At 42.3% G+C, this 144,179-nt stretch overlaps 3 protein-coding genes across 7 annotated transcripts; 1 reads left to right on the top strand and 2 right to left on the bottom strand.

Annotated features, from left to right (window-relative positions):
• Positions 1-7,641: 7,641 nt before the first annotated feature.
• RHOH (ras homolog family member H) lies at positions 7,642-8,580 on the bottom strand. The gene has a single exon (XM_087724832.1). It carries the CDS (start codon positions 8,578-8,580, stop codon positions 8,005-8,007), a length of 576 nt encoding a protein of 191 aa, XP_087580958.1. The 3' UTR covers positions 7,642-8,004.
• A 21,936-nt stretch (positions 8,581-30,516) lies between these two features.
• On the bottom strand, positions 30,517-68,027 carry N4BP2 (NEDD4 binding protein 2). 3 transcript variants are annotated; one of them, XM_087724829.1, is made up of 17 exons: positions 67,954-68,027; positions 61,154-61,466; positions 58,071-59,238; positions 54,670-54,797; positions 51,999-52,087; positions 51,036-51,112; positions 49,898-50,056; positions 46,366-48,512; positions 45,265-45,350; positions 44,070-44,118; positions 42,643-42,872; positions 41,104-41,222; positions 40,866-41,001; positions 39,589-39,777; positions 38,477-38,645; positions 36,256-36,379; positions 30,517-34,482 (listed from the first exon to the last, which is right to left on the bottom strand). In XM_087724829.1, the coding sequence occupies exons 2-17, from the start codon at positions 61,356-61,358 to the stop codon at positions 34,437-34,439; spliced, it is 5,121 nt and encodes a 1,706-aa protein (XP_087580955.1). In that variant the 5' UTR covers positions 61,359-61,466; positions 67,954-68,027; the 3' UTR covers positions 30,517-34,436. The 3 variants fall into 3 exon arrangements, with proteins under 3 accessions (XP_087580955.1, XP_087580956.1, XP_087580957.1); XM_087724830.1 differs by lacking the exon at positions 49,898-50,056; XM_087724831.1 differs by lacking the exons at positions 49,898-50,056; positions 51,036-51,112; positions 51,999-52,087; positions 54,670-54,797.
• Positions 68,028-76,048: 8,021 nt separating this feature from the next.
• Positions 76,049-140,985, top strand: PDS5A (PDS5 cohesin associated factor A). Of its 3 annotated transcripts, none has more exons than XM_087724822.1 (34): positions 76,049-76,355; positions 76,939-77,130; positions 91,800-92,003; positions 93,201-93,287; positions 93,575-93,672; positions 95,128-95,254; positions 97,102-97,182; positions 98,866-99,006; positions 100,515-100,630; positions 101,211-101,305; positions 102,252-102,397; positions 104,361-104,512; positions 105,048-105,161; positions 106,334-106,415; positions 108,023-108,071; positions 108,157-108,296; positions 109,621-109,736; positions 111,097-111,202; positions 112,880-113,040; positions 114,319-114,442; positions 115,550-115,708; positions 115,825-115,893; positions 116,833-116,969; positions 118,420-118,543; positions 119,963-120,167; positions 121,119-121,233; positions 121,894-122,026; positions 122,606-122,725; positions 123,953-124,015; positions 125,258-125,403; positions 126,429-126,537; positions 127,844-128,199; positions 137,467-137,617; positions 139,827-140,985. In XM_087724822.1, the coding sequence occupies exons 1-34, from the start codon at positions 76,329-76,331 to the stop codon at positions 139,917-139,919; spliced, it is 4,338 nt and encodes a 1,445-aa protein (XP_087580948.1). In that variant the 5' UTR covers positions 76,049-76,328; the 3' UTR covers positions 139,920-140,985. The 3 variants fall into 3 exon arrangements, with proteins under 3 accessions (XP_087580948.1, XP_087580949.1, XP_087580950.1); XM_087724823.1 differs by having other exon boundaries at positions 76,050-76,355; positions 126,432-126,537; XM_087724824.1 differs by lacking the exons at positions 137,467-137,617; positions 139,827-140,985 and having other exon boundaries at positions 76,051-76,355; positions 126,432-126,537; positions 127,844-128,204.
• Positions 140,986-144,179: the final 3,194 nt, after the last annotated feature.

Raw genomic sequence — 144,179 nt, 5'->3', positions numbered from 1 at the left:
TATCATATATATTGAATGTATCAATGGTTTCTGTACCCTCCCCTTTTAATAAACATATTTTGCTTTGGCTGAAATACTTGTATTTCAAGTATATTCCTATTGTTGGATAAGGATAACCCCCCCCCCTCACTTTTGCCAAAGGTAACAAGTACTGTTTTTCTCCCAAATTCAGGGAACTAGATTCCTTTAGATTCCATGCAACTCTGGGTGCCTGAATAATTGGACTCTGTGTTATTTGAAGCTAGCCAATGTGATCAGTTAAGCATAGTTTAGGATTCACTTCAGTTAAGGCTCAAGACTAAGAATGGACAAATCTTAGTTGGGTGATTTTGGGTCATTCACTCTCTTTTAGACCTGGAAAGAAGGCAAAATCCCTTCTGCCAAAAATAACTGTATGGATTTATTAAACGAAATAAATTAAAAGCCCACTTTTCTGGAAATTAAGAACTACACACATTTTCAGGATTCAGCGACAGAGTAACTTCTGAGTAAACACGAGTAGCAATCAGCTTCATAAAAAATATGAAACTGCCTGTTTTCCTCTGAGAAAGCCCTGTCCTGCTGTTGCTTTTCCTGACCATGCATTGTTTCAATTAGGAAGAATTGCTTGAAATAAATTGCCTGGTTGAATTAAATTTAAAATGTACTGATAGGAAGAAAAGTGTTTGGTTTCTCTCCAAGACAGTTTGAGTGAAGTACTTTTTAATTTTCTTTGGAGTGACAGGTGTTTCCGGTATAAAAAGAAAAACATCTTTGTGGTTACCCAGTTTCCTTTAGTGTATGTGCCATCACGTTAACCAACTAGCTTCTCTTGCACTAGATTGCAATACCATGTTTCATTAAACATTTACCTATTTAAAACAATCCCACTCCTATTTTAATAGATATAATATCTATAGTACAGTTTTTAATTTGATGCGGGTGTTTGAAAAATTATGGCAACATCCTGTTGGATTTCATCGTTCAAGCCCCAAATCTCCAAAATGTGTCTATTTTATTTCTACCTGACAGACTTTAAGTTATTTGTCTTTTAACATGTTTTTTTTATTGTATAGTAAAACCGTTCAGGTTTTATTTACAAAAAATAGTATGTTGGCAAAAAGGTATATTTTACATCAATAGTTAAACATGATCAACTGGGCTATTAAAGAGGGGGCCACTTCTTTGCATTTTGACTAGAGAACTAAGATGTACAGTTGTCCTTGAATTACAACAGTTCATTTACTGACTGTTCAAAGTTACAACTGTTTCACTAACTTTAACTGCAGTGATTCCTTTAACAACTGAGGCATAAAGGTCCTGCCGGGACAAAATTCACTTAACAATTGTTTTGCTTAGCAACATAAATTTTGGACTCAATTGTGGGCCTAAGTTGAGGACTACCTGTGTTTAGATTTACATATGATGCCTGAAAGTGCAAGCGTTTGTGTCCAACGCAGGCAAGATAACTTTTTTATATTGGCTTGATTCAAAAATAATAGTGTTCTTAGTGTGTGAAAAGAAAGATCTAACATCAAACTTCATGTACTTAATAATGTTAATAATAAAATCATCCTGGTTATAGGAAAAAATAACTAATTCTCATAAAGTAAAAGCCTACCACAGGAGAAAATGTTTTAGATTCTAAAACAAAATGTAAATATTTTAATTTGACTAGACTAAAATATTAAAATAGAAAACAATGCCAGATCTATAGAAATATCACAGAATTGTTTCCATATTCTCTGTAACTCTTCAGTCTAGTTATTAAATGAAAGGAGAATGTAGACCTAATATTAAAGCCTAACATTTTAAGGTAACCAGAAAGATGTAATTTTAACATAAATCTGTGGGAGCACAAGATGAAATTGAGTAGGAACCTTTTGACTAGGCCATGTTACAGTCTGTAATTAGTAAGAGAATTAAGAAAATAAAGTTTGGGCCAAATAGACTTAGATTAATTTCTGCTAATTATTAAATTGTTAAGATTGCCATTAAGAGCAGTAGCCTATTAATTTCTGCTTATTATACAATAGAATAAAGCTCAATTTACACAAATGATGGCAATTCAATTTACTGTATACTTTAATAAAATGCTCACTCTTTTCCCAGTTCTGGAGGCATAACTTGTATAAAAACAATTTGCATTTGCTTGAGGATGATTGAGCAAGGGCACAGGCAGAAGAGAATAATTACCCTATTTGCAATTTACAAAATGGTCATGAGGCTAATTCCATTGATGAGATTAGGCTGATTTCTGTTGATAAAATTAACAGTGTAATTGACTAAGTGTAAAGGAGTGTGACTCATCATTATAAATTAGCATTGAATAAAATAACATTAGCAAGAACCCCTCTTCACCAAACCCTTAGTGTTTTCATTTCCTAAATGTGCTTTTACATTTCACATGATTCAGGATTCATATTTTTGTGCATTCAGGACCTTGGGTAATTTTTTGTTAAATACATATGAACTAATAATAAGCATCAAACATAGTGGAACCTACCTACTTCTAAGTAAACATGTGTTGGATTTTGCTGTAGGTAGATGATGGTAAACCAGTTATGCATTTTTCTTCATATAATATCAGTGAGTAAACTTTGGCCTAAAAACATAGTTAATACTAACAAACAAAACAACTATTAGCTGTGGTATTGACTGGGTTTTTCTGTATTTTTTTAAAAAAAATAACTTTTCAAATGATAAATCATTTAAATTCTTTGAAGTAAGATGCAGTTTAAAATTACTTTGTGGTATTCCTGCAGAAGCCTTCATGTTGGATTATAATAAACATAAAATCTACCCTGAACAGAAGGTTTACATCTGTTGTTACTGAGGCTCAAAAGATTCTTTTTAAAAAATAAAGATTAATTACATCATATTCCTGTGTAGAAATTTGTAAAACCAAGCTTATTAAAACCTTGTTTTAGGAACTAAGCAAATGCTTATTGTGGAATGAAATGATTATATTCAGAATTTAATAAAAACAAATCATACCTTCAACCTTCCCAAAAAAAATCTGTTCAAAGCATTCATTGTCTGAAATGGATTGGGAAATGGATAGAAAATCATTTCTGTTACTTTTGAAATTTGAAAGTAGGGTTATTGTTTAATTATAAAATCAGACCTGCCTGCTTTGGTGCCTCCTGTCTTAGTAGCATCATTTATATAAATCAGCAGATAAATGTTCTTGAAACATTTTGCTGCTGCTGGATTTGTAATTTTTATTCATTTTTATTTTGTCTCCTTGAATTAATATTGGCTTCTGACAACTGCATGAACAAATCCCCATAGTTTGGTGCTTGTTTGGGGATAAGGTTTTTTTTTGGGGGGGGGGGCAAGATTTCAGAAGAGGTTTGCTGTTGCCTGTTTCCCAGGGCTAAGAGAGAATGACTGGCCCAAGGATACCCAGCTAGTTTTGAACCTAAGACAGAACTAGAACATGCAGTCTCCCAGTTTCTAGCCTGATGCCTTAAACACAGCAACAAGACCACCACTGTTGTTGGAGACTACCCTGTCCTTTTACAGCATTATTGGAAGAGCATTTTTTTGAACATTCAGGCTGCTTTCTTTTAACAATTTCAAAAGAAAATAATTCAGCTTGCTTTTGCACAGGATGGGCTTGTAGATTACCATCATATTTCCCCTTAGTTTTGTCTCTGCAGATAAACATTCCCGGGTTTAACTGTTACCCATATGGCTTGCTTTATAAATCCCTTCTCGTGCTGGCTTCTCCATGTTTCTGGTGCATATCTATGAAACAACACACTAGACTATGAAAGTTTTCCTTTAATTTATGTATCTTGTGTAGCACCGAGAAATCCTTTCTGCTCTCTGTGTTTTCTTGCTGACCTTTTATTACCCAAACTAGGTAACATCATCAGTGTTAGTGAGGAGTGATGGTTTGCCCTGACAGTGTGGATGGGAGTGGTCTTGGAAATTCTTTGGTTTAGACTGTTTACTGTTTGTTTGCCAGTTCCTTTCCCCCAACCCCCAAAAGTCTTTAGTTTGCCAGTTCCTTTGATGTTCTCCTTAACCTTGGAATTAATCTATGCTCAGCTGGATCTTGATTGCTGATGGAAGTGTTTTGGTCTTTCATTACCTTTTTGGCTTACTAGCACTGATGATTGTCCAAAAGGTTCATTTCCAAATGGCAACTAGACTTTCTTGGGTTTGTTTTCCCTTGAAAATGTTTTGCTTCCCATCCAAGGAGCTTCTTCAGTGCTCACTGAATGTTGGGGAGTATGATAATGTTATGTAATTTGTGTAATAAAATATCTGGAAGAAAACAACCAAAACAAAACAACCAAGCTCAGAGAACATCACAGACATCTCATTTCAACCCCGAGCTACACATATTCTCCTTTATTGTACAGCATTGTTTGCTTTCCTTAGAAACGCAGTGAATTGTTGCCAGCACAGGAAATCTGTTCCTATTTTCAAATCAGATTAAGAATGGGCAATGTTGCAACTCCAGATAATGTAAGTCTGATGTTTCTACCAGTGATTGCTAAGAGCACAGCATCCATACAATAGGCGGCTGGGTTCATTTTTAATCATGTTAAATCTTGTTTTATTTCACCTTACTGTAGCAAAGAAACAGTAGTTGTCTAGATGCATACTATACATTAGGGTGATGCTTTGGATTCAAACGGAAAATTTTCCTCTGAATGTGCTGAATGGCCTTTATAGTAGCTTTGTTTTCTTGGGAGGACATAACTAGTGTGCCTGTGTGCATTCTGATGCACCTTTTCTTCCTTTTGTATCCCTAGTGCTGCACAGCCTTAATATTCATACCACCAAAACTAGAGAGATGATATTTTAATTTTGGGTACTACCCTAGATAGTTCAGCAATATATTCCAGTAAGAAGTGAATATGGAGATAAAGGGTAGCCCACTTGCATTCTTAGTGACTGGCCTGGTACTTGTGATATTTGCTGTTCAATTAATCTTCCTGGCTCATTCTTATGTGTTTTTATTTTTGTTTCCTTGTGTATGTTGCAAGAAACTGGCTCTGAAAATGCATCCCAACCTGCCAATAAGTAATTGGCAGCTGTCAGGTTTTCAAACATAAAAACGCAGGACATGATTAATTACTTCACGGACTCCCCCCACTTTTTAAACATCCCAGCCATGTTCCTCTCTTTTTCATTATAGCTTTGATTGCAGTCATGAGCATGTAAGAAGATGCCTTTATATGTTCTAAATAAATTGTACAGATGGCTCTTTTCCCTACATTTATTACAGTCCTTAAAGAACCCTTTCTTAAATGAACATTAGGTGTTGCATATACCTTTTTACTACAATAAGTTAACTAGTTTCAGCAAATCTATAGTTTAGGAACATACGGTATGTGTATTAAAACAGAGCGTGTTTATTTAGACATGATCAGTAGTTTAGGGGAAAAAACACCCTCTAACCTGCCTATTGTTTGACCAATTAAAATGCATATGCTATTTTAGTTGGCTTAAACTTCTACTTTTTATAGGAAATGACATAGGTTTTTGTTAGCATCTACATCAACAGTTCCTAATTTAAACACAATCTTGACAGAATGTTTTAAAATGGGAAGTAGTTTCCATTCCGCCTACCCGACCCTTGTCCCTTGAGAATGACAGCCAATTAACGTGCTGTTAAAAATTAAAAACAGATCAGCTTTGTCAAGGTAATTGCCAGTAGCTGAACTGAAACCACAAAAACATAGTTCAAAATAAAATTTTGACAGCGTTCTCAGGGTCTTACAACTCAAATAGTTTCCTGCTTTCTGTCTTTGTCATGCATGAGACTAATTCAGATAAGTAAAAAAAAAAAAATCAAAGGTCAGAGTCTGCATGACCACAGAACAGCTCCTGCTGTGCAGGGGATACCAGGGCTTTAAAAGGGTCCCTCCTTATGCCTTGGAGAATAGCTTGACCTCCAAACATTTCCTTTCATGATAAGAAATCTCATGTTCATTAAAGTCCTCCTCCCAAATTATCAAAGGCCCATAAGTGTGGCAGTCCTCTGGTTTTGAAGAAGAAACCCAGAGGACTATCATATTTGAGTGCTCTCCGAGCTTGGTTGTTTTCTGGCAGATGTTTCATTATCAAATAGAAGAGAATATCTGTAGCTCAGAGTTGAACCTAGTTGGGGCATGAAATGTCTGCAGGAAAACCACCAAGCTCAGAGAGCTCCGAGGACCCTGGAGCGGTGAAATGGTAAGTATGCTTTGCTTCCCTCATTGTGTACCATCTTTCACCAACAAGCAGAGCTTTGCAGGCAATTCAACACTACACTTGATAATTGCTAATTCTAACAGAAGACAATATTTCACAGATGATGTTGCCTAAACGGCTATGGAGATTCTCCCAAAGGTGCTTTGAAGCTTCTTCAACTCTGAGTGGATGTGGGGAATGGAAGGGTTTAGAATCCTGGAAGGAATATAGAAAAACAGGACAAGAAGCAGCAGTCCATCTGCATTTAAAAGACAAAGGCCACATTTTGGACAGAAAAGACAGCAGGTTTGAATGAGGGGTCAAATAGGCCATTTATGTCAAAACTGAACAGCCTTCTCTCGACAGAGGGGGAGAGATATGACATCATCTAACTCCAGTCTACAACATGATCCTTTCAGCAGTTCCAAGAAGGCTCCACACCCATTTGCACCACTCAGATGACCCTGAGGACATAGATAAACCTCCAGGTGACCATAACAACTCTAAAAGGATGCAAATTTCCAGCTGTCTGCAAGGAATATAAATCTTTCCATTCCTCACCATCCAGTCTGAGTGGAAGAAGCTCCTTGGATGAGAAGTGAAACGTCTTCAAAGAAAAACCAGAAAGTCCAGTTACCTCTTGAAAAAGCACCTTTGGGGCGATGATGTTACCTGGTTTGGTAAAGAAACCTCTGTAAGAAAACCACCATGCTCAGAGAGCATCAAGGACCTCTCAGTATTCTGTTGATTTGTGATTAAAAATGGGAGTAACAGTCAGTGGGTCTCCATCCACATCCTACTAGGAACACCAGAGCTATTCGGAATGAATCTTTGTCTTAACCCAGAGGATATAATATATACAGGTAGTCTTGACTTATAACAGTGACTGTTCAAACTTACGTGGACATTGGAAAAAGTGACTTACGACCATTTTTCTCAGCATTCCCATGGTCACATGATCAAAATTCAGATGCTTGGCAAATGGTTCATATTTATGATGGTCGCAGTGTCCCTGGGTCATGTGATCCCCTTTTGTGAACTTTGGACAAGCAATGGGGAAGCCAGATTCACTTAACTGTGTGACTAACCTAACAAATGCAGTGATTCACTTAGCAACTGTGGCAAGAAAGGTCATAAAATGGGACAAACTCGCTTAACAAATTTTTTACTAAGCAACCTAAGTGTTGGGCTCAAATATGGTCTTAACACAAGGACTTGTATCTTATTTTCACACTGGCAGCTTTTATTGAAAATAGAACTATCAGGACAATATCTCATTCTGGCAGGATGCTATAAAGTATAAATTAAATCAGGTTAAACTTAGTTGGTAGGATCTCCTTTTTTTTTGCCCACCAGGAAATCTGATCTCTTGACGTGTAAAATATAGAAAAGACTTATATCAGTAACAGAACGTTCAAAATTGTCAGTAGACAACAATCTCTACAATACATTAGAGGGGAAAGACAATTAATTAACTTTCTTTATTTCACATATTCCTGGCCTATTCAGCTTCTGCTGCCATATAAATTATCCATCCATTATCTCAGGTGTAGAAAGCAAGCCCTTTTATGAATCCAACAGAACTTGTAGTAAATAAACTCTAACATTTCCATCCTAATAAGAAACTAGGCTCCGGCTTGCTACTTATACTCTCCAATGCACGCTGCTGGAAATCCCATCGCAGCCTTGCTCCTCTTCGCTTTGAAAGTTCTAAGTGCCACCGTTGAATAGCCCATCCTAAGGCCCACAGAAGGAGAGGCTCGCGTTTACTCCACTACAAAATCATTTGGTGAGGTGAAGGCGGAAAACATCACCGTGTTCAGTCCAGTTTCAAAAAACTTTGCATTCGTTCACTGAAAAAATGTTCCTCCTTGAGCGTTTTTTGGCTTCATTCACTGCTGTCCGGACGGCACATTCGAACACCTTTTGAACACCCCGATTGGCCAAGGAGGAGCACTCCACGTAACCCTTCGCCCGGATGTCCTTAGCCAGTTGCTTGCCATGCACTAGCTTGATACAGGTTGCGCTGTGAGGACCAGTGTCCCTTTGGTCAGTCTGCATAGCCACCACCAAAATCGGGATTCGGGGCAAATGGGTCCTGACCTCCGTCACCCACTTGTTCCTTAAGCTGTGGAACGAGCTGTGATTGGCCACCGAATAGCACATCAACACCACGTCGGCCTGTTGATAGGACAGAGGGCGGATGCTCTTGAAGGAATCATTGCCAGCGGTATCCCAAAGGCCTAAGCTGATCTGGGTGCCATCCAGGTAGACATCCACACCGGTGTTTTCATAAACGGTCGGTCTGTAAGTATCCGGAAAGGTCTCCGAAATAAATCGGAGCAGCAGGGCTGTCTTCCCCACGGCAGCATCGCCTACCAGAACGCATTTGACCGAATCCAACATGTCCCCCTTCTCAAGTGGAGTTTCTAAACACTACTCCTAGGAATGCTGCTCAGGAAATAGAAAATAATAATGTAAAAAAAATCACCTTGCTAAGGTGACTGGTGGCATTTCTCTCCCAAAACAATCAAAATGTCCTGCTGCGTTCGGCCACGGTTCCACAATTCACTGAGTCAAAGGAGTTTCCTACAGTGGAAAGAGAATACGGTTGGCGTTTTGGTTGCACATCATTTCCCCATTCCATCCCGTTTCATTTTTGCCCACATGTTTGCACACGTTTGTACAAATTAGAACAATATTATTGTTAGTTAATATGTAACCCTCCCCCTTTAAGGAGTCCACCATGGTGTACATTATATTCAACTACTGGTAGATAATACCCTGTTTCCCCGAAAATAAACTTCCCTGAATAATAAGCCCAGTTGGGCTTTTGAGTGCATGTGCTAAAATAAGCCCTCCCCAAAAATATTGCAACGCAGCAGCAGACATGAGGTGACCACGCTCCCCACCTCTGGCATCTCAAAAATAATAAGACCTCCCTGAAAATAAGGCCAAGCACTTATTTTGGGGGTCAAAAGAAAATAAGACCCTGTCTTATTTTGGGGGAAACATGATAGGATAAAATATCTGATTTCCTTGATTTAACACAAATGCTAAATACTCAGAACACTTAAAATGGAAACAGAAACCAAACCAATGAACAACTGACAATCTGACGTCTAGAGCAGTGTAAATCTAGGAATTAAGGCTAAGGCTTGTTCAAAAGCACAATTAGCAATGGAAGCCAAGGAGGTGCTCTCTCAATTCAATCTGCTTTGCAGAGTTGTTTCCCCCTCCCCTCCCCCGAAGAATTACAAGTTATATGCTCTTTTGAATTCCTTTGAGGAAAAGCAGAGTGTAAATCTCTCAAACTGGGATCCAATTACCAACCAAAATGATATGAATCTCTATTAAAAAACTGAATATCAGGCTTCCGCGATTGACAACCGGACCATAGAGATACTTCTTGGTCAACCTGTGTGCAGTAGTTTTGAATCAGATCAATATCACCAAATACATTTGTGAGTGAGATCTGAATCCAACATTATCTCCTATGTCATGTTATTTATTGCGGACTTGCAGAGAGAAAAAAACCCAGATCTTTTAATTGAGAAGCTCAGCCATGCTTCTAATAACAGCCCTGCAAAGAACATTCCTCTGCTAGAGATGAGGTGTAGCTGAGATCCGAGAAACGGCCACGAAAGCAGTCGACAGTAAAAGAGCCACGAACCTACACGGTTTATTTTATTTTTCCATAGTTCCCCAGTGTCTGTTCCTCGTCGCTAAAAACGGGGCCTCTGGTTGTTTAGCAAGCCGCTTCCCTTCTCTTGCTTAAGGTGCCTTAAAATTCAGATAAAATCAAAGACGCCCACCAAACCACAGAGCAGATAAACTATCAACTGAAGTAGAAACACGGCTTGTACCACTCCGTACCACTCTGTAAATGGTGCTTAGTTTTCTCCAATGTTGCCTCTTTTGGTAAACTTTCTCCCCCCAAGTTTCCTTCACCGAACCGTCACATTCTACAGTATATTTCGTACAATCGATAAGCCTGAAACCCAGTTGATGTCTTTCTCAGTCAACTTGTTTGCTATTTTGCTTTCCAATCTCTCAGGATTTTAAATCCAAGCATGTACCTATTTGTAACTTGAGTGCCACGCAGCATCAGTTGGATTTAGCATACCGTTATTCTGTTCACTTCAGTGGGAGGAAGTTGAATTTTACCTACGTACAATTGCCTTATTTTTTTTTTCTTAACAATGCCAAGATGAGAAAAAGAAGCAAAAGTTTAAATTCATTTTGTTAACTTTGTTTAGCTAAAGGAGCTTCTTACCTGAGGAGCTCTCAATCCCAATACGATGCCGCTGAGAATTTTTTCTTTTTCTGTTGCTGATATTTCTTTTGAGAACAGATTTTCAACATCTCCTAGGCAGCTTCCAATCTGTGGCTTTCCCCGACCGTTGCTTGATGGCATTTATGAAGTCATCTTTGCAACAGTTGGCATTTCCTGGTTAGTGAGAAATACAGACAACTCAAATGATTCAGAATACTTAGAAAAAGCCTGAGCTAACCAAACACGCAACTTAAATCTCTAATTTGTGAATAGTTTTCATTTCACCAGAGCTGAATCACATATTGGTGGTGGTTTTTTGCAATCTCGGGTACTTAAAAATAAATAGCTTGGAGCAAATTGTTTGGTGGGGGGGGAGGGGGGCGAACTTCCCCATTTGTGACTGATTTGTAATTTTTAAAGAAACAGAAATTTTTTATTAAAAACTGGATGATAATCATGTATATTTAATTAATCAATGAATTAAAAAGATGGTGACCAGATGTTTGTTCTGGTTTGTCCTTTTTTCCTCTAATCTGATCTTTAAGAAGTGGCACATAGGACTTCAAGAGCCAAGTGCACCTCGGTGTCTGAAATAGTTGGAGGGGGTGTCCTTTTTAAAAGAGTCTTACTTGTTTTAAAATATGAAGAAACTATGGCAAATGCAGATAAAGAAAAAAAACTAAAAAAGGGAAAAAGAACAAAAGCTCTCTCTCTCTCTCTCTCTCTCTCTCTCCATCCATCCATCCATCCATCTATCCACCATCAATCTATCTGAATTTTATATATTTTGAATTTTTTATATAGGCCACCCACCTCGCAGTTTGAGACAACTTCGGTGGATTTTTATTTATTGAGTTTATATGCTTGCCCTCTCACATTTCAAGGCAAACAAATATGCCTATGTGGAATTAATTAATCTCATCTTCAATTCATAAAATATATATTTAATGCTCCTCAAGACTTGTTTGAATGGGGCTTTCCAACTCCTATTCAAAAATTCACGGAAATGACCAATATTCACCTTAGCAATACTCTTAAGATAGCTATTAAAATACTGTGGATTTGGAATAATCCCATATACTTTTTACTGCTAAAACAGGAGTTGTTATCTTGCAGACCTAATTCAGAATTGAATTATTGTGCTTAGAAGTTTTGATTAAATTATTGCCATTTCAAAGTTTTAGACAAACCAAATTCCTCAGACAATGAAAACTGGAATTTCAATAAACTGATCTGAAGTATCAATGCCTTTATTAGCTTATGAAGAGATTTAGTCACAATTTTAAATTTGAATTATTCTACAGGAATAGTATAATGCAGTTGAATTAATAAAGATCAAAATTTAAGAATGATTTACATCCAGTAATACTGGAATTATAAATGAATTTTGACTGAAAAAGAAACCAAACTCTTGCCAAAATTCCAACCGCTCCTATTATAGATTTCCACTTAGGCCCATAATGGTTGTTGAATTTGATCGCTGGATTCCATAGATAAATATAAATCAAAATACATGCCCACCGATAAAGCTTAACACCAGGAAAGTTAGAACTACCATCGTATGAAATATATAGTTTAGATAAAATCTGGAAGTTTTGTCCTTACTTTAAAAATATAATAATTGATTATATCCCAAAATAATTCTGTGCTCCAGCCAGAGTTGATTGAAGATTTAAAAAGTGACAGTAATAAATGAAATTGGGTTACCAGAGACAGGCTTGAATCCTAAAGTTCCCCTTGTCCCAACTTCCTGTGTAAATGTTCTGACCAAGGCTTCCCAAGAGCATGAAGCAAACACCTTGTTCCAACAAAAACCCCTTTTATGAATTTCCTGTGAATTCTGCTCATTCACATCCAATCAAGTCTTTCAAGGGAGGATTTACAGTCACAGACCTTCTCTGGCTTGGAAAGCTGCCATGCCGATATCTGCAAAACTTGGCAAGGAGTCTTGGAGAGTCACAAAAAATTATGCAAATTGATGGTCTCCTGCAACCTCCACTCCCCTTTCACTCCTCTTTTATTTCCTCTGGCCCATCTTCCTCCCCAACCTCCTCATTGTCCGAATCTGCTGCTAGCTCTGCTGGCCACTGGTGGGCCACAACAGAAGAAGACATATTGTACTGAACAATGGTAGCTAAAAAGAAGAACATTTGGGAGAAGAAACTAGAACCTCTGTGTTTGGCTTCTTACGCAAGTGGGAAGAAAAGATCAAAGAGAAACCAATAAATAAAACAAGAAAAGGAGGCTATTAATCAAGAAACTGAACAGCTACTCATCCAGAAACAATTCTGGCCAATGCAACTCTCAAAACCATCACCTGTTGTCATCTTCCATTGGTGGCTGCTGCTGACGTGGTTAACTGTCAAACTACCCATTGTGTCTTACTCTGTGTGTGAGTGTTGGTGTTCCCAGCTCTTACTGGCTTATTAATATATCTCTGTTCATCTTCCTTGTCTCCAGCTGTCTTTCCAAAGTATTGAGACCCTACACAACCCCATCCAGTTTGGCTAATTAATATTTTAAATATAGCAGCCGGGCTACAGGAAGCGTGAAGACAACATTCAGAGTCACTGTTATTTAAGAATAGGAAAATTGGTCTTTATACAGGTAGTCCTCGACTTACAACAGTTCATTTAGTGACTGTTTGAAGTTATGAAGACACTGAAAAAAGGGACTTCACACTTACGACCGTGGTAGCATCTTCATGATTTACATCCAGATGCTTGAAAACTGACTCACATTTATGACAGTTGCAGTGCCCCGGAGTCACGGGATCCCCTTTGGTTACCTTCTGAGGAGCAAAATGAATGAGGAAGCCAGATTCACATAACAACCAGGTTACTAATTTAACCCCGGCCGTGATTCGCTTAACAAACATGGCAGGAAAAGTTGTAAAATGGGCAAAATTCACTTAACAAATTTCTCACTTAAGAACATGAATTTTGGTCTCAGTTATGGTCATACGTTGAGGACTACAGGTATTGTCTTTCAGAGGATGATTCATATTGGAATGGTTCCCCAAGTTTGGGACTCCTACGTAAAATCTTTCAGAGGCCTGCTTTTCTCCCTTGTAAGTCTCAACCATGATTGAAATTTCACTTTTTAGCTGCTTCTTGAAGCGACTACTCTATGCATTTCATATAAGCAAACACAGGCAATCTTTTGGCCATCACCTGGTTAGATCCAGTCTTTCTAAAAACTTTTACCGTTGAGTTAAAGTGGGATTCCTTTGGCAGAAAACAATCCTGCCATGAAATTAGCTGTATCCATTTGTGTTGGAAGGGACTAACACAGCACCATCCCTTCTTCCAACACCAACACTGTAGTGTTGGAAGAAGGGAAATACGTAACACAGCTAAATTGTTGAATTTAAGGCCATTCTCACCCCTGGGTGGTGGATGAACAGAAGCCACAAGGCAAGGGAGAAATCTTTTTCCCAGGTGTATGAGTAGGTGCAGACAAAAGATAAAATTTTGGACTGGTTGGATTTTACTGTAACTGCTACGATTTCTTGATTCTGTTCCATTCAGACTAATTTTAACTCAAGCTATTTTTTTTTCCACGCGCAAAACCATCTTTCTCTCTCTCTCTGACAAACCAACCACTTTTCTGGGATTCCCAAAGCAGTTTCCCTACCGCTGTACCAATAAGAACAAGTGTGTCATACTTTCTGCCAAGTGGTCACCCAGAGTGGAGGGTATCAAATATATTCATGTCTTCATAGGTCTCAATATTGTAGACACTCGGTTTGATAAGAAACTATCACTGCTGCTGTAGCCCGAGACATTGTGGCTTAAAACAAGGGTGCACACATACTGGCAAACCTTGAGTCTTGCTGCATGTGTGAGCACAGACCACAAATGTAAGTTGGTGTAATGTCAAGCAGCCAGAGGAATGTTTAGAGAGGTCATCTTATTTATATATTTGGGATTACTTGCATGCCACTTCATTTAACCCGGGCATATCAAATACACGTAGTAGTTGACTTAACAACAGTTCATTTAGTGACCGTTCAAAGTTACAAGGGCACTGAAAAAGGGATTTATGACCACATTTCACACTTTACGACCTTTGCAGCATCGTCATGATCAGGCGATCAAAATTCAGATGCTTGGCAATAAAGTTCATAGTTACGACTATTTATTTAGAAAATGTATATTGCCACCTATTTGTACATGGCAACTCAAGGCGGCTTTCAAGGACATAGGTAAAGGTTCCCCTTGCACATATGTGCTAGTCGTTCTCGACTCTAGGGGGCGGTGCTTATCTCTGTTTCAAAGCCAAAGAGTGAGCGCTGTCCGAAGATGTCTCCGTGGTCATGTGGCCGGCATGACTAAACACTGAAGGCGCACGGAACGCTGTTACCTTCCCACCAAAGGTGGTTCCTATTTTTCTACTTGCGTTTTTACATGCTTTTGAACTGCTAGGTTGGCAGAAGCTGGGACAAGTAATGGGAGCTCCCTCCGTTATGCGGCGCTAGGGATTCAAACTGCCGACCTTTCTGATTGACAACCTCAGTGTCTTAGCTACTGAGCCATCGCGTCCCTGCACAAGGTCATAAAAACACAGTATAAAAAATAAAAATAATAAAATAATAATCCCCCCACCCGGCGATGGCTAGTTTAGCAGAGGGATGAAAGAGCCACAGGTGGCTCCAGAGCTGCGGGTTGCTGACCCCTAACCTAGAGTCACTTTTGGAGAGGTGAGTGGCATAAAAGTTTAACTAAATAAAGTCCAACTTCTATTGTTCTGTTATTGTTTTGTGGCAATTCCGAGTTGGATGCCTCCTTAGCTGCACTTAAGGAAAACCTTTCCTGCTGAAATAGGACTAACTTCTTTTAAGTCTCTGTAAGATCTCTGCTAGCAGTGATCTAATTCTGGAATAATTTTTAAAATGAAATTCAAAATGGGCCAGTTTATTAGCCTGGCCATTCAAGTAAAGAATGGAAAGCACTTGGTATATTTGTACTTAATCCTTCACAAGGCCAATCCATCTAATTATCACCGAATCACCTTACTAAGTATAATAAATATTAAAACCAAGGCAACTTTATGTCAAGTTGAAGGAATATCTAGCTCTAGGAAAGAGCTTACCAGTGGAACAAGCTGGCTTTAAGTTTTCAATTTTTGATCCAGCATCCATCCTTCAGCATTTGGCAGAAAAATATTCTCGAATATTCTATTCTATTCAGAATGCAGTCATTTCCTCTATTTACAACTTTTGAGGGTGCTTATTATTTATAATGCTTCATCAGGATACCTTACACAAATCAACTGTGCCCTCATACCTCAAATTCCCACTCCAAAAAAACAGCTAAAATTAAGACACTATCCTTCCTTTCCTCCTATTACTTTAACATCTGCCCTCCCCTAAACATGATTGTCATCCTCTTCTACTAACCCTCAGATTAATGTCTACCCTTCTTTATGCTGAGAGCCAGCTATTGTTTCTTTGACCCAAATAAACTGCCATTGCTCCCTCTGAAATATTGAGGATTTGGGGATAAATGACTGTACTCTATAGAGGCTCCTCTTTGCTAAGAGATCACAATTTGAGTGGGTTTAAAATTAGTGGTGTACAAAGTGAACAGATCAAGGTATCCACATATTTAAGTATTCTTCCCGGTCCTATACTCCATTCAGGAAAACTCACCAAAGAAAACTAGAAGACAGGGCCTTTTCTGCAGGGCCCCAATCCTATTGATTTTTTTTTTGCAAACTTTACAAAGTTGATTGTGTACCCAGGCCTGGGCCTCAGTGTATTAAGGGCCCCATTTTTTGGCTTTATTGATGGTTGGTTAACTGTCTTGGCCGCTGTATTGATTTATACTTTGTATGTTTTTAACAGTTTCAACTGTTCTATAGTTCTAGAATCGTAAGCTGCCCAGATAGAGGGCAGCTATAGAAACCTTTGGGACTTAACCACAATAGTTCCCAATTCAATTAATAGACTGGGATCTCTCTTTGATAGGGATGTACACTTCTGAAACCCAAATCACACCGTACTTTATGCATTCATGCAGTTGATCTAACCCTCTCAATACTTGTAGACCAAGATTGTCAAACTCAAGGCCTGTGGGCCGGATCCAGCCCACGGGGTGCTCAGATCTGGCCTACGGGGCCGCCCTGGAAACAGCGAAGGACCGGCCCACGGGGCCTCTGCCAGTGAAAATGCGGCCCTCCCAAGCTCCGCTTTCCTGACAGAGTGCTCAGGCCACCACAGACACCCTCGACATGAGGGACATCGAGCTGGCCATGCCCACCCTGGGCCCCCGAGGACAAACACAACCCTGATGTGGCCCTCAATGAAATGTAGACTCTAGGTGGCGTACAGTCTCAATAGGAACACAGTTATTGGGATGGTGATTTGCACCCTGATTTCAATGGAGGGTGAAACTCCGGGAGTAACAGTTGTGGGTGCATCATTATTAATCAGACCTGTTTGGGCTCTAAAACTAAGCCAAGACAACTTGCTTGTTATGAGAAAGACTAACTGGAAATTCTAAGCCGGAAGCTGAACCGGTAAACTGGAAGAAGGAGGGGAAAGAGGACAGTGGCAATCTATTTTTTATTACAGGGCCAAGAAACAATGCAGGTAGTCCACAATTTGCAACAGTTCACTTAGTGACCATTCACAGTTACAACACCACCACCCCCAAAAAATGACTTATATGATCATTTTTCACACTTATGCCCGTTGCAGCATCCCCATGGTCACGTGATTTACATTCCGATGTTTGACAACTGACTCACATTTATGATGGGTTTACAGTGTCCCGGGATCACGGGATCCCCTTTTGCGACCTTCCGACAAGCAAAGTCAACAGGGAAGCCAGATTCACTTAACAACCGTGTTACTTATTTAACAACTGCAGTGATTCACTTAACACAATGTGACAAGAGACGTCATAAAGTGGGGCAAACGAATGTCTCACATAGCAACATAAATTTTGGGCTCAATTGTGGTCGTAAGTTGAGGACTACCTGTATGGTTGAGTTACCCTTGAGGGCATCTTAACCTTAAATGGATAGCAAGTTTTGGTTGTATGTGTGTGTTACTAATTTAAATACTTTTTTAAGTATAAGGAGAAGCTGTAGGCTGTAATGCAACATATTTATGCCTTGCCTTTCAGCCATGGTTCACAAAGCAGCTCAAAAACATCAATGTTATAAGAATCTGAATGGTTAAGAACTTGCTTCCTGGACAAACATTTTACCATTTGTGACCCAAATGCATTTTCACAGTGCATTTAAAAAGAAACCAGAAAGACAATAAGAGAAGAAAAAGCAAAATGGTGTACAATATCACTTCATCATTAAGGGAACCAGGACTCCTTATTCTAAAAGCAACATTCAACTGACTGGTCATAAACCTTGAATAAGTAAATAAAAACCTGCTTTTATTTCAACACTGTAACTTTGAATGTTCATTGAATGAGGCAGTCGGTAAGCAAAGACCCTCTCTACTAAAGTTTTGTGCCTGTTTCGTGCCAAGAATGAATGTATGTTTATTTTTTTATTTATATGCTGCCCCTTTCCCCTGAAGGGGACTCAGGCGGCTCACAACTCAAACCAGAGAAGGGGGATACAGACAAAATTAAAAAACGACACAAAACAATGCATAATTTAAAACACACAACAGTCATACCATTCGAGACGGGGGTTCTTTAGCCCCAGGCCTGTCGGAACAGCCAGGTTTTAAGGGCTTTGCGGAAGGCCTGGAGCGTGGTGAGGGTTCGAATCTCCACGGGGAGTTCGTTCCAGAGGGTCGGAGCAGCCACAGAGAAGGCTCTCCTCCGGGTAGTCGCCAGTCGACACTGGCCGGTGGATGGAATTCGGAGGAGGCCTAATCTGTGGGATCTAATCGGTCTAGTGGAGGTAATTGGCAGCAGGCGGTCTCTCAAGTAAAAACACACACACACACAAACACACACACACGTGTTCTTGAGGCTCAGATTAATATAGAAGCAGTATTTCCTCAGAAGGAGGCTCAAGCCTTAGAACTCCACACCCACTTGCGCTACTCAGGTGACCAAGAGGACACAGATAAACCTCCAATTGGCCTCAACGACCCTCTAAAAAGGATGCAAATGACCAACTGTCTGCAAGAAATATAAATCCTTCCATTCCTCACTATCCTGTCAAAGCTGAAGAAGCTTCTTGGAATGAGAAGCAAAATGTCTTCAAAAGACAAAAAAAAGTCCAGTTGCCTCTTGAAAAAGCACCTTTGGAAGTTCATGCATTTATTCATTCATTGGCAATATTTGTATATCCCTTCGCATAAAATGTATGGAACCCTCTAGGGTCATCCTTCAAAACCACCATCAAAATGCTCAATGGGTTCCTGTAAAGCATACATAAAAGGAGACACTAATTAAACTATTTGTGTGTCTCCATGTTTGCCATTCACTCAGGGAAGGCCAAAGAGTCCCAATCAAAGATTCCAAAGAACAGTTGCCTGGAAATGGTTGCAAGATGATGGGCCATGGTGTCCTGGCAACCCCAGTAAGAGCTCTCAGATGATCTTAGGGCAGTGTTTCTCAACCTTGGCAACTTGAAGATGTCTGGACTTCAACTCCCAGAATTCCCCAGCCAGCAAATGCTGGCTGGGGAATTCTGGGAGTTGAAATCCAGACATCTTCAAGTTGCCAAGGTTGAGAAACACTGTCTTAGGGAATGAGCTGGTTTATAGTAACTCCTAGCCAGGCTACTAAGTCTTCTGCTCCCATGTTGCTCATGGCTTGAGCCGAGGTGGCGCAGTGGTTAAATGCAGCACTGCAGGCTACTGCTAGATCAGCAGTTCAGCGGTTCAAATCTCACCGGCTCAGGGTTGACTCAGCCTTCCATCCTTCCGAGGTGGGTAAAATGAGGACCCAGATTGTTGGGGGCAATATGCTGACTCTCTGTAAACCGCTTAGAGAGGCCTGAAAGGCCTATGAAGCGGTATATAAGTCTATTGCTATTGCTATTGCTATTGCTATTGATGTGCCAGAGACTTTGCAGCTCACCCAGCAGCCAATTGGAAACCATGGCAGTTTCTATCATCTTCTTCAAGGTCCAGCTAATCCACTCAGCCGATTCCCCACCTTGTAGCTTCTGTGCCAGAAGTCCCCTATAGAAAGTATAGCTAGTCTTCAACATGATCATAACTGAGCTGAAAAACCGAGGTTGTTAAGTGAGGTTTGCCCCCGTTTTACGCCTTTTTTTTTTTGGCCACATTTGTTAAGCGAACCACTTCAAGCTGTTAAATTAGTCACATGGTTGTCAACTGAATCTCGTTTCCCAGTTGACTTTGCGTGTCAAGAGGTTGCAAAGGGGAATCACATGACTGCGGAACACTGCAACCGTCGTAAGTGTGTGCCAGTTCCCAAGCGTCTGAATTTTGATCACATGCGTGTGTGTGTGTGAGAAATGGCCACAAGTCACTTTTTATCCTTGCCGTTGTAACTTCGAGTGGTCACTAAACCAACTGTTGAAAGTTAAAACAACAGAGGACTACCAGAATTTGGCTGCAAAAGGAAAAAGAAAAAACCCAGCTGATAACTAGGGTGGCAAGTGAGGTCTATAGAAAACTCTTTGCTGCTCTCTAGTGATGGTCTGGATTTTTTCCTCACTCAGAGCTGGGAACTCCTGTTCTTGTTATTAATTGCGAAGTCATATCTAACCCATCGCAACCGCATGAACAACGTTCCTCCAGGCCTTCCTGTCTTCTATCATCTCCCGGAGTCCACTGAAGGTCACGCCAACTGCTTCAGTGACTCCATCCAGCAACCTCATTCTCTGTCGTCCCCTTCTTCTTCTTTTGCCCTCCATCGTTCTCCAATGAATCCTTCCTTCTCCTTAGGTGGCCAAAGTCTTTGAGTTTCCTCTTCGGGATCTGGCCTTCTAAAGAGCAGTCAAGGTTGATCTCCTCTAGGACTTGCAGTCCAAGGGACTCGCAGGAGTCTTCTCCAGCAACAGAGTTCAAAGGCCTCCATTCTACAATTCAATTCCTCCATTGAACTCCTGGAACTCCTGCTGTCATTCAAGGTCAGCAACGTATAAAGCTGGTTTCGATTTCCTCTTCCTCCAGGATGTTGCCTACATCCAGCCAAAGTTCACAAAGGCATTCGTGGTCACAGAGATGCCTTGAGAAAGACTCTTAAGAGGCTTGGGAGAAACTCTTTCCTCTGGTCCTTAGCAGCATTAAATAACGTTTAAACAATCAACCAAGGCTTCAGCAGTCCATCTCCCCTTTCCGAATTTGGTTTCAGAGTGCGGTTTTACATTCATCTGGGTTCATGTTAATTTGGTTAGGGTTTTCCGCTATGTTCCACCGCGATGTGTCAGAAAAATTTGAATACTGTCCAAACAGCACTGTCCTCGGCTTCTTCAAAAAAGCTATCGTTCGATGATAATTATCTTCCAAGCCTATCTGCTAGGTATGAGTGGCAGCCACATTTATTCTCTTTTGAAGCAGAAATCCATAAAGCAGTGTTTCCCAACCTTGGTGACTTTAAGTCCTGTGGACTTCAACTCCCAGAATTCCCCAGCCAGCTACGCTGGCTGGGGGATTCTGGGAGTTGAAGTCCACAGGACTTAAAGTCACTAAGGTTGGGAAACACTGCCATAAAGGTTCCATTCCTGAATATTGCTTCTGTTCTGATGAAAAACACTTCCCCCACTTTCTGCCTTTGTTCTCATCTGCGTCTACCACCCGCAATCACAAAATCACCGTCCCCAAATTGGGTATCTACCTGGCTAGAAGTCCTGGCAATCCCATTTCATCTGGAAACACTTGGAAAAAGACTTAAAGCTAATGTAAACTACATTGTGTGTTCATTTCCACCAGTTAACAATTTGTTAGGAAGTTATCAACGTTTCTGGATCATTTTCACCCATGTCTGCTCCTGTAACTCAGCAATAATCCAGACTAAAATCTAATTATAGTTTTGACTTCCTTTGGTGGGAATCTAGGCTTAATTTTAGCTAGAATTAACCCACAGTCTAGTCTGATTAATTTGGGTTCTGCGTCCCTGGTTCAGTGGACATATTTTCAATATGAATAAATTTAGGTCCATTAATGGTAATTAATTTCAATGAATCTGCTGGCCCAGGTTTGCATTATCTGTTTGAAGTAAAGCCACCATTTCAAATGGAAAAGTCAGATGATAACAGAGCCCGTAACATTTTGGCACAATTATATCATATACATTGTTGTGTGTAGCCTCATAAATGGGTTCAAATAATTGTTAGCGAATGTTTGCTTAAGAACCAGTGCTTCTCTGTTTTTTAAACATGTTCACAAACAGTAATACAATATCTGCACTTTACATTAAAAAGATGTACCAAGATTTGTTATTGCTGCCTGTGACTTTTCCCCTTTTAATTCTAGCTTTTATAAACTTTGAAGGCCCATTCCTTCAAAAGATTGTATTTGTTCCTCCTCTCTGGTTAGAGCTATCAGATCTGGTTTGCAACTCTGAATGTCCATTAGATGATAGCAAAGACCTATAGTAGAGAATATTTGTAGCTCGGGGATAAACTGTGGGGTCCTTGGTGCTCTCTGAGCTTGGTGGTATTCTTGCAGACATTTTGTGACCCAACTAGGGAACGTCTTCAGGGCTTCGAAGGGAGGGGGGTTTGCTCTCTGATGATGTCCAATAGTTTGCCGTGTCAGTGTTGGTGGGGAGAGCCCCTTGGTAGTTTCTTGATTGTTCCTGTGGTTTACTGTTTGATTGTCCATCTGAGTTGCTAGTTCATTAATTAGAGTACTGTTGGTTTTGATTATTTATCAGGTATTAATCCTGGTATTAATCTCTGTTTATCTGGTTGTTGATTGCTGGCCAGGAGGTGCTCTGCTCTTTTCGTTCCCTTTTTCCACTGCTGTTCTGAATCAAGTCTAAAGGTTATTTATGTGCCTGTTGGTGACTGATTTGTTGGCATGCCAAGCTTCTGGGTATTCTCTAGTATTTTGGGATTTAACTTGGTCTAGGATGCTCACAGGTTACCAGTTGAAACTATGGTTCATTCTAAGCACATGTAGACCTGTATTATGTGGTGACAGCAAGGAAGTAGAGATTTCCGTTTCTCTTAGCAGTTATCTAGTGTTTGTCCAGATTTCTTAGCCCAGATATGGTATTGCTACTGGCAATCTGTATGATCATCTCTCTTTCTGCCTTCATAGTCCCCCCCCCGCCAAAAAAAACCAATCTTCTTTTCCTACGAATAAATCAATCTACTGACTGTGTAGGTGTTTTAACACAAAATAACATGATTTTCCTGTGGATAAGGGGAACAAACTTCCTGTGTCAAGCAAAGGATTGGGCTAGTTGATCCACTCTTGGGGTTAAGAGTCGGTTAAACTTAGAACTTTCTCTACGCCACACATTTTGTGATTCTATGGTTTTTGTCCTCAAGGTCTTCTCCACATGGAAATATGGTCTATTGAACTAATAAGAACATCCCTGCCAAACTATATTTCTTTCTTATGAGCTTCAGGGCCTGAACAAACGGTTGGGCGGCTTCTGTGCTGAGTAGTAATTGCAACGAATTGAAAAGAAAAACAACGCTGGAACACACCTCATCTCTTTCATGCCCCATTGATTTCAGCAGGAGTACTGAAACTTGTCATTAACTAACCCAATGTCCAAACACAAAAGAAAGAAAGAAAGAAAGAAAGAAAGAAAGAAAGAAAGAAAGAAAGAAAAAAGGAAGAAAGAAGAAAGAAGAAGAAAGAAAAAGAAAGGGAAGGGAAGTAAGGAAAGAAGAAAAGAAAGGAAAGGAAAGAAAAGAGAAAAAGACAGAAAGGAAGGAAGAAAAAAGGAATGGAAGTAAGGAAAGAAAGAAGGGAAAGAAAGGGAGGAAAAGAAAAGAAAGAGAGAAGGAAAGAAAAAAAGAAAAAAACTTACCAGATCGAGGCTGCTGAATACGGTCCCTTGCAAATGTTGGTAACAGTCCATTTGTGTGAGAAAGCAATCAAGGAAAAAGATGAGGTCCTTTCTTCCTAAATCTAGTGGGCGACAATCTTTAACCTCCAAGAGCAAAGAAACTCCAAAGAAACAAATGAGCTAGTTTTCAAAAAAGGCACCCCTGGCGTTCAGGAGCTTCCACTCTGTCCATGGTCAAAGCAGCAGAAGAAGCAGCAATAGCTGATACAAAAAGACCAAAAAAAGGGGGTGGGGGAGAAAAAAGGCGGCAGCTTGAGTCAGTTTCCTGGGGCGTTCCAGCTCTGCTCGTGTGGGTTTCCCTGTGGTGGGTTTCTGCATTGGCCCAGGAAACAAGAGCGCGGCTGCCCACACTCTGCCCACACTCGATAGGGAGCTTAGCCTGTTGTCAGGCGGCAGGAAAGAGGCGGATTTCAAACAAGTTGAGGAACAACCGCCAACAATCCCTTTCATTTATTCATTTCGGTTTCCTGTGGTTTCACATTTTTATTGAGCTATAAAATGAGATACAAAATGCAAAGCAAATAGATAAGCAGTGGGGAGGAAGAGGGGGAAGAGAAGTCAGGAAGGGTAAGAAAAAAAAAGAAAGAAAAGAAGCATTGACTTCCGACCCCCTCTGTTGCAGTGAAATAAGGCACAAACATCAAATCCCAACTTTTTCCTTTTTCCTAATAATATGAGCAAGCCATTTCTATAAAGCTCTGTCAGCCTACTCGGTAAAATCCAAAGTCAAAGTTTCGTTCTTTTCCACTTCAAGCATGAAGCTCAGAAGCAGTCTCCACGTGGCAGTGGTGGGTTTCAAAATTTTCTAGAACCTCTTCTGTAGGTGTGGCCTGCTTTGTGGGAGTGGCTTGCCAGCCATGTGAGCGGGTGCGAGTGGCATGGCAGTCATGTGACTGGGTGGGCGTGGCCAACTTGTAAGATGTGGTGAAACTCACTTAACAACGCTCTTGCTTAGCAACCAAAATGTTGGCTCAGAAACTCTGGCATTTGAAGCACGCAAGTCTTAAAGCTATCAAGTCACAAGACCCTTGCACCCCTAACCCTTTAGAAAAAAAAACCCAGGGATGTTCAAACTTGACAGCTTTAAGACGTTAAGGTTTAGATAGGACTTTTAGAGGCGGGCGGGTCAATTGGTGAGCCAGCCAATCAGTGAGCTGCGGGCGGGGCAAGCGTGATCTGGACAGGCAGGGGGAGGGATCTGGAACCGGTTCTAAACGGTAGATTTGTGGAACTTCTTCTATAGAACTGGCAGGAACCCATCCCTGCCATGTGGAAACCAAAGCATTTCTATTCTTTTCTTCCATCAAAATTGTCAATTTTGCCATTTCGGCCATCTCCATCAACTTCTGCAATCATTCACCCGTGGTAGGAATCGAAGTGTCCTTCCATTTTTGCGCACCCAATAGTTTTGCTGTGATCAAAATATGTAATGACAAAGTTCCATTTTTCCCCCTCCAGATCTTTTTCCATTAGGCCCAAAAGGAAAAGACTTTTTGTACATGTCGAATGTATTCGTTTTGGTTCTAACTGCCACTCCGTTGATGAAAATAGAATTCTTTCCTGGCCAAGTGCGATTGGGCACACAAGGAATTTGCCTCCGATGCTCTCCATGTACGTACAAGCAACGAGTGACAAATCACACACTGGAGTTGGGGAGAAAGGACAGTGAATGAGATGTTTGACCCTCTACCATAGTTCATAATCCCATCTTATTTGAAAATACGAATTTATATTTACTTATTTTTAAATGATTTATATCTCGCCTTCACTCTTTTTACAAATAGCTCAAGGGGACGAATATATGCAACAGACCTTCCTCTTTCTGTTTTGTCCACAACAACAGTCCTGTGAGGTGGGTTAGGCTGAGAGAGAGGGACTGGTCCAAAATTACCCAGCCAGCTTTTTATTTCCGACCCATCGTAACCTTTTAAAAAAGCTCCTAACATTCACAGAAGGTTGTGAGAAGTAGACTTTGGAACAAGGGCAAGGTCACGACTCCTGAGTAACACAACAATTAGTTCCTCTAATTTTATTGAATTAATTTTGCATCACAGGCAGCAGAGGAGAAGGTCTGGTTTAAATGAGTATATTTAACACCAACAGTTAAGATAAAAATATTTGGGTTTTTTTTACATCAAAAACTGAAACATAGTACTGTAAATGGTTATCGAAACGAATGATTTGCCAGCTATGAAGCATCTGGAGTGGCAAGACAGCTGTCAGTCTTCCACTGAACATCAGTTAGCAATCACTGAAGGAAAACAAAGCCTGTGGTCCCTTGTGCCGTTTGAGCTCGGTTGTTTTCTGGCAGACACTTCCTAACCCAACTAGGTAATATCATCACGGCTACCTAGTTCAGTGATTCCCAACCTTGGCAACTTGAAGATGTCCGGACTTCAACTCCCAGAATTCCCCAGCCAGCATTTGCTGGCTGGGGAATTCTGGGAGTTGAAGTCCGGACATCTTCAAGTTGCCAAGGTTGGGAATCACTGACCTAGTTCATACCTACCAACACCCAGCACTAATGATGCTCCTTAGTTGGGTCATGAAATGTCTAGAAGAACATAGCCAAGCTCAGAGAGCATCAAAACAATCTCTTCATTAAAAACAAAATGTGTCTTCTATAAACTGCAGGACCCAGATAGAAGCCTGTCGCTCCCAATCCTATTGCTGTAAGAAGCAGAATGTTAGGTATTCATGTACATCATGGCTAGATGAACGTACCTAATTCTCACCAGTGTTATGGGTGAAACACAGCTGTATGCATGAATAAGAAACTGTAAGTGACATACACAATTCTGTCCTTAGTGGAAAGATACAAACGTCTCTGTAGGCAGCACATAAGATGTGAAAAGTTGTGGGTGAATGTCAGACCTCTTTCACTTCTTGCTATATTGGCAAAAACTGTGTCCATTGTAGGCAAAATAACTAAGCACAGACATAATAAAAAGTAGCACTGGTGAAGCAATGATCATGATAAAAAAATTGACTTCTAAAGCCATAATATATCTGTCTAAAGCAGCTGTAAGACTTCCCATGTAAATACAAGTGAAGATGAGTTTTGCATAACTTGTTTATTTTTCTTTGTTGAGGAGGTCTCAGTTCAAGGCCGTGTGCTTGAACTGAATTTGTCAGTGTTATGAAAGACAATACAATACAATATTACAGTATATTCTCTTGAACTTTTGGGTTGCAGGCAATAAGAAGCAATGCCTCATTATTTTATATTTCTAGTGCAAATAATCAAAACTATAACTATCGCCAGATTGTAAACCCATAAAGGAATTAATTTTTTTTTAAAAAAATCATGTAATCGCTTAGCAATAAAAGTAAAAGTTTCCGTTGCACATATTTGCCAGTCGTTCCTGACTCTAGGGGGCGGTGCTGATCTCCGTTTCAAAGCTGAAGAGCCAGCACAGTCTGAAGATGTCTCCGTGGTCATGTGGCCAGCATGACTCAACACCGAAGGCGCACGGAGCGCTCTTACCTTCCCACCAAAGGTGGTTCCTATTTTTTCTACTTGCATTTTTACATGCTTTCGAACTGCTAGGTTGGCAGAAGCTGGGACAAGTAACAGGAGTTCACCCCGTTATGCGGCGCCAGGGATTCAAACCGCCAAACTGCTGACCTTTCTGATCGACAAGCTCAGCGCCTTAGCCACTGAGCCACTGTGTCCCTAGCTTAGCAATAGGATACTGTATAAAAATTGTACACACACACAGTTCCTACATCTTTCAGGTGTTTAACATTTAAAAATCACCTGCCCAGGTGAAAAAAGAGATGAGCACCAAAGTGTCCTTTTTAGATGGCATTCTCTCGACAGGTCACAGAGCCACGAAAGGAATCTCCTTTGTGGCCACCTACTTAACTTTGTTTAGTGATGACACATAAAGGCCTATAAAGATGATTCAAGGGTTCAGACAAACATATATGGGAAGGGATAATTTTAAGGTGTCCATTTTTGACAACTTTAGGACTTGTGGACAGGCTGGCTGGGGAATTCTAAGAGTTGAAGTCCACAGGTCTTTAACTTGCCAAGGTTGGATGTCCCTGTTCTAAATTATTCTGAACTTTGCCCAAATTTCATTTAATGCTTGGAAGTTCACTTGAACTGATTTTAAAAGGGGATCGGAAGACACATCCCAAGGAAGCAGTGGCATCCTTAATCATATTATACAATCGGCAATATCTTAAGTTCTTTGGTTTGCCTGATGTTTGAAGGCCAGACAAGGAGCAATGTCTGAAAACTGATCAAGGAGAGATTCAACCTAGAAATAAGAGTTTTTTGTTTTTTTTACCATGACAGCAATCAACCAATGGTACAGAAGTTTCCTTCAGAAGTTGTGAGAGCTTCATCCCTGGAAGCTTTCAAGGAAAGGCTGGACTGCCCTCTATCAGAAATGGTGTACAGTCTCCTGCTTGGGTGGGGGTTGGACTAGATGATCTACAAAGTCCCTTCCAATTTTGTTAAGCTGTTACATTCCTGAAACATTTTCAAAACTAGCTTACCAAGAAACCGAAAGACAGCGATGAATGAAACATGAGTGGACTGAATGCTCATTACCAGAATATATGGGAGCGTGAATCACAAAGCTGACGCAATCGCCCCTCTGCCATCCCCAAGCTATTTACAGGATACTCAAAAACACTCAGGCTGTATTTGTGTTTCTTAACGACAACGTCTCCAAGTGATGTAACTGAAGTTTCAAAGAAAGCCGAACACGTAGAATATTGGGAACTCTTTATGGTGCCAATCCACAAACTCAGATAATCCTCACCAGTATTTTATATCAAACAAAATGAGGATTTCATTGAAGCCCTAAGAAAGAATGTAATATAATTATCGCAGGACAAAGCAATAATCTCCTAGCACCACCTTCTGGTAATAAGCCTAAACACGTACAGAATCATCATGAAAGGTTGGCTCCCGTAGGATGTCATATTCGATACATCAAATGCTGGCGAGACATCTAAAAGCACTGCAAGATATGTTTTTTCGCTATCTCTTTATCACTGCAAAAATCCTTCGGCATAGTGCCTAATACTGTAACCACTCTAGGAATATCTCGGGGGCTGCCACAGACAAGAGGGAGCGACGCTATTCTTCAAAGCACCTGATGGCAGGACAAGAGGCAATGGGTGGAAACTCATCAAGGAGAGAAGCAGCCTAGAACTTTCTTGTCTCCAGAAGTTGTGAATGCTCCAACACTGGAGGTTTTAAAGAAGAGATTGGATAACCGTTTATCTGAAGTGGTGTAGGGTTTCCTGCCTAAGCAGGGGGTTGGACTAGAAGACCTCCCAGGTCCCTTTTCCAAGTCTGTTATTATAAAATTGAATGGATTCAGAAGATCAGCTTAATCTACAGAACGCATGAGGTTTGGCAGTTTCTGCCCCTTGTAGGGGGTCTTTAGTGCTCTCTGAGTTGGGTTGTTTTCTTGCAGATATTTCATGACCCAACTAGGGAACATCATCAGTCCTAGAAGCAACCTCACTTGCTAATAGTACCGATGATGTTATCTAGTTGGGTCATGAAACGTCTGCAAGAAAGCTCAGGGAGCACCAAGGTCTCACAGTCACCCTCCTCCCCCTCCCACCTAGCACTGGTGATGTTCCCTAGTTGGGTCATGAAACATCTGTTAAGAAACCAAAGCTCAGAGCAACAAGGACCCCACAGTTCAACCCTGGGCTACAAATATTTTCTTCTATTGATAACTTCCCCTAGAAGACACAAGTAGAGAAACGTGGATGCAGGGACATGACATCGGCATCACCCAAACGCCACAACTTAGTACTTGCATCACATATTGGAATGCGAGTTTGTTGTAAGAGTGCCATTGATGAGCTATCATTGGGAATTCAATTTCATTTCATGGGCTCCCAGATATCCCAGCTGGCCTTTTATATCTGTGGTTTAACCATAGATGTGAATTTGTGTAGTGGGCTAAGCCTTAACATGTTGTAATTTTCCTTTATTATATTCAGGGTGATGTGTGAATCTGTCATGCGGGTCATAAGGTGAATGTGGCTTTGTTCACAGTTCCGACTAAGCAAAACCTTAAAGTCTATGACAATTAGTGTTTTTTTTAAAAAAAACAACAACACTGATTTTGAAATACTATATGAATATTTTCCTATGAACTAGATGTCATGTAATACACAGCGGTCACAATTAGTCTGGAATTGGTTGCCCATGAAAGCTGTGTGGGAAAGATTTTATTAGTGGCCCCAGAGTCAACCTTATGAGGAAGTTGCCCACGTGACAGAGTCATTTCCCTGCCGTCTTTCCATGAAACGTTTCTTTTGCTCCAGAGAACTTCTAATTGCAGAATCGACCACAAAGGAACTCCGTCAATCAACAGCTGCTTCTCATAAACTCTTCTTGACACATTTTGTACCTCATCGCACCTCTTTTCTTCCCCATAGAGCCCCCAGCAATCTGAGATTGAGGGAGGCGGTGGCTCAGTGGCTAAGACGCTGAGCTTGTCGATCAGAAAGGTTTGAATCCCTAGTGCCGCGTAATGACAATGACTCAATGCCGAAGGGGCACGGAAAGAGCCGAGGTGGCGCAGTGGTTAGAGTGCAGTACTGCAGGCCACTTCAGTTTGGCGGTTCAAATCTCACCGGCTCAAAGGTTGACTCAGCCTTCCATCCTTCCGAGGTGGGTAAAATGAGGACCCGGATTGTTGTTGGGGGCAATATGCTGACTCTGTAAACTGCTTAGAGAGGGCTGAAAGCCCTATGAAGCGGTATATAAGTCTAACTGCTATTGCTATTGCTATTCCCACCAAAGGTGGTTCCTATTTTTTCTACTTGCATTTTTACATGCTTTCGAACTACTAGGTTGGCAGAAGCTGGGACAAGGAATGGGAGCTCACTCCGTTACACAGTACTAGGGATTTTGAACCCCCGACCTTTCTGATCAACAAGCTAAGCATCTTCCTAGCCACTGAGCCCTTTAGACTTCTGTTTATTGGAGATATGGCTAATTTCTGCACTATCTTATTTTTCTTTATGCATAGAAAACTGACTCCTCTAATGCAAATAGGACTTTCGTTTCATTTAAAAACTGAAGATTGACTAAATGAAAGATGTTTAAATAAATGACTTGTAACTCCTTGATTAAGGTATTTATTCAAAGTTCTTTATTTAAAAAAAAATCCATGTGCTAACAACCAAGCGATATAAAAAAAAAGGAATTAGGTAAGATTTGTACGCTTAACAAAAACAAGAGGAATTCATTTATATACCGTATATATTCCATAATATGATAGTGAGTACTGCAATACTGGATGTTTCATTAATATACCTTTTTGCACCATTAATGGAAAATTATTTCCTGTTCAGTACTTGAGATTCCAACGTTCTTCTTGGGAGGATTGGTAATATTTTCATCACTTTGAACATTCACTTGCAATTTAGGTCCACATGAATAAATATTAGTAAGTAATCACATACGTCTATGTTTCCAAAACTGGCAGTCATATCAAAAAATGTGATTGCAAGTATTATTGAAGCTACGTATGTGGTCACTTATTGATACCAATCCATTGGAAAAGCTGTAGGTGTCAATTCATATTTAGCTTTACAATGTTTTTTTTTATTTAGCATTATAATGTAAATTCTTCTCAATAAAGGCAATTAACAAACACCTGTGAAATTTAACAGCACACATTTCATGCTAATCATATTTATTCACAATTCTCTCTGTTTGAAAAAAAAAGGGGGGGGGCTGGGAAGGCTTTATTTTCCTTAGGCACTTCTCTTGGCTACCCTGAGAAACATTTTCTCCCAATAACAGAGCCTGTTTTGCAAATCTTCCATCCTAACCAAAATCCCTGCCTCATTAAAGATTTTGGAGTTTAATCTAAATGAGTTTGATAATAAAAAACGGGTTCAGGAAATGTTTTCCCGCCCTCAATTTAAGATTAAAATTAAATCTTAATTTTAATAAATTTTAATGCTGCTTTTACTGAAGCCCAGTAAAGTAATAATATAATTATGGAAATGTTGGCAATCTATTTAAGAGTAGGCTTCTCTTAATATCTTTGCAGATTTCAATGACTATAGCATTCATTTTTCTGAAGTTTTTAAATCCCAGTTTTATTTGTGTGATCATCTTCTAAACGTTTTGCAGACTTGAACAATATAAAAACATCTTAGCTAGCTCCTATTGAAGGATTTGCATGAAGGGACATTATAAATATAAATCATTATAAATGATTTAAATCCCTCAATCTCTGGGGAAAAAAATCTGCCATACATTTTGGTATATTAAAAGATAGACCCCCCCCCCATTTTTAGTTTTCTATTACAAATGTTACTTCTGGGCATGTTGTGATGTTGCAATCAATGTTATTCAGGTTACAAAGTGTAGTTTTTCATTAGAAACTTGTAAGTCCTGATTATTGTAGAGCCATTGTTTCAACAATTACATTAATGAAGTAAGCATATACCTAAATATTTGTTTCCTTGAACACACACATATAACAAAGATTTACAAATGTGTCACATTTCTCAATGAATGGAAAGCTGAAGCAATAAATTATCTTAATCAGATATTCCCCCCTCCCATTTAATATGCTCTCCCTACAGATAGATATACTAGGTTTTCAAACCTAGAAAATAGTTGATCTGTAAAATTATTTGTCTCTCGTTCTCTTTCCCCCCCAGTAATTCCGTATATTCATGAAACAAAAAGGCAATAGGGAGTTTTCTTCTGATTGAGAGTGGGTGAAGAACGTTCTGACATTGTCCTCTGCTACTCCCTGGGACAAGAAGTGTTACAAAAATCTTTTTCTTTTTGGTAAGATCTAGCCCCGGGAGGACAGGCCCCTGTCCCAAACTATAGAAATAGAAGCAAGCAAATGGCAACTAAGGAGGGGGGGGGGGTTTACAAAAAAAATACTCTCAGGAAGGGTGAATTTAGAATTGTCAAATGCCCTTGGGTTGTGGAAAGAAGGAATCACACACCCCGCCCCAATTCCTGTGGAATAGGAGGTGAAATCATGGGGACAAATGTGGAGCCTTATGGATGACCGTTGAATCTGGTTGAAAAACATCTCACTCCTTGGACGGAAAGACCGTTCTTAAGCCAATCCGGGTCATGAGTCCACCTTCCCTAAAAGCATCTGGAGTTAAATAATCAAAAAACAAAATGTAATGACAAGATGCCCTTGACATATTGTATTCATGTTACTTTGTCCTACGATCCTCGCACAAGTGATGGTCAGACAGACCCAGATGCAAAGTCATGTCGTTTGAAAGATGACAGGAGAGTTTTAAAACCATCTATTTCAACTATGAGTTGGATGGGATAACACTGATTGCAGTAGCTTTTATTGGGCCTGCTTGCAATTTATTCCCTTCTTGTTCTTAGCTCCAGATTTTACTGAAATGCCCTTTTTAAAGGAACTGAAAAATGTCTGAAACTCACAATGCGGGCTTGCATAAAATCTGCATTTTTTTTTTAAAAAAAGGAAAAGGTTTACTGAAAAAAGTATTTGAAAAAAAATTGCTGCTCTATTTTGAAAGGAGAAACATAAAATTGTCCATTCCGTTTTTCTCAAGAAACTAATACATGATCTTAAAACATTTCCATTGGTCTTAATTGGTTCGGTAGAGAGGAACTGAATACCACAGCAGAAATTCAGCTCAGGAATCGCCCTATATATTCCGACACAGAAAAGTGTTTTTAAAAACACCATAAACAGTCACATATTCCCTTCAGCAATCTCATCTTTTTTTAAAAAAAACCCATACTAAATGTACAATTACATTGTGTCTTAAGGAAAGATTTTAAAAACCAGGTCGCAAAGATATCACCAAGACCTGCAAGGATGCACTACAACGCTTTGGCTTCCCAGATGCTAGTTTGACAAAACCACTGTAAATTCATGGCAAAATGACAAGGGGAAAAAAAAAAACATCAGTCGATGCAGAATGATCGGAATAGCTGCCATAGGAGTCTTCTATTTGTGTTCTACTTAATGACATGAGGATGTGCTCAGAACTGGTCATCTTTTATACACAGTCATAAAACGGATGCTGGTGTTTTCTCTAAGAGAACCTGCGTCGTTTTTATGGCGTTAGGACCGAGAAGGTGGGTTTTCCTTAGAGTCTTTTCCAGAAGTATTGGCAATAACCATTGTGGGCTGGCGTTTTGCTCACAATGCAAAGATATACCTGAATATACACTTCTGTATTCGTTGTTCAATGCTTGTTGCACTTAATGGCAGATCTTAATATTGACAGGCTCGGCCTGCTGATACCGAGTTCTGTGGGAGCATCGAAAGCTCCCAAGTCGTGAATTATCCTTGCAATGACAGGGCCCAATTCTAGCAAATGACACTTACCCAAATAAGCAGTCAAGGCCAAACCTCTAAGCGAATAGGCCCTGCCAGTTCTTTCTCACCACATTTTTACTATCCCATCAGGCAGCCTGCCGGTGCATTAGAGATAAACAGGAGGAGAAAAGAAATGAAAAGCTGAGATACAAGCTACATCATTTTGTTTTTGCCCTGAAAATAAATGCAACCCATTTTCTCCTCGTTTTCGGAAGTGAGCCAAGCATTCTTGTGAAAAACACACAAGGAGGCAATCGTTAGCTCTTATAATCCGAAACCTCGTAGAGTCCTTCGAAGCATCCGATGTAAGCTCAGCCATAATTTCAAATGGAGTAGAGACCATTTTTAAAAAAAAAAACCCACTATATTCCAGGTGTTTATGAGTATTTGTTAAAAGTCTGAAAAGGGCAGAGTTTTTCCGACTGGAACCTCAGCTTTTCCCTTTGAAAAACATATTTCTTGTTGCGAAGGTAGTTACTGGATGTACTTCTTGATAAGTAGGTGGTTTATAAAAATACTTCTCATTAAAACACACACACACACAAAGATTTGGTAGGAAAAAAAACACATTGACACAAACACCTGCTGACAGTTAAGCCCTTTCCACTGAAATCTTGTTTTTGACAAGTCACACATTTATCCCTTTAAAATGTGACGTTGTTTCTGCTTTGGTGTAACCTCAGCTTTTCAGATCCTCTTGGATTGACTTCCTTTTTATTCCAACAAGATCTTAAAACAGCCTGACTTTATTTCTGTGAACCTGCCGAACAGGAAGAGATTTCACTTAAATACTGTTCTGAATAATGAATACAAACAACAGTGAATAGAAGGAACAAAACTATTATGATTTCTTCTGTTTCAATTACGATGTTAATAACAAAACTTCTCTGGGCTTCCATGAAGGAGAACATAATCTTTGGATTAAGTTTCATTATTTGGATTCCAGGTTGGGGTTTTTTTTTGGTGACCATGGATACATACGGTTGGCATTTTAAAAAGTATCACAGGTGCAATGGTGTCAGTGTATGAGAGTTCATGAATTGGAATAGACATGGTAACAGGTCAGCCAATGGGGACTGTTTGATGACCCAGACGGCTCAGAGCCTGGGCGTGGCTTAACTTGACTGTTATGTCTAAAAGAGTTGGTTAGTCCTTGCAGTGATGGCTAACCTTTTTGTTGTCACGTGCCGAAAGCGTGCACATGCAACATAATGCAATGCACATGTGACCCCCCCCCCCGTGCATGCCCCAGACCTGTGTGCATGCGCACACAACACCCTCAGGCATGGGCGTGTGACACCACCGTTGCCGCATTTTGGGTCTAGTAGGCCTCCCTCCAGCCTCCTGGGACAAAAAATGGGCTGTGGGGGGGACGGGGAGGGGTGGTGCGCCCCCGCACTTCCTTCCTGTCCCCTGGGCATGCATGTGCATATCCCACATTCCCCCCCCCCCCCGTGCAGAGACCCAAAAATCAGCTGGCCGGTGGGAGGAGCGTGTCCATGCATGGTAGAGCTGACATGGGGTGACGGCTTGTGTGCCCGTAGAAAGGGCTCCGCATGCCACCTGGCATCAGGGCATTATAGCCTCTCTGATTATATTGATTCTGTGATTTCTGGTTCTGGCTTCTGCTGCATGGGTATTGTATACATGCATCATGCTTTATATTACTGTATATAAAGAAGTTTCTTTTATACATGAATCCTGCTGAATTATTTACTTGGGTGCTGGCTGGATTGCTGCAAACTCTTAACAAATGGCTCTTGTGCAGAGAGAGCTACCAAATTGTGAAAAGGCTGCCCTAAACACTTGACAGTATTTCCAAATATTGATACAGGCAGTCCTCGACTAACAACCACAATTGAGCCCAAAATTTATGTTGCTAAGCGAGACATTGGTTAAGTGAGTTTTGCTCCATTTTATAACTCTTCCTTGGCACCACTGTTAAGTGAATCACTGCAGTTATTAAATTAGTAGCATAGTTGTTAAGTGAATCTGGCTTCCCCACTGACTTGGGCTTGTCAGAAAGTCACAAAAGGGGCTCACGTTACCCCGGGACGCTGCAAGCGTCATAAATAAGAGTTAGTTGCCAAGCATCTGAATTTTGATCACATGACCATGGGGATGCTGTCAGAGTTATTAAGTGCCAAAAACATCCATTAGGTCATTTTTCTCAGTGATGTTATAACTTGAAATAGTCATTAAACAAACATGTCCCAAGGGTCATGTGATCCCCCTTTGAGACCTTAATTCCCAGATTCACTTAATAACCGGGTTACTAATTTAACAACTGCAACAATTCACTTAACAACCGCGGCAAGAAAGATTGTAAAACTGGGCAAAACTCATTTTAACAACTGTCTCACTTAGCAACAAGAAATGTGGGGCTCGACTGGGGACGTAAAGTCGAGGACTACCTGCAGAGAATCACGACCAGACTCCCAATTTAGCCTTTCTAGAAAACAAGAGCGCCAGTCCTGAAGCAGTTAAACTGTAGACTGCCAATGTGTTCGGTTACCAGACGTTGAGAACTCACCTGAATTTGTGGCTGGTGAGGTATTTCATAACTGCTGGCTTGATCCGAGCAACCCCTCCCTGGCTATGGTTTCCCCTTCCGGTGATCACGTAGAGATACGGTATGCCGCCTGCCAGGCTGTACTCTGTTTCGCAAGAATGACAGATGTGCTCTCTTCAGAGATTCGGCATTTTAAACATACAGATTAACAGAGTTGGAAGGGATCTTGTAGGTCATCTAGTCCAGGAATCTCCAACCTTGGCAACTTTTAAGACTTGTGGACTTCAACTCTCAGAATTCCTCAGACAGTTTAGCTTTGCCTTAAAGTTGCCAAGATGTTCTGACCCAGGATTCCTTAAAAAGCATGAAGCAGAGTCTTGGTCCCAGCAAAACCCCTTTTATTTACATGACTGTGAATTCCTTTCATTCGCAGTCAGCCCAGGCTTGGCAAACAGTCTTTCCAAGGAATGTTTATCAACACGAACCTTATCTCGTTTGGCGAGCTGCCAGATAATGAGTTCCCAAACGCAGGGCAAGGCAAAACTTGGCACAGAGTCTCTTATAGTTACAAACAGAACTTTCCACTCTTGAAACAATCGAAAGAACAAATTATTCCCTGCAAAAGCCCACTTCCCATTTACTCCTCTTTTGTTTCCAATCATCTCCAAGGTATGGCTTTACTCCCAAGTCAACCCTGTTTTCTTAGTTGTTCTTGTCTTCTGGCAGCTCTGTGCATGCGCACACTGGGAACAGCTCCCTCTCTGCCTCTGATGCAGAGGCCTCCTCTGAGCTTTCCTCAGCCCCCAGGACTGGCCCAGGTTCCTCCCCAACCTCTTCACTGTCTGACTCTGCTCTCAGCTCCACTGGCTGCCAGCGGACCACAATGCAAGGTTGAAACCCCCTAATCTAGTCCACCCCCCCCCCCGCCCAAGCAGAAGAACCTAAACCAACGGACATGTTTGACCACGCTACTGTTGAAAAGAGCCCTCCAGCTGATGAGTAAAATAAAAAGGCTCTTACGGGTAGTCCCCGACTTACAACAGTTCATTTAGTGACCGTTCAAAGTTACAACGGCACTAAAAAGGGGACTGGTGACAGTTTTTCCCACACTGATGACCTTTGTAGCAGCCCCACGGTCAAAATCCGGATGCTTGGCACTTGGTTCAACCTTATGACTGTTGTTGTGTCCCAAGGTCACATGATCCCTTATTGCGACCTTCGAACAAGCAAAGCCGATGGGGAAGCCAGATTCACTTAACAACTGGGCTACTAACTTATCAATGGCAGTGATTCACTTAACAACTGCGGCAAGAAAGGTTGTACAGTGAAGCAAAACTCACTTACCAACTGTCTCACCTAACAACAGAAATGCTGGGCTCAAGTGTGGTCATAGGTTGAGGACTACCTGTGTGCAATAGACTGGCGTCCAGCCTGATTCTACCTATTCTGATCAGAATCTTGCTTCAGTTCAGCTCCTTAGAGGGCAAGAATGAAAATCCAGATGTTTCAAATGCAAAGCAAGTACATATTTTTCGGACTTTTGCTCTCTGCAGCCCCCAGGAGCACTTTGCAGGCCTCCCAAGCCTTCTGCACGCCCGTTTTTGGCCTTCCAAACCCTCCAGGTGCATCATTTTGGCTCTCCCCAGCCCCCAGGAGCACTTTGCAGGCCTCCCAAACCCTCTGCGTGCCCTGTTTTTGCCAAAAACAGACGCGTAGGGTGGGGTTTTGAGAGGCCAAAAATAGTCGTATTCGGTATACAAGACCCACCAGCATTTCCACTCTCTTGGGAGGGGGGGGAGCGTGTCTTATACTCTGAAAAGTATGGTATCTACTTTTAACCCACCCCAAATCACAATTGTGCCACCGCAGTTAATTTCGTTAGTATATCATGTCCTCATTTCTGTGCTTGTTTTCTGGAAGAATTCATCTGTTTATGTGGAAAGATGACTCTTACGTCAGGGTAAAGATTTAAGAACTGACCAGCTGCTACAATGATGTAACGCTGGGAATGAGTCAGTAAGGTTTTTGGGCTGATATCACTTTAAGAGCCTGTAATAAGAAGAGACCATGTTGGGGGCGTATCTCTCTTTCCATGTGTGCTTCCCTGCTGTAATTGCTGATTGCTGTTTGTTTGAGGTCTGACTATGTGTATGTATATATTCTTGGATAAAACCATTATGCATCCTCTGTTTGTTCCTGGGTTGTCTCCCATGGTCACACTGTGCACGCTCTGACATCTTACCTTTGGTTTTCTCCTGCAGGACTCTAGAGAGGTGGCTCAAAGCTTCATCCACGTGAAGACCATGAAGGTCCAAAAGGTTGATAGGCAGCTTTGAAGCGTTGACTGTCTCAAAGATTTGCTGAGCTGCGTCTTCATTGGCTTCTTTCATCTTCTCCTCATGAAGCTGACCCTTCAAACACACACAACAGCAACTTAAGTGTGATACTGGTTACGGGGAGAAACGTTCTACTACAAGCAAAGAACTGAATCCTTCTCAGCGTCTCACAACAATGAGCTGAATCTTTTAACCGCACTGGTCAGTTACCTCTTGTTGCGGGTAGCTGCAGTTCAACTGAACATAGGTATGAAGCAGGAACAGGAAGAAGGAAGGGAGGAATGGAAAATAGAGGAAATTAAAAACATCACAGGGTATTTAACGGATACGGGTAGTTCTCAACTTACGGTCACAATTGAGCCCTAAATTTCAGTTGCAAGGTGAGAAATTTGTTAAGTGGACTTTGCCCCATGTTGTGATTTTTCTTGCCGGATTTCTTAGGCAAGTCAGGATATAGGTAGTTGTCGACTTACAACCATTCCTTTAGTGACGGAAAAAAGTGACCTATGGCCATGTTTCACACTGACAACCGTTGCTGCAACCCCGTGGTCATGTGATCCAAATTCAGATGCTTGGCAAGCAACTCACATTTATGACGGTTGTCGTGCCCTGGGATCATGCGATCTCCTTTTGCGACCTTCCGACAAGCAAAATCAATGGGGGAAGCCACATTCGCTTAACAACCGTGTTACTAACTTAACAATTGCAGGGATTCCCTTAACAACCGTGGCAAGAACGGTCGTAACATGGGACAAGACTCACTTAGCAACAGAAATGTTGGGCCCTATTGTGGTGCTAAGTAGGGGGCTGCCTGTATTCATTTGATCCTCGGTTTTTGCCTCCCGGAAGGCCTGGAGGGGAAGGCAGGAGGGTTTTGAAAGAAGTTTTGAGAGCCACAGAATTATATCATCTGAGAAACCACGTCCTACTTCCTCATGTTCCTGTGCAGTTTGTGGCTTTCCGGAATGGCTGCCTCTGTGCTGAAATGTTGCTTCATCACTGGTTAAAATAAAGTTACCTGTTGCACATAAAACGCCGCCACTGGCTTCATCCCCATGCGATATGCTTCTCCGGCTTTCCTTAGGCATTCTTGCCTTTGCTGTTGGTGAAGGAAAGCCTCAGCCCTGAAGTCCTTGTAGCCTGGATATTGGGTGTCTTGGAATCCTTTCTCGCTCAGAATATCTTCCAGTTCTTTCGTCTTCTTAGCCTGGGATTGAAAAGGGAGGCGTTTATGGACACAATTCAAAGGCAAAGCTTTATTGGCTTATTAGCTCAAGGACAACCGAGAAAAAGCCGTACTGGGAAAAAGTGAGCTACGCTTTAGTGCCAATAGAAGGCTATATTTGTACAAATATATTTGTACGAATGAAGACAAGTATACGTGTCCCAGGATAAGGTTGCAGGATTTGTAGCTCAGGGTGGAACTGTGGGGTCTTTGAGGCTCTCTGAGCTTGGTGGTTTTCTTGCAGACGTTTCATGACCCAACTAGGTAACATCATCAGTGCTAGAAAGGCTTTGTGGAGTGGAGCAGGGGGGGGGGGAAGGAAAGGAGGAGGAAGAAGAGAAAGAGGAAGATGACGACCATCTTCTCTAGAGCAGTGTTTCTCAACCTTGGCAACTTGAAGATGTCCGGACTTCAACTCTCAGAATTCCCCAGCCAGCATTCGCTGGCTGGGGAATTCTGGGAGTTGAAGTCCGGACATCTTCAAGTTGCCAAGGTTGAGAAACACTGCTCTAGAGTTTTCTTGGGGAAGTTTCATGACCCAACAATAGAACATCATCAGTGTTAGAAGAGATGGGGATTTATGGAGAAGGTAGTGGTGGAAGAGAAAGGCTGTGGAGAAAGTCCTTGGTGCCCTCTGAGATTGGTGGTTTTCTCTTGGACATTTCATGACCCTATTAAGTAACATCATCAGTGCTGGAAGGGAGTGGGGTTTTTCTCTCTGTTTCTATATAAGCGGCTTGCCCTGTCAACGTTGTGGGAGTCTTGTTCTTGGTGTCTTGATTAGGGTATCGTTTACTGAATTTGTAGTCCCTTAATTGGGGGTGCTGTTTAGCACTTGACATTAATCTCTGCATATCTGACTGTGGATTGCTGGTCAGGAGGCGTTGGGATCTTTTGGGCTTTTGGACTGTCTCTTTTGAAGAGTACGTAGATCTTGTTCCCCTCCTTGCCTAACGAAACGTCTGTGGGAAAACCAACCAAGCTCAGAGAGCATCAGCTCCACTCGAGTGTTTGTAAAAAAAAACCTTTCCAAAACCAGACTTGCAACGCTCGTGCGAGGCGGCTTTTACCTTTTTCTCTCGGGTCTTGGAAGCGATGCTCGGAGAGCGCCTGGCATTCTGAGCGGGCTCTTTCGCGATCACTGTTTTTATGGGATCTGCCTCTAGAACGTTATTGAGGAACTGGACAGTTTGCTCCAAGGAGTAACTGGCAAATTACAAAAACAACAACAAAAACCACAAGGAGTCACCTCAGGTAGAACAACTTCCATGTAACTGATGGGCATCATATTGTGAAAGAAAGCCTCACTTGTTATCCTTGAAGATGTCCATCAAAAAGTTTGCGCTGATGGTTGGGAATAACTCCAGAAGTTGTTTCTCCTTCAGTTTCGCAGCACAGTCTTTTTTAGCAATGCAAGGGGAAGGTTTCTATCCCACAAAATGAAAAAAAGAGAAAAAACAGCGATACCTCTAAAGTATTTCTACGATAACAGTGCAAATATTAAATCACAGCACAATTTTTAGTTATCACCATATCTACTTTCATGTAAGCCTATCAGCCAATCCTCAAATTTCTTAAAGGATCATGAAAATTGCATTTTCCAGGGTACTTTGGATTAAAGATTTGAGAGTTGGCTTATCCACAGATACACATGGGAAATATGGGTACTGTACTTTTAAGAAATATCATCATATATACTGGGGCATAAGCCCAGCCACCGATAAGGTGAACCCAATTTTTTGATTGCATTTTGGCACCTTAAATTCTTGGCTTATCCATAAATATACAAGTAGCCCTTGGCTTACAGCTACAATTGAGCCCAACATTTCCGTTGTTAAGCAGAGGTTACTGAGTTTTACTGCATTTTATGACCTTTACGAGTTGAAGTCATCCAGGCTTAAAATGGTCAAGGTTAGAGAGCAATAGCAATAGCAATAGCAGTAGACTTATATACCGCTTCATAGGCCTTTCAGGCCTCTCTAAGCAGTTTACAGAGAGTCAGCATATTGCCCCCAACAATCTGGGTCCTCATTTTACCCACCTCGGAAGGATGGAAGGCTGAGTCAACCCTGAGCCGGTGAGATTTGAACCGCTGACCTGCTGATCTAGCAGTAGCCTGCAGTGCTGCATTTAACCACTGCGCCACCTTGGCTCTAAGCACAATGCTGCAAAGCACTGGACGACTGGCAGCTGAGTTGTTGGGAGCCCTTATCACAACATTGTTGTGGCTTGCCAGAAGAGTTGATAGCAGATTTGGAGAGTGAGGAGGTTGGGGAGGAACATGGGCCAGTCCTGGAGTCTGGGGAAGGCTCTGAGGAGGGCTCTGTGTCGGAGGCAGAGAGGGGGCCAGAGCTGTATGCCAGTTATCAGCTGCCTTCAGAGTCAGACCTCTGTGAGGTGGATGAACAGCTGGAGCCTGTTCCCAGTGTGCGCATGCGCAGTGTTGCCAGATGAAGGGAACAGTTAAAGAACAGGGATTGATTTGAGAGAAAGGCCACAGGTGGACAGTGAATGGCCCCTCCCAGAGGAAATAAAAGAGGAGCAAAAGGAGAGTGGAGTTTGCAGGAGGCAATTATTTCACTTAATTGGTTCGTGACTCTCCGAGACACCTTGCCAAGTTTTGCACATATTGAGCCTGGCAGCTCTCCAAGCCCGATAAAGTCTGTGACTGTAAATCCTCCCTCGAAAGACTTTGCTGGCTGTGAATTCACAATAAATTAATAAAAGGGGTTTTTGTCAGGACCAGGAGTTTGCTTCCTGCTCTTGGGGAGCTTCGGTCAGAACAAACACAGCTCAGGATGAGACCCCCGGGAAGTACACCCAGCAGAGGCAGCAGCAATACCATACCACTGTTAGTCTTTCTTGCAGCGCAATTTCTTCCGACATGATCTCCCGAAGCGAGACTCTCTGAGTGTGAACATTCCAATGATCCATGTAGGGGAAAACATCGGAAGCCGCCGCCGAGGTTTCGGCCGAACCAGCTCCAGGTAAGCTTTCCTGCTCTTGAAAATCAGCGGTGTACTGGGAAAGCACGCCATCCACTTTGCCTGGGTGCAGCCGCTCAAACAGCATGGGATCTTTAGAACAAATCATGGAAGATGAAAGTGGCGTTTTATTCAGATTTTTTTTTTAAAAAAGACGATCTTAAAGAAACTAAGGGGAGGGACCCGAATGCTGTGGTTTTCTTCTGTATTTCAAGGTCAACTGAAATTATGAAATGCAGAATTGGACTCTTGCCCCTTTGAATGTGGACAGGGAAATAAATTTATTATACTACACCCCCAAATACATCATGTGTATCAATTCTATTTTAGTGTTCTTTACTAAAATAGCAATAGCAATAGCAGTTAGACTTATATACCGCTTCATAGGGCTTTCAGCCCTCTCTAAGTGGTTTACAGAGTCAGCATATTGCCCCCAACAATCCGGGTCCTCATTTCACCCACCTCGGAAGGATGGAAGGCTGAGTCAACCTTGAGCCGGTGAGATTAGAACCGCTGAACTGCAGATAACAGTCAGCTGAAGTGGCCTGCAGTACTGCACCCTGACCACTGCGCCACCTCGGCTCTAAAATGGTTACTATTATGTATAAAGTGTTTGCTTAGCTCTGTTTAGTGTATCTCCATGGATGAGATTGCCCCCCAACAATCTGGGTCCTCATTTTACCTGACCTCGGAAAGACGGAAGGCTGAGTCAACCTTGGTCCGGTGAGATGCTGCACTTTTCTTTAAAATTGCCAAATATAAAAACAGGCCGCTATAAACCACACTGACTTATACACAAAGAGAACAAAGTCACAAAAGAAATACATTTCTGCTAAAAAAAAAAAAAAAAAAGCAGCCTTGAAACCCATTGCTGTTTAGCTTACATCCCATCAACCACAGCAACTTTTTACATGTGTGGACTTTAACTCGCTGTATACATCAGAGGTGGGTTTCTGTTGGTTTGGCCTGGGTCGGGCGAACCGGTAGTAGCGTCGGCGGGAAGCTCCGCCCACCCGCCCGGATTCTTTTTGTGCATGCACAGAAGCGTTGCACGTCTATACGAGCAAACCAGTAGTAAAAAAAATGGAAACCCACCACTGGTATACATGATGTACAATGGCAATAAAGGCTTTGAACTCCGAATTCCCAGAATTCCCCAGGCAGCCATGGGAGTTGAAGTCCACACGTTAAGAATCACTGGTAGTGGGAGCGGGCGGAGAAGGAAGCAAGATCTTTGCAATGGTAGACTTTACGAACAGAAGAACCACGATAATTGAAGGCGGCACTTACTTTCTTCAAGGAGTTTGTGCAATTCTTCTTCTTCTCTCCTCTGACGCTTCTAAATCAAAACATTCATAAAATTAGTACATTGTTAAGTTCTAACAGGACATTTAAGACTGCCATTATTTTGTCAGTGCCAAAAAAAGTCTTCAATGATTATTGTCTGGTGGCATTTACTGTATTTTTTGGAATATAAGACACACCTTACCCCCCCTAAAAGTGGGTGAAAATTTAGATGTATCTTATAGAACGAATATGGGCGTTTTTGGCCTGCTGAACCTTCTGTGCATTGCATTTTTGCTGTCCCTGGCCCCCGAAGCACTCTGCAATGCTACGGATGGCCTGTTTTTGCCAAAAACGTGCCCATTTTTGCCCTTCAGAGTGCTTCTGAACGTTCAGTGTTCCTCCAGGCCTCCCTGTCGTCTACCATCCTCTGGAGTCCATTTAAGTTCCCACTGACTGCTTCAGTGACTCCACCCAGCCACCTCATTCTGTGTCATCCCCTTCTGTTGCCCTCCATCTTTCCCAGCACGAGGCTCTTCTCCAGTGAGTCCTTCCTTCTCATTAGGTGGCCAAAGTCTTTGAGTTTCCTCTTCAGGATCTGGCCTTCTCAAGAGCAGTCAGGGTTGATCTCCTCTAGGACTGACCGGTTGGATGGCCTTGCAGTCCAAGGGACTCTCAGGAGTCTTTTCCAGCATCAGAGTTCAAAGGCCTCCATTCTTTGGCACTCAGCCTTTCTTAGGGTCCAATTTTCACAGCCATCCATTGCAATTGGGAAAATCATAGCCTTGACTATATGACCATCCTATCCTATATTTAAATACGCCTCTCTGGGTTTTTTCCTCAACCATCCTCAATGGGGCAGGAATTCTATGACCTAACTTAGAAGGAAGACCAACAGATCGAAGCTGGGAGATCTACAGCTCACCGTGTATGTTTCCCGCCTATAGTTCTTGTCTGGAGAAAAAAAATACAATGGAAATTCCACGCTCTATTATGCCTGTAGGTCAAGAACTAGCTGTACATATTTTTAAAGAAATGTGCTTGGACCAAATGCAACATAATTGTTCTACAAATTATTGAAATGTCAATAATTTATAGAACAAGTAAAAAAATGAACATTCTGTAATATAATGCATACCATGTAATATTAAGTCATGAACAACAGTAAACCCATTTGTAGATTTAATTTAAGCTGACTAACCATAATAGATGTTTTCCATTTGTCATGAATTTCTCTGGCCAAATTCAGATCAATATGAACCACATAGTCATCAGGAGTTAGTGATCCTTATGGAAGGAGGGGGGAAAAACGAGAGATAAAAGTCACATACAAATTTAAAGAGAATCTCATTCTATTGTACTGGTATTTAGTTAATCCTTTTTTTAAAATAAGACACAATTGCGCTTTCGTTGCTTTTTTTTTTATTTAAAAAATGGGCCATCTAAGTAATGTGCAAGCATGGAAATGTTATAATCTGGATAACTTTTAAGATCTGTGGACTTCAACTCCCAGAATTCCCCAGCCAGTCAGCCAAGACCAAATTCATATTTACTTGTTTTTCAAATCACTTGCCAGGTTATATAGAAATATTAATTAAGGTGATGAAGTCACAAATATTCAGGTAACATTAGATCACCCACACACACTAGATTCTTGGCCCGTATTTGGGACAGATTTTGCTATTATAAGATAAAATAACATTAAAGCTTTTATTACAACTGAGTAATTAGTTATAGTAAAATGATTTACTACAGTCTCCCCATAAATTAGCAGCTAGCTAGCCACAGAACAGCAAAAGTCAAACCTATGTAGCAGGCCAAAAATAAACTATGAATCATGAACAATGATCCAAAGTGGCTTAATTCAATTCAATATAAACGCTTGGGATACATATATTATTGCCTAATCTATACCAACCTATATTATTTAACCTGTTCAGTTCTTTTAAATCTTAAGGTCTGTTAGGTACCCTGTTTCCTCTGAAAATAAGACTTCCCTGGATAATAAGCTTAATCGGGCTTTTGAGCGCATGCGCTAAAATAAGGCTTCCCCCCAAAATAAGCCCTCCCCAAAAATATAGCAAAACGGCAGCAGCCATGAGGTGACTACGCTCGCCACCTCCTGCACCTCAAAAACAATAAGAACTCCCTGAAAATAAGGCCAAGCGCTTATTTTGGGGGGGTCAAAAGAAAATAAGACCCTGTCTTATTTTCAGGGAAACACGGTATATACAACCATCAGTTCCCTGTTCAGAATCAACTCACTATTTTATTTAAGTAAAATAGTCAGTGATGTAATTACCTGCATCAACTCCAACCGGTCCAAATATTTCACTTAACTGCATGGCGAATTCCGGAGCCAAGACCAGTTCGAGACAATCTATGGTCACGGACTTGGAGTGAGATACGGAGTCCTGCAACTGGATTGCCCCATTGTCTTGATCGGAGCTGTTTTTCTCCCTTTGTGTCGGAACCACAATGCTGGGCTTACAATCCATTTTTCTGCATGGTTCAAATGTGTGGCTTTCTGCAACGCTCGAATCCGTCGCTTCCATTAGCTTCAAATCCAAGATCTCTTCTGGAAACGGAGCCTCCTGGAAGTTTGCTCCAAGCTGATCTTCTTCCCCATCACAGGTGGCTTTCAAAGGGCCGTCAACTTCGTCAGGAACGGCGACGTCCATTTCATTAACCGAAGACGTCCTTTGCGGCTCATTCTCTGATAGTCCCCTAGAAATTCCCTGTTCTGTTTGCTCGTTCAAAGGACCTCCATTTTCTCCTGAAGAAAAATGTATGCCGTGTCCTGCAGGATGCCCAGAAACATTTTCACTGTCATCACCAAGGGGGACTTTGGCTATTTCGGATTGGTGAATAATCCTAGAAACCGCAGTCGGTTGAGGAACTGCCACAGAACCCGCAAATCTGTCTTCATGCGCAGCGTGCCTCTTCGAAGGAAGAGACACGTCCGGGAGCCGAACCCCTGTTTCCTGCAGGGCTCCGCCGTCGTCTTCTTTGCAGAGCTTCTCGGCAGAGTCCAACAGGAGTCCCGTAGCCCAGTCCATATCTCGGTTACATCGTTCATACAGATCTTTGATGGCATCGAACGAAAGAGACCCAAAGAGCTTACACAAAATATTGAGGTTCTCGGATTCATCGACCCTCACCAGCTCCCTTTCTTCTACGTAGGTGCTTCTCTCGTAGGTTACTTTGTAGGGTATTTTGTCTGGACAATCCGGGACCGCGTCAACCTTCTTGGGTACAAATCCGTCGAGTCTGCCGTGTAGGACTTTGGTATCTTCCGAAAAGACAATCTCTCTCTCCAGCCTCCACAGGAGGGCGAAATCTCGTGGTTCCGTCTGCGAAGATTTGGTAGCCTGGGACACAACCCCCGGGTTGGGTTTTTCTTCAGCCCAAGTGCACGGTGGCTCCCCTGGTTTGTGGAGGGCCGAATTGTTGGTAAATGTTAAAGCCAATTTATGATGCTTACGCGTTCTTTTATTCGGCACTGGCTTTTTCTCACCAAGAGGCTCAGAAGCTGTGACCTCAAATCCTGGGATGCGTTCCTCCTTTGAGGAGGCCCCCTGCTCTTCAACATCTGCAGACGTTTCGTTCAGCTGAGACGTCGCGGTCCCATCACCCATGCTGACGTCATCCTGACTGTTTCCTAATCCATCTGACTCGCTAATGTCTCGCTTGGTTTTTCTTTTCGTTTTGTGTTGTCTTTGCTGTAAAGTTTGGACTGGCCAGTCTCCTACCATCAGCAATTCTGTGGTATGGACTTCTGCATTAACCTCAGGCAGCGACGTAGAAGGAAAGTTACAGTTGCTTTCTTCACATTTGTCTTCACCCCTGTCTTCAGAAAGTGGCAGGTCCTGATGGCTGTCTATCCAATCGGATGCTTTATCTTCATTTGTATTTTTGAATGAATCAAGAGTAGATATCGGCGTACTTAAATCTCCTTTGTCCTTCCTGGCCCGTTTTTCTAATCTTTTAATTCTTTTCACCCTTTGGCCCAAAGTTTGTTCTACTGGCCAGTCTCCCACAAAGTTTAACATTTTGGGTTGTATTGACCTGCCAGAATTTAGGTCTCCATCTTCATGTTGTGTTTCTGTGAATTCTGGCTCCGTTATTTCATGATATACAGTTGCTTCCATCTGAAGCTTCAACTCACTGTTATTGCACGACAGAGTATTTTCACTGGAATCCGAGATTGGTCTTAACTCTGCTTCAAGAATGGATTCCATTTTGATTCCTGCTGGTAACACAGCAGCATCCAAGCCATCTATTCTACATTCAGAACTGGATTCTTGTAAATCATGTCTCGCTCTTCTTCTGTTTTCATTTTGAAGGCTCTGATCGTCTGCCATAACTTCTTCTAAAGTAGCTTTTTCATCTGGATTTAATTCTACGCTTTTCAAAGGGGAGGCAAAATGTTCTTTCTGTTCTTCTTTCCTACAAGACAAATATAGGAGGATTTTTGTTGAAATGGAGACTGGATGCTTAAAGAATCACTTCATGCTAAGAGAGAGGATAAGGTAAAGGTAAAGGTTCCTCTCGCACATATGTGCTAGTTGTTCCTGACTCTAGGGGGAGGCGCTCATCTCCGTTTCAAAACCGAAGAGCCAGCGCTGTCCGAAGACGTCTCCGTGGTCATGTGGCCAGCATGACTAAATGCTGAAGGTGCATGGAGTGCTGTTACCTTCCCACCAAAGGTGGTCCCTATTTTTCTACTTGCATTTTTACATGCTTTCGAACTGCTAGGTTGGCAGAAGCTGGGACAAGTAAAGGGAGCTCACTCTGTTAAGCGGCGCTAGGGATTTGAACCACTGAACTGCCGACCTTTCTGATCAACAAGCTCAGTGTCTTAGCCACCCTTAAGACAGAGAGATATGTAGCTGGTTTTTTTTCTCTTAACATTTCATTAAGACTATAAAACCAAAGGGAAGATACTGCATTTGCTTTGAGTTGGTGGACAAAAAAACCCTTAAAGTATCAATATAATGATATAGTCATCTTTATATTATCTACTGAAAAAAATAGATCTACAAAGATGAAGCTATTCTATTTTTTTTCTTATTAAAATCTGCCACTGGATACAGAGATGACCTACAACTTTTACAATTATCTTCGCAGAATATTATACGTTTCCTACACTGCTAGTGTAGCAAAGCAGACTGAGCTCTGTTTTGCTGCTGGAAAAGTGCAACAGCAAATCTCCAGGAAACACAAAATATCAAGGCAAATTATGTCATTTCTACTTTAGGGGTTTTATTGAAACTTGTTTGAAGAATGCCCCACTTAGGGAACTCTCACAGATGTCCTCACACAGCCTGATATTCTAGCACAGGGGTGACAAACTCAACTTCATTGAGGGCCGCATCAGGGTTGTGTTTGACTTTGGAGGCGTGGCAAGGATGGGCGTGGTCAGTTTGACGTCACTTGTGTTGAGGATGCGTGTGAGGCCCGAGCGCACAACTCTCCCGAGCCCCATTTCTGCTGGCAGGAGGCTGCTGGAGGCCGTCACAGTCGAAAACGGAGCTCCATTTTCACTGGCAGAGGCACCACCTTTGCTGTTTCCAGGCCAGCCCCACGGGCCACATCTGAGCACTCCGCGGACCAGATTTGGCCCATGGGCCTTGAGTTTGACACCCCTGTTCTAGCATGAAGGCTAGATGCTGCATTAGATAACTGCACCAAATGCTATTTTCTTCCATGCCTCTTAAAGTGACCCATTTGGTTCGTGAAATGTCTTCAAGAAAACTATCACGGTCCAAGGGGAGCCCACGATAAGCTTCGTACTTTAAACAGCAAGCTTAAAACATCTATAGACAGTTTACCCCTGCCTTTTCTCGCGATGAAGAACTTCCCCACCGGTTTCACGCTTCCTCATGTCATCTGAGATTGAAGAATTCAAAACTGAATTAGCAGTCAGGCAATGTTCATATCGTTCCAACATTCTTTTGATCTTTTCTTTAGATACACCATGAACATTTCGCCTAAATATCGGAAAGAACAAAATACTTGATAGGCTGCCAGCATGCAACTTTAACATGATTGAGAGAATGTTTTTAAAAATTAACTACAAATGAAAAGTTTAAAAATCTACTGTTTCATGCCTATCTGCAGCTCACAAAGATTACCTACTTCTTCTCACACTCTGGTCTAAACAAGGGACTTTTCCTTTAAGACTTAGGCAGATGATTTCTAAAGCTCTTCCAAAATTATAGGGAATTGTATTTTTTTAAACATATCATAAGTAGCCTACTTATTGAATTATTTTAAAGGTAAAAAGAAAAGGACAGCTCTAAATCAACACGTTTTATATCAGTGGGGAAACAATTAGTCCACAGGAAGACCAGCTGTCCTCAAATTTCGTTAATGTCAACTTAAAAATATTTATATACCCTTGATGCTGTTTAAATGAATGACTGCACTCAAAGGAAGGTGGTATTTCTGAGGTAAAAGGATGTATTCAGAAAATAAAGCTGTCATTCCTAAGTATTCCATGAAATCTTATAAATACCAATAAAAACTAAGCAAAAACAAACAAACAAACAACGAATAGCATCGCAGAAATATAGATAAATTGAAGGCAGGCTGAGTAGAAAGTTTTTGCAAGCAAGTGAACTGATTCCTAACTGAGATATGTTTATTATATATTTCTCATTGACCAGGGATCAGTAACCCGGGTCTTTGGAGCCGCATGTGGCTCTTTCATCCCTCTGCTGCGGCTCCCTGTCGCCGGTCAGCTCCACAATTGATAAGGTTTTCGGTTAGGACAGGTAGAGGAAAAAGGATGCCGTGCTAGGAGGAGACTCTATGGTGGGTGAACCGAACTTCCGGTCGGCTCCAGAATTGAACGGGGAGCTTCCGGTTAGGACCTTTGTGGCTCTTTGAGTGTTTAAGGTTGCCAACACCTGCGTTACACATACTGTGTAATGTTGTTACAGAATTACTATGGTTGCTATTATTTACCTTTCCAATTCCTTTGGTTTAAACTTCCACCATGTATCCGGTTCACGAAATATAACTTTGTATTTGTGTTGCTGTGACTGAAGAAAAACGTAAAATAAATAAATAAATAAAATCATCATTCTAGTCGATTTTGTAATAGCTTTGTACTATATATAGTATCAACTTTGTTAACTCTCAAGACTTCCCCCCCGCTATGTATTAAATATGGATTATGATTCATATGTTTATATTAATGTATAAGATTAATATATTATACGTACATAATATATATGTATGTGTGTGTTTGTGTATATATCTCATGTATATAATGTATGTACATGTATATGTATAGGGGTGTGTGTGTAAAAACACACACACTTTTGAAAGCGGGCATCTGAATTTCATTTTTTAATGTGTGCCAGTATGTTCACAGAAAAAAGTGAAAATAAAGCTTATTTCATCTCATCTCATCTTCTAAAAAATGAACAGCTAAATATTACCAAACTAGGTAACATCGTCAGTGCTACTGGTAGAAGGGAGTGAGGTTTGTGAAATGTAGTAGTAGAACTATGATAATAACTGCAGGATTCTTGGTGCACTCTGACTCTGGTTATTTTCTTGCAGGCGTTTCATGATCTAACTAAGTAACATCATCAGTGCTAGAAGGGAGTGGGATTTGGCACAGGTATTTAGTGTATCACCTAGTACTGATGATGTTACCTAGTTTGGTAGTGAAATGTCTGCCAGAATACCACCAAACTCAGAAAGCACCAAGGACACTGTAATATTACATTATTGGTGTACCTTCAGGATATAGTAAAAAAATTACAATAAAAGCTGTACTTGATCTTTTTTATGGCCCTATTATGGCCACCAACTTTTTTTTTTTAACTATACCCTCTGAAGCACTATTTACCACCCACTGATTTATCTACAAATAAACAATATTCAACATAACAACACTAAAAAATATGGAATACTGACCAAAGCAATGTAAGGCTTCATTTCCCAAGCCTGCGTGTTTGTATTGTCTATGATTATAGGAGTGATCCTTTTCTCAAAGGCATCTTTGGCTGACAAATAAATTGAGGGAAAAAAACTAATTGTTAACTCACGAACAATTTCTATTATCATTACTTAATGGAAAATAAAAGATGTATGATGTTCTTCTTTGACAATCTGTTTTGAATTCTCCAGTTTCTCTGTTTTTAAAGTAACTGCAGTAACTATAGATATTGAACTAAACTCTAGGACATTTAAAAAGGAACTCTAGATCCCTCTAACAACACTTATTTTATCAATTTCATAAATTTACATAAAGGTAAAGGTTCCCCTCGCACATATGTGCTAGTCGTTCCCGACTCTAGGGGGTGGTGCTCATCTCCATTTCAAAGCTGAAGAGCCAGCGCTGCCCAAAGACGTCTCCGTGGTCATGTGCCCGGCATGACTAAATGCCGAAGGCGCACGGGACACGGTTACCTTCCCACCAAAGGTGGTCCTTATTTTTCTACTTGCATTTTGTACGTGCTTTCGAACTGGTAGGTTGGCAGAAGTACGGGAGCTCACTCCATTACGTTACAAGCTCAGCGCCTTAGCCACTGCATCCCCTTCTTAAATTTATAGTCTGCCTATCTCATATACATGTAAAACCAGCACAAATGGCACAAAAGACTCACAGCCAATACAAGTCATAAACTGGGCTTGATGGCAAGCCAGGTTTTCTGTGCCTTGGAAAAAGCCAGCTGGGTTTGGGCAAGTCTAATTTGGGATAGGTTGTGAAATAATGTTCCGGAAGGCTGGCACCATGGGGGGCAAAAAAAGACTCAACAGATGGCACTCTGCAGGGTCCCTTGTAATGAGCTTGGTGATTTTCTTTACTAAACTACAGTTTCTCCCCAAAAATAAGACCCGGTCTTAATTTTCTTTTGGGCTCCGAAATAGGCACTAGGGCTTATTTTCAGGGGAGGGGTGGTTTTATTTTTGTTTAGCTGCCCCACGCACCCTGCCCCGCCTTACCTAAGGGCCCCTGCAGCCAGGCCGTTCACGCCGACACCTGCCGGCCTCGTGGCCAGCACTGGTATGTTGCTCGTTATGGCTGTGAGCAAGCTGAAGCGGCCCAGCGGCCACGTGGGTTCCTGCTGCACACAGTTGCTGGTGCTGTCACCACAAGGCAGTTGTCGCAGCATGCATGGCCTGGTTGTGGGGGCTCTGAGGTAAGCCGGTGTGCGCATGGGCAGCTCCCCCTCCCCTTGAGTCACCTAGGAGCGCCGCAAGCAACCAGACAGAATGGGCATCCGGCTGCCCAGGCACTTAAGTAGGGCTTATTTTGGGGGTAGGGGGAAAAACAGGCTAGGTGTTATTTTCAGGGAAACACGGTAGGTAACATTGTCAGTGCTAGATGGCATTCTCTCGCAGACAGGAACCTCCTGCCAGGATCTGACAGAATGAATAGACACCACCTTATGGGAGAGATGGTTCCATAATTAAGTCCCCAAAGGTGCTTTTTTCAGGAGGCACCTGGACTTCCTTTGTTTTTCTTTGAAGGCATTTCGCTTCTCATCCAAGAAACTTTTTCAGCTCTGACTGGGCGGTGGAGAAGGGAAGGATCCACCATCCCATCAGAGCTGAAGAAGCTTCTTGGATGAGAAGCGAAACGTCTTCAAAGAAAAACAAAGGAAGCCCAGGTGCCTCCTGAAAAAAAAAGCACTTTTGGGACAACCATGACCTGGATGGCTGAGAATCTCCACAGACGTCCCATAAATAACCAACATCCCCTCTCTCAGGCCATGATACCAGTAGCTTGAATTCCACCCTGGTAACCAATGTAATTCACGTGTCACATGTCCTGAATGACTGGTACTCATAATTGTCCGTACCTCCATATTGTGCACCAAGTGAAACAGCAGGTTCCACCACAAAACCGCGGTCGACAAAATCGCGGTCGACGAAAGCGCGTATGTGACGTCATCACAGCGCGACGAAAAAGATCGAAAAATGTAAAAATAAAGCGAAAACCTTACCCTAACCCCCCAAACCTAACCCTAAACCTAACCCTAACCCTAACCCTTAACCTAACGCTAAACGTAACGCTAATGCTCTAAACCTAACCCTAACCCTTAACCTAACCCTAACCCTTAACCTAACCCTTACCTTTATGTGAATCGGCTTGCTGTAATTTAATTTTTATTTCAATTTTTCGATCTTTTTCGTCGCGTTGTGATGACGTCACATACGCGATTTCGTCAACCGCGCTTTTGTGGAATGCGGTTTTGAAGGGTCACGAAACTTCCAAATACTCCTCAAGGGACAGCTTTTCCTTACTTTAATACAGGGGTGTCCAAACTTGGGAACGTTAAGACTTGTGGACTTCAACTCCCAGAATTCCCCAGCCAGCATAGCTGGCTGGGGAATTCTGGGAGTTAAAGTCCACAAGTCTTAACGTTCCCAAGTTTGGACACCCCTGCTTTAATATATTTGCTAGTTCAGTGCCATGTATGATTCATTGGGGATGGGTTTTTCAACTGATACGGGGCACAGGGACAGAAAATGTATGTGCATTTTATCTAAAACGGTCTAATTTTGCAGATGTGTTAAGATGCGCCTATGGCAGAGACAAGATCCCTTCAGGACACGTTCTGCTGCATTGAATTCTTACCGCGTTTCCAATTCCACTCGTGTGCGTCTGCTAAGCAGTCGGCATCAAACTGGTAGTGCCCGTTCTTTTGACAAAAATAGTCGTCTGTGCTAAGAATGATCCCACCACAGTTATCCTCAAGCAAAACCCTGTGAAAAATGATAAACACAACTCTTCATCTTTTTTTCCCCCCACAACACGTTCTTCTGGGCTTCTACAAATCATGTGAAAGGAAACCTGGGCATCGTTCGTCCTCGTGACTCTCACTATTCAGATCTTTCAGAAAAGAACTACAATCACCCGTGACCGTCTTTTGATGTAGGAAGGGAAGCCATGCGTTCATCGGCGGTCAAATACTGGGACTATATTGGCCGTAATTTATCATTTATTTTATTGATTACATTTCTGTCCATCTCGTCTAAGGGATTATGAGCGGTTTACAATAAAAACATAAAAAATAGTATCAAGGAATAGAGTAATCTTGGAGGTCTTCTAGTCCAACTCCCTGCTTGGGAAGGAAACCCTAAACCCGGGGTCCTCAAACTTTTTGAACAGGGGGTGAAAACGGGCCCATTTTTTCTCAAAAAAAAGGGCATGAATAGTCTTTAGGAGGCTTATAGAGTGCTCCTGGGGGCTGGGGGAGCAATATTGAGCAAAAAATGGCCCATTTTTCACTCATTTCTACCCTCCCCTGCCCCCAGGAGCACTCTGGAAGCCTCCTAAAGGCAATGCACGGCCATTTTGGTGAAGGGGGCAGGGTTTCAGGAGGCCAAGAATGCTGTATTCAGTGACGCACCCAGATTTTCACTCTCTTTTTTACAGGAAAAAGGTGCTTCTTAAAATCCGAAAAATATGGTATTTACTTAAGACTCCCCCTCCAAAGGGAAAAAGAGCACAAACTTTCTTGCCACTTGTCTAACTTCATTACAACAGCAGCTTCAGGCTCCTTAAAATAGGCCATTTAAAAAAGAGTAAAACAAACAGGATTTCCTTCAAAATAACTCCTCCATGTTTCAGATGACCACACAATAAACCAGACTGAGAATTGCACCAATTAAGACTGCAACTAAAAGCCCCTATATGGGCACTGAGAGACATTGGAAGCAGGTGGAAGAAGGCGAGAATCAACACACACACACACACACACACAACACACACAGCCTCCAATGGTGAATTAAGGAGGGATAATGGTCCCTCAGACTGTTGGGGGCGGGACTATAGTTTGAAAAAAAAACACAATTTTTTATGCACATATCTTCATTTATAGTGCAAAAAACGATGAAATAATGCAATATTTAAAATAAAGAACAATTTTAAGCAACAGAAATATACTAATTCAATGGGCAGTGTGGGCCTGCTTATTTGGGATTACAGGGCGAAAGGTGTATTAAGCCTGGAGAATTCACAAACTGATTTGGTTTTTGTGCAATTTTGTGCACAAAATTGTTCAGTAACCAATTTGCTTCTTGTCCTGCCTTCAGGTGCTTTGGAGAATAAATTGACCTCCTCTTCATTGTGTCAACCCTTGAGATATTTGAAGGCTGCTATCATATTACCTCTTCTCTTTCTTTTGACTGGGCAAATCCAAATCTAATATGAATAAGTTGACTCCCTCTTCTTTGTGGCAACCCCTGAGATATTGGGATGCTGTTATCATGTCTCCCCTAGTCTTTCTTTTCATCCAACTAGACATACCCAGTTCCTGTAACCGTTCTTTATACGTTTTAGCTTCCAGCCCCCTAATCATCTTTGTTGCTCTTCTCTGCACTCTTTCTAGAGTCTCCACATCTTTTTTTTCATTGTGGCGACCAAAACTGGATGCAGGATTCCAAGTGTGGCCTTATCGAGGCATTATAAAGTGGCATTAAGTATTCACACGATCTTGATTCTATTCCCTCTGTTAATGAACTATGCAGATATATACATCTGGATATCAGGAGCATATTGAGGATATGCTCCTGACCGTCCGTCATTATGGAATGACTCCTCATTCCGTAATGATATCTCATCCAGCAACTTTGTGTAGGTGCTAATAAGGAGTGAGGAGAGCCACACAGCACCCCCACACGCCACGGGCTGACTGACATTGGTCCTGGACTAAAGACATAAATCAGCAAAGTATTGTGCCTCTCCCCGTCACTATCCAGGCCTGAAACCTTCCTGAAAGTGGCCCAGGTGTGACTAGGGGTTCCTCTGCCCACTCTGGTGCTGCAGATACCCTACGAACAACTCAGGGGTCATGCCTGGCTGCCATCATGCCACAGACGAACTAAAAGATCTCAGCCCTTGCAAAAGATGGTCAGGAAATCCAGCAATCATTTTAAAATTGCATGCTTTGCGTTAACAGGCCACGCTTCTTACTTGAGAGTTAATCACGAACTGAAGGGGATCCCTGGCTTCTACATTGAGTAAATGAATAGAGAGAGCTATGAGTTGAGACCACACTTGAGCCCAACACTTCTGTTGCTAAGCAAGACATTTGTTAAGCGAGTTTTGCCGAATTTTATGAAAGTCATCAAAACTTTGTTACAGTTTTTAAGTGAATCACTGTAGTTGTTAAGTTATCAACATGGTTGTTAAGCGGTTCTGGCTTCCCCATTGACTTTGCTTGTCAGGTCGCAAAAGGGGATCACATGACCCTATGACACTGCAACCGTCATAAGTACAAATCAGTTGCCAAGTGTCCAGGTTTTGATAGCAATAGAGATTGGACTTATATACCGCTTCACAGCCCTCTTTAAGCGGCTTTACAGATTCAGCCTCTTGCCCCGAACAATCTGGCTCCTCATTTTACAAACCTCGGAAGGATGGAAGGCTGAGTCAACCTTGAGCTGATCAGGATCGAATTGCTGGCAGTCGGCAGAATTAGCCTGCAATACTGCATACTAACCACTGGGAGAGAGGGACGGAGGGAAGGAATAGGCAGGCAATAGCACTTAGACTTATATACCGCAGTGCTTATAGCCCTCTCTAAGCAGTTTACAGAGTCAGCCTCTTGCCCCCAGTAATCTGGCACCTCATTTTACCGGCCTCAGAAGGATGGAAGGCTGAGTCAGCCAGGATCAAACTGCTGGTGGTGGGCAGAATCAGCCTGCAATACTGTATTCTAACCACTGCACCATCACGGCTCTTGATCACATGACCATGGAGAGACTGCAACAGTTGTGCGAAAAATTGTTATTCTTTTTCAGGTGTAACTTTGTAACTTTGAACGGTTACCAAATGAATTGCTGTTGAGGACTACCTGCATATTTATATAACCAATTTTGCTGTATTTAAGTACAATGACAATAAAGATGATACTATATTATATGGTCGGAAGGGAATCTGGCATACTGATAGAATTTAACGATGCTCCTGTGTGTGAGCAAGAAAAACGCAGCCACGTCTGAATTTCTGAATCTTTTGTACGTAGAACCTACCTTGCCAAATAGGATTTGCCCGATCCCGGAAGCCCTCGAAGGAGAACCAGAACGTGCCCTGCGAAGGTCTTCCTGTTCGTGATGTGACCCCCAGGCAGTTGGGGGACTTGAGGAAAATGATGTCTTTCTCGCCCGTTTTTATTCCCATATCTCTTGGGCACAACATCCCAGGATGTCGACACTTCCGGAGAGCAAAAGCTCTTTCCTTGGCTCCTCCCATCCAAAGCCGGTCTCCATTTCCCAGGACTGATTGCGATGGGAGTCACAAAGCTGTGATTTCTACACTGGGATTCGAAAGCGGGATAAAAATTAAGCTGCTGAGGATATTTCTGAAACAGGGAAAATGGAGAACTCCACGTTCGCCGAGAAGGGTCGGTCTCCTTCGACAAAGGTGCCGATTTCGCACCGGATCCCGTGCACAGGTCAGGGACGCAAAATTGTTTCAGATTATGACAGAAAGTCACGATGTTTTCTTGCCCCTCAGCCGCCCGAGAAGACGCGTGAGAACTAGAGAAGGCATTCGTCTCTATTGTTGCAAAAACCTGATGGTGTTGCGTGGTGAGGGTGCTTACTGTCTTAAAGTCAAACAAGACATTGTGCATTTGGTGTGGCTCAGTGTAAGACTCTCCCTTGTCGGCTAATGTCACCATTTCCGAAACGGCACCGCTATCAAGTACAACTTCTGGCAAACTGCAATTCTCTGGGGTTTGGGTCAAAATATCCTTCGTCTCAATCTCTGATATGGACGTCGACTCAGTAGCTTCATTACAACTTGGTTTCAAGGCCGGGAACCAGTTTTCTATTGCTGTTCCATTGGATTCGATACCGAATTCGGTGCAATTGGAATTGTTGTGGTCCCAAGCCAGAGTCAGGCTACCTGAGAGACAATCCTTTTCTGACTCCTCTGCTTCACTTTTTCGACTGCCCCCCTCAAGAGAATTCTCTATCAAGGGTGCCAGTTCTTCAGAGGATGAGGGCTGCTGCGATTCTTTGCCACGCTTCGCAATTGCAGTAGTATCGTTGCCCTCAAGTTCGTAAGTACTACGGCTTGAGTTATTTTCACCAACTAGCAGTGCGGACAGGGAATCAAAACCTGAGGCTTTGGATGGACAGACTGTATCCTTAGCCGCTGTGGACAATTCCAGTAGATAATCCATAGTCTCTTCCACTAGTAAAAACAGAAGAAAGGACACAATTACTTTACTAAACTTATTCCCATATTCTGAACGTCAACTTCTGTAGCGCTGCAGAAGTAAACGAGGCAGCGAATTTTCATTTTGAAGATTACCTGGGTCTCGGTCTGTCTTGCAGCGACCTTTGCCCTCTCTTCAAAAAAAGACTGGTTAAAGGACGCTCTTCACAGATTCAGTTACCTAGAGGGCCAAAGAGCAGGGCCTGGAACTAGCAGGGAGAACTGCAAGCAAGTTTTTTTTTAAAAAAAAATGCTGGATCTAAATATTGTGTCTACATTTAAACATGAATTTATGGGCGCAAAACCATCTGTTAGGTGCAACTTGAAAAGAAAATCGTAACTATTATCTTTATGATTTATATTATTTTATTTGTTTACTAGTATGATTTGATAGCTTATTAGTAACTTTGACTATCACTAAGCATTGTATCTTATGATTCTTGATGAATGTATTTTATTATCCTTATGTACACTGAGAGCATATGCACAAAGACAAATTCCTTGTGTTATCAGCTGCCTTCAGAGTCGGAGATCACTGGGGCAGAAGAACAGCTGGAGCCTGTTCCCAGTGTGCGCATGTGCAGAGTTGCCAGACAAAGGGAGCAGCTAAAGAACAAGGGTGGACTTGGGAGTAAGGCCACAGGTGGAGGATGAATGGCCCCTCCCAGAGGAAATAAAAGAGGAGCAAAAGGGGAGTGGAGTTTGCAGGAGACCATTAGTTCACTTAATTGGTTAGTGACTTTCCGAGACTCCTTGCCAAGTTTTGCAGATCTCGGCCTGGCAGCTCTCCAAGCCAGATGAGGTCTGTGACTGTAAATCCTCCCTTAAAAGACTTTGCTGGATGTGAATGAGCAGAATTCATGGTCAATTAATAAAAGGTTTTTTTTGTTGGGACCAGGAGTTTGCTTCATGCTCTTGGGAAGCCAGAACAGGTTGGAGGCTAAGCTCCCTTTCTCCATCAACTAATTCCTGAGGTCTCCTTAGACAAGGCATTGGCTTGGCTGAAAGTTCAAAAGCAGAAGGCAAATAGACAGAAAAATGCAAAAAAAATATATGCAAAAAACCCCCAAACCCAAAGAGATCGAAGAGGTCCCAGTGACTCGATGAAATACAGATAGTCCTCGACTTACAACAGTTCTTTTAACGACCGTTCAAAGTTACAACAGCACTGAAAAAAGGTGACTTGCGACTGTTTTTCAGTTACAAACTTTGCCGCATCCCCACGATCATGCGATCAAAATTCATACGCTTGGCCACTGATTCATACCTATGACGGCTGCAGTGTCCCTGGGGTTATGTGATCCCGTTGCAACCTTCGGACAAGCGAAATCAACAGAGAAGCCAGATTTGCTTAGCGACTGGGGATACTAACTTATCAACGGCAGTGATTCGCTTAACAACGGTGGCAGGAAATGTCATGAAATGAGGCAAAGGTCACTTAAGAAATTCTCACTTAGCAACACAGATTTCAGGCTCAATTGTGGCCATTAAGTTGAGGACTACCTGTATTTCCTGGGGATGGAACAAACACAAATGTCAACATCCTTTTTTTTTTTAGCCCCTTTATAAAGTTTAGAGTTTAGAGTTTTATTTCATTTGTATGCCGCCCTTTTCCCTGAAGGGACTCAGGGCTGCTCACAACTCAAGCAAGGGAAGGGGGATACAGACCGTTGACAACAACACAAAACAATACATAATTAAAAAGCGCAACAATCATACCATTCGAGATAGGGGCAATGATTCTTTAGCCCCAGGCCTGTCGGAACAGCCAAGTTTTAAGGGCTATGCGGAAGGCCTGGAGGGTGGTGAGTGGGAAGGAGGGAAATATCGACTTTAAGCTGGCTTTTGCTGTCGGGAAAGGACAAGATTGACAGACATCGATTTGATTTACCTCTGAAATCACATTCAGACAGCATCATGTAGATGACAGTCGGATCCAGGTCTGAGAACATTTCGGAGAGTCCGCTGAAAAGTTTTTCTTTATTGATCTCATGTAGCGAAGCTGGTGAGGGCGAGGCGTCGGTAGCACAAACCGCCTCTGGATTTGTGTTTTTTCTCGATGGGCTCACGCCAAGATTTTTCTTTTTCTTTGGCATTTTCTTTTCCGAAATGCAAATTGCCTTGGAGTTACTCTACCCGCACGACAGTGCTTGCGTCAAAAACGAGACACTTTCAGGCCACATGTTTGGGTCGAGAGCAGCAACCTAGAAAGGAGAGATGGAGTAAAGTATTTTTTAGAAGCGGCCACTAAATCCTGAAGTCGGATCGAGCGTTTCTTCCCCACCGTGCTTTCTAGCAGGCTCAAAAAAAAATTATGGAATTCTTTAGGCTTTAAACTAAAAAAGTTTCATTACAAATGGACAGAAAATATAAATACAGTATTAAAGCAAAAAAACAAAAAAAGGATAATGGTTGAATATTCAAGCAGTAATTTTGTTTGAACCTAAAGTACTCAAACATCTTTAAAAATCATATAACAATATGTAATGTTTACATATGAAATGTTTAAGGTGAAAAGCAGGGGAAAATGCTTTGAATAAGCAATCAAACAGATAAACAAGATTTGACTATTTGTTCTTCAATGGTACAATTAAGTCTTGATACTATCAATATTAAATTTTTATTTATTTATTACTAGCCGATAACCCGGTGTTGCCTGGATATTTATTTATAGGGGGGGGGGGAATGTCCGCACCAAACATAATTTCTAATGTTGGATTTACCCCTTACCAGAGGGAGCCCCCTTTAGGAGTACGGTGAAGCTGTTACCATGGCAACTCTACTGTGCTGCACAGTAGAAGCCATTTTACAACGGTATGGTAGAAGCCACTTTAAGGCACTACAGGCTGTATATTAACAGGACAGACACCCCGAGAGGTTTTAGGGGTATCTTACCCCCACAGTATTTGTTTCCAAAGAGTAAGTCATCTGTGTACCAAGTTTGGTTGAAATTGCTCGAGGTGTTCCAGAGTTATCTTGGAATATGCATACATACCGCCTTTTTATTAGATTAAAAAAGATTAAGTATTATTATATAGATTATATATAATAATACAAATAAATTATATATATATATCTAATCTAATCTAATCTTATCTTATTTTATCCTATCTATCTATCTATCTATCTATCTATCTATCTATCTATCTATCTATCTATCTATCCCGATCTCCCAGTTCAGTAGAACTCTGGACATCTTACAATTCAGGAATATGTTACCAGCAGAACAAAAATCTATTACATGTTGCAAAACAAATACTGTAGAGTTAATTGCCAAGATGGTATAAGAAGGGCAGATTTATGTGAGATAAAATATTTCACATGATTGATTTCTAGGAAGAGCGGGGGAAGGGCAATTTGATGTACTTTAGCACAAAAGGATTTAAATAATTAGAAAATGAAGTAAGCTCAGTGTCAGCCAACATCCACCCAAATTGTAAAAGGACTCAAATCAAGATAGCTGATAAGACAAGTTTAAAGATATCATAGATATCACATGTAATAACATACAAGTCCTTAAAGCACACATGATGAAAATTAAAAAAACAGTGATTAATCCTTGTGAAAAATTAGACAAGAAACACCCCCCCCCCACACACACACTATAGCAGGACAAAATAACAGCTCTTATGTTATGCCCCTATATAGATAGTCTTCCAATTACGACCATCATTGGAACTAGAATTCCCACTAAGCAAAGTGGCTGTTGAGTCGTGCCTGATTTTACAACTGTTTTTGCCACGGTTGTTAAGGGAATCACTACAGTTGCTAAGTGAATTATGGGGTCGTTAAGCAAATCCGGCTTCCCCCACTGACTTTGCTTGTTGGAAGCCCCTGGTCATAATCAATCACAAGACCTAGGACCCTGAAAGTGGCCGAATTTGATCACGTGACCCAAGGGCATGCTGTCATGGTCATAAATCAGTTGTAACTTTTGAATCATCGCTAAACAAATGGTTTTCAGTCAAGGACTCCTCCACCTGCTCACTTATCCCACAGGCTCTGTTCCTTCTTTATTATGATGGTGGTGGTGAAACTGCAGCATCAGTTTAATTAAAAGATGAAGAGAGATCAACCGGCATCAGATAATTATGTTAAAGACTCGTTTAGTTCTTGGCAAACCCACGCATCTCATTTTCGCTTAATGATTTTGCAACAGGAAAATCTGTAGAAGGTTTTTTGGGGTAAGAATGTCAGACTTCTCCGGGAATTGTCACAGGGATGGGATGGGAAAAGCTGGATATTTAAAATCCTCATCCGGGGTAGAATTTTGCTGTTCTCCTTCAAAAAGACCAAAACACACTATAAACATTCACAAAATAATTTCTTGCTCCTTTATTTCCCTCCCCATTTTTATTGAAATCACATCAGCATTCGTTCATCATCAGCACCGAATTTCCTTCCTGAACAACAACAACAACAAAGGTATAGTCACACCTGTAATGTTCATTTTATGCTCACTAGTTTTGGTTCCATGTGTTTCTATTCACTCTTACGCTCCAATGATTTATTTCATGTATTCCCAGTTGAAATGCATAGATCGGAATTGCTTCTCCCTAACAAATGATTTTGTGTATCTTTGTTTTTAGCTGTTATTTGTTCATTTGTATGATGGATTGGTGTACAGTAAGAAAAATCAATGTAGTTAAAAATCGGAGCATTCCTGGAATTATAAAAACAACAAATCCATTAGGGTTTGATGGGAGGCACATGCCAATTTTTGATAACATTAAAAAAAAGTAATGCAGCTCATTCAGTGACCGTTCAAAGTTACAACAGCACTGAAAAAAGGGATTTTTCACACTTATGACTGTTGCAGCATCCCCATGGTCATGTGATTTACATTTGGATGCTTGGCCACTGGTTCATATTTATGACTCTCGCAGTGTCCCAAGGTCATGTACTGCGACCTCCTTAGAAGCAAAGTCAATGGGGAGACAGATTCACTTAACAACCGTGTTACTAATTTAACAAGTGCAGTGATTCGCTTAAAAATGGTGGCAAGAAACGCTGTAGAATGGATAAAACTCACTTAACAAATTTTTCAGCAAGATAAATTCTGGGCTCGACTGTAGTCCTAAGTCGAGGACTACTTGTAAAAGAATTTCAAGTGCTATTATAAAGGTATTTTTTAAATAATGTTCAATATATTCCAGAAAAAAATGCTCCTCTAGTTTCTTTTCGTCTTCAAATATAGATCAAAACTGTCTGTCTCCCTTGAATTCGGTGTGATTGTTAAAAGGTTTTCAAACAGTTGGTATTATAGCTGCAAAATATATGCTACTAGCCGATAACCCGGCGTTGCTCAGGTATTTATTTATAGCGGGAAAAGTCCGGACAAAACTTCTAATGTTGGATTTTCCCCCTTACCAGAGGGAGACCCCTTGTGCAGCCGCTACCATGGCAACTCCACTGCGCTACACAGTAGAAGTAATTTTTCGGCAGTATAGTAGAAGCCATTTAAAGGCACAACAGGCTGCATCTTAACAGAACACACACTCTGAAGGGTGTTAGGGGTGTCTTACCCTCACAGTATTTGTTTCCAGAGAGTAAGTCATCTGTGTACCAAGTTTGGTTGAAATTGCTTCAGGCGTTCCAGAATTATGCTGGAAGATATACACACACACAGCCATTTATATGTATATATATTTTTCTTTTAAAAAAGTATTTTATCTCTAAATATGTTGTACATATCCCTTGGAACAAGTCTTATATTTCAACTGCCGTAATATATGAAACAGGCAGGGGCAATATGATTGAATGAGAAACGCCCATATTGCTTGTTACATCAATGTAACCTTTAATTAACTCTTATACACTGTTAATTTGCTCAATAGCCTTTGAGGCATTTGGGGACCAGGAAGAACAGAATTACTAAGAAGAAATTAGTCATAGTCTAATTTTAAAAACAGTGAGAAAAGCTGTTGTGTTTTTATGCAATGCCCAGTTCTTTGTCATCATTTTCCAGGTTGACCATAAGAAACAGGACAAAATTTCTGTTATTGAAAGTTTAAGCATACAGCATACATTGTAACAATCTCCTTGAAGCTGTTTTATTTGATATTAACTTAAAACACATATTTTGAGTGGGTTTTTTTTCCTCTCTCTCTCTCTTGGATGACAGAAAAGTATTAAGCAGCAGGGACCAAACACAGTTATGTCTTTTTAACAGGGTTAAAGGTTACATCACAATCTAGGGTTAGTTGCAGATAACTTTTAAAAAGGACAGAACTAAAGATAACATTGCTAATTCTTCATTTATTTAATAAGGTTTATGTACTTGCTTTAATCTTCAAAGATCTAATCTAGTGTACACCATAGAAGCCACACCCATTTATAAAATAAATAAATATTAAAAAAAAATACATCACATTTATCAGCAAATGTTAATTTAAACATAGTGCATTTAGTATATAAATAAGTGGCCCCTAAAAGCTTCATTAATGGAAATAGAGATACACAGTTTTTCATCTCCTATTTTAAATATTTTTTTCAAACCCTAGGATTCCACAATATTTTTTTATAGGGCTTTATGAAAGGCTAAGGGAAAATAAGCTTGTTTAAAAAGGCGCAGAGTTTAAATTAAAATACTTTGTGATAGTTTATTCAACAATCAGTACGCAGACTTTTTTCAGCCTCTGAAATTTCACATTCATTAATTTTATTGGAGAAATTAAGCAAGGTTCTTAAGCATTTACATTCAAAAGCAGAAAGGAGAAAATTAAATTTGTTATTACTTTGGGAGTTTTTAAAACAGATGTCAGAAAGAAGAGGGGATTGACTTAAAGAACAGGCCAATGACAAACTCTCTCTGTAGCACAGTTTAGTAAACTGAATAGATTTCTCCAAAGTCCAGCTGGACTACAGAGCTTTTATTGGACTTTTATTTTAATCTGCATAACTACCACAGTGTTATTATGATTATTAAACAAATGCCTAGTGGAGATGAACAGAAAATAGACAAACTCTATTCTCTATCTGAGCTCCAGAAAAAAGAAGAAGAAAAGAAAATGCAACATTTCCAAAGCTGAAAGAAAAACAAAAATTCAGAGTCAAGAACACTAGCATAAAACTTATATTGGAGATGATGGAATGCTGTGTTCAGAAATCTCAAGAATAATAAGGATATTGAAGACATTACTAAATTACAGTAAATAGCTGGTCCAATTTTGGTACAAGAGGAAAGAACTTTTCCATGCCATTTCAGTCTAAAAGCAAAGTAACGACAAAAAATAAATATGCTGCACTATAATTACAAATAGTACTAGTATAGAATACAGATAGTCCTCAACTTACGACCACAACTGAGCCCACCATTTCTGTTGTTAAGTGAGACGTTTATCAAGTGAGTTTTCCCCCATTTTACGTCCTTTCTTGCCATGGCTGTTAAGTGAATCACTTGCAGTTGTTAAATTGGTAGTACGGTTGTTAAAGTGAATCTGGCTTCCTTATTGATTTTTGCCAGTCAGAAGGTTGCAAAAGCGGATCCCGTGACCCAGGGACACTGCAACCGTCATAAATACAAGTCAGAGGCCAAGCGTGTGAATTCTGACCATGGGGATGCTGCAAGGGTCGTTAAGTGAGAAAAGCGGTCCTAAGTCACTTTTTTTCAGTGCCGTTGTAACTTGAAACGGTCACTAAGCAAAAGATTGTAAATTGAGGGCTACCTGTATTATTTTTTTAATGTTATCCAAAGTTGGCCTCTGCCTCCCATCAAACCATAATGGAATCATTGTTATTTTTTAATAATTCCCGGAACGCTCTTACTTTCAACTACAGGTAGTCCTCGACTTACGACCACAATTCAGCCCAACAGTTCGGTTGTTAAGCGAAGACACTTGTTAAGTGCATTTCCCCCCCTCATTTTACAACCATTCTGTCGTTAAGCGAATCACTGCAGTTGATAAAGTCAGGAACCCGGTTGTTAAGTGAATCTGGCTTCCCCCGTTGACTTTGACTGTCAAGAGGTTTTAAAAGGGGATCGATCACCTGACTTTGGGACACCGCAACGGTCGTAAGTATGAATCAGTTGCCAAGCATCTTAATTTTGACCACACGATTCTGCAAATGTCACAACTGTGGGGAAAAAAAGACCAATCACAAACCCCTCTCCCTCCCTCTGCCGTTGTAACTCTGAACGGTCACTAAACGAACGGCTGTAAGTCGAGGGCTCCCTGCCAATTGATTTTTCTTACTGGGTGCACCCCAATCCATCCTAACGATGGACGGCCACTAAACGAACGGCTAAAAGTCGAGGACCGCCTCTAATGGGGTGGGGTGGGGGGGCACAGATCGACCTTTCCCACAAAAAGGGGGAAAAAGAGAGGACCCATTGGGGTGGGGAAGGGGAAGGAGACGGCCCAAAACCGGGGATCGATCCATAAAAAGAAAGAAATAAAAATAAAAGCGGGCAGGGCGGCCTTGGGGCGGGTGGTGGTGGTGGTTAATCCTGAGGGGAGACGGGCCGTTCCCCACCTCGAGGGGCTTTCGGAGGGGGTTGAGGAGAAGTGGGGGGGTCTCGGCCCTTCCTTTTCATGAGGCGGGTCGGCGTTTCGGGGCCGCCGCGGAGAAGCCAGGCGAAGCGGCCTCACTTTTGGCGGGAAAACAGGCGCCGCCATTGAGGGCGCCTCCTTTCCTTCCCCCCCACCTCAGCCCCTCAGGCCTTCTCTGAGGGCCGCGGCCTCCCCTTACCTCGCCGCCAGGTCCGCCTCCTTCCGCAGGGCGGGCCCGGCCTCGGCGGCGGCGGCAGCAACAGCGACGTTTCCCGGCCAAGGAGAAGGAGGAGGAGGAACAGCCGGGGAGGCCCGAGCGCGCCGGCGAAGGAGGAGCTGCCGCAGCCCTCGCCGCCTCTCCCTCCCAGGCCCTCCGCTGGCAGGCAGGCCTGGCGGAGTCCACGCGGAGGCAGGCCCTGAGCGAGGAGGGCAGCCGCCTCCGGGGATTCGCCGTTCGGGCTTCCCGCCAACGAAGGGCAGGAGAGCGGCCTGACTTCTCGGGAGTTTTGCAGGCCGGGATGCGGGAGCCCATCAGGAAGAATATGGATAGGCCGGCGCTGGTGGTTTATTTGAATTACTCAAGTAGACAGTATCATCAAGGGATAGGAGGGAATGGGGTTTGGGGAGAGGAGAAGGATAGAAGGAGAAGAACTGAAAAAATAAAAGGAGAAGAATTTAACAGTAACAGAGTTGGAAGGTACCTTGGAGGTCATCTAGTCCAACCCCCTGCTCAGACAGGAGATCTATACTAGGGATGCCCAACTGTGGACCTTTGTGATCGACCAGCTCGGTGTCTTAACCACTGAGCCACCTAGTCAGGGAAAAGGAGAAGAGGAGGAGGACGAAGGGGGAGGAGAAGGAGAAAGAATGAAAGGAGAAAGGGAGGAGGAGGAGAAGGGAGGACAACTGTGTGCTTCTTAATGGTCTCTGAGCTTGGTGGTTTGCTTGGCAACATCAAGTGCTAAGAGGGAGTGTGGTTTGGGGAGAGGAGGAGGATAGAAGGAGGAGAAGAACTGGAAAAAAAATGGAGAAGAAGAGGAAGGAGGACAGCTGTGTTGGCTCCTTGGTGGTTTCTGCGCTTCGTGGTTTGCTTGTGGACATCGTGGACCCAAACTCGGCAACATCATCAAGTGCTAAGTGGGGTTTGGAGAGAGGAAGAGGAGGAGGAGGATGACGAAGACGAGGAGTAGAAGAACAGAAACTGAAGAAGTGGAGGAGCACTGCGGAGTCCTTGAGGGTCTCTGGGCTTGGTGGTTTTGTTTGGGGACATTACCCAAACTAGCCAACATTATCGGTGCTAGGTGGGAGAGGGAGAGAGGTCTCATCCACCGCTTCCAAGACGAAAGTGGGACATCAATCTAACCAAATCATTTTGGACGTGCGACTGAGGACTGTTAAAAACCCAGAGCTCCTTGGTGCTCTCTGAGCTTGGTGGCTTTCTTGCAGATGTTTCATCATTACCCAAGTAGAAGACACCATCAGTTTTAGTAAGGAGTGGGATTAGCCCTCAGTTTATATTGTACTAGTTAAGGAGTGGGGGGTGGGTCTCAGTTTGTATTACAAATAGGTTATAATATAAACAGAGAGCAAACCCCACTTCTTAATAGCACTGATGATGTTACCTAGTTTTGTCATTAAACGTCTACAAGAAAGCAAAGGAGCTCAGAGAGCACCAAGGACCACAAACAGCAATTTTGGCAAAACAGCAATTTTGTGGGGCGTTTGGGGTGAGAGGATTGCCCCCCAGGTCAAAAGTCCCTCAGTGAATTTACAAGACCAAGGGTGGGCTTCACTTTGGCTCTGTCCTTGATGCCGGTGCAAACACCACAGTCACTGCGCCATACCCACAAGTTGTATGTATATTTTCCAGCTCTTATTCTGCAACAAAGGGATAATTCAATACAATACAATACAATAGCAGAGTTGGAAGGGGCCTTGGAGGTCTTCTAGTCCAACCCCCTGCCTAGGCAGGAAACCTTGTACCATTTCAGACAAATGGCTATCCAACATCTTCTTAAAGACTTCCAGTGTTGGGGCTTTCACAACTTCTGGAGGCAACTTCTGTTCCACTGATTAATTTTTCTCACTCTCAGGAAATTTCTCCTTGGTTCTAAGTTGCTTCTCTCCTTGATTAGTTCCCACCCATTGCTTCTTGTTTTACCTTCAGGTGCCTTGGAAAATAATTTGACTCCCTCTTCTTTGTGGCAGCCCCGGAGATATTGGAAGTCTGCTGTCATCTCTCCCCTAGTCCTTCTTTTCATTAAACTAGACATACCCAGTTCCAGCAACTGTTCTTCATATGTTTTAGTCTCCACTCCCCTAATCATCTTTGTTGCTCTTCTCTGCACTCTTTCTAGAGTCTCCACATCTTTTCTACATCGTGGCGACCAAAACTGGATGCAGTATTCCAAGTGTGGCCTTACCAAGACCTTATAAAGTGGTATTAACCCTTCACGGGATCTTGATTCAATCCCTCTGTTTATGCAGCCTAGAACTGTGTTGGCTTTTTTGGCAGCTGCTGCACACGGCTGGCTCCTATTTAAATGGTTGTCCACTAGGACTCCAAGATCTCTTTCACAGTTACTACTGTTGAGCAAGGTACCACCTATACTGTACTTGTGCATTTCGTTTTTGTTGCCTAAATGTAGAACCTTACTCTTTTCACTGTCGAATTTCATTTTATTAGATAGTGCCCAATGTTCAAGTCTGTCCAGATCCTTTTGTATCTTGAGCCTCTCTTCTGGAGTGTTGGCTATTCCTGCCAGCTTGGTGTCATCTGCAAATTTGATGAGTTCCCCATTTATTCCCTCATCCAAATCATTGATGAAGATGTTGCACCATCCAGTCCTGGTGATGTGAACTCGTCTAGGGTAGACAGGTGCTCACTTACCATTTTTCCCCCTATTTCAACTTGTGTTCCTAATCTGATTTTTGTGGTGCTGTTTTTGATAGGTTGGACTGTTTTATCCCTTTGTGGAAAGACAGATGCAAAACATGAGTTAAATAGTTCTGCTTTCCCCGTTGCTTGTCACCTTCTTGCCACTTTCTCCTAGCAATGGACCAATTGTTTCCTTAACTTTTTTCTTGTTTTTAACATGTTGGAAGAAGCTTTTTTGTTTGTTATTTTTTTACTTTTGTGGCAAGCTTTTCTTCATTTTCAGACTTGCCTGTGGGTGATGATTCAGGGATGCCTCAGCATGCCCACAGAAGGGGTAAAAATAATTAAAACATTCCTTTCAGGTCAAGAAAAGGTTTAGTGTTAAAAGAGCCAAGAATGTGGTGTTTTTTTTAAAATGCACTAATTGGTTATAGAAATCGTAATAATCCTAACTGATAGTGAGGGGAATAAATCAAGTGCATACATAGTGTATAAGTGCAGATATGTTCTAGATATGAGAAAGATGCAAAATCATGGTTTTTATAAAGCGCCAACAGAATTAGATAAAATCCTAACAGAAACAGAAGATGTATAAAGAAACAGTATAATTATATACTGAGTGAAAAGCTAGCAGAGGAACAAGTAAAGGAGACAATGGGCGAAAAAAAATGGTTATACGATAGAACTAGATAAATGGCAGAAACTGTGGGACAGGAATTATAAATAAACGATGTCATCTGCATATAAAGATAATTTATGTAAGATGTCTTATAGATGGCATCTTTCACCGGCGAGGTTGGCAAAGATGTTTAAAGGCAAATCAGCTAAATTTTGGAAGTGCCACCAGATATCTGGATCTTATTATCATACGTGGTAGACGTGTGGAGAAGCAAATAAGTATGGGACAAAAATAAAGATATGGTTGAAAAAGATGATAAAACAATGTATTGAGTTTAAATATTTTTGTTGGGGATCTTGCCTGAAACTTATAACAAAGAAAAAAATATATATTTAGTTATTCATGTATTAACAGCAGCTAGAATTGCATTTGCATAATATTGGAAAAGTGAAGAGATTCCTACTGAAGAGAAAGTGATTAGGAAAATATTAGAATGTGCAGAAATGAATAGACTAACACTGGCAATTAAGGAGAAGGAATAATGATTATTATATGATATGGGAATCATTTTACCAATGGTTAGAGAATAAAAAAGGAAATTGGAAATAAAGGAAGAAGACAACAAGAATAGAAAATAAATTAAGATAAGAGATAATAAAATGGCAACTGATAACATGAGTATAATGAGAATCGTGTTTAATGTTATTTTATTTTTATTAGAAGATATGAAGGAAATGAAGAGTTACACATGGTATAATTGTTCAATGTATATAATTTGTGGAAGGATGTTGCACATAAATATTTGTACCCAGACGACACAGTGTTTAAGGAGAGATGAAATGTTTGTATTTTTTAAAATGGAAAATAAATTAATTTTTTTTTAAAGGAGTGCATACATAGTGTACCAGATTTCTAGCATGATATCTTTTCATCACATTATTTCATTTTGGGAACACAGTTAGTGACAGCAAGCAAAGAGATTAACCACAAGGGGCAAAAGAAAGGAAATGCTGCTTAATCTATTGTCAGTTAAAATATTATTTTAGCTTAGTATTGTTTCTACTTTGTATATTATACAGAGAGTCCTCGACTTACAACCACAAACGAGCCCAAAATTTCTGTTGATAAGTGAAACATGTTAAGTGAATTTTGCCCCATTTTATGACCTTGCCACAATTGTTCAGGCATTCACATTTCTATTGCATTTCACTAGAATGAAATCCAAAGCACTGCAGAGTCTTAAGAAGAAGATTGGTATGAGAAGAAGGACTTGCTTATAACTCCAGCTAAACCTGTTTTTTCAGATCCAAAATGCCAAACTAGCTTTTCCTCTTTGAAGTGTGTTCAAAGCTACATATATTTGTATCCCACACAATTAAACTGAAGTCACTGAAATCTAAACCAACATTTCTTACATATCCTTTTTTGGATCTATTTTTAAGGTTTTATACACATCAGATACTGAGAATTGTAAAACTCACAGCCACTTATAAGCTACTAATATAATATAACTAGTAGTGGACATTAATATTAGACACAGTGAAATATAGTAATATGAAATAGCTAAATGTCATCTAGATCTTAAAGCCTCAGGTAGTGACTAGAGTTTTGCTTTAAAAAACATTTAATATATTTATATAGCCATCCTTTTCCAGGCAACTTTGAGAGGCTCCCAATCAAAAATTAAAACACATAACATTACTACGGCAGTTCTATTTGCATTCAAACTTGCAAATATCTGTACGGTATTTGCATTTTCTCTTCTTCACGTATGGTCAGCACACTAAAAATAATAAACTGTAAGCCATCCAGAGTAACTTAATAGTGAGGTCAGTGGCATACAAATTTAATTAATAAAAAATAAAGTTACTTTGATATTTGTTACTTTGTGTGACATACATAATGCTGGCAAAGGTTAGAAACATGGCTGAAATAGCACAACAGTGACATAGGAAAACGGAACAAGTGACGGGACAATAGCAGGTTCAGTATAGAATAAAGCAGGTTTTTAAAAAAGGTCCCATTGTCAATGAGTATAAAATCGTCATTGTCATTGACCAGTTATGAACAATAACAATAGCAATAGACTTATATACCGCTTCATAGGGCTTTCAGCCCTCTCTAAGCGGTTTTACAGAGTCAGCATATTGCCCCCAACAATCTGGGTCCTCATTTCACCCACCTCGGAAGGATGGAAGGCTGAGTCAACCCTGAGCCGGTGAGATTTGAACCGCTGAACTGCTGATCTAGCAGTAGCCTGCAATGCTGCATTTAACCACTGCACCACCTCGGCTCTTGGCCAAATAAATCTTACTTATGAACCCATTGTGTCCAACATCATTGTCCTACCACCCAAATCATTTTACTTTCTAATGGAACTTTTTGTTGCTTTCTTAAAGCAACGAAAAATTCCATTAGATAGAAATCATCAAGCCATGTCATACACAGCGCTGGTAAGCTTACCGTAATCATGTTTATTGAAATTGGTCACTTTCAGATATTTTTAAAAATATCTTTTTATCCAGTCTTCATTATTTTAATAAGTAACTCAAGGCCATACCTAATAACTCCTCAAAAAGAAAGATATTTTTTTTACTGCGATGCTCAAACAAACTGAGCTATAATTGAAAACACAGCATCCAAAGAACATTCTGTACCTAAATCAGGGGTGTCCAACTTTCACAACTTTTTAAGACCTGTGGACTTCAACTTCCAGAATTCCCCAGGCAGCAAACCGGCTAGGGAATTCTGGGAATTGAAGTCCACAAATCTTAAAAGTTGCCAAGATTGGCCAAACACCAAGACAGCATTCTCAGACTCTCCTTTTGGTGCATTTAATTTCTCATAGTGGGAATTTCCCATTACTCCTCTTGAGAGCAAGATAGATACCCTGAGTGGTCTCCAACCTTGGCAACTTTAAGACCTGTCCACAGGTCTTAAAGTTGCCAAGGTTGCTGGCTGAGGAACTCTGGGAGTTGAAGTCCACAGAAGTCCAAGTTGCCACGGTTGGAGACCACTGCCCTAGTAGATAACTGAATAACAGAAAAATTAAAAGAATAAATTTGATCAGATAAATAAATTCATATTTATTTAATTAATAAATCAGGATAAATTAATGCATTAAGAAATAATAGATAAAATAGATAGATAAAATACTTTATTTGGCCAAGTGTGATTAGACACACAAGGAATTTTGTCTCTTGTGCAGGAGTCTCCATGCAAAGCAACAGAACGATAATATCATCGCATAATATCAGTAAGAGTGGGTACTAAAGAAAATAATTAGGATAATGCAGCCCTACTATATGGGCAAATATACACGATAATAATAATACTGCAGGCATACTACATGGATAAAATATACATAATAACACTGCAGCCATACTACATGGATAAATAGGTTCCACCACAAAACCGTGTTCGACTAAAGCGCTTGATGAAACCGCGTAGCTGACGTCATCACAGGGCGACGACAGTGCGGAGACAGAAGCACGCTGTAAACCCTAAACCTAAAATTAACCCCTAAACCTAAATCTAACTCCCCTAAACCTAATCCTAAACCTAACCCTAACCCTTAACCTAACCCTAACCCTTACCTTAAGTTGAATCGGCTTGCTTTCAAAGCGCTATTTAAAGCGCCCTTCTTTCTCCGCGCTCGCTGTTGTCGCCCTGTTGATGACGTCAGCGACGCGGTTTAATCGGGCGCGCTTTAGTCGAGCGCAGTTTTGTCGTGCCACGGGATAAATATACATAACACTGCAGCCATGCTACATGGGTAAATATATATAATACTACTGCAGCCTTGCTACATGGGCAAATATATATAATAATACTGTAGCCTTGCTACATGGGCAAATATTATTATTATTAATAGTAATAATGCTGTAGCCATGCTACATGGGCAAATATACACAATAATAATAATACGTTACGATGTCCTAGGTCCCTGGGTGGGGCCCGACTAGTAACCAATGCCAAATCCGGCAAAACAACTGGCCGCTGTAATACAATTGTATAATAATAATAATAATACTGCAACCATACTACATGGATACATCTACATAGTAATACTGCAGACAAGCTACATGGATATACATAATACTGCAGCCATGCTGCATGGGTAAAATATACACACAGACATTTGACAGCATTATTAGAATTAGTTGAATGAAGATGAATCATGAATTAAGATGGACAGCATATAAACGTAATCAATAAATCTATCTGAAATATTGGAAATAGCTTATATAAAGTTCCCAAATAGAACTCCCCCCACCCCCAGCTTTCCTGCAAGTAAATCTTTTTATTGCAGGAGCCAAACTTTTTTATTAGCCTTTCTATTCCTTCTTTATCACTTGGGGAAACCCACCCAGGGCCCCCTTAAAGAGCTTTACTTCGAAGTAAGGGCCCTCCAAGAGCTTTACTCAGAAGTAAGGGCCTTCCAAGAGCTTTACTTCGAAGTAAGGGCCCTACAAGAGGTTTACTCAGAAGTAAGGGCCTTCCAAGAGCTTTACTTCGAAGTAAGGGCCTCCAAGGGGACGTTTTGAAAGGAAAAGACACACACAAACACACAATCCCGGAGGAAAGTCCCACGACGGTTCCCGGCCGGCCCAACGCTCCGTCTTTCGGGGAAAGCAAGCCAACCAAGCCCGGGCCTCAAGACATCCCCGCTCGGACGATGCGGCCTGTTGCCCCCGCGGTCCGCAGAGCTCGGAAAGGCCCCATCCGGCTGGGCCGTCGGCCAGGAGGGCGGGCCTGTTCGCTCCCCGCCTGCGTGGAAGGAGGAAGGAAGGACGGCCGCCGGAGAGGGAGCGCCGAGCGGCGGCCTCTCCTCCTGGGCTGTTTTATCCCGGCCGGCCGAGGAGCGGCACTGTCTCCCCGCGGCCAGGCCCCGCGCCAGGCGCACGCTCGGCCCAGCCGTCCCCGACAGCCGCCGGGGCCTGACTGAGGCGGCAAAGAAGCGCGGGGCGGGCGGCGGCGGCGAGGAGAGGAAAAGCAGGCCGGGCATCGTGGCAGCAGCACCGCCAGCGAGCGGCAGAAGCGCCCGAGGCCCAGACCGCCACCTTCCGCCTGCTCGATGCTGCACCTCCCGGAGCTGCATGAGGTAAAAAGGCGGGCCGGGCGCGGGGAAATCTGTGAGGCGGCGGAGGCGGCTTCGAAACACTCGCCGGTGAGGGCAGGGGGAGACATCTTGGCCCGAGCCGGGCGTCGCCTGAGGGGAATCCTGAGGTAAAAGTTGCCGAGGGAGCGGGCCCAGTGGCCGCACAGTGGCCTCCGGCCGTGTGAGGGACACCCCTTCCCCCCACCCTCACCGGGTGTTTGCGGCCTAACTTCTAGGCCTCGCCTGGCCGCTTGCTTGCGGGAGGCACTTCCCGGCGGCGGGACTCTCCTTCCCGGGTCAGACCTTTTTACGCCCCCCCTCCTCCCATGGGGCTCCTTCTTTTCCCCCGTCGGAGCCCCGGCCCTCATCGTGGAGACGACGCCCTGAGGGGCTGAGGGGGGGCGGGAAGGAAGGATCGGCCCGGCTCGGCCGCGGGGAAAGGTGGATTGGCGGCGGGCCCGGCTCCGGGGTCGTCGTCGGGGAAAGGGGCCTTTTATTTCCCACTCGGGGCTTCGAAACGGGGGAAGGGAAATCAAACGGCTTGCGGGGGGAGAAAAAGTCTGAACTTTTGTTTTGCGACCGGCAGGGGCCGGTAGAAGCCTGCGAAGAAGGAAACTTTCTCGACGGCGGCGGCGGCGACATCGGCGGCAGCGCCAGGATGGACTTCCCGTCCGCCCAACCCAAGCCTCCCCCCGACGGCAAGATCATCTTCTACCCGCCTGGAGTGAAGGAGATCACGGATAAGATCACCAACGACGAAGTGGTCAAACGCTTGAAAGTAAGTAAGCAAGCCCCCCCCCCCCAAGGCTTTGGCTTGGATCCCCCCCCCCTTTTTCCCTGGGCCTTGGTTCCTGGCCCTGGAAACCCTCTTCGCACCTGGCTGGGAGTTATAGTTCGGCCTGAGGCATTGAAGGGGGATTGGGTGACTCTGGGCCAATGGCCAGGAGACGGGGAGTTCTAGCCGTAACTTAAGGAATCTGGCTGGGTGACTAGGCCAAGCACCAGGCGACTGGAGTTCTAGTGCCAATAGAGGCATGAAGGCATGAAAGCCAGCTGGGCGGCTGGATCAGTCACAAGGTGACTGGAGTTCTAGTGCCTACTTAGGCATGAAAGCCAGTTGGGTGTCTGGGTCGATCACCAGGTGACTGAGTTCTAGTGCCCACTTAGGCATGAAAGCCAGATGGGTGACTGGAGTTCTAGTGTTAATATAGGCATGAAGGCATGAAAGCCAGCTGGGTGGCTGGATCATTCACAAGGGGACTGGAGTTCTAGTGCCAATTTTGGCATGGAAGCCAGCTGGGTGGCTGGGTCGATCACCAGGTGACTGAGTTCTAGTGCCCACTTAGGCATGAAAGCCAGATGGGTGACTGGCTCAATCACCAGGGGACCGAGTACTAGTGCCGACTTAGGCTTGAAAGCTAGCTGGGTGACTGGAGTTCTAGTGTTAATATAGGCATGAAGGCATGAAATCCAGGTGGGTGGCTGGATCAATCACAAGGTGACTGGAGTTCTAGTGCCGATTTTGACATGGAAGCCAGCTGAGTGACTGGGCCAATCACCAGGTGACTGGAGTTCTAGTGCCAATATAGGCATGGAAGCCAGCTGGGTGACTGGCTCAATAACCAGGGAACTGAGTTCGAGTGCCGACTTAGGCTTGAAAGCTAGCTGGGTGACTGGAGTTCGATGCCAGTATAGGCATAAAACCCGCCTGGGTGAATCACTAGCTGACAGAGTTCTAGTGCCCACTTAGGCATGAAAGCTAGCTGGGTGATTGGAGTTCTAGTGCCAATTTAGGCATGAAAGCCAGCTGGGTGACTGGGCCAGTCGCTGGGTGACTGGAGTTCTAGTGCCAGTATAGGCATAAAACCCGCCTGCGTCAATCACTAGGTGACTGAGTTCTAGTGCCCACTTAGGCATGAAAGCTAGCTGGGTGACTGGAGTTCTAGTGCCAATTTAGGCATGAAAGCCAGCTGGGTGAACTGGGCCAATCACCAGGTGATTAAGTTCTAGTGTGGACCTAGGCATGAAAGCTGGTTGGCTGACTGGGGCCAATCACAAGATGACTGAGTTCTAGCGCTTATGTAGGCATGAGCGCCGGCTGGGTGACTTTGGGGGTCAATCATATCCTTGTGTTTGAACTTGCCTTAGGGCGATTGCAACTTCTCTTGTTTGTAAGCCCTTTATTAATATGTAAGCTATTTTTTAGTTCAGCGTAGCAGTTAAAGCGCTGTGCTAGAAACCAGGAGGCTGAATTTTAGTCCTGCCCTAGGCCTGAAATTCGGCAGGGTGGGCCAATCACCAGGAGACTGAGAGTTCTAGTTCCACCTTAGGCAAAAAAAATCTGTCTGGATGTCTTTGGGAAAGTCACTAGGAGATGGTGAGTTCTAGTCCGTCCTTAGGCGTGAAAGTCAGCTGTGTCTCTTTGGACCAGTCACACTCTCTCAACCCAACTCATCTCATGGATCTTTGGCTGCCAAGATAGATAGATCTTGTTGAAATTCACACATTGTATCAGGGATTATATGGTTTTGGTTTTGTAGGTTGTGTAAAACCAGTCATATTATAAATTGCATTTTATTGATTATTAAATGTTAACCATTTGTAATTTACCTGAGCAAATTGGATTGCTCCAAGGTGTAAACCGTGTTTCCATTAGCAGAATGTAATATGCAACCCTTAGATATTAGAGTAGTAGTGCTATGGGCCTCAGAATGGTTTCTAACATGCATATGTATAGGTATGTTTTGCTTAACATGTTGTTTGAATGCAGGCATCTCTGTTTTGAATGATGGCCAAGCAGGCTATGATTGAACCAAGCCAACTCCTTGTTATAATGTCGGAATTCTTTCGGAAGCTTTGACTAGTATAACAACGAGCCAACACGTTAGCCTGAAAAACTGTATCACTTCCTTAATATGTGGCATGACAATCCCAAATTTCATTTGTGGAAAGTTCTATTTTAATTTTTGATTAGGAATGATGATCTTGGTATCCCGATTTAGTGAAAGAGGAGAGATCATTTGATAAGGAGGAATTTAGTGGTCTCCGTTTTGCATACAACTTATTCAATATATCACACGGAGGTGTTTTTTTGGCAGGGAGAAGGAGCTGCTTCTCCTCCAACCCTCTATTCTTGGCTGCATTGTGCTCTCGCCTTTTGCCGTAGAGAAAGTGAGGGGGTTCGTTTCTTGTGCTAAGTCATTAGGTGGCTTGCTTGGTTTTGCCTACTATTTTTTTATGTGTTTTGCAAATTGTGTCATGTCTCAACCTAATTGTGAATAATAATAATAATAATAATAATCTGATTATAAATTGCGGCACAATTCAGTAGCACAAATGATCCATTGGAATTTGTGCAAAAATTATAATATTAAAACAGCAACAAACTGGTGGGAACATCAGTCTGAAAAAGTCACCGAAAATCAGATGGTCAAGATCTTGTGGGATTTCCGTATACAAACGGACAAAATACTGGCGCATAACACACCAGACATCACACTGGTTGAGAAAAATAAGGTCACAATCATAGACATCGCAATACCAGGTGATAGCAGGGTCGCCGAGAAGGAACATGAAAAAATCGCAAAATACCAGGACTTAAAAATCGAAATTCAACGACTATGGCACAGACCAGCAGTGGTAATTCCAGTGGTAATTGGCACACTGGGTGCTATTCCAAAAGCACTGGAATTACATTTAAAACAGTTAAAAATTGACAAAATCACCATCAGTCAGATGCAAAAAGCCGCACTGCTTGGATCTGCACGTTACGACGTCCTAGGCCCCTGGGTGGGGCCTGACTAGTAACCAATGCCAAATCCGGTGAAACAACTGGCCGCTGTGATACAATTCTGTTGTTGTGATAATAATAATAGGACTTGAGCTGTTGAGCTACCAACCAGCCCCAAAGGCTGTGAATCTCACCAAAGATTAACCACATAACAACAACAACAATAATAATAACAGCAGCAACAGCAATATTTCAGCAGACATTTGAGGTTAACTAGTCCTTAGTATAAGGCAGGGAATAAGTGGAATCATGATGTTTCTTATCTCTTCCTGCTTTCTCCCATCCTCCAGTATGATGGAAAGTGCATTTGGAGAAGCAGAGGGGAAAACCTTTGGCTTTCCTGGAGAAAAGCCCGGATGAAGAGGCTGCACAGTCCCAAGCTGAATGGGGGAGGCAGGAAGAGGTTTAGGGTAGCCATACCCCAGAATCTCTTAGGATAGATCTAGTACAGGGGTCCCCAATCCCCTGTCAGTGGACCCCTACCGTTCCACGGCATGCCAGAAACTGGTCCATGCAAACAAACAAAGCCCCATCTGCGGGATGCAGGCAGCATGCAAAACCACGCCCCCTCCGGATCATGGAAGAACCTCTCTGCACGGAACCGGTCCCTGGCGTCCAAAAGGTTGGGGGCCGCTGGTCTAGTAGGTTGAGTTTGGCAAGATTCTGTCCATTGCGGTAAACAAATAAAAGGATTGAACTCAATTGGACTTTGCTGTGTCATCTCTGGCCCCAAGAAAACCTATGAAGTCATAGCTTCTGTCTTTTCTGTACAGCCAGTCCTCAAGTCAACAACCATTCCTTTAACAACCGCCCAAAGTTATGACATTGCTGAAAAAAGTCTGGTCCTTGACGTTATGACCATTGCACCATCCCCCCACCATCACACTATTGCAATTTGGGCTCTGGGCAATGTAGTTGCTTGCTTTTGTGAAAAGTTGCGGTGTCCCGCAGTGTTGGTCCCTGCTGATGGTAATTGATGGTTCTTTTCTTCCCAGTTTCTGGGGAAATCATGCCTATTCGGAAGAATAAGTTTGCGGCATTTGCTTAAAGACTGCAGATTTGCTTAATCACCACCATGATTTACTTGACCATCGATAAAAATGTTAGTTAAATCAGGTCTGGCTCGAGTTAAGGACAGAAAAGACTTACAACAGAAATAATAGTAATCGTATATCAAGGACTACCCGTACTTTTTACTGCAAAATTGGTTTTTTTGACTTACGATGGCCTTTGTGAGAAAGACTTTACTGAAGTTTTGCTAAGTGAACAAGGAAGATTGCATCTCTTTTGCTGGCACTATATGTCCTAGTTAGTAAGGCTAGAAGCTCAGGGCATTGAATAAATGATTTACAACTCACGCCATTTCCTACATTTTTTTCCCCTTTGGCAACTTTCATGTTTCTTTTTAATCTCATGTGTTATTTTAAATTTGTATGCCACTCAACATCTTCTGGAGTCAAGCACCGTTGAAATCTTAAGCAGTGGAATGAATTATATTAGGGGATTAAGTCTTTCAATGGAATTAGAGAAACTGCTTTATATGAATGCATTTGTTTATTGCAATTATGTCGCACACTTCTCCTTTTTTCTTGTTTGTATCTTTTCCTTCTTCATCAAATTCTTGTGTCATCTCCATGTTTGAAAGATCACTGAAATTTTGGTACATGAAAACACATGTTCAGTAGAATTGGTGCTTTTAATGCACTGGAAATGCCTGTTGTGCAGAGGAATCAATGGGAAATCGTAAAATGTAATCCACATTTTCCTCCCAGCCTTTTCGGTATGTGTTAGAATATGTGATTTATGATTAATTACTTAGCTGTTAGAAAAGTACTTTATGTGTAATAAATTTAAAACAAATGCAATTTCCCCCCCTAGAATGATAAAATTAGTGATGTTATTGGACATGTTCAAAGTATCCATCAGATATCAAATGAATGAAAAAAAATCTATCAGCCTGGAATACAGGTAGTCCTCATTGTGGTTGTCACAGTGTCCACTCTAGCCCTCAAGCCAACAAAATTAATAGTACTAAAGAAATGATAAATGTTTCTGAGATTGTAAGGTCTGAAGGTTTTAGAAAGGTCTGGGGAAATAAACAGAAGTTGGGCATAAATTTGTCATAATGCAAGCATTTGTTCATCAAAACAGTTGTAGCAAAGAAAATAAACTGAAGAATGAATGACAAAAATATAAATATATAATAAAGGGGAAGTGTGCAGAACAGAACAAAATTTCAGGTAGGGTTTCTAGCCTAGATGCTGTAGTGATGTTTGAACTTGAGCTCCCAGAATCCCTCAGCTGACATGACTCCTGCTGAGAATTCTGGGAGTTGAAGTCCACAAGTATAGAACTTGCCCACAGTAAGAAACTCTGGCTTAAAAGAGTGACTTTATGAAGTAGCAAGTATTTATTTTGAAGAGAATGATCCCATAGCAGGGGAAAAGGTTAATTGTGAAAAAGATAATATGACTCAGATGTTTGAAAACTTGGGAGTATAATTTATTCTCTTTTGCAATTGAGAGAGGCTCTTGTTGGTTTTAAGAAAATCAACGTTTTGCTTTTCTTTGCATTTTATTTTTTATATTTTTTATTTTTATCATAAGTAAAAGTAAAACAGAAATATACATTCAACCCTAACAACAAAAGAAACAAATAGTATTGGTAAGAATCCATCTAACTTTGTGATAACTTTGAGATATCTTTAAATATTTTAAGAGTGAAATTTCAATATTCCCTTGAAGCATTATTCTTTTTTTAAATATCATTTTCAGAGTTTTTGTATTTTATCTTTGAAAGATAAAGGGTTTCCCCCTCCTCCATCTCTAGATAAAATTGGGGACGGAGATGAAAAATCTAGCCACATGCTAAATAAATATTATTTCTATTCTTTACTTTTGACCTCTTAATCATCCTAAAGGCAGGGCAGATTGTGAGAGCCTTCAGATGATGAACAGCCGGAGAAGACAGGTGGTAGCAGCAAGAACTATCCATCTGTTGCTTCACACAGGAGACACAACGAGGATTTTAGGGTTTTTTAAAGGAGGTTTGGTGTATGGTAGAAAACAGATCAAGGAGAAAGTGTTGGATTACAAGAACTGGTGTGATAGTTTAACTGAGCTCAGGAAAGTGGAAATACACTTGCTTTCGTGGTGCGGAGACAATAACTTGGTCCTTAACACCAATAAGGCCAAGGAGCTTCTAGTGGACTACAGAAGGAATAGATCAGACATCCAGCCCTTGCTTATCAATGGAGACCGAGTGGAGCAAGTGGCCAGTTTTAAGTTTTTGGGTATTGTCATAAAAGAGGGCCTGACCTGGGCCACTCACATTGCAGCCTTGGTCAAAAGGGCCCAGCAGAGATTATACTACCTGAGACTTCTCAGGAAGCAACAACTGAAGGGAAAACTGCTGGTGACCTCCTACTGCTGCACCATAGAGAGTATTTTAACTCACTGCGCCTGTGTCTGGCTTGCCAATTGCACAGGGGCAGAGAGGACATCGCTCCAGAGGGTCAACGTCATTGCCCAGAGGATCATGGGGTGCCCTCTCCCCTCTTTGGAAGAGCTTTATATCTCCCACTGCCTTAAGAAAATTCAAAACGTCCTTAAAGATCCATCTCATCCTGAGCACCCTTTTTTTTGAACTATTACCATCTGGCAGCCGGTACAGGACAATAAACAACAAGGGCAAATAGACTGAAAAACAGCTTCTATCCCAGGGCAGTAACCATGTTGAATTCTATGGTATAGTGCAATGTTAATGCAACATTAGGTTTTCAATTTCAGTTATATAGAATGTAAAGGATGTATGTTTGTGTTTTTATTTTTATGGTTATAATGTACATTGAAGATGGCATTTAATTTCAGTGTATGATGTGCAATAACAATAAAGTGAACTAAACTAATCTAAACTTGTACACACCGAGAGAGTATGATAAAAGAATGGAATGAAGAAAGGAAAAAATATTTGTAAAGAAATGGTGAAGGAGGAGAAGGTTCTTTATCTCAGGCATGTCAGAAGCTCAAAATGCTGCTGGTCCGTTAACAGTGTTGTTAACAAATGTTGTAGATGCGAAGATTGCAATTGGGTAACGTCTGATAAATGATATTTATCTCTTAACCCTGCGTATGTTACAGATTCATCTGCATTATCAAACAGTTGGTCCAAAGTCCGTATCCATGCTTCCGTTCTATTTTTTCACGTCACTATATTTTTTTTTAATTTCTAAAGTTAAGTTTCCCCATAAAGTCAACTTACCTAGCACTTTTTTTATTTAGACATTATATTCCATTGCTTTCTAACTGGTTCAGTTGTTTCCAGAGCTGCTAGACTTTTAATGTATTTAGAACCGAATACTCTCTATCCAACCGACACTTGGTTTCTCTTCTGAGTGTATAAATCTGATATTGTAAATTATTAAAGTTTTATGATATCATGTTTTTACTTTAAACCAGTGATTCTCCATTTTTTTCTTTGCCCTGGAATCCTTTTAAATAATTTTTGTGGCCACGGAACATCAGGACTTAGCTCAAGAAATGTTTAAATTGTAACATTTCAAGTTTTTATGGACCCCTATGATGATATCACAGCCCCCCCCCCCCCCCCGGGGTCCGTGGACCCCAGGTTGAGAATTCCAGTGCTTTAAACCACATTCTACAGGCTATCACTGTGATGGCTAATCTTTTTGTCATTGCATGCCAAAAGTGTGTGGGAACTTATCCCCGTGCACTCCACGCATGCGCACGCCCACGGTCCCTCCTGCGCAAGCGCACACTACACCCATGTGTGCCTCTTTCTCAGTGCATGCACACACGACCTCCCTAGCATGCGCCCCATCCCCCCAGGTGTGCGTCTCCCATATGCACCCTGCACATGTGCGGCAGAGACCCGAAAACCAGATGGCAGGTGGGAGGCACGTGCGCATGCGCAGTGGAGCTGAACTGGGGCGACAGCTTGCGTGCCTGCAGAAAGGGCTCTGCCATAGGTTCGCCATCACAGGGCTATCATATGGGGCGTATTTTGATGATTGCAAAGAACTATTCCAATTTTTTGTTTGGAAGCAGTCGTGTTTGGAAGTTAATGTGAATGATTGTTCTTTGGATTGTGGTTATTCTTGCAGTCTCTGTATGCGTGCATGGGCGTGTTGTATTTGCAATCTTTTGATACTAACGTATCAGTAGAAGGTAGAATGCTAGCCTTAATAATTATCTTGCTACCTTGGACCCCAATGGATTTAGTAAATTGATGGCATGACCTTCTGTGGACTAATTCATTAAGAGTTGTTGAGGTGGATTGGAAATGCAAGTATTTCATCAGCCACGATCTTGTTGTAAGCATAGCACTAATTAATAGCAACCACGCTTATGCAGTATCATTGTGAAGGTCTCCTGGCAATCAGGGAACATGCCGGGAGGCCCTTACGGATTTTACACACACACACACACACACACACACACACACACACACACTCACACACTGAAAAGATAGTGTTTAAATAATAGTGGGATAATAAGATGGTGTATTAGGTTGTACTCATCTGCTGTTCTTCTGTGCTCTGTTTAATTCACTCTTATGTGGCCCAAGGATTGAGGCTGAAGTAGTAATTCCTATAGCAGCCCCGTTTTCCATTTAACAGCTTCATCTCTTTTTCTGCATGAGGATAACTGCAAAACAGCTGATCAGCCAAAATTAGTTGAGTCCTTCTTTATCACTGGCAGGGTTATAATGTTCAAATACCAAGGTGGCACTGTTAAATTTGCCATGTGAAGTTAGCTTTAGAGTTGAAATAGGGTCGGATTAGACATAGCTAAAATAATCTACCCTGTTTCCCTGAAAATAAGCCCTCCCTGAAAATATTGCAACATAGCAGCAGCCATGAGATAACCATGCTCACCGCCTCCTGCACCTAAAAAATAATAAGACCTCCCCAAAAATAAGGCCAAGCGCTTATTTTCGGGGCCAAAAGGAAATAAGACCCTGTCTTATTTTCGGGGAAACGTATTGATTTCAATTGCGTTACTCTAAATAGGGTAGGGAATTTGCAGCTTTCCAGATGTTGAGTTAATCCGCATATGCTCCAGATTGAATGACCAATAATTTGGGATGGTTGACATGGCAGTTCTGAAATTTGAAGAAACATAGACCTAAGGCTTGGATCCTCTATCTCAGTGTATCTCAACCTTGTCAACTTGAAGATGTCTGGACTTCAAGTCCCAGAATTCCCCAGCCAGTGAATGCTGGCTGGGGAATTCTGGGAGTTGAAGTCCAGACATCTTCAAGTTGACAAGGTTGAGAAACGCTGCTCTATCTGATATGTCTCTTACCAGTTAAACATAGCCAATAAAACAATGTACATATTTTGATCATAGGTAGGACTAAAAAATAAAATGGCCATATAGCTGGGGTACGCTTAGTTCCAATCAAGTTCCCTAGCCTTAGCTTTTCAATTTGCTTTTGGAATTATTTTAGAGCCGTGGCGGTGCAGTAGTTAAAATGCAGTAGTGCAGGCTAATTCTGCCCACTGTCAACAGTTCAATCCTGACCGGCTCAAGGTTGACTCAGCATTCCCTTCTTCCGAGGTCGGTAAAATGAGGAGCCAGATTGTTGGGGGCAAGAGGCTGACTTTGTAAACCACTTAGAGAGGGCTGTAGAAGCACTGTGAAGCGGTATATAAGTCTAAGACGCTGTGGCTATTTTAATACATTGAATAAAAGCTAATTAAGCCACTTGCAGAGCAACAGACTCAACCAGTTAGCTTTCATGGTATTCCTTTACAATTAAATATTTAATTGCATATGATCTCTATTCATTTTTAGTGTAAATGAGATGACAGAAGTCTGTGAAAGAAAAAGTGAAATAGCTATTTTAAAAAGGGAGTGTGAAGCTGCACTAATGTTTGTCCTGCCTGATTGCAACTGACAGATTTTCTAAATCACGAGGGCATCCATAGTTTTGTAACAAGTTTTCACAAAGATTTTTTTTCTTGACTGCAAAGTTTGTGTGGCATTGCAACTTGACAACCACGTGAAAGCACATTGGATTTTCTTATTTCCTATAGGTTTATAGGGCACATACAAGGTTCATTATCTTCCTTGTTGATAATAAATGTGCCGAATCTAATCATAAATGTAGTTGCCGGGCATGTTTACTAATGTTTTGGTAGGAGATTATTTTGAAGAGTCTTATTTATTGAAACTGAATTATTAATCAGTTCATTCACTTGGTAAATGCAAACAATGTTTCAAAATTAAAAGGAAAAATTAACCCAGCAAGATTAGTTCAACAGTAATAGATTGCACAGGAAAAATCCAAGGAAATATCTGATATATTGTAGTTCAAAAGCCGCATTCCGTTTTGAAAAAGCTTCATAGACTCAACTTGTGATCTTAACTCTAGAAAACAAAAGCAAAATAGATTTTTCTGTGTTCCTTGCCCAGCTTCCTCATTCAACAACGAACAGTGATGCATTTGAAAAGTTTGCCCAAGTTAAGCGTTCGTATTTCAGGGATTAATGCTGACGTTTATCTTCTTCACTGAAACGGTTCGACTTACAACCGTTTGTTTAGTGTCTATGCAGAGTTACCACAGGGCTGAAACCAGGGACTTCCACCCGCTTGCATTTAGGACAGTTGCTGCCTCCCATGGTTTGCAACCTTCCCAGTCAACTTCCTACAAGTGAGATTAATGGGACATCCAACAGGGAAGGTTGCAAATTGCCATCATGTGATGTCTTGCATAACACTACTTGATAATGAATTCTCCAGTCTCAATTGCATTGTAAATTGAGGATTTCTCTCTCTGTCTTTCTGTCTCTGTCTCTGTCTCTTTCTGTCTCTCTTTCTCTCTGTGTGTGTGTCCATCTCTCTCTCTCTCACTCTGTGTGTGTGTGTGTCTTTCTCTCCCTCTTTTTCTATCTCCATGTCTCTGTCTCTGTCTCTTTCTCTGTCTCTGTTTCTGTCTCCATCTCTCTCTCTCCCTCCCTCCCTCCCTCTCTCTCTCTCTGTTTCTCTGTGTCTCTCTCTTTCTGTCTCCATTTCTCTGTGTTTCTTTGTCTCTGTCTCCGTCTCTTTCACTCTCTCACACACATACACAGTCCAGAAATTTCCCACCTTCTTTGCAAGCTCATTTAAAGGAAATCTCATTTTTTTCAAGATATGCTCTGCCCCCACATGGGGGGGGAGGGGGAGAAAAGGTATTATCACTTAATTGATAAAGGCCTGTGCTTTCCATATTCTTTCAAGCAACCTTCATTGTTTTTAGCAAGGCTATTTTAAAGTTCTCCCGATTATCTGGGTAGCATTTATGAGATCACCCAATTGAAAGGGCAGCCCCCATGTGCTGTAATCAGGTGTTAAAATAACCTCCCTTGCTGTTAGCAGAAGTTATTTTAAAGCCTAATTACTACCGATAAGCTTGGAAGCCCATTGGGGAGTATATTTTTGTGTGGTGAATTGAGCTCTCCGGAACAATGCCACGTGACCCCCCCCCCCAATATATTGGATTGTGGTTTCTTCAGTCCCAGGGTTGTTTTTGTTGCTGTTAGTTGTGAAATCTTGCCCGGCCCATTGTGACCCCCATGGACAATGTTCCTCCAGGCCTTCTTGTTCTCTATCATTCTCTTAAGCTCATGCTGACTGCTTCAGTGACTCCATCCAGCCACCTCCTTCTCTGTCGTCTCCTTCTTCTTCTTTTGCCCTCCATCGTTCCCAGCATGAGGCTCTTCTCCAGGGAGTCCTTCTTCCTTCTCATCAGGTGGCCAAAGGATTTGAGTTTCCTCTTCAGGATCTGGCCTTCTAAAGAGCAGTCAGGGTTGATCTCCTCTAGGACTGACCGGTTGGATCGCCTTGCAGTCCAAGGGACTCAATGCAGGAGTCTTCTTCTCCAGCACCAGAGTTCAAAGGCCTCCATTCTTTGGCGCTCAGCCTTCCTTATGATCCAACCTTCACAGCCATCCATGGCAACTGGGAAAACTTCCCTAAAGTGAACAAATTACTTCCTGAATTGTACATTATGAAACAGCTGGGTATTATGCCTATAACACAATTTTGCATACATATGTGCTAGCTGTTCCCGATTCTAGAGGGCGGTGCTCATCTCCGTTTCAAAGCCGGAGACCAGCGCTGTCCGAAGATGTCTCTGGTCATGTGGCCGGCATGACTAAATGCCGAAGGCGCACAAAATGCTGTTACCTTCCCACCAAAGGTGGCTCCTATTTTTCTACTTGCATTTTTACATGCTTTTGAACTGTTAGTTGGCAGAAGCTGGGACAAGTAATTACACGGCGCTTGGGATTCGAACCGCCGAACAGCCGATCTTTCCGATTGACAAGCTCAGCGTCTTGGCCATTGAGCCACTTTTGACTTCCTAACATGCTCTAATTGTATGCATTTCAGGTGCACCATGCACAGGTAGTCCTTGACTTTACCATCATTGCTTCGGCGACCTTCGTAACCTACGACTGCGCTGAATGAAAGGAGCTATGACTTGTTCCCAGAGTTACGCCATTTGCAATGCCCTCTGCAACTGCACGATGGCGATAAGGGCCACATGGCAACCCGTTTGCATTTATGACCGCGGCCACATGATCCCCGTTTGCAAGTGTTCCCTACTGGCTTCCCCAGAAAATCCATGATTTTAGCTTGTTGCAGATAACCCTTGGCTCACAACGGTTCATTTGGAGACTGTTCAAAGTTAAACCAGCGCCGAAAAAATGGAGTTTGGGGTTGTTCTTCCACACTTATGTTCATTCCCGCGGTCACGTGATCAAAATTCAGATGCAAAAATTTGGGGCTGAATTGTCATAAGTCGAGGCCTACCTGTACTGGTGAAACCTGAGAGGGAGAAGAGGCCAGAAAAGACGACGTGTTGCTGTGGCCTTAGAAACCAACATGAAGCTAAACCAGAAAAACTACTAACTGGGAAGCAGATTTTATCAAAGTGATTTAGACCATAACGTTGCATTCCCTGGACGACAGCCAATGTGGCAAAAAGGTGGTTTCCCTCTCTACAGTCAGAGAGGGGGGGGGGAGAGGCAGGTAGGAGGGTGAGTGAAAAGAGTGTGCGTCTCTTGCATCTTAAGAGTTGGATAGTGCTAGTTAGGTGATACGAATTGGGTAGGTAGGATTAGTTGATGGATTAGTTAGGAGTATTGTGTATATGAGTGAGAAGCGATGAACAAATCGGACTTGTAGAAGATGGCAAAAGCTTAAGTGGTATTTGTTCGGGCATGTAAGGTTGGAGATGGCAGCAGATCTTTGTTCTGTTTCGTGCTTCCCAAGAGCACGAAGCAAACTCCTTGTCCCCTCATTCCCATCCAGCAAAGTCTTTCAAGGGAGGATTTACAATCACAGATCTTATCTGGCTTGGAGAGCTGCCAGGCCGACATCTGCAAAACTTGGCAAAGTGTCTCAGAGAGTCACGAACCAAGTAAACAAACTAATGGTCTCCTGCAAACTCCACTCCCCTTTCGCTCCTCTTTTATTTCCTCTGGGAGGGGCCATTCATCCTCCACCTGTGGTCTTAGTCCCAAGTCGACCCCTGTCCTTTAGCTGTTCCCTTCGCCTGGCAACTCTGTGCATGCGCACACTAGGAACAGGCTCCAACTGTTCTTCTGCCTCACTGATGTCTGACTCCAAAGGCAGCTGATAACTGGCATATGGCTCTGGCCCCCTCTCTGCCTCCGACACAGAGTCCTCCTCCGAGCCTTCCCCAGACTCCAGGACTGGCCCATCTTCCTCCCCAACCTCTTCGTATTAAAGATGCAATACCTATATTAAAAGTTGAGCCTATCTATCTATCTATCTATCTATCTATCTATCTATCATCTATCTATCTATCTATCTATCTATCTATCTATCTATCTATCTATCTATCATCTATCTCCCTCCCTCCCTCCCTCCCTACCTACCTACCTATCATCTATAATTATATAATATATTTATATTAATTAATCTTTTTATTTATTTTTTTAATCTAATAAAAATGGCTGTATGTATGTATGTATGTTCCACCATAACTCTGAAATGCCTCGAGCAATTTCAACCAAACTTCGTACACAGATAATTTACCCTCTGGAAACAAATACTGGGGGGAAGGGGGGGAAGCCACCCCTGGTGTGTGTGTGTTCCAGCATAACTCTGGAGTGCCTGGCCCGTTAAGGAGTGTGAGCGTGGCATCCTAGAGCAGCAATTGTTTGTGATGTCATGGGAGGGAGAAGGGAGAGCCTGGGCCATTAAGGGAAGCAAGTGTGGCGTCCTAGAGCGGCCGTTGTTTGTGAAGTCAGTTCCTTCGCAGCTTTCTTTGGAAAGCCAGCCGTAACGTTCGCCCTCCAGTGAACCAATGGGGAAGCACCTGATGGATTTGGGGCAAGGTGCCAGGATCGTAAACAGGGCAGGAAAGAGGAGCACATGGGAGTGAAAAGGGAGAGGACAGGGATGATGGGAGTAGGGGGAATAAAGGCCCCTCTCAATGGCTCCCTGTCAGACAAACATTTCAACGTCTATAAATACCCAGGCAATGCCAGATTATCAGCTAGTTAATTATATAAACACTAAAAAAGAATCTTGAAAGATCTACATTTGCCAAATCGTCATTATAAATGATATTACAATTTGGATGAAAGTAAGGAAATGTTTTCATTGTTTGTTGATTCCTAGATGGTAGTGAAAACCTTTATGGATATGGACCAGGATTCAGAAGATGAGAAACAACAATATCTCCCTTTAGCCTTGCACCTTGCGTCCGAATTCTTCCTCAGGAACCCCAACAAAGATGTCCGTCTCCTTGTAGCTTGTTGTTTGGCTGATATATTTCGAATTTATGCCCCTGAAGCACCGTATACTTCACACGACAAGCTCAAGGTAAATTTAACAAATTATTTCCACCTTTGGCTCTTGAGATTTTCAAAGAAATGATGGTTACCTCCCAAAGTCAGAAATAGATAGTAGCATAATGCACCAATGGTAATAAACCAGGATTAATTGTGATCTGAACAAACAGAGGCAACTATTAATCTTGCAGCCTGCGCTTTCAAATGGAGAGGAAATGGAAACATTTGCATTGTTTTTTATTGAGAGGGGGGGGGAATCAAGTTTGTATGTCTGACCCCAGGCAGATTGAATTCTATAATTTAATTTTAGCCTCGGTTTATTGGATAATCATGCAAACTGCATGAATCAGAAATGAATGCAGATTTAAGACAGTGCCAACTAAGGGGGACGAACTCAAAACATATATCGTTTTGATCATGTAAGCTTGAGTCGTATAGCGGTGCTTAAAAAGCTTCCCTAAAAGGTACTTCAATATACGGAGGACTAGCATTAATAGATGTGTCTGGATTGCAAACTCATTAGCTTAATTGGGTTCACTTTATCTAGTTTTATGGTCTCCTCATGAGGAGCAACTGCCTGGAGCACTTGTGAGTGATCCCAACCCCTCTCCTTTTCCAGCGAGGAATTAGGAACAGCCAAACTAGTTGCTAACGCTTCGTTCCACTGCAATCACCAGGTCTGGGGAAGAAATAGCTAATGAACTTTTTATAAAGGCGTGCCAAAATTGTGTGTGTGCACACTATCACGTGTGTGCTCACACCCACAATTCAATGCGCCCCTCCCACCTGCGCATGCGCAGGTGCCCCCCCCCACATGCACGCATGAAACCCCTCCCCGCCGAGGGGCGGGGAGTTTTAGCCCTCCCCAGGCTCCGGAGGCTTTCCTGAAGCCTGGGGGAAAGCGAAATCAGGCTCAGTGGACCAACCGGAAGTTCGGAAAGGATCCATTTCCGGGGTTCTGGGTGAGGCCGAAAATCATCTGGCATGCCAGAGCTGACTGCTCACATGCCGGCAAATATGGCTCCGCATGCCATAGATTTGCCATCACGGGGCTAATCAAAGCATTCACAAACCTTTACGCGTCACTGTAGTTAATCATTACCTTTGAACAAAAGCTTTTGTGACTTTTCTTAATGCTGGGAGTATTACTTCAGTTGCAGAAAAATACAAGATAGAAATCTATAGATAGTAGAATTCATTAAAAAAAATCTTCGTTCTTGTTTTGCAGGATATATTTTTGTTTATTACAAGACAGTTAAAAGGATTAGAGGACACTAAAAGCCCTCAGTTTAACAGATACTTTTACTTATTAGAGGTAAGAATTTGTATCAAATTAAATCAAATATGTATCAGTGCTCAATAAAATTTCAGTTATATTTATGAATGTTGTAGCGTTTCTATTGAAAAGTAAAAAGGCAAAATATTTTTTTCCTTTGTGCCTTTTCATTTTAATATATCAAAGCGTACAAAAAATGTCATGCTTTTTTTTCAACAAACCAGGGTCTCATCATTGGCAAGTTATTTTGAGGTTATGCTGACCTTTTGCCATATACATGTAGTTCGGATCGAAATGATAATGTTAATGCTTTGTTTTTGTCACAGAACTTAGCGTGGGTTAAATCTTACAACATCTGCTTTGAGTTGGAAGATTGCAATGAAATTTTTATTCAGCTTTTTAGGACTCTCTTTTCAGTTATCAAGTAAGTTGGAGTATTCACGCCTAGATGCAAGTGCAAATTTGCTAATTCTGTTACGTTAATAAAGATATACAGTATTTCTGCAATGTAATTATGTTTTTATTACAACTTTATAAAACAATACTAGCAATGAACTTTAGGGTTGCAAAAATCAATTCTGTAATGGCACAATTACCTGGTTGAGAAATACACCATGGCAACCATAGGCATGCCTAAATATCAAAATCAAGTTCTTTATATCTTATGAATCTAATATATCCAAGCAGTGAGCCTGAAAATTTTGCTTCTTTCTAGCTTCAGTTTAATTCTCTGAGTCAAGATAATTAATTGGCAAGGCAGTTGATGGAGAACAAAAAATATAATCTGAAAGAATCTGGGACAATTTTTAATTGCCTGTTGACTGATTAATTGACTGACTACTTGTCTGGCGATTGCTTGATGATGCTACCTAGTTTGGTAGTGAAATGTCTGCAAGAAAACTAGCAAACTTAGAGAGCACCAAGGGCCCAGAATGGCCACAATGAGAACATATTACTTTCCCATATAAAAAATATGGGGGTGGGGTGGGGGTTTGCCTTTGGAGTACAGTGACATTGGCAAGAAACTAAAAATTCATCCTGAATTGCTCAACTCGTTTTTGCCCTGAGAGTGAAATTCAGAGAGACGATGTTAGAAATCTTCCTGATTAAACATGTAACCCATCTCCTCATCCTATGCAAACGATTTGGATAATGAGCATTAATGATTCAGTGAATTAGTGGGAAAGGTATGGGGAAAACAGAAGAGCCTGAATAACATGGAGTTTCCCAGTAAAACCAAGAGAGAAATAAACTTATAATGACTTTCATATCACCTGGTCATTTTTATCAAAAACTAGCCGATAACCCGGAGTTGCCTGGTTATTTATTTATAGGGGGAAAATGTCCTGACCAAACATAATTTCTAATGTTGGATTTTCCCCCTTACCAGAGGGAGCCCCTTGTGGAGTACTGTGAAGCCATTACCATGGCAACTCCACTTCCTGCACAGTAGAAGCCATTTTAAGGCACAACAGGCTGTATCTTAACAGAACAATACCCCTCCCTGAGGGGTGTTAGGGGTGTCTTAACCCCACAGTATTTTTTTTTCCAGAGAGGAAGTCATCTGCGTACCAAGTTTGGTTGAAATTGCTCGAGGTGTTCCAGAGTTGTGCTGGAACATACATACATACAGCCTTTTTTATTAGCTTAAAAAAAGATTAATAATTATTATATAGATTATATAATAATAATAATATAAATAAATAAATATAATATAATTGCTCTAGGCGTTCTGGAGTTATGCTGGAACACACACACACACACCAGTGTGTGTATGTGTGTGTGTAAAAGATTACTGACTGAAATTGAGTAGCAAATTGTTTTAATTGAGTACTAACACCATTGTCTCTTAATAATCTACTTCTAATGTTATATTTAGCAATAGCCACAATCAGAAGGTCCAAATGCATATGCTAGATTTGATGAGTTCTATCATCATGGAAGGCGATGGGGTGACTCAAGAACTGTTGGACTCCATTCTTATCAACCTCATTCCTGCACACAAGGTTTGCAAAGACCAAAAAAAAAAAAAAAAAAACCCCACCCTCTTGCGTTCTTGGCATAGAAATTGAAAGTCTTCTCTTACCGCAGGAGATGGGAACTATGGCCTTTTTATGACCTCTGGACTTCAACTCCCAGAATTCTTGTCTTCTTGAATTCTGGGAGTTGAAGTCCACAAATCATAAAAGGGCCCTAGTGCCTCATTTCTATCTTACATGACATATTGCCAAAATAATAGAAAACTTAGTAGCCTTTCGCTGATCTTCCCTTTCTCTTGCTTCTACTGGAACTTCACAGGGGCGACCTTCATTTTTAAATTCAAAGATGTTCAGAAAAACGATAAGGGACTTGTTGGTAAAGACAGTGTTTCTCAACCTTGGCAACTTGAAGATGTCTGGACTTCAACTCCCAGAATTCCCCAGCCAGCAAACGCTGGCTGGGGAATTCTGGGAGTTGAAGTCCGGACATTTTCAAGTTGCCAAGGTTGAGAAACACTGGGTAAAGACACCAACTGCACATATTTTAACTTATCTTTTCTTGTCAGTATATAATTGGTGAGGTTGTAATTTGTGAGCCTACTAGGACAGTTTTTTAAAAGTTATTTTAAAATAGAAGTTAGCGATTTGTTAAGTCGCTAATTGCACGATGCAGCAAAACTTGAAAGATTATAGGGCTTGATAGACATATGAGATTTAGGCCATTGTTTAAATTTGGCTAAGTTTTTGGAGAACTCTTGGTACTGTATTGCCAACTTAAAACTTATAACTCTTCCTGTCCAAAAAAAAAAAAAAAGATTAAATAATGGATTTAGGAAGATTTTACACACACACACATCCAGAATATTGCCTAATCATATTCTGCTATCTAGAAAAGGATAGATTATAGTAACATTCATGAATATAAGGTTTATACCAGTTATGGCAAACTTTTTTGCTGCCCTTTGTCTCCACACTTTGTGTGCACATGTGCTCGTTGGGCTTGCAGTCTGGAAGAGGAGCTGCCCAAGGGCATGCGCGCACCAGAAAATAAACTTCTGGTTTCTGGCACGCGCATGCACACTGGCCAGCTAATCTTCCGGTTACTGGCGCGCATGCGCATACGTGATCAGCTGGCCGGCACTCTGGCTCACGCAGGAAAACAGAAGACCAGTCTTCCAGTTTCCTGCACTGCCGCACGCACGAAGGCCAGCTGATCATCGCATGCGCACCAGAAACCTGGAAGAGGAACCGGCAATGCCGCACGTACCAGGCAACATGGCTCCGGGTGCCACTTTGGGCACACACGCCAGAGGTTCTTTCCTGACCCTTGTGCGGGGAGGTGGAGGAGAAGTTTGTAATTTCCCCCACTTTTTCTACCTTTTTTCCACTGGTAAAAAAGCAAGATTAAAATCTATCTATCTATCTATCTATCTATCTATCTATCTATCTATCTATCTATCTATCTATCTATCTATCTATCCATCCATCCATCCATCCATCCATCCATCCATCCATCCATCCATCCATCCATCATCCATCATCCATCTACCCACCTACAATATCTCTGTCTGTCTGATTGTCTGTCTGTCTATCTATTTGTCTATCTGTTTGTCTATCTATCTATCTATCTATCTATCTATCTATCTATCTATCTATCTATCTATCTATCTATCTATCTATCTATCATCTATCTATCTATCTATCTATCTATCTATCTATCTATCTATCTATCTATCTATCTATCTATCTTATCTAATTCATGTACAGATATCACACTTTAGAGTTTGGCTCATACCTGTGTGTTTGAAAATGTCTAGCATGAATTGCTTGATAACTGTAATTTTCTTAAATATATTTTTTTCTTTTTATTCTAGAACCTTAATAAACAGGCCTTCGACCTTGCAAAAATCCTGTTGAAAAGAACAGTCCAAACCATTGAGCCATGCATTGCCAATGTATGTATGGCACATTTTAACATACTAGTGATTGCTGCATTTTAAAAACCTGGATTGTTTTGAATATTCCTTTGGATTCGTTGTAGCAAATTTATAAAATTTGAAAATGAGTATTCATACTTTACATGCGCCATGAAGCCAGTTACTCAGCAATCGTAATCCCATATCTATTACACATCCCTCTCTTCCTTCCCACTATTTCAGTCAGAGATATAAACTAAATTCCTGGCAAGGCAGTCATTCTGTGTGGGCCAGGTTTGATAAACAGAAGAAATGACACGGTGTAGCACATCAAATTTTTAGACGGTCCAACATCTAGAGGTAGAAATAATTAACAGTGATGTGGGTTATAACTGTCTTGTCACTTGCTACAAATGCTTACAAAGTGCCTAACTTTAAAATCTGCAAACCAATTATAGGGGGGGAAAATCGAGTATCCAATTAAAAGCTAGCTTTAAGGCTTAGTACCTACATAGGGATAATTAATATAAATAGGATTATCTGTGAACTTGTTAATGTGTTTGTGATGCAGAGATAGAAGTGAAAGGGTTTGTGTGTGTAAAATACAGTTAGGTAAAATTATATTGCATCATGTTATTAAACAATTTAATACAAGGCCATCAATATGATCATAGTTTCAACTGTTTCTTAAATTTGGGTAGTATCATGTTTCCCCCAAAATAAGACAGGGTTTGGTTTTGTTTTGACCCTTGAAATAAGTGCTTGGCCTTATTTTGGGTGAGGTCTTATTTTGAGCTGCAGGAGGCAGAGAGCGTGGTCACCTCACGGCTGCTGTTGTGTTGCAATATTTTCAGGGAGGGCTTTTTTTGGGGGGGCTTATTTTAGTGCATGTGCTCAACCCCCCCCAAAAAATTGGGCTTATTATCCAGGGAAGTCTTATTTTCGGGGAAACAGTATTATATGACTAATTCCTTTCTCAAGCTTGCTTGTTCCAGTTTCATTTCCACGCTATCAGATTCTAATAACTTGACTACCAGAATGTTAGTCCACAATTTGCACTGAAGTAGAATGCTAATCTTTTAACTTGTTAGCGTCCTTGTGAAATACACCCGTTGGCCAAAATATATCCCACAGGATAATCTTGCTTTATGATTTCAAAGATTACCATTCCACTTTTTAAAAAAAAGACCTTTAGCGGCTACACTTTTTGCATTGGCTTTACCGCTTGAGATGGGAATTTTTAATGCCTTTTGCTGTCTTGAGAATCCGGGCATCCTGTAAATCTGCTCCAGCATATGTGTGAGAGTGATAGAATGTCATCTTTGTTACTGTGCGTTGAATAGAAATTGAAACCACAATTCTATTTATTTACTAATCAAATTTATACATTGCCCCATCTCACCGCCAAAGCGACTCTGGCTGGTTTACAAGTTACAAGCAATAAAATCCACATAAAAATCCATTCAAAAATAGACAAAAGTTAAAAAAAAAAAAAAAGGAGGGAGCGCCATCAAGCCACCAGCCTTCCTCAGAGTTATGTCCCACACTTGGATCTCCATACGGGCAACCATGCCAAGAGGTCCCACAGGGCAGGAGGAATGCTTTAATATTGAACATAGTTTTGCAAAAACATGATAAAGAGTTATGGCAACAACCAGTTAAAATGTGCAGGCCCTTTGAAAATATTTACTTTTTAAAGCAAAACCTTTTCTCTTTTATTAGTTTTTTAATCAGGTTTTGGTACTAGGAAAGTCTTCTGTGAGTGACTTGTCTGAGCATATATTTGATCTAATACAAGAACTTTTCGCTGTCGATCCTAATCTACTGTTGTCTGTCATGCCACAGCTGGAGTTCAAGCTGAAGGTAGGAAAGAATTGATCTCGCCTCCAATTCTGTACGAAAGAATTTGTATGAAAGTCTGTAGCATTTGCATATGGAAAAGTGAGTTTGTTTTCGGCGTCTTCTTGCAAGTTGCTGAGATGGAAGTGCAGAAGGGCAGAGGGGCTGGGGTTGCACTGCAAATGTGTATTGGCAGTTTTGACACGATTGCGGATAGGCAGGCATGAATCTGTGAGGTTTTCCAGAACAAATTTGTTTCTATGCTTGCCAATGGAAGTAACTACAGCTTGGACAACGTCCAAAAATCATTGGCAGGCTCATGAAACAATAAGTAATACCATCCTAGGCTGTATCGCAGAAGGATGGAATCAGGAGCTGTGGCGGTGCAGTGGTTAGAATGCAGCACTGCAGGCTAATTCTGCCGACTGTCAGAAGTTCGATCCTGACTGGCTCAAAGGTCGACTCAGCCTTCCATCTTTCCGAGGTTGGTAAAATGAGGACGCAGATTGTTTGGGGGCAGAAGGCTGACTCTAAACTGCTCAGATAGGGTTGTAAAGCACTATGAAGTGGTATACAAGTCTATTGCTTCCTTCCTTCCCTCTCCCTTTTCCTTCCTTCCCTCGTTCCTTCCAACCTATCTCCTTCCTTCCTTCTTTGTTGGCACAGTGTTTAGAATGCAGTATTGCAGGCTAATTCTGCAAGCAGTTTGCTCCTGACCAGCTCAAGGTTGTCTCAGCCTTCTGTCCTTCTGAGGTCGGTAAAATAAGGATCCAGATTGTTGGGGGGCAGGGTGGGGAGCAGTATGCTGACTCTGTGAAACCGTTTAGATTGGTCTTTTGACAAGCAACGTCAATGGGGAAGCCAGATTCACTTAACAACCAGTCTGGCTAATTTAACAGCTGCAGAGATTCACTTAACAACAGTGGCAAGTAAGGGCATAAAATGACCCAAAGCTTACTTAACAACTATGTTGCCTAGCAACACAGGTTTTGGGCTCAATTGTGATCATAAGTCAAGGACTACCTGAATTGAACCTGGTAAAGGATTTCAAGAGGAGACCCTAAGTTTAAACTACATTACTTTGATTTAACTTACCGTATTTTTCAGAATATGACACTCCTAAGTATAAGATGCACCTACCTTTTGGGGACGAAAACAAGAAAAAAAAATCTGTCTCTGCCTCCCAGCAACTTGCCTCCTTGCAGCAAACAGCCTGTTTCAGTTTCAGTACAACCTGATTAGCACAAGCAGCTGATTGTCTGTTGGATTGGCCTCCGACAATCAGCCGTTTCAGGGTGCAGGGATTGCTGTAGCCTATTGCCACCTCCGTGCGTCCCATTTTCGGCCTCCGCATCCCGTTTTCAGCCTCCGCAAGCTCCGTTTTCGGCCTCCGCACACCCCCTTTTGGAGGACGGGAGGGGGAGTGCGTCTTATACTCCGAAAAATGCGGTACTTTATGGAATGAGAGCAAATATTCCAACCTGCTTAAACGTTACATCCGTACATTTCACTTTTTTCTTTTTAACTGACAGAGCAATGATGGAGAAGAACGCTTAGCTGTCGTAAGGCTTTTAGCAAAGTTATTTGGTTCCAAAGATTCGGATCTTGCAACACAAAATCGTCCACTTTGGCAGTGTTTTCTTGGCAGGTGAGAAATGTACCTATATATATTCGGTTGGGTTGATTTTAGCCATTTTTATCCCGGTAATACCTTTTAAAAAACTTTTTAATTTTTTTAAAAGCCCTATATAAAATTTGTAACACAGTGAATACTATGTGTATTTATTGTATTATAGCAAATGGCATATTTTGAAATTGAAATGCCACCTATAATTTTGATGTTTTAGCCAGATAGATTTTTTCCCCTTGGCTTTATATTATGCTGTTATTGTTCCTTGAAATAATATGCATGTACAGTGAATGCACGTTTGTATTTACATTCACCTTGAATAACTGAATATAGTAATTACTTTTTGCTTTATCTTAAGAAATTGAGTGGTTTTGAGAAATTATCCATTTTAGTTTTCCTGTCTTTTCTGTGTTTTAAACTGAAAATACTTACTTTGTTTTCTATTTATTCAGTTTGCTTTATTGTGTGAGATGCTCAGTATGTTGGATTATATATTTGCTGCATTCTGAAAGTACATTTTCATAAAAGCATATTTAGTTTAATATGTTCGTCACTGAAGCCAAATATAATTTTTGATTGATATATTCCTCTCTTTTAGATTCAATGATATTCATGTTCCTGTGAGATTAGAAAGTGTGAAATTTGCAAGTCATTGTTTAATGAACCATCCAGATTTAGCAAAAGACCTCACTGGTAAGATAATTCAGAAGTATTGAGGATAATAGGTTCAGAGAAATAACGTGGAGACACAGCACTGGTTTGATAATAATCAAAGTATTGTTATTTATGAGGCTTAAAATTGCACAGTGGCAGCTAGGACAGCACTCCAGAGGGTCAACGTCATTGCCCAGAGAATCAGGGGTTGCCCTCTCCCCTCCATGGAAGAGCTTTATAGCTCCCGCTGCATCAAGAAAGTTCAAAACATCCTTAAAGATCCTGGGCACTCTTTTTTTTTGAACTATTACCATCTGGCAGCCAGTACAGGACAATAAAAACAAGGATAAAGAGGCTGAAAAACAGCTTCTATCCCAAGGCAGAAACTACACTGAATTTCTATGGTATAGTGCAATATTAATGCAATATCGGGTTTTCATTTTCAATTATATAGCATGTGAAGGATGTGTCTTTGTGTTTTTATTTTTATAATGTACACTGAAGATGGCATTTAATTTCCTTGTACGGTGTGCAATGAAAATAAACTAAACTAAGCAAAAAGGCATGTTGGAGGTATATTTCTTCATAGAAAGAATAGGAAATGTTAATGGTGCTTATATCTTGCACCACCCAACATATAAAATAAGAGGAAGTGTTTATCAATCCATCTGTGAAATGCAATCAGATTATCAACTCAGTGCAACAGGCTTTCTACAAATCAGACCTTCCATTGTCATCCCTCTGTGAAGTTTCCAAAAAGATGACTAATTAAGTTACTTGCCTATTTAACTTCATATGCATTTCCTCGACTTACAGTTAAGAGACAGATTGTGTTGACACCACTAATGCTGACTGTCAATTTGTTCTGCATCAGATCTCTTAGTTGTAATATTCCTAAAGGCTTTTTGCTCTTTAGTTGCAGGCGTATGAACACATGGTATATTTCAGGAGAACTTACACACTTTTCTTTTCCTTTTTGAAATAGAATACTTAAAAGTCAGATCCCATGATCCAGAGGAAGCCATTCGCCACGATGTCATTGTCACAATCATCACCGCGGGGAAAAGAGATCTTTCTTTAGTCAATGACCAGCTCCTTGGCTTTGTCAGAGAAAGGACCCTGGATAAGCGGGTAAAGTCACTTGAATCTTTAACAATTTCCACCTTCGAGGCTCCCTGCATGTTCTGAGGGCCTGGATGGAAAGAAATTGAATGCTGTTGTGTTAAAAATGAATGGCAGCTATTGAAAGGACAGTTCAGTCGCCAGTGCTCCCTTTCATCTGCATATAAAAATTGATGAGCTGTTTTATGTTGACAAGGTGGCTCAGTGGCTAAGATGCTGAGCTTGTCGATCAGAAAGGTCAGAAAGTTTGGCAGTTCGAATCCCTAGCGCCGCGTAACGGAGTGAGCTCCCGTGACTTGTCCCAGCTTCTGCCAACCTAGCAGTTCGAAAGCACATAAAAAATGCAAGTAGAAAAATAGGAACCACCTTTGGTGGGAAGGTAACAGCGTTCCAGGCGCCTTTGGTGTCTAGTCATGCCGGCTACATGACCACGGAGGCATCTTCGGACAGTGCTGGCTCTTCAGTTTTGAAACGGAGATGAGCACCGCCCCCTAGAGTCGGGAACGACTAGCACGTACGTGCGAGGGGAACCTTACCTTTACCTTTTTTTATGTTGACAAATACAAAACTGATATTTCCTGTCCGGGAGTCCCGTGCGTGAGAGATCGTTTGCTATCGTTGCTGTAGTGTGTTTTGCAAAAGGAAAGGAGTTTTTCCCCAAAAGCTTTGGGTATTTACAAGCTGTGTTGATTTTGTCATTTAGAAATTACAATCTCAATTGTTTATGGAGGTTCTCAGTCATCCAGGTCATGGTTGTCCCAAAGCTGCTTTTTCAAAAGGCAACTGGACTTTCTTGCCTTTTGAAGGAATTCCATTTGGTGTGTCTAATACAGTGTTTCCCAACCTTGGCAACTTGAAGATGTCCGGACTTCAACTCCCAGAATTCCCCAGCCAGCATTCGCTGGCTGGGGAATTCTGGGAGTTGAAGTCCAGACATCTTCAAGTTGCTAAGGTTGGGAAACACTGGTCTAATAGGAAGGTAGTTTGCTTTCGGTTCTCCTGAGAAGTTTGCGTTAAATGCTTCTTGAAGAGGGTCAGGAGTGAGGTTCAAAAGTTCCACTAACGGGTTCACTGCCCCGTTGCTGGGTGGGCGTGGTGGGCATGGCCTAGTTGGCCTCCTGCACCATGGCGGGGGGCGGGTTGTCCTCCCAAGGCTCCAGAGGCTTTCCTCGAGCCTCTGGGAAGGCGAAACCTGATTTCCCCAGGCTCCAGAGGCCCTCCGGAGGCCCGTTTCCAGAGTTCCGGAACCACTGGTAGGCCCGTTTTCCTCCATGAGCCTCCTGCACTTACCTTGCATGATGAACGGGCTGCGTGGAGACTCTGGAAAGAGAAGGATGGGGTGGGCAGAGCCAGCCAGGGGTGGCATTTGGGGGTTTGCCAAACCGGACAGAATCCTACCTAAAGGATCGCCATGAACTTGTGCGAACCCCCAGCAGCCCACCTCTGAAGAGGGTTCAATCCTTGGAGGGCTGCCACAAGAGAGGGAGCAGTTTACAAAGCCCCTGAGGACAGGAAGCAACAGGTGGGAAGCTTGTCAGAAGGGAGACCTGGAACTCGGGAGGAATTTCCTGACATTTGAGAACTATTAATCAGTGCCTCCCGAAATTGTGGGTGCTTTGTTGCTGGAGGTGCCCGTGAAGATTCTCAGTCACCCAGGTTGTGGTTGTCCCAAAGATGCTTTTTCAAAAGGCAACTGGGCGTCCTTGGCTTTTCTTTGAAGAAGAAAAAGAAGCTCCTTGAATGAAACGTCTTCAAGGAAAACCCAAGAAAGTCCAGTTGCCTTTTGAAAAAGCACCTTGGTCCTATCTCCATCATCAGTGTGGGTTTGATAAGGCCTCTTACATAAAGAGGGCTGCCTTTTCTGCGGTGAGTCAAACTGCCAACTTTCCCGACGTGTCCTGGTCATTAATTTTTAAGCTGAAGCTGTTTGTAACATCACCGCCCTGGGCTTGTGTCTCCTTTTTTTTTAAAGTGGCGGGTAAGAAAAGAAGCGATGATGGGACTCGCTCAGCTGTATAAGAAATACTGCCTTCACGCTGAAGCCGGAAAAGACGCCGCAGAGAAAGTCAGCTGGATAAAGGACAAACTTTTGCACATATATTATCAGAATAGCATTGATGATAAGTAAGTGAATGGATCTGCTCTTTCATCCTCTTTTAACGGCCCCGTAACGCCTTGCGGGCAACTGAATGGAGCTAGCAGAGCGTTTTAATGGCCAGATGCTCTTCCTGTCGCCAATGCGGAGTTTTGTTCGGCAGATATATTCTCATTGTGCCCAGAGAGAGAAATATCTGCCACTACCTAGGGTCAAACTCCTGACTGTGAGGCGAGAGCGCCACCTCTAGGCCACTGCACCACTCCAGTGGATCTGCTCTTTCCCCAGAATAAAATCACAAAGCAGTCTGACCTTTCCCTCCATCCTTCCTTTATTGGAGGCCAGTCACATGGCTCCCCATTGACATCTGGCAGATGTATGTTCAAATATCCTGCCTTCTCATATGTATCAAGGAATAGATTGCCTCCCCTTGGCCTCTTGGCCTTGCAGACCTCGCTCTGCCATATGTACATGCGTAGGACATTTTCCCCTTTAAAAAAAAGAAACTTGAGATATTAAACTATGAGCAGTTTAAACAATGCCTGCGTTGATCTTCCTTTGCAGATTACTGGTGGAGAAAATCTTCGCTCAGTATCTTGTCCCTCATAATTTGGAAACCGAAGAGAGGATGAAGTGCTTATATTATTTATACGCTAGCTTAGATCCAAACGCTGTCAAGTGAGTATGGCTTTGACTTGGACAACCGCGACGTTTTTAAATCGGTTTCACCAGTCATTTTAAATATTCCGTGCGCAGGCATTTTGCGTTAACGTGCCTTGTAGCTCAGCAGAGTTCCTTCTCTGGTGTGATGGCCAGTGCGTTGAAGTCACTAGCTACATTGGCTATTCAGTAGATTTCAGATCAAGGCAGCCTGCTATTCTTCAGAACGACTGTATTTTTCAGAGTATAAGACACACACACACACCCCAAAAGAGGGTAAAATTTGGGTGCATCTTATACACCGAATGTAGCTAAAATGCGAGGCACGGAGGAGGCGATGGTCTGTAGCAATCCCTGCAGCCTGGAACAGCTGATAGTGGGTATTCTGGGAAGCCGATCCACCTGCCAATCAGGTGCTCAGGCTGAATTAGGCTGCAATAATGTGCTGAAGCTGACCTGGCTGATCGCTATTTGCTGCACGGATGTATCAGAGTTTGCAGCAGCAATCACATTCAGAAAGCACACACAAGTTTCAGCAGGATTCAATAACTTCTCTTTATATATATATAGTATAACACATTAAGTAAATATACAATACCAAAAGCAGGTTTTCCAATGTGGCAGTACAGCAGAGGAGAGAAGTTTCACTTTCAGGTTTAGTTTCAGATACCAGCACAGCGTGCAGCTTTAGTACAGAAGAAGCCACACCCAGGCTCCTTGCTGCCTACTTCCTTGTTGCTCACACAGCAAACACTGTTTGTTTCCAAACAGCCCTCAACTCTCTCACACACTGACAGGACGCTAGCCAGATGAATCCCATGGATGCTGGTAGGCAGAGGCAGAATTTTTTCCCCCTTATTTTCCTCCCCAAAAACTAATACTATTGGTGCGCCTTATAGTCTGAAAAATACGGTACCTTAAAAAATTGTATTTTGCGATAGGAATACTTAGGTATTTTTGGTATACGTGCACGTAGGAGTGTCTGAATTACAATTAAGTAAGTAAGGATAGGAATCTGGGACTCAAATATGTGCCTAAACTTTGAGGAAAAAAACATGACATTATTGAGGGTAGAAGAGCTATCTCATTTTTAAAAAACTGCTGGGTGGAGAATGCCATGGAACTCCATATGCTATGTATGAAGTCATTTTTTTCATGTTTTAATATATTTTTCATGTCTTTGTGCCCAGGGCACTGAATGAAATGTGGAAGTGCCAGAACATGCTTAGGAGTCATATGCGGGAATTGCTAGATTTGCATAAAACACCCACCGTAAGTTTTAAAATAACATAATGGTTTCTACTTTGCATGTTGCTGTAATTTTAGAATATTAATGTTTCATGTCTCTTAAGATTGCTGCGTTAAATAACTCTGAATTTGTTCTTTGAATGCTACTATTTCTCAAAATAATTGCCTGTTAGGAGCTTTATAAAGAGATGAATATGGGAAAAACAATGGCACAAAAAATGAGACGATATCATCTTGATGATGTCTTTTCTTACAAAGGCAAATTACTACTAATCCGGTATATAACACAGATAGTCCTCGACATACAACCACAATTGGGGCCAAAATTTCTGCTGTCAAGTGAATTTTGCTCCATTTTACGACTTTAGTTATGACCACAGTTGTTAAATGAATCCCTGCAGCTGTTAAATTAGTAACACGGTTGTTAAGTGAATCTGGCTTCCCCATTGACTTTGCTTGCAAAAGGGGATCCCATGACCCCAGCAGGCTACAACCGTCATAAATGTAAGTCAGTAGCCATGTTTCTGAATTTTTTTGATCACAAGACCAGCCACAATGGTCATAAGTGTGAAAAACGGTCGTAAGTCACTGTTTTCAGTTCCATTGTGACTTCGAACGGTCCCTGAATGAACTGCTGTGAGTAAAGAGCTACCTGTGTATGTGCAAAATACAGATGGACTATGGGAAGAAAGAGCGATCTTTTAAACAATTACAATCTGGCTTTTACAAGCCATCTGATAACAGCTATATTCATTTATTGCCAAATCTTAAAAGTGGGTTGGGCTAGAAGTTATTCATAAATTTATGAACAAGTCAGAGAAGGGTCACACATCCGTCAGCCCTCAGATGTAGAGTCAACAGCCCCCAGGTCTGGAGGTGGCTGATGTGGAAGAGGAGGAACACCTGGATCCAGTGCCTGATGTGAATGAGCAGAAGGCAGAGGAGAGGAGAGTAGTGGAAATCTATGGGCCGGTCCCTGGGCCAGAAGAGCCACCGCTGCTAGCAAAGCCCCACCCTTGCTCTGGGGATCAAAGGCAGGGGGTGGAGAAGAATAGATGTGGCAGAGGAGAGGAGAGTAGTGGAAATCTATGGGCCGGTCCCTGGGCCAGAAGAGCCACCGCTGCTAGCAAAGCCCCACCCTAGCTCCGGGAATAAAAGGCAGGGGGTGGAGATGAATAGATGTGGCAGAGGAGAGGAGAGTAGTGGAAATCTATGGGCCGGTCCCTGGGCCAGAAGAGCCACCGCTGCTAGCAAAGCCCCACCCTAGCTCCGGGAATAAAAGGCAGGGGGCGGAGATGAATAGATGTGGCAAACAACTATTCATCTCCCTGCTGGACAGACTTGCCTGCATTGAGAGATAAGCTTTTTGCCAGGGCTGCCAGCGCTCCTAATAAAGGAATCGTTGATTTAACTACAGAGGGTTTGTTGGGTTTGGGGACCTGGGTCAGAACAGGACAAAAGTTTTCCCACAGACCAGAATGGGATGAGGTTTGGTGTGCTGCCTGCATCCTATGGATGGGGCTTCGCTTCCGGCACGGCCCGGTTTCTGGCACGGACTGGCGGTTGGGGGAACCCTTGGCTTACATGATGAATCACCTGTGTGAATTCTCCTCTCAACTTTCTCCTTTCAGTCAGAAGCAAACAGTGCTGCTATGTTTGGGAAGCTGATGACCATCGCAAGTAAGGCCTGTCGATTAGAATTAAAATTTTAGTGTCGCTCGGAAGTCGCCACCCGAATTAACACCTTTCCATTGTCGTTCCATAGAAAATCTTCCGGATCCTGGAAAAGCCCAGGATTTTGTGAAAAAATTCAACCAAGTGCTTGGGGATGATGAAAAACTTCGTTCCCAACTTGAAGTGCTAATCAGCCCTACGTGTTCCTGTAAACAGGCAGATATCTGTGTGGTAAGTTCCTTCCTTCCTTCCTGCCTTCCTTCCTTCCTTCCTTCCTTCCTGCCTGCCTTCCTTCCTTCCTTCCTTCCTGCCTTCCGTCCTTCCTGCCTGCCTGCCTGCCTGCCTTCCTTCCTTCCTTCCTGCCTTCCTTCCTTCCTTCCTGCCTGCCTTCCTTCCTTCCTGCCTGCCTGCCTTCCTTCCTTCATTCCTGCCTTCCTTCCTTCCTGCCTGCCTGCCTTCCTTCCTTCCTTCCTTCCTGCCTTCCTTCCTTCCTTCCTTCCTTCCTTCCTGCCTTCCTTCCTGCCAGCCTGCCTTCCTTCCTTCCTGCCTTCCTTCCTTCCTGCCTGCCTTCCTTCCTTCCTTCCTTCCTTCCTTCCTGCCTTCCTTCCTTCCTTCCTGCCTGCCTTCCTTCCTTCCTGCCTTCCTTCCTTCCTTCCTGCCTGCCTGCCTTCCTTCCTTCCTTCCTGCCTGCCTTCCTTCCTGCCTGCCTGCCTGCCTGCCTGCCTCCCTCCCTCCCTCCCTCCCTCCCTCCCTCCCTCCCTCCCTCCCTTCCTTCCTTCCTTAACACTGATCCCATTTTCAGTTTAGAACATTCCTGAAAAGTTTGTAACAACTTAGGTTTCTGGCATGATAATAAGTCATGGTAGATGAAGCACCTAGTTGATTTTTGCTGAACTCAAAAAATCTTAAGTTGGAAATATCAGTGAAGTCCTCGGGAGATCACTTTGAATCAAGAGAAACAAGAGGTAGCCCTTCGGCTTACCGCCACAATTGAGCCCAAAATGTTGCTAAGTGAGAAATTGGTTAAGCGAGTTTTCCTCGTTTGACGACTTTCCTTGCCACAGTTGTTAAATGAATCACTGCAGTTGTTAAGTGAGTGACACGGGCGTTATGTGAATCTGGCTTCCCCCGTTGCCTTTGTCTGTCAGAAGGCCGCCAAAGGGGATTACGTGACCCGAGCCCCCCTGCCCCCCCCCAGACATTGCAACCGTCATAAATATGAGTCAGATGCCAAAGGTCTGAATTTTGATCACGAGACCATGAGAAGGCTGCAAGGTTGTAAGTGTGAAAAACGGCCGTAAGTCATTTTTTGTGTGCCGTTGTAACTTTGAACGGTTGCTTAATGACTGTTAAGTTTTATTTGTTAAATTATATTCCATTTTTCTTCAAGCTGCAGATGGCTTAAATAGGAATCTCCTTTTAGTCTCTTGTTACTAATATTTATTTTGTATGTACACTGTGAAAGCAGGAGGATTTTAAAAAACTGTTTCTGTTCAGCGTGTAGTGTGAGCACTTTCCTCTTATTATCCAATGACTTAAACCTTCCTGTTTGCAGAGGGAAATAGCCCGGAAGCTTGCAAATCCTAAGCAACCAACCAATCCTTTCTTGGAGATGGTGAAATTTCTTTTAGAAAGAATTGCTCCTGTGCATATTGACTCAGAAGCTATCAGGTAAGCACAGCGCATGTTGCAATTTTCACAGCACAGCTTTCAAAACAAATAAATCTTTGGCTGCTTTGAATACGGGTAGTTTTCAAGTTATGAATGGGCATTTAGTGACTGCTCAGAGTTACAGCCATCTCCCTTGTCACATCAGAGGTGATATTCAGCAGGTTCTGACCAGTTCTGGAGAACCGGTAAATACCGCCTCTGACTGGTCCCACCCCCATCTATTGTCTGCCTCCCGAGTCCCAGCTGATCGGGAGGGAATGGGGATTTTACAGTATCCTTCCCCTGCCACACCCACCACCAAGCCATGCCACACCCACCAAGCCACGCCCACAGAACCAATAGTAAAAAAAATTGAATCCCACCACTGGGTCACATGACTGCATTTCGGGCACTTGGCTCAGCTGTTTGCCATGGGGGTGGTCCTTATTACGACCATCATGACTTACAGCCATAAGGCTTAGACTCAATGTCAGTTGCACCCCTTCCTGGATCGGGATGCTCTGTGCACAGTCACTCACGCCCTCGTCCTTTCTCGCCTGGACTACTGTAACACTCTCTACATGGGGCTGCCCTTGAAGAGCACCCAGAGGCTTCAACTGGTCCAGAATGCAGCTGCGCGGGTTATCATGGGGGCACCTAGGTGCTCCCATGTTGTGCCCCTTTTAGGCGTCCTGCACTGTTTGCCGGTTGTCTTCCGGGTGCGATTCAAGGTACTAATTATGACCTTTAAAGCGCTCCACGGCTTAGGCCCAGGATACCTGCGAGACCACCTACTGCCACTGGTAGCCTCCCACTGTCCAGTGCGATCCCACAGAGTTGGCCTCCTCAGGGTGCCGTCGGCCAGACAGTGTCCCTCTGGAATGAGCTGCCCCTGGAGCTTCGTATAATCCCCGACCTCCGGTCCTTCCGATGCTGGCCAGGCCAGCAAGCCGGCCTGGCCTGAATAAAATAAAATAAATGATTGATTATTGTTAATTTTAATTGATTTTTTTAAAATGTTGTTGTTAATCTTAATTGAGTTTGTTTTTTGGATATTCTATCTTTTTTTTAAAAAAACTTTTGTAATATGTGTTTTTTTTAATGTTGTACGCCGCCCTGAGTCCTTGGGAGAAGGGCGGCATATAAATCCAATAAACCAAACCAAACCAACCAAACCAATGAGGGTCATAAGTTGAATACTATCCCTGATCTGGAGAATTGTGAAAATAAGCTCGTCAGGCACGAATGAGAACATCGGGATTGCTACACAAATGGATTAGTTGGGAGAGAAAAAAAGGAATAGATTGAATGCATTAAATATAAGAAGCAGTGATTCTTCGTGTAACTGAGCCTGTATATATTTTGAAATGTCTTGTTTTAGTGCATTAGTAAAGCTGATGAATAAATCAATAGAAGGGACAGCCGACGATGAAGAGGAGGGTGTAAGTCCTGACACAGCAATCCGTTCGGGACTTGAACTTCTCAAGGTACTTTATGTTCTAGTATCCCATATGAAATGACCACGGTCCAAACCATCCCGGAACATTTTCGGCCCAAAATCAGTGTTTTTCTTGCCAGTATTTGAAAACCCTTCTTTTTTCCCAGCAAGATTTGGGTTACATTAGAAATCAAAAGCATTTCAGCAAATGATGCAGCTGTTTAGTGAGACTAAAATTGGCATGGGCTAAGATAAAATCACATTTAGAATGAAAACTTCAAGATTTCAGACTCTAGAAAGAGAGTGCAGAGAAGAGCAACCAAGAGGATTAGGGGACTGGAGGCTAAAATATATGAAGAACGGTTGCTGGAACTGGGTATGTCTAGTTTAATGAAAAGAAGGACTAGGGGAGACAGGATAGCAGTCTTCCAATATCTCAGGGATTGCCACAAAGAAGAGGGAGTCAAGCTATTCTCCAAAGCACCAGAAGGGAAGGCAAGAAGCAATGGGTGGAAACTCATCAAGGAGAGAAGCAACTTAGAACTGAGGAGAAATTTCCTGACCGTTAGAACAATTAACCAGTGGAACTACCTGCCTCCAAAAGTTGTGAATGCCTCAACACGAGGTTTTTAAGAAGATATTGGCTAACCACTTGTCTGAAGTGGTGTAGGGTTTCCCGCCTGAGCAGGGAGTCAGACTAGAAGACCTCCGAGGTCCCTTCAACTCTATTTATTTTACTCTATTCTACTTTTCTATTTTTTAGAAGACAGTTTTACTGACTTACACTGTTTTTTTCCTTACACTTAAAATGAGCTGCTCTGAGAAGAAATCGTAGTTTCTCTAATAGCAATAATAGCAATAACAGTAGACTTATATACCGCTTCATAGGCCTTTCAGGCCTCTCTAAGCGGTTTACAGAGTCAGCATATTGCCCCCAACAACAATCTGGGTCCTCATTTTACCCACCTCGGAAGGATGGAAGGCTGAGTCAACCCTGAGCCGGTGAGATTTGAACCGCTGAACTGCTGATCTAGCAGTCAGCCTGCAGTGCTGCTCTAGATCAGATCTGGGCATTTTACAGCCTCTGGCCCACCTGTGGTCCTTCGTCTGTCCCTCTCTGCCCTGTGTGAATTTTTCTTCTTCTTCAATTTACATACAGGTAGTCCTAAACTTAGAACAGTACATCTAGTAACCATTCAGAGTTACAACAGCATTTTAAAAAGTGACTTATGAGCATTTTTTCACACTTATGAGCATTGCAGCATCTCCATGGTCACGTGATTTACAGTCAGATGCTTGCCAGCCGACTCACATTTATGACAGTTGCAGTGTCCCGGGGTCACGCCGTTCCCCCCTTTGCGACCTTCTGACAGAAGTCCATGGGGAAGCCAGCTTCACTTAACAACCGTGTTCCTAATTGAGTGGTTCACTTTACAGATGTGGCGAGAAAAGTTGTAAAACGGGGCAAACTCGCTTAACACATTTCTCATTGAACAACGTAAATTTTGGGGCCCACTTGTGGTCGTAAGCCGTGTTTGCGTGGGTGTGTGCCTACGCACCTTCACAGCCCCGTTGGTTTGGCCCCCCTCCACAACAGTCTCTTCAAATGGGCCCCCTTGGGAAAATGAATTGCCCCCTGGTCTAGACGCATGTAATCGTGTGCCACTCTTTCCGATGACCGGCTTGCCTTTATTAAAATGTTTCTTGGTTTGATATGTATCCATAGGTTTTGTCTTTCACACATCCTACCTCGTTCCACTCCGCAGAGACATACGAATCTCTCCTACAGTGCCTCAGAATGGAAGACGACAAGGTGGCAGAGGCAGCCATTCAAATATTCAGGAATACCGGCCACAAAATAGAGACCGACCTGCCTCAGATACGATCGTGAGTGCTTTCTGCCTTGCTTTCCCTCAGCATAAGCATGTGGATAAGGAAGCCTTCCCCACTTTCTTACAGTGCCATGTGCTGTGTGTACAATCTCTTACTGATGCAAATGATTACGGGGAGTCCTCGGCCTACAACAGTTTGTTTAATGACCATTCAAAGTTACAGCGGCACTGGAAGAAGTCACTTAGGGCTGTTTTTTTCCACACTTACGACCGTTGCAGTATCCGCATGGGGATGAGGTCAAAATTTAGATGCTTGGCAACTGACATAGTTATGACAGCGGCAGTGCCCCAGGGTCAAGTGTTCCTCTTTTGAGGCCTTCTGATAAAATCAAGAGTGAAGCCAAATTAATCAATGTAATTAATATATTATTTATTAAGTGTGTGTATGAGTGTCCTGCTTCTCCAAAAATAAGACCTCCCCCAAAAATAAACCCACCCCGAAAATATTCAAACATTCAATCAGACCCCTCCATTCCCTCTGGTTGCTTGGGCGCAAAAAACATGAGGTCAGGAGGTGAGGCCGGAAGGGGGGAGAAGGGAGGGGGGAACATGCCCCATGCCCCCCCCCCCACCTTTACCTAATGGCTGCTCCCACAGCCCTAGCCACTGCACCCCTTCTGTCACACTTAATGGCCGTCGCAAAAAGAGCGGCAGGCCCAAAGATGCGCAACACAGTAGCAGCCATGAGGTGACCATGCTCGCCGCCTCCAAAAATAAGCCCAAACTCTTATTTTTTGGGGGGGCAAAAGAAAATAAGACCCTGTCTTATTTTCCGGGGAAAACGTTTGTGTGCGCGCATGTGTGATTGCGTATTAATAATGAAGTAGAAGATGTGAAACAATTGAATAGTTTTATTTAATTAAAACTAATAAATACGGCATATTTTGTAGAAGAGGTATAGTCTTCTCTTTCAAAAGAAGATTCCTGAATATGGCCACAAATTTATTGAGGGACTTCATCAAGGTCAAGCACTTCATTTTAGTTTTTAATTTACATTTTGTCTCCAGTACGAGATACCAATTGAAAAATTATGCTGAAGTAAAGAATTTTTCCATTTTTGCTCTATATTAACTTCATCATTTACAGGCAGTTAATAAATCTCCCCCCCCCCCCAATATTTATTTTATTTCATGTAGGTATGAGTATTTATAAATTTAGTTCTTTTAATTGTGGTCTTTTTTTCAAAATTGTAAGCCAATTCAGAGTCATTGACTGAGATGGGCGGCCGTAGAAATTCAGTGAACGAGTGAATGAAACTTACGTCTCTTTACAGAACGCTTATTCCAATCTTGCATCAGAAAGCAAAGAGAGGAACCCCTCACCAAGCCAAGCAAGCTGTCCATTGCATACACGCCATATTTTCCAATAAAGAAGTGCAGCTTGCTCAGATCTTCGAGGTAAGATTCTGCTACTGCTTTCAAAAGTGCTGCCAAAAATTGGAGCCCGCTTATTGTTACACCATGGAATTTAACTTCATTTAATTGGGGGGGGGGGGAAAATGTACTATTTTTACTCCCACAAAAATAGCACTTATATACCGCTTCTTAGTGCTTTACAGCCCTCTGTAATCGGTTTACAGAGTCAGCCTATGCCCCCCCTCTCCCCAAACAATCTGGGTCCTCATTTTACTGACCTGGAAAGGAGAGAAGGCTGAGTCAATCTTGGAGGGAAGGCTGAGTCAACCTTGGAGGGAAGGCTGAGTCAACCTTGGAGGGAAGGCTGAGTCAACCTTGAGCCGGTCAGGATTGAAGTGGTGGCAGTTGGCAGAATTAGCTTGCAGTACTGCATTCCAACTACTGCGCCATCATGGAAGGAAGGAAGGAAGGAAGGAAGCACTAGCAATAGGACTTAGACTTATATACTGCTTTTCAGGACTTGATAGCGCTCTCTAAGTGGTTTTACAGAGTCAACAATCTGGGTCCTCATTTTACCCACCTCAGAAGGATGGAAGGCTGAGTCAACCTTCAGCTGGTCAAGATCGAATTCCTAGCAGTGGGCAGAATTAGCCTGCAGTACTGCATTCTAACCTCTGCACCACCACGGAAGGGAGGGAGGGAAGGGCCATAGCAATAGCACTTAGACTTATATACGGCTTCACAGTACTTTATGGACCTATCTGAGCAGTTTATAGAGTCAGCCTCTTGCCCCCAACAATCTGGGTCCTCATTTTACTCACCTTGGAAGAATGGAAAGCTGAGTCACCTTGAGCTGGTCAGGATCGAACTGCTGGCAGTCGATAGAATTAGCCTGCAATACTGCATTCTTCAAACAGCAAGATAAATAAAGCTGTATTTGAGTTTCCGGTAGCTGGAAAATTAAAGGCAAAATGTTAAGAGATTTTTGGAATATACTCTTCTAACAGTATATTAAGAAACTGAGCTTGCATTACATTGCGTTTTTGGAGATTTATATATGTAATAAACTTAATCAAGACAGTACAATAATTTATTTTTAAACACTGTCCTAACGTGCAACTCTTAATCCTTTGTTTTCTCTCCCTTCAGCCTTTAAGTCGAAGTTTGAATGCTGATGTTCCGGAGCAGCTGATAACTCCCCTAGTTTCCTTGGGCCACATTTCCATGCTGGCCCCAGACCAATTTGCATCCCCCATGAAATCCGTAGTTGCAAATTTCATTGTGAAAGATCTTCTTATGAACGATAGGGTACGTTGAGTATAATTTTGCCAAATGCAATGGGAAGGGGGAAAAAGGACAGAGGATTAGCGTCAATACCGGAATGTCTGTCTTGGGTAGATTTTTAATCGTTTAAAATCTTGCAGTCTACAGGTGAAAAAAATGGGAAATTGTGGTCTCCGGACGAAGAGGTGTCCCCGGAAGTCCTAGCAAAGGTATGAAGTTCCTTTAACTATGAAGCATGGACAACCCATGAGTGTTGATATATGTTCTGTTAGTTACAGGAAAGTGTTGTGGCCCAGCAACGGAGCTGGCAACAGATTCGGACAGTGAGGAGGTTGGGGAGGAAGATGGGCCAGTCCTGGAATCTGGGGAAGGCTCTGAATGAGGGCTCTGTGTCGGAGGCAGAGACGGGGCCAGAGCCGTCCGACAGTTATCAGCTGCCTTCGGAGTCAGACATCTGTGAGGCAGAAGAACAGCTGGAGCCTGTTCCCAATGTGCGCATGCACAGAGTTGCCAGACAAAGGGAGCAACTAAAGAACAGGGGTTGACTTGGGACTAAGGCCACAGGTGGAGGATGAATGGCCCCTCCCAGAGGAAATAAAAGAGGAGCAAAAGGGGAGTGGAGTTTGCAGGAGACCATTAGTTGGCTTAATTGGTTCGTAACTCTCCGAGACTCCTTGTCAGGTTCTGCAGATATTGGCCTGGGCAGCTGTCCAAGCCAGATAAGGTCTGTGACTGTAAATCCTCCTTTGAAAGACTTTGCTGGATGAGCAGCATTCACAATAAATTAATAAAGGGTTTTTGTTGGGACAAGGAGTTTGCTTCATGGTCTTGGGAAGCCTCGGTTAGAACAGGGAGGGTTAGACTAGAAGATCTCCAAGGTCCCCTTCAGCCCTAGGATTGTAGGCCAGAAGGTGTTGCATCTTTGCACAGTCTCCCCATAGAGAACCGGGTGGGGCCTCTCTTGATTTGGAAAGATGCCGGAGAGGCTTTGAACCCCATTGAGCCATCTCTGCTTTTGCATTGCTTATTTTTAGTTTTCTGGCATTGGCAACCGTAAAAGACCCTGTCCCTTTTTCTTTAGAACCGATTTTCGTGGACTGGAAGTGAAACAGACTTCCTCACCGCGGTATTCCATGTTTTTATAACAGGTTCAAGCCATTAAACTCCTGGTGCGTTGGCTCTTGGGGATGAAGAACAACCAGTCCAAATCTGCAAATTCAACGCTTCGGTTACTGTCAGCCATGCTGGTCAGCGAAGGAGACTTGACAGAACAGAAGAGAATTAGGCAAGGCTTTTGACATACGTCACCGCTCTGATCCCTTCATGTGTATCGATATGCCTCACGCAAGGGACATCTGTTCACCCAAGGGGAAAAAGGTTCTTTACTTTGCCTTCCCTTGCTGAATTTGGAATGCTGAAGACGCACAGACGTTCAGCGTGGGTGGAGCTGTTCAAATTTCCCTTCAGTACGAATGAGAAATGCAGCGTTTTTGTAATATTCTATGCTATATACATTTTAGTCTGTGTAGAATACAGATTAAGTAAACTTTATGGCTTCTTTAATGGGATGCGGGGGCTCAGTGGCTTGTCGATCAGAAAGGTCGGCAGTTCGGTGGTTTGAATCCCTAGCGCCGCGTAACGGAGTGAGCTCCCGTTACTTGTCCCAGCTTCTGCCAATGTAGCAGTTCGAAAGCACGTAAAAATGTAAGTAGAAAAATAGGAGCCACTTTTGGTGGGAAGGGAACAGCGTCTTGTGCGCCTTCGTTGTTTAGTCATGCAGGCCACATGACCACGGAGACGTCTTCGGACAGTGGTGGCTCTTCGGCTTTGAAAAGGAGATGAGCACCGCCCCCTAGAGTCGGGAACGACCAGCACGTATGTGCGAGGGGAACCTTTACCGTTATGGCTTCTTTAAAGGGAGAAAAAATAAGATATTTGATAGAGTCCACAGTGTGGGGAAAAATAGAAGGTTAATACTGAAGGTATACTTTCTAGCTTGTATGCAACTTGATTTTGGAAATATCAATCTATTTGCAACTGAGTTTGTTACCCTAAGGGTGCTGATTCAGATCTAGCAGAAATACAAGACTTGCCCATGGGTATAAATTAGGGGTCAGCAATCTGCGGCTCTGGAGCCACATGTGGCTCTTTCATCCCTCTGCTGTGGCTCCCTGTTGTCGGTTGGTACTACAATTTTGAGAGGAACTTCTGGTTTGGGGTGGGAGGGGTGGGGAAGCACAACGCGCCTGGAGGAGACTATGGCATTGGGTGGGTTTTCTGGTCAGCTCCACAATTGATAGGGCTTTGGGTCAGGACAGGTAGAGAAAAAAAGACGCTGTGCTAGGAGGAGACTCTATGATGGGGAACCTGGACTTCCTGGTGGCTCCAGAATTGAACGGGGGGCTTCCGGTTAGGACTTTTGTGGCCATTTGAGTGTTTAAGGTTGCCGATATCTGGTATAAATTGTCACGTGGACTGTAAGTCAACATAGAATCTTAGCACAAAGATGAAGTCTTATAAAGATTAACAGCTTGAAACAAAATAACCAAAGTTGGTCATGAAAATCTGGGTTTGTTAATTGATGTGAGACTTTAAGAGAGGGTGACAACCGTCTCTCCCAGAACTCATTGTATCAACGTGATACATTTTGTTAAGTGTTATCAGCCGAATTGTGTGTCTTTGGATTTAAGCGCATTTGTCTTATAAATTATACTTCTCCCCCCTCTCATTTACAGCAAGTCAGACATGTCGCGACTACGGCTGGCTGCTGGCGGTGCCATAATGAAGCTTGCCCAGGAGCCCTGTTACCACGAAATTATAACACCTGAACAATTCCAGCTCTGTGCACTGGTCATTAATGTAAGGAGCTCTTGTTTCAAGCGGTGTCTGAAGTGGGTAGCAATTTGAGTTAAAACAGGATAAAACTTGTGTTTGGGCTCTCTTGAAGTTTGAAGTTTATTGGTATTTGTATGCCGCCCACTCCCAGGGGACTCTGGGCAGCTTACAGACAACAGGAATAAAAATTAAAAATAGAAATATAATCATTTTAAAATTACACAACATACATACATTTAAAATGGGGCTGGATGCTGATCAACAGCCCCAGGCCTGTCGGAACAGCCAGGTCTTAGTGACTTTACGGAAGTCCGGAAGAGTAGTGAGTCTTGCCTTCTCTTTCCGTATAGTGTTTTTGCGAGGAAGCATGAAATGGAAACAAAAATAAAATTACCGTATTTTGGGGAGTATAAGACACACTCCTCCCCCCTCTAAAATTTGGGTGCACTTATACACCGAATGTAGTCCCACCCACCCACCGGCCCCCAATCCTTGGCCTCTGTCTCCCAGCAATTTGCCTCCTTGCAGCAAACAGCCTGTTTCAGCTTCAGCACAGCCTGATTAGCACAAGCAGCTGATTGTTGGTTGGACCAGCCTCCTGACAATCAGCTGTTTCAGGCTGCAGGGATTGTCATTGCTTATTGCCGCCTCCGTGCACTCCATTTTCAGCCTCTGCATCCTATTTTTGGCCTTTGTGCGCCCCATTTTTGGCCTCCACACGCCCCCTTTTCCGCCCAATCTGATCCCCACTGCCCGGAATGGGAAGAAAACGGGGTGCGCGGAGGCCGAAAACAGGGCGCACAGAGGCCAAAAACGGGGCATGTGGAGGTGGCAATGGGCTGTGGCAATCCCTGCAGGCTGAATCAGCTGATGTAGGGAGACCGGACAATCAGCTGCGTGTGCTAATCAGGTTGTGCTGAAACTGAAACAGGCTGTTTGCTGCAAGGAGGCAAATTGCTGGGAGGCAGAATCAGAGGCAGGTTTTTTTTGTCTTGTGCTAATCAGGCTGTGCTGAAACAGACTGTTTGCTGTTTGTTGCAAAGAGGCACATTTCGGGGGGGGGGGGGCAGAGGCAGATTTTTTTTTCTTATTTTCCTCCCCAAAAGCTAGGTGTGTCTTGTACTTCGGAGCTTCTTGTACTCCGAAAAATACAGTAAATAGATTGTATCAATGATTTACCTATAATGCCATAGATCAGTAGCCCCCAATCTTTTGGGCAGCAGCGACGGGTTCCGGGGAGAAAGGTTTTTCCGTGGACCGGAGTGGGATGTGGTTCTGCGTGCTGCATGGGGCTTCGCTTGTTTGTGTGACCCAGTTGCTGGCATGCCATGGACTGGGGGATTGGGGTGCCATAGATTTTTCACATCTCATATCACTGTTCTGAAACTTTGCTTGCCCCTTTTCGCTTCATCGTTGACTTGTCCTTGTCTTCTGCTCCTGTAGGATGAATGTTACCAGGTGAGGCAGATATTTGCTCAGAAGCTGCACAAGGCACTAGTAAAATTACTGCTCCCATTGGAGTACATGGCAATATTTGCACTGTGTGCCAAAGACCCCGTCAAAGAAAGAAGAGCTCATGCTCGGCAGTGTTTGCTTAAAAATATAAGCATACGGCGAGAGTACATCAAGCAGAACCCTATGGCAAACGGTGAGTAGCCTTTGCTTAAAAGGTTATTTTTCCTCGTGACCCGTCAAAACCGCCCTCGACTAAGCCGCGCCCGATTAAACCGCGTCACTGACGTCATCAACAGGGCGACAACAGCCAGCGCGGAGAAAGAAGGGCGCTTTAAATAGCGCTTTGAAAGCAAGCCGATTCAACTTAAGGTAAGGGTTAGGTTTAGGGTTAGGTTAAGGGTTAGGTTTAGGGTTAGGTTAAGGGTTAGGGTTAGGGTTAGGTTTAGGGTTAGGTTAAGGGTTAGGTTTAGGGTTAGGTTTAGGGGTAGGTTAAGGGTTAGGATTAGGTTTAGGGTTAGGTTAAGGGCTAGGTTTAGGGTTAGGTTTAGGGGAGTTAGGTTTAGGTTTAGGGGTTAATTTTAGGTTTAGGGTTTACAGCGTGCTTCTGTCTCCGCGCTGTTGTCGCCCTGTTGATGACGTCAGCGATGCGGTTTAGTCGGGCGCGGTTTAGTCGAACACGGTTTTGTGGTGGAACCATTTTTCCTCTCATAATAGTTCTATTTCTGTGTATGGCTTTGTAAAATATATCATGTGCGTATTCCCTGCTTGCTTTGCAGCAGAATTAAGTAAATTCTTGGATACTTACTCTGTTTCCTGGAAAATAAGACCTTCCCGGATAATAAGCCCAATCGGGCTTTTGAGCGCATGCGCTAAAATAAGCCTCCCCCCCAAAAAAATAAGCCCTCCCCCAAAATATTGCAAAACGGCAGCAGCCATGAGGTGATCACGCTCGCCTCCTCCTGCACCTCAAAAATAATAAGACCTCCCTGAAAATAAGGCCGAGTGTTTTTTTCGTGGGGGGGGGAGGGGGCAAATGAAAATAAGTCTTATTTTTGGGGAGAGACAGTAGCAATTGAAAGTTGGCATTCCCAGTTACTCATATATAACCTTTAGATGATGTCTTGCCTTTCTTTTCTTCTTCCAGAAAAACTTGTATCTCTGTTGCCCGAGTACGTGGTGCCATATATGATTCATTTGCTGGCTCACGATCCAGATTTTACGAAACAGCAAGATATCGACCAGCTTCGCGATATCAAGGAGTATGTGTCACCCTTTATTTAAACGTCTTTAAAATGTTGGATTTCAATTGCTAAATTTCTCGACTTTTTAAAATACAAATTTGATGTCCCGATTTGTTAAGAGAAGAGAAGAATAATTGTCACCTCTGGTACACTTGCAATTCTCCAAAATATTTGGCTTCTTTTGCTTTTTTCCCTATTTTTTGGTACATCTTTGTTACCTGAATATTTGTCATTTGAATTTCATGCGGCAACCGGTGATACATAAAGGGAACTAGTCTGAGAGAACAAATAGTATCATAGTTCTTTCATTTTTTTTGATTTCCTACGCATAGTAATTAAGGGATGCGATGGCTCAGTGGCTAAGATGCTGAGCTTGTCGATCAGAAAGGTCGGCAGTTCGGCGGTTCGAATCCCTAGTGCCACGCAACCGGTGAGCTCCCGTTACTTGTCCCAGCTTCTGCCAACCTGGCAGTTCGAAAGCACATAAGAAATGCAAGTAGACAAATAGGGACCACCTTTGGTGGGAAGGGAACAGCGTTCTGTGCGCCTTTGGCGTTTAGTCATGCCAGCCACATGACCACGGAGACGTCTTTGGACAGCGCTGGCCCTATCAGGTTAAAGTGTGCCTTTTATCTTGAGAAAAGTGTTTTCATATCTTTCTGGCTGTTGGCTGTTTAGGTGCCTGTGGTTCATGCTGGAAGTTTTAATGACCAAGAATGAAAACAACAGTCACGCCTTCATGAAAAAGATGACAGAAAGCATCAAGCTTACCCAGGATGCCCAATCCCCAGACGAGCCAAAGGCCAGCGAAGTAAGGAATGGGAAGAAAGAGAGAAAGAGGGTTCAGAGTCAGTTTTTGAACGAGTGGGCAAAATGCTTCAGGCGGTCCCTCATTTCTCTCCAGAGGGGAAAAAAATGAGGTGTACCCATTTTGTGTTAGCAATCTCAACAGAAGGAAAGAGGAAAAAAATAGTTAGTTTAACTGTTAGCCAAGCTAAGTGAAAACAGCGTTCTGTAAGGGGGGAAATATTACAGCTGAGATTTCAAAGCGTATTTGCCAAAAGTACAGTGAGTGGTACATTAACAGAATAGCAAATTATGTTAGCAAAAATAGCACCTAATTTTGGTGGGAACTTGAAGATACATCATGTTTACTGTGAATTGTGATTTTTGTGAGCCAGAATTCTCTGGATCAGACCTCATTTAAAATATGTTTGCTATCTTGGAACAAAAAGCTGTCTTTAGTTTGTTCTCGGGTATAATCCAGTGAAAACAAAAAGCATAACACTCTTACGATAGATGGCTTATTGATGGGGATTAGCAGATGTTTCAATTAAAAGTGCAAAATAACGTCCAAATTTCTCTTGTGTTGGTTTCCTTTGTGCTTCAGAAACTCTACACTGTATGTGACGTAGCCCTCTGCGTAATCAACAGCAAAAGTGCTTTATGTAATGCAGAATGTCCAAAGGATCCGGTATTACCAACTAAATTTTTTACGCAACCTGAAAAGGTAAGTTGGCAAGCCATCAAGTCAAATATTTGAGTTCATTCTTTTTCTTAAGTGTTTCTTCAAATATGACAAGAAAACACTGTAGGTGTTGTGTAAGTTTGTGCCATGATTTCTAAATTATCTTTTTTTTTTTTAAGATGGTGACCTGAATTAAAAAAAAACTGTATTCCAAAATGCTTTTCGCTCCATTGGAAGCACAATGCTGAAAATGCTTTACTTTTAGTGTTTGTTCAGACATACGGTGCTTAGTCTCTAACACTAAGCAAAAATAAATAAAGAAATCCCGTGTGTATATAATATGTGGATGTAGAGCTGTCTTTATATTCAATGTATTATATAAGCAAATTATATAAAGGCCAGGTCATAAAAGAAAGAAGGTAGACAATAAAAAGGATGTGGCTCAGTGGCTAAGGCGCTGAGCTTGTCGATCAGAAAGGTTGGCAGTTCAGCGGTTCGAATCCCTAGTGCTGTGTAATGGAGTGAGCTCCCATTACTTGTCCCAGCTTCTGCCAACCTAGCAGTTCGAAAGCAGGTAAAAAATGCAAGTAGAAAAATAGGAAGCACCTTTGGTGGGAAGGTAACAGCGTTCCATGCGCCTTCGGCGTTGAGTCATGCCGGCCACATGACCACGGAGACGTCTTCGGACAGCGCTAGCTCTTTGGCTTTGAAACTGAGATGAGCACCACCCCCTAGAGTCAGGAAGGACTAGCACATATGTGCGAGGGGAACCTTTATCTTTACCTAGACAATGAAATCTATTTTAGCTTAAGCACACATAAAATGCCCATGGTCCTTGATGTCTTTATCAACGTAGACTGTTCTGGACTGCAGGGTCCAATTTTTAATTTATCCAGTTGAAAATATTCTAAAAACAAACAGTTCCTGAACGGTTCCCTTTTTAAAAAGTCGTTTGCATCACAATATGATCAATAGCTTGAAGATACGCCGCAGAAACAGACAGTAAGTCCAATCATTGGATTTAGGGGACTTATTTCACCATTTGTGGGATTGTGATTGTCATTCCCCCATGCTGGCTGGGGAATTCTGGGAGTTGAAGTCCACAAGTCAGTCACTCCTGCTTTCCATGAGCTTTTATTTACTTAAGGAGCATCTAGAAGCAACAGAGTGGGTTTACTGTCAAACTGAATAACCAGAACCTGAAAATATTAAAGACTTGATTTTTCAACTTACAATGAAATGTTCCCCCCCCCCTCCTTTTCTTTGAAGGATTTTTGTAACGATAGGAATTATATCTCTGAAGAGTTGCGAGTTCTTCTTTTAACGGGAAAGGTATTGTTTTTATGGATCTAATTCTTTATTTTATTTTATTTATTTATTTACTTTGTCAAACATGTACGACGTAACAGGTAGAAGTATAAACCTGGACATGGGTACGAATAAATGGGGACAGTAGGACAGGGACGGAAGGCACGCTGGTGCGCTTATGCACCCCCCTTTTATGGACCTCCTAGGGATGGGGTGAGGTCGACGGTAGACAGTCTTAAGGTTAAAGTTTTGGGGGTTTGGGGAAGTAACAACGGAGTCAGGTAGAGCATTCCAGGCGTTGACCCCTCTGTTGCTGAAGTCGTATTTTCTGCAATCGAGTTTGGAGCGGTTGACCTTGAGTTTGTATCTATTGTTTGCCCGAGTATTATTGAGGTTGAAACTGAAGTGGTCATTGACAGGTAGGACGTTGTAGCGGATAATTTTTTGTATTACGCTTAGGTCAGACCGTAGGCGGTGTAGCTCTAGAATTTAAAACTCATTCTTGATTTGTAACAATATAACACAGTATATATCCCCTGTCTTTCCATTTGGTGGAAAGTTAAAAATAGATTGCAATCTGGATCGTTAACAGAGAGGAAATCATGAGCATTGTCAGGATTGAATTTTAGGATTGTATTCTTCAAAGCACCTAGAATTCCACTTAAATGAGCTGTTAAATTTGGAAGGATGCAGCCAGCATTGCATCACAATTTTGTGCTGGCAGGATAATAATTTTCAATTGTACATAGAGCATGTACTACGGTAACTTAAACTTCAGAAGGTGGCAGACTCAGTTACGGTTATAAATCGAGGATTATATACCCCTCTACCTCTGTTTAAAAGCCTGTTTGCATTTTTACCTTGGGTGCTTTGGATGGTTGCCAACAACAGACAAGAAAAGACTTGCAATTTTTAGTGGTAGAAAAAAGAAAATAAAATGATTCATATTCTCTCTCCCTCTCCCCCCCCCCTCTCTCTCTCTCTCACACACACACACACACACACCACACACCAAAAACCTCCCTGCCTTCCCTGTGGTGTCTTTTATATCTGCAATACTCAGTAGCTTCCAGCACGGAAGAGTAATCCTGAATTACGCTCACAGCCTCACTCAGCAAAACAATTGTGTTTATGTAGAAAGTGCAAAAGAGACTGAAGAACTGCAGCAGGCAGGACAAACGAACGTTCAAATGTTTCCTTGAGGCAGAACAATTACTTTTCTTTCTTTCTATTTTTTTTTTTGTAAACTACTTTTCTATTTTACAGCCGAAGCCAACCGGCGTCTTAGGGGCAGTAAATAAACCCCTATCTGCAACGGGAAGAAGGCCATATATTCGAAACACAGGATCAGAAACTGGAAATAATAATAGCGTAAATTCCGAGTTGAATTCTCCCATAGAAAACAGAACAAGGTTCGTGGCATTTTCAGTATTAAAAGAGGCTCTTGTGTTAACATAGTTTTCCTTCTCAGCATGAAACTGTACTGAAGTCACCCTAATGTGGAAGAGGGGTGTCTTTTCTGTTGATGCCCTTTTTCAATCTGATTGCAGAAATTTAGGTAATAATTTAACTTTCCTATTTACCGTCTAAACATTGCATTTTGGGATTGAATTTACTATACAACAGAGCCCGTAAATAGCAAAACTTGTGTATCTCCTGCATAAATAATATTTCTTTAATCAGTGAATCCTTCATCTCCATTCTCCATTCTCCAAACCTTTGTTATGTTTTGGGGAACAATGAGACTTGCTGATTAGTTATTTTGTATTATATGCCTGCCTTTCAGAAGTGTTTTAACTGACATTCCTATTCCTGTTGTACTTCTACATTCCTTCAGGGAAACGTCCTTTAAATTGGGGGCCTCGGAACTTGGCAACTTGAAGACTTCAACTCTCAGAATTACTCAGGCCAGTCAGGAATTCTGAGAGTTGAAGTCCATAAGCCTCAAAACTGCCGACCTTGGAGACCTGTGCTTTAAATCATGTTTCATATAGTAGCAGTATTTGACAGGGCCGTTCAGTCGTACCGAGTTGGAGGCAAAATCGTACTTTGGAGGCCTGTGAGCACCTCCTTAAACCAGATGCACCTTTTCCTGGTCTCATGCTAGAGTTGCAGCCCCAGGAAAGACACGGCTCCTTTAAGGAAAGGCTGACCATTCGTACAACTCTAATATAAACAACATTCTCTACGGAAAGCGTGACGGTTGCCTAAGAGGAAATCTTCCCCTTTCACCCACCCTCAAAGATGAGTAGGACTAAAAGCACAGAACGTTTTGTGCTTTTTGAGTATTTTTGTGTATTTTCTAAATGCACTGAATTTGACAATGAACTTCCAATTCAGCCGGCCACCGTTTCCTTATTGATCATTTGATTTCGTAGCTCCAAGGGGGAGGGGGAAAAAACCCAAGCTTATGTTAATCTTTTAAAACATTTTCCAGCAGAGAGCCGAGCTCAGATCTATCGGAGACGGGGGTCAGTGAAAACGATGAAAATCCCGTGAGAATTATTTCAGTCACTCCAACCAAAATGGAACCTGTGAAGAACAAGGTATGGTCAGGCTTCTTAAAAAAAAATGTTATTTAGGTCATCGCAATAAAGAAGCCATTAAAATTACTGTTGCAATAATTAAGCAGTATATGCTGAGTGTCTATAATGTTTCCAGTTCAATGAATTACAAGGTCATCCCCGCAATTGAGGCCAACATTTCTGTTAGGAGAGACCTTTGTTCAGTGAGTTTTGCCTCATTCTACGGCCTTTCTTGCAGTTGTTAAATGAATCACGGCAGTTGATAAGTTAGCAATGCAGTTGTTAAGTGAATCTGGCCATGTTTCTGACTGCTTGTCAGAAGGTTGCAAAAGGGGATCACGTGATCTTGGGAACACAGGAACGGTCATAAAAACGAACCCATTGTCCAACATCTGAATTTTGATCACGTGACCACGGGGATGCTGCAAAGGTCGTAAGTGTGAAAAGGCTGTAAGTCACATTTTTTCAGTGCCGTTGTAACTTTGAACGGTCACTAAATGAACTTTCATAAGTCAAGGACTACTTGTAATTCCTTTTAAGTATAAAATGTGAACCAGAAGCTAATTAAAAATAACGGGCTTTTTATTTATTTATTTATATTCTGATTTTACTATTTTAAAAAATAATGGCAAACATACGTAATATTCCTCCTCCTTCCTGTTTTCTCTGTGATAACCCTGTGAGGTGGATTGGGCTGAGAGAGAGTGATTGGCCCAAAGTCCCCTAGCTGGCTTTCATGCCTAAGGAGGGACTAGAACTCACTGTCTTCTGGTGATTGGCCCAAAGTCACCCAGCTGACTTTCATGCCTAAAGTGGGACTAGAACTCACTGTCCCCTGGTGATTGGCCCAAAATCACCCAGTTGACTTTCATGCCTAAAGTGGGACTAGAACTCACCGTCTCCTGGTGATTGGCACAAAGTCACCCGGCTGGCTATCTTGCCTCACTCCCGCAACTAGAACTCTCTGTCTCCCAGTTTTTGCCTGGTGCCTTAATCACTGGAGCAAAGTGGCTCTCCCATTTCCCAATCAAACTGGACCAAGAGTTTGCCTCAGTCATGAAAAAGCTACTGCCTTTTCATTGTGATATGGCCAGGTGATGACTTGCGTATCCTGTGAATAGAGTGTGAGAAAGGGCCTGGTGTAGAGACGAGAAATCCTTTTGGCAGCAGTAAATCCCCGTGGATTAATTACACTTTCAAGGTGGCTGCTGGTGTTGCTGATAGTCCTGGAAATGTATTTTAGCAAGCAAGACAAGCTGATTCAAACAGATGCAGTCTCCACCTGCTACTTGCTTGACAAAAAAAACCAAGTTGTTTTCTTTTCCAGGAGATTAATTCTGACCAGGCGCCCCAAGAAAATGTCAGTGCCGATCGGGGCAAAAAAAGAATCACGACAGCAGCCGGAACGGAGAATTTCCATCAAAAAGCAGAAGAGAAGAAAACGGACGAAACGGGTCAGCCAGCTCCTCCCAAACCCCGTCGAGGACGTCCCCCCAAGTCCGAATCTCAGGGCGCCACCACGAAAAGTGCCGAAATGAGTAAATCCTCCGGACGAGGACGGAAAAGGGCGGCCCCCACACAAGAAGGTCCGGGCGGACTGGAGGCAAGCAATGCCAAGGCACCAAAGCAGCAAGAGGCCACAAAGAAAACAGCACCAGCACAGAGGCAGATTGACCTGCAAAGGTAAACACAGGCTGGCTTGGTCGGGGAGGGGGAGGGGGGGTTAGCCAATCGCATCCGAAGGCTCCTTAAGAGTTGAAAGGAACTTTAGAGGACTTCTAGTCCAACTCTCTGCTCAAGCAGGAGACCCTATAACGGGTTGGTAACCTGCAGCTCTGGAGCCACATGTGGCTCTTTCATCCCTGTACTGCAGCTCCCTGTTGCTGGTCGGCTCCATAATTGATAGGGCTTTCAGTTAGGACAGGTAGAGGAAAAAGGATGCTGCGCTAGGAGGAGACTCTATGGTGGTGGTGGTGGTGGGAACCAGACTTCCAGTCAACTCCAAAATTGAACGGGGGTTTCCAATTAGGACTTTTGTGGCTCTTTAAAGTTGCCGACCCCTGCCCGGTCTCTTCATAAAAGCCTCCAATGTTGGAGCAGCCACAAGTCCTGGAGGCAAATTGTTCTGCTGATTAATTCTTCTCATTATCAGGAGATTGGTGATAAGGTTGTTTGTTTATTCTCTGGGACAAATCTTAACCTGTTCTCACTATGTGCTCTTTGCCTCCCTACCCGTCTCTCTTCGCTGAATTTCCCCTAGAGGCAATTCTGCAATTTTTCTTCGTCCGTTGAGTACATATCTTCCCTTCTGCAGCCACTTAGAATCCTCCAAGCTTTCGTGACGATTCAAAAGGGAAAGGACCCACATACTTAAATCCTTTGAATAATAGCAACCTTCATAGTTCTTTTTAACATGCCTAAGATCAGAGTCAAGGCTGCATCTGATTTAACCTCAGCAGGGGGATTTGTAATATTCCAGTAGCAGATCCAGTTGTGTTGATAACCCATGTTGTGCCTCTGAAACCACAAATCACGTGGCAACCACAAATCTATGTGTATCTGCTTATCGTATTTTTCGGAATATAAGACACACTCCTCCCCCCCTAAAAGAGAGTGAAAATTTGAGTGCATCTTATACTCCGAATGCAGCCCCGCCCACCCGCCGGCCCCTACCCTTTGGCCTCTTCCTCCTAGCAATTTGCCTCCTTGCAGCAAACAGCCTGTTTCAGCGTCAGCACAGCCTGATTAGCACAAAGCAGCTGATTGTTGGCCTGCCAACCATCAGCTGTTTCAGACTGCAGGGATTGCCTAGTGCCCCATTTTCCGCCTCCGTATCCCATTTTTTGGCCTCCGAGTGCCCCATTTTCCGCCCATTGTGATCCCTGCTGCCCGGAACTGGGCGGAAAATGGAGTGCACGGGGGCGGCAATAGGCTATGGCAATCTCTGCGGGCAGATCCAACCGACAATCAGCTGCTTGTGCTAATCAGGCTGTATTGAAACTGAAACTAAAACCGATTGTTGGCTGCAAGGAAGCAAATTGCTGGGAGGCAGAGGCAGATATATTTTTTTCTTGTGCTAATCAGGCTTTACTGAAACTGAAACTGGCTGTTTGCTGTTGGCTGCAAGGAGGCAAATTGCTGGGAGACAGAGGCAGGTTTCTCCCCCCTCCCCCTTGTTTTCCTCCTGAAAAGCTTCTTATGCTCCGAAAAATACGGTAATTGCTATCCAATTAGGGGAGCAGGATTCACACCAGAGCCATGATGTTAGCACATCCAGTGCATGAAAGCAGAATTTCTTCTGAGAAGCAGTGGCAGCTGTTAGGAATTACTATTAATTTCAAAACAATAAGGAGCTTTGAGATTTGAAATTATCAGGCTGAAGGAAGACTATTTGTCCTTGTGTTTCTTGACTGTTATCTTCCCCATCAGCACTGCTGTTGAAAATACTAAGGATTTGGTAGTCTTTTGTTCACGGAAGGTGTTGTCTTCTATGCGTAAGGGAAGTCACAAACTACCCAAAGAATCTCAAATCTCTTAATAAGAGCCAAGGTGGCGCAGTGGTTAAATGCAGCACTGCAGGCTACTGCTAGATCAGCAGGTCAGCGGTTCAAATCTCACCGGCTCAGGGTTGACTCAGCCTTCCATCCTTCCGAGGTGGGTAAAATGAGGACCCAGATTGTTGGGGGCAATATGCTGACTCTCTGTAAACCGCTTAGAGAGGCCTGAAAGGCCTATGAAGCGGTATATAAGTCTAACTGCTATTGCTATCTTTTGCCATTAGCAATATCATTTGCCTGGCTACTAATTCCTTGGGGAATTAAATGCACAAAGCAGCCTTTATTGTTTCACTGTTATCCCCATTCTCTTCCACATTCTGACTCACCTGTGGCTGTCCTCACAATTCGTCTCTCACAATTCTTCTCTTTGCACACTTGGATATGTTATTCATATACGTGTGTGACTGCATACGCGTGTGACTGCAAATTGTTCAAGAAAATGACTGCTAGCAGCAGTGACTTCTTTTGACCTGGTTTTTCCAGGAGTCAGGAGTGTGATCAAACTCTCTCCTATTCTACTATGACGGTTAGAACTCTTGAGTTTTTAAGATTTCTGATTTCACAAAGGATTTGAGTCTTCAGGGAGGACAGAACACGGAAATAAAAACTGCTGCCTATTCTTATTTACACTTTGCCTAAGAGGAAGCATTTTGCTTTGTTCTGGTTTTAAAGAAGCCTCCACTCTTTTTTTTAAAAAATATTTTTTATTTTTAAACCAACAAAAACATGAAACACACACAACCTTCTTCCATTTCATACAGCGTGTCATTTGGTTACAAGATTTTGTGCGTCCTTTCCATGGTCACCACTTACAATTATATATCAGATCACAAATTGTTCATTAGATAAACATAAGTACATTATTGTTATATGTTCAATTTTTCAATTGTAATTATTATTCCTTAATTTTAAACAAAATATTCTAAATATTGAATCCATGCATACAACATCATTTTGCATCAAAAGTTCAACCCCAATTATTATTCCTACGTTTTAAACAAAATATTCTATATATTGAAATCTTAGCCCCCTCAGAGAGGGCCCGCAATCTGGGAGTCCTCCTGGATACGAGGCTTAGTTTAGAAGCACACCTGACGGCCGTGACCAGGGGGGCCTTTTACCAGGTTCGCCAGTTGCGCCCCTATCTGGATCGGGATGCCCTGTGCACAGTCACTCACGCCCTCGTCCTTTCTCGCCTGGACTACTGTAACGCTCTCTACATGGGGCTGCCCTTGAAGAGCACCTGGAGGCTTCAGTTGGTCCAGAATGTGGCCACGCGGGTTGTCATGGGGGTACCTAGGTGCTCCCATTTTACACCCCTTTTAGGCGGCCTGCACTGGTTGCCAGTTGTTTTCCGGATGCGATTCAAGGTGTTAATTAAAGCGCTCCATGGCTTAGGCCCAGGGTACTTGCGAGACCACCTACTGCCACTGGTAGCCTCCCACCGTCCAGTACGATCCCACAGAGTTGGCCTCCTCAGGGTGCCGTCGGCCAGGAAATGTAGGCTGGTGACCCCCCAGGGGGAGAGCCTTCTCTGTGGGAGCGCCTTCCCTTTGGAATGAGCTGCCCCCGGAGCTTCGCATAATTCCCGACCTCCGGTCCTTCCTGCGGGCCCTAAAAGTTGGCTTTTACAGCAAGCCGCCCTGGCCTGAATAAAATTAATTATTAATTTTAATTGTTATTTTAATCTAATTTCTAAATCTCATTGTAAATGTCTGTAGGGTTTTTGGGATATTCTATTTAATCTTTTTAAAAACTTTTGTAATATGTGTTTTTATGTTGTACGCTGCCCTGAGTCCTTTGGGAGAAGGGCGGCATATAAGTCCAATAAACCTAAAACTAAACCATACATACAACACCATTCCATTACATCGTTCTAATCTGTTTAACAGTGTTAAACCCTTATAGCATTGCATATATCATTCTATTATTCTTAAAATATAAAAAGTTCCAAATCCCAAACCTTGTAAAATTGTTCATCTTCTTGTTCTCTAATTTCAAGTGTCAATTTACTCATTTCCGCACATTCCATAACTTTTTGAATAATTTCCTCCTGTGTTGGTATTTTCTCATTTTTCCAATTTTTTGCAAATACAATTCTAGCTGCTGTTAAAACGTTTACAATCAAATATTTCAAGTCTCTATTATATATTTCTGGTATAATTCCCAATAAAAAAGTCTCTGGTTTAAAGTCTATATGTTTTTGTGTCATTTTCTCCAACCACGTGTGGATCTTAGTCCAATATCTTTTAGCTTCTGCACAAGTCCACCACATATGGTAATATGAACCCGGTGTCTGATGACATTTCCAACACTTTTCTGATTTATTCTTGAACATTCTTGCTATTCTCGTTGGGGGTAGATTCTACCTGTAAAACATCTTATACAAATTTTCTTTATATGCTGTTGACATTGTCATTTTGTAATTTTGAGACCACGATTTCTACTAGTTCTCTAATTCAATCCCATGCCCCAAATTTCCCCCCCCAAGCTATCTTAGTTCCTTTAACTTGTTCTTCTTCTAACTTAACCTCTAGTAAGTGTCCATAAAGTTTTTTACTTACTTTTTCATCAGTACCCATCACAATTTTATCTAACTCAGTCATTTTATCATAAAAACCTTCCTCTTTACGGTCCTTGTCATATCTAGATTGTATTTGCACGTATGAAAACCAGTTCATCTTTATACCTTCCTTTTCCAGATCTTGCATAGATTTAAGTTCACCCTCTGCATTCAATATTTCACCATATCTGTTTGTTCCTTTTTGTATATTATTGCATATGAAAAGGCTTCAATAGTTGATAGCCAGACTGGAATTTTTAAATAATATTGTCTTTTAATCTTCTCCCAATTTAGTAGCAAAGCCTCCTGTATGTAATGTCTTCTAAAATACCCCTGTGTTTTAGTTCCCTTGTACCATCAAAAGGCATGCCTATCCCAACAATAGATCATGTCCTTCAAGGCTCAATAATCTGGTATTCCTTAGTGTTATCCATTCTTTAACCCACATCAAACTTGCTGCCTGATGATCTAGTTCCCAATTGGGCAGGCCCAATCCTCCTCTTGTTCTTGCATCTTGTAACAATTTTAGTTTTCTTCTTGCTTTTTCCCCCTGCCATATGTACTTCAACACTATTTTATTTTAAGTCATCAAAATATTCCTTCCCTAGTCTAATTGGAATCGTCTGGAACAGATATAAAATTCTAGGTAGAATGTTCATTTTAATTGTAGATATTCTATGCTTGTAGCTTGTATTCTTCCTTTTTGATTTTCATTCCTTTTATTTCTTTTCCTTCTCTGACATTTCTGTTTAAAACCTCTAACGTTGTCAAAAAGTAATGGTGATAATGGGCAGCATAAAGCGCCAATTCACGTTGTCAGATGCCTTCTGAGCATCCCAAAACATCAATGTCAATTGTTTTTCAGGTTGTGCCGCATAATATTCCAAAGTATCTAAGATTATCATCATATTCCCTTTAATTTGTCTCTTTGGCAGAAACCCATTTTGATCAGAGTGAATGAAACTACTTAAGTATTTTTTAAGTCGTTCTGCCAATATTGAAGCAAACAATTTATAATCTGAATTTAACAGGGAGATTGGTCTGTAATTCTTAATTTGCAGTGAATCAGCCTTTGGTAAAAGTGTAATATATGCTTCTGACCATGATTTGGGTATTCTCCTCTCTGACATCACCTCATTCATAACTTCTAATAATAGAAGAGAACGATTCCTGCAGGGTCTTATAAAATTCCGCTGGTACCCATCCGGGCCCGGGGCCTTCCCGTTCTTTTGTTTTTTAAGTGCTTCGGTTAGCTCCATTATAGTTATTTTGCCTTCTAGCATTGTTACAGTTTCTTTGGGTATCTGGGTTGTAAGTTGGCTTCCTGTAAGTATTGTTTCACTCCTGCCTCTTCTGTATTCTCATGATCATATAGTTTACAGTAGTAATCTTGTATAATTTTTTTTCTTCTCTTCATTCCTATAGAAGGTTTGCCCTTGATCATCCATTAACTGCAGTATCTTCTTTGAGTCTCTCTCTTTTCTCAGTTTGTATGCCAACCATCTGCCTGGTTTATTAGCATTTTCAAAGTAATTCTGTTTACCACCCCTAATTTTTGGGGCTAATTCCTCTTTTTCCATTAACCCAATTTTGTGTTTAATCGTATCCATTCTTACTTTAATGCTTCGTTTGTGGGGAGTTCTGTAGTTCTTTTTCAAGACCCTTATATTCATTGTCAAGTCCTTTAAGTGTTTATCTTTTCTTTATATTTCTCTTCTTTGTATAGTCAATTATCAGGCCTCTGGTATAGGCCTTTATTGTGTCCCAGGGGTTCTGATTGATGTCTCCTCTTTTCTATTTTCTTTAAAGAAAAAGGCCAATTCCTTTTCAATTTTCTGTACAAAGTCTTTCTCTTTTAATATAGTGCTGTTTAATGTCCACCTAGATCTTTTTTTATGTCCTTTCCATTTAATTATCATTGGGTTGTGGTCTGCCCAGGTACTTGTTTCAATCTCAATTTCCTGTATTTTGTAGGCCGATTCAGTCGCTACCCATATCATATTGATTCTAGAATAAGATAAATGTCTGTTTGAATATAAACTATATTGTTTTTAGTAGGATTTCTCTCTCTCCAAACATCCTTTAAACCTGTCTCATCGATCATTTTAAAAAAGGATGTAGGGAGTATCTTTCTATTTGACTTTATTGCTTTTTGTGAGTTATAGTCCATATTCTTATCTACAATTCCATTAAGGTTTAAGGTTTAAGGTTTTATTGGGATTTATATGCCGCCCTTTTCCCTGAGGGGACTCAGGGCGGCTTACAACCACAGGGGAGGGGGGTGCAAGGTCAAAAACAAAACAATATGTGCACAAAGAAAAAATAATAAAACACAACTTTCATTCAGCGATCAAACACTCGGGCGGGTAATTGGAAACCTATCCCCAGGCCTGCTGGGAGAGCCAGATCTTGAGGGCTGCGCGGAAGGTCTGGATAGTGGTGAGGGTACGGATCTCCATGGGGAGCTCGTTCCACAGGGTCGGGGCGGCAACAGAAAAGGCTCTCCTCCGTGTGGTCGCCAGTCGACATTGACTGGCAGATGGAATTCGGAGGAGGCCCAGTCTGTGCGATCTAATTGGTCGATTTAGGGAGGTAATCGGCAGAAGGCGGTCTCTCAAGTACCCAGACCCGCTACCATGGAGTGCTTTAAAGATGGTCATCAGTATCCTGAAGCGCACCCGGAGACCAACAGGCAGCCAATGCAGCTCGCGGAGGACAGGTGTAACGTGGGCGAACCGCGGTGCGCCCACTATCACTCGCGCGGCTGCATTTTGGACTAGCTGCAGTCGCCGGATGCACTTCAGGGGCAACCCCATGTAGAGCCCATTGCAGTATTCCAGTCTAGAGATCACAAGGGCTCGAGTGACTGTTGTGAGAGCCCCCCGGTCTAGGTAGGGCCGCAACTGGCGGACCAGGCGAACCTGGGCAAATGCCCCCCTGGTCACAGCTGACAGCTGGTGATCGAAAGTCAGCTGTGGGTCCAGGAGGACTCCTAAGTTGCGGACCCTATCTGAGGGGTATAAAATTTGACCCCCCAGCCTAAGCGTTGGTATATTAGCCAAATTATTGGGGGGGAAACACAACAGCCACTCGGTCTTATCCGGGTTGAGTACCAGTTTGTTAGCACTCATCCAGTTCCTAACGGCCTCCAAACCCTGGTTCATCACGTCCACCGCTTCATTGAGTTGGCACGGGGCGGACAGATACAATTGCGTATCGTCCGCATATTGATGGTATTTTATCCCGTGCCTCCGAATGATCTCGCCCAGCGGTTTCATGTATATGTTAAATAGTAGGGGGGATAGGACCGAACCCTGAGGTACCCCACATGTTAGGGGCCTCAGGGACGATCTCTGCCCCCCGACCAACACCGACTGCGACCTGTCCGAGAGGTAGGAGGAGAACCACCGCAGAACAGTGCCTCCCACTCCCACCTCCCGCAGTCGTCGCAGAAGGATACCATGGTCGATGGTATCGAAAGCCGCTGAGAGGTCAAGGAGAACCAGGATGGACGCATAGCCTCCATCTCTGGCCCTCCAGAGATCATCGGTCAATGCGACCAAAGCGGTTTCTGTGCTGTAACCAGGTCTGAAGCCGGACTGGAAGGGGTCAAGATAGCTAGCTTCCTCCAAGGCCCGTTGAAGCTGAAAGGCCACCACCTTCTCAACAACCTTCCCGATAAAGGGAAGGTTGGAGACAGGACGAAAGTTGTTTAAGATGGCTGGATCTAACGATGGTTTCTTCAGGAGGGGTCTCACCACCGCCGTTTTAAGTACGGCGGGGAAGTGCCCCTCCCGAAGGGAGGCGGTGACAACCGCCTGGATCCAGCCATGTGTCACCTCCCTGCTGTTAGCCACCAGCCAGGAGGGACACGGGTCCAAAATACAAGTGGAGGCACTTACAGCTCGAATGGCCTTGTCCACATCCCCAGAGGCAACTTCCTGGAACTCAACCCAGAGCTGATGTAACAAGTAATCCTCCTGTGACTCAGCTGGACCTACTGCGGTGGAGTCCAAGTCCGATCGAAACCGAGCTACTTTGTCCGCCAAGAATTGAGCATAATCCTCAGCCCTACCCTGCAAGGGGTCTCCCGCATCCCTCCTATTAAGGAGGGAGCGGGTTATCCTAAACAGGGCGGCTGGGCGCGACTCGGCGGACGCAACCAAGGCAGAAATATAAGATCTTTTTGCGGTTCTTAATGCTCGGACATAGTTAAAATCTCCCATCATACAAATATTTAAGTAATCCCAATCCGTTATATTTTTGTGTAGTTTTCGTAAAATTCGTGAGCGCTTCCCCCCCTGGCTCCCATGGCTTGGCGCCTTCCGGATACCGCTAGGTCAGTGAGCGGTGCTCTGCCTGGCCGTAGGGGGGGGGGGGGTTGTCCAGGGAGCTTATTTTCGGGGGTGGGCTTATATTTTTGCCCACGCGAAAAATGTAGCAAGGCGTTAATTTCAGGAAAGGTTGTATTTTCGGGGAAACACGGTACTTGGCAAAGAGCTTATCAACATCTCTTTATAGCTGAAGTTGGCTGGGTATCATTGTTGGAGTATCTCAACGCAAGTAAGCCATACCTTCTGATTCCTCAAAAGCAGCTTAAAGTATATTTACACACAGTTATACTTATCTCTAAATCTCACCTGTGGTTTTTAAAATCACGGAAATGTCTCCTGTCAGCCTATTCCAGTTTTGAAAAAGAAAAAAGAAAAAAACCCAACCAGAAATGAACCGAGTTCCACTTTGGAAGGAACAGACGCAGATGTTAAGTCTTATGATTTCCGTCAGAACTTTTGCTCCCCGTATGATTTTGCCATTCTGACCTTTTTTCAGAAGCCAGGTGCTGGGCAGTGATGGAGATTCAGTCTTGGAGATAGAGTCGAGTCCAGGATATTCCGCGAGTGAAATGGATCTTTTTAAGCTTTGTGAGAGCAGCCAGGACGACCTTGAGGAGAGAGAACTAACAGAGGCAGGCTTGCTGAAGGTGCATCAGGCAGCAGAATCAGGGCTCCGTCGGTGGTTCATTAAATTCCCAATACTGGAGGGAGACGGTGAAAATAGGAGCCATGGCTTCTCTGTCCCTCTTGTTACTACCCTGTTTCCCCGAAAATAAGACCTCCCCTGATAATAAGCCCAATCGGGCTTTTGAGCATTAAAACAAGCCCTCCCCCCAAAACAAGCCCTCCCCGAAAATATTGCAACGCAGCAGCAGTTGTGAGGTGACCACGCCCGCCACCTCCTGCACCTCAAAAATAATAAGTCCTCCCCGAAAATAAGGGCAAGCGCTTATTTCGGGGGGTCAAAAGAAAATAAGTCTTATTTTTGGGGAAACACGTTAAGAATTATATATTCAGTTAACTCAGATAACAAAAGTTAATTTATTTAATGCTTTAGAGACAGTGACAAAAAAAGGGAAAGAAACAAAGATAATTATGGTAAAGATACATAGAAAGTATGTTTTTAAAAAGTGGAAAAAATGCAACAGAAGAAAAAAAGTGGGGGAAACCAATAATTTTAAAGAGTAAATAGTTACAATTCTACATACAGGAAATCCTTGACTTGCAATCGTTCATTTAGAGACTGTTTGAAGTTATATGGCACTGAACAGTGACTTACAACCAGTCCTCTCACACACACACACACACACACACACACACACACACACACACACACACCTGTTGTAGCATCCCTATGGTCATGTGATCAAAATTTGAGCACCTGGCAACAATCTGCATATATTTATGACAGCCACTGCGTGTCCCATATTTGTTATATTTATCTTCCTGAATCGGCTACTGAGAAGCAGAGACAATGGCGGAAGCCAGATTCGCTTAACTACCATGTGATTCACTTAATAACTGGGGTGATTCACTGAACAACCATGGCATAAAAGTTTGGCATCAAAAGATCTATGAACGTTTTATAGTGCTCAGTAGGCAATGCATCCAATCTGGCTGTTTTACCAGTTGCCAATTTTAAATTTATTTGTTTAATCTCTACCGCAGATAGAGGAGTAAATAAAAACTGGTTTTGTATATCATCTAAATGTGATAGGTTAACTTTATTTTAGAAGGCCTTTATACCCATGTTCAATGCATTCTCTAGTTTGCTATGTAATCTGAATAGAATTTAAAAAATTGACAATTTGTATCCATTGAAGTTTTAAATATTTCATCTCTTTTACACCTTCTGAGTAATTGGAATCATTGCCTTATTTTTTGTTTGATTTAAACAATTTTTAAATGGTTTTTTTCCTGTTTTCCCAGTGGTGTCCCTGTTGTTAGCATAAATTCTGTCTGCTTAATAGTGTAGTAGTTAATTCGTATTTCTTTTCCATATTGCTCTCTACAAAATCATTGATGGGCAGCCAGCCATCCTTTTCCACAAACATTTCCCTTCATCTTACAAATTATTTTTTCCCTGTTATATTTAATCTTATTTTTGTATGATTCGTAAGAAATAATTCAACCTTGGATATATGTGTTTTATATCCTTCCCATTCCTAAAGTCCAGCACTTGGTTGTTTCTGAATTCAAGACAAAGTATTGTAAGGTCTTAACGCTAACCCTTACTGAGATCATGAAAGTTGACAAACCAGAAATACGTGAAAATATCCTCCCCTTTGTTAGTCTTCAATTTGGCTTCTGAAAATATTGCAGGGCGAACTTTGAAAACAAGTTTTTGCAATATCCTTTCCTTGGAGTGGGGAGGGAATGGGGAGTTTGCAGTATCTTTTCCCTGGAGTGGGGAGGGAATAGAGATTTTGCAGTATCCTCCCCCCTGCCACACCCACCAAGCCATGCCCACTTAACTGGTAGTAAAAATTTGTATTTCACCACTAGGTCACATGAGCCTGGGACGCTGCAACCATCATAAATATGAGTCAGTTGCTGAGCGTCAGAATGTTGATCATGTGACCACGGAGATGCTGCAACAGTGGGAAGTGTGCAAAATGGTCATAGGCTCATCCCAAGGAATGGCATTGTGTTGATTCCAAGGCTGTCAAAAGGACAGCAAGACAAGTGATGTAAACAAGGCCCCTTACACATATTTAAAATCAATATCTCTACTCCGCTCAGGTGATCCATACAGTTGAAGATTTACGGTTGGTCCTTTGAGATGGTAAAAATTGATTTTTGAACTGAATGTTCTCCTGACTTTAACCTCTATTTTCCCTCCTCCTCCTCCACAAGGTAAAAAGAAAAGTTTCTCGCAAAAGGAAGAAAGGAGAGCCAAAGGAAGGCATGCTCCCTGCTTCTGCAAAACCCAAGAAACGTCCTGTATAGGAACTGAAAATAACTTCCGATCCTACGGCTTTCAGCTCGGAACACCGAAGGAAATCTCTGCTTCCTTTTTCAGATAAAACGAATCTGCAGAAACTCTTTGAGAGAGGCTAAAAGCATCTGTACTTATTTCCCCAGAGACTTTTTTATGAAAAGTCAATAATTAAGCAAATTGCTTAACACTTAATTCCAGTTTCCGCACATCTGGAGTTTAAAAGTGTTTTACTCCATTAATTTTCATGCTGCATTTTTTAAAAAAGAAAGTCAGAGAGAGAGAGAGAGGTCCTTATAGCATTGTTTTAAAATTCATGTACCTTTTAATTAGGTATTGCCCATCCTCTATTTTATTTCTTTCAAGAAAAAGAAGGCTACCCAATGGTTTTTAATCTGAGGCATAACCGCAAAACCGAATTCTCATCTGCTTTCATTTTAAAGACATGTATAATTTTTCCCCCCCAGCAAAAATAAGATGTACAGATTTTGGTTCCTGCTTTGAGAAGTCACCTAGTGGCAATTTTTATACATGTTGCTTTCTGACTTTTATCAAGAGTAGGAGACTAATCATTTGATGATTGATTTTCAAGTAGACATTTCATCTTTTTTTAATTTCCTCCTCCATCCTAGTTTAATATAAGTTGCAATAATTGTACATATTGTTCGTTTTATAAAAAAAAAACATATATCACTTCTGAGTGGGTTTACTCCTGTGGTTTTGTTGGAATATTCTAAATCTAAATGGAGTAAAATCATCCCAGGATTTGATTTTATAATGTTTGTCACCAGATTTTTATTATTGATGTAAAAAATCAATTTTTTAAAATAGTTGGATTTTTGGCAGCTTTGTAAGGAACATTGAAAATGTTTAGGATTTCAAGCCTTGTCTTGATTGAAACTGAGTCTGTTTTATGTTTTCCTTCCCCTTCTCATTTTTTTTAACATTTAATTTAGAAAACTTGCATCAATGTTGATTTTCCCCCCCACCAGGCACTGTTCTGCATATAGTGTACACTTTTAAGTACACACCATCATATTTAAGTTGGTTGCATAAAATAAATGCTTCTAGGTGTCATTTGGTATCTTTCTGCTTTCCCCCACAAGTGTACACAACCATTTTTCCGATATGCAGCCATTCCTGCCAAATGTTGACCGAGCACCAAAGAAATAGATGGTTTTTGTGGAGCATAATTTGTCAGTAAAACAAATGGTAGCATAGTTGATAAATGCTTAACATGCTGGGTCAGGTAATCGAGTTAGGGGTGTACAACTTTGGCAACTTTAAAAGTTGTGGACTTCAACTCTCTGAATTCCCCAGGAAACTTGTGGCCCACCAGTGGCCTGGGTATCTGGCAGCAGATTCAGACAGGAGGTTGGGGAGGAACATGGGCCAGTCCTGGAGTCTGGGGAAGCCTCTGATGAGGTCTCTGTATCGGAGGCAGAGAGGGGGCCAGAGCTGTCTGACAGTTATCAGCTGCCTTCAGAGTCAGACATCAGTGAGGCAGATGAACAGCTGGAGCCTGTTCCCAGTATGTGCATGAGTAGAGTTGCCAGACGAAGAAAAGAGCTAAAGAACGGGTTGACTTGGGAGGAAGGCCACAGGTGGATGGTGAATGGCCCCTCCCAGAGGTAATAGAAGAGGAGCAAAAGGGGAGTGGAGTTTGCAGGCGACCATTAGTTCGCTTAATTGGCTCGTGACTCCGAGGCTCCTGGCCAAGTTTTGCAGATCTCAGCCTGGCAGCTCTCCAAGCCAGATGAGGTCTGTAACTGTAAATCCTCCATCGAAAGACTGCTGGATGTGAATGAGCAGAACTCAGCAAATTAATCAAAGGGCTTTTTGTCGGGACAAGGAGTTTGCTTCATGCTCTTGGTAAGCCTCGGTCAGAACACTTATTGCTATAAAAGTGAGAGGATGAGATAGAAAATGAAATCAAAATACTTTTGGTAGGCACCGGCCCAGCCTATCCGATGCCCCTGAGCAAGAGAGGCTGACTACATTCAGGGTTTCCAGGGAAGATGCTGGTTTTCTTTTTACTTCTAAACCAATGGTTCTCAACCTTCCCAATGCCACGACCCTTTAATACAATTCCTCATGTTGTGACCCCCAACCATAAAATTGGTGTCTCGGTTCCGACCATCAAAAATATGTGTTTTCCAATGGTCTTAGGCGACCCCTGTGAAAAGATGGTTCGACCCCAAAGGGGTCCCGACCCACAGGTTGATAACCACTCTTCTAAACTCTTCTTTGATGCCTTTGGGGCTCGAGAGCCGCCTCTCAACAGAAGTGGGGGGGGGAATCTCTTCCTGGGGTTGGTAGCTCCCCTCTTGAGGTGTGGGAGCTGCCGAGACAAGAAAAAAGGAAACTTGGGAAGGAAAAAAAAAAGTGGAAGGAAGGATCGTTTCCTTCGCAACTTGTTCCAAAGCTTTCCGCATTGTCTTTAAAGTAAAAGAATTTGGTTTAGTTGGGGGAATGATGTTTGTTGGTTAAATATTTCAAACGAAAGACAGGCATCCTGAAATCTCATCCTCCTCATATTTTCCAGAAAGGAAATGTCTACATTTTCAGGATGGACCAAGTGACTTTTTTTAAATATATAAAAAGTTTTTATTTTTTAAATACGAACATTCTATCTTCCTTTAAATAATGTCTGGGTACAACCACCACAATTTACAACATTCACATTAGTATGAACTCTCTAATCTTAAAATGATAATTAAACAGTTGAACATAGTAAAACCTTTTTGTTTTTTGCTCTTAACGTATCTTCTAATAAAAATGCAATAATATTTAATATAATAATCCTTATCGTAATACAATTATTTATATATGTCTTGACATATTTTCTGTTCTTTAATCTTTTATTTCCAACTTTTATTCTCTAACCATTGATAAAATGACTCTCATCTTATATAATATTCAGTTTGTTATTTCTCCTTAATTGCCAGTGTTAATCTGTTCATTTCTGCACATTCTAATATTTTTCTAAGTCATGGAAAGATTGTCACAGAAAAAGCTACATCTCAAGTTATTTATAAAAATAATAAAAGTTAGATGATAAATAAATCTGAAAAATCCAAAAGTGAACATGGACTTGACACCCCACAATAAAAGTCCTGCTTTTTTTCCAAAAACATGACAACCTATTTAAAAATATTGTCAGTGATTAAAGTGATTCCTAGAAATCCCTAAGAAGTACAGATAGATAGATAGATAGATAGATAGATAGATAGATAGATAGATAGATAGATAGATAGATGATAGAGTGTGTGTCCAGCATAAATCACACTCATACCATTCCAGAAATAAGTCGGAGCTATGGGACTGGGCTCCATTGAGAGAAAACTTGAAATTACTCCATTGATGAACAATCACTGGAATAAAAGGGGGCGGGAAATCTAAAACGATCCCTATTGGAGTCATCGTTATAAGCCCCGCCCTTTCAGCACGACCCTCTATTCCTCGGGCTCCGATTGGAGCCAGCTCTCAACCATGCCCCTTTCCCACGCCCCTCTACTCTCCAGGCTCCGATTGGAACCAGCTCGGCAGCCCCGCCTTCCCAATGCTAAGGTTCCGGCGAGTCCCTAGAGCCAAGAAAGTAGAGAGGTGACTTGACTGTACTCTAATAACGAACATTGCTAATGACAATAAATTTAGTTCCAGGCACCAGGTATATACGTAGACATTAATTGAGAGGTCCCAATATTTAAAATAATAGTCATCTCGCGGGCTAAAAGATAAAGATCAAAAGAAAGTGTCCAAGCCTGAGACAGCTTGACTGATAAATAAAACGAAGTTTTTGTCAAACCGGTTGGGATGCCTGCCTCCCTGAGGGTGGGGTGAAATTTTCCACAGGTCTTCCTTCCTTCCTTCCCCTCTGAGCCATTAACTAATCATAAGCTTATTCCCACTCCGAATAATGGTCACCTCTTCCCTTTAGTCCTTTGACTATCTCTAGGGAATGTCATCTCGAGAGTGACGCTGACGCGCTTGCTGGCCGGGCGGTCGAGTGCGCGTGCGCGTCTCCTTTCCCCGCTCTTTTTAACCGCCGCTTCGTCTCTGAGGCGAAAAAAAAGCAGGTGGAAGGTGAGGCGTCGTCGATACGGAGCGGAGCGAGGGGCTTCCCCGGGCTTTGAGGGGTTCCTCTGTCCGCCGTCGCTCGGTTTTCCGCTGCTAGGAACGGGCTCTGCGCTTTCCCTTTCAGGCGCTCGCAGCTTTCCCGGTTGGCTAGGATAGGCGGCTGCTCAACAGGTGGGCTTTTCTTCCCCCGT

Source organism: Thamnophis sirtalis, unplaced genomic scaffold, assembly GCF_051295495.1.
Source record: "Thamnophis sirtalis isolate CommonGarterSnake01/CBP01778 unplaced genomic scaffold, rThaSir2_p1.2 scaffold_10, whole genome shotgun sequence".
NCBI lineage: Eukaryota > Metazoa > Chordata > Lepidosauria > Squamata > Natricidae > Thamnophis > Thamnophis sirtalis.
The sequence above is the reverse complement of the archived record's forward strand: the minus strand, read 5'-3'. Positions and strand labels throughout refer to the sequence as shown.

What these genes read in the sequence shown, in the direction of transcription:
- RHOH (XM_087724832.1), bottom strand. Translation starts at nt 8,580, where the DNA reads ATGTTGGATTCGGTCAAATGCGTTCTGGTAGGCGATGCTGCCGTGGGG.
- N4BP2 (XM_087724829.1), bottom strand. Translation starts at nt 61,358, where the DNA reads ATGCCAAAGAAAAAGAAAAATCTTGGCGTGAGCCCATCGAGAAAAAAC. An exon ending in CGAGTGGAATTGGAAACGCG is followed by an intron (nt 52,088 to 54,669) that starts GTAAGAATTCAA and finishes TTTATTTGTCAG; the next exon opens with CCAAAGATGCCTTTGAGAAA. An exon ending in GACATCTTCAAGGATAACAA is followed by an intron (nt 41,002 to 41,103) that starts GTGAGGCTTTCT and finishes GTAATTTGCCAG; the next exon opens with TTACTCCTTGGAGCAAACTG.
- PDS5A (XM_087724822.1), top strand. Translation starts at nt 76,329, where the DNA reads ATGCTGCACCTCCCGGAGCTGCATGAG. An exon ending in CAGAATAGCATTGATGATAA is followed by an intron (nt 104,513 to 105,047) that starts GTAAGTGAATGG and finishes CTTCCTTTGCAG; the next exon opens with ATTACTGGTGGAGAAAATCT. An exon ending in TTTTTACGCAACCTGAAAAG is followed by an intron (nt 122,726 to 123,952) that starts GTAAGTTGGCAA and finishes TTTTCTTTGAAG; the next exon opens with GATTTTTGTAACGATAGGAA.